Source organism: Eubalaena glacialis, chromosome 14 (genome assembly GCF_028564815.1).
Source record: "Eubalaena glacialis isolate mEubGla1 chromosome 14, mEubGla1.1.hap2.+ XY, whole genome shotgun sequence".
Lineage (NCBI taxonomy): Eukaryota > Metazoa > Chordata > Mammalia > Artiodactyla > Balaenidae > Eubalaena > Eubalaena glacialis.
This window is the reverse complement of record NC_083729.1, coordinates 92,431,316-92,574,282: the sequence shown is the minus strand read 5'-3', so window position 1 is coordinate 92,574,282 and position 142,967 is coordinate 92,431,316. Positions and strand designations below refer to the sequence as shown.

At 47.6% G+C, this 142,967-nt stretch overlaps 2 protein-coding genes across 3 annotated transcripts; one reads left to right on the top strand and one right to left on the bottom strand.

Moving 5' to 3' along the window:
- The first annotated feature begins 31,769 nt into the window (after positions 1 to 31,769).
- Positions 31,770 to 111,394, top strand: UXS1 (UDP-glucuronate decarboxylase 1). Of its 2 annotated transcripts, none has more exons than XM_061168730.1 (15): positions 31,770 to 31,942; positions 47,838 to 47,865; positions 49,205 to 49,253; positions 50,309 to 50,352; positions 60,694 to 60,754; positions 78,511 to 78,691; positions 89,684 to 89,788; positions 92,564 to 92,623; positions 95,478 to 95,599; positions 101,695 to 101,814; positions 102,255 to 102,298; positions 105,776 to 105,836; positions 107,871 to 107,928; positions 109,521 to 109,624; positions 110,543 to 111,394. In XM_061168730.1, the coding sequence occupies exons 1-15, from the start codon at positions 31,849 to 31,851 to the stop codon at positions 110,672 to 110,674; spliced, it is 1,263 nt and encodes a 420-aa protein (XP_061024713.1). In that variant the 5' UTR covers positions 31,770 to 31,848; the 3' UTR covers positions 110,675 to 111,394. The 2 variants fall into 2 exon arrangements, with proteins under 2 accessions (XP_061024713.1, XP_061024712.1); XM_061168729.1 differs by having other exon boundaries at positions 49,190 to 49,253.
- A 20,475-nt stretch (positions 111,395 to 131,869) lies between these two features.
- ECRG4 (ECRG4 augurin precursor) lies at positions 131,870 to 139,506 on the bottom strand. Its single transcript, XM_061211231.1, has 4 exons — positions 139,020 to 139,506; positions 137,082 to 137,129; positions 134,825 to 134,982; positions 131,870 to 132,235 (listed from the first exon to the last, which is right to left on the bottom strand). The coding sequence occupies exons 1-4, from the start codon at positions 139,096 to 139,098 to the stop codon at positions 132,077 to 132,079; spliced, it is 444 nt and encodes a 147-aa protein (XP_061067214.1). The 5' UTR covers positions 139,099 to 139,506; the 3' UTR covers positions 131,870 to 132,076.
- Between the last annotated feature and the right edge of the window lie 3,461 nt (positions 139,507 to 142,967).

Here is a 142,967-nt window from a genome sequence, read left to right as displayed (position 1 = left end):
ACTCATTTGAATAGATGCCCATCAATTTGCTGAAATCTATTTCTATTCAAATGAAAAGAAAGAGATGTTAATTAACAGGAACTGCGGTCACATTTTCAGTAATTGTGTTAAAGGCAATTTCTTCCAAGTGGATGTTCGCTGTGGGGATGGGATGAACCTGGGGAGCCATCGGGGTGGTAACATGATTTAGGAGGAGGGGCCACGCGCCCAGATTCTGACCCTATGAATGTATCTGGTAAAACCATACAAGCGCCTGGTGGGATTGCTGGTGGTCATTTGACCCCCATCCACCCCTCCCATCTGAGGTCGGGGACATTTCCCTGCCTGTGTGGCTCTGGGTTACAATCAGAGGATGAGACATGAACGAGGTTTGGAAGGGGAAGTGCAGCAGGGTCCCCACTCTGGGGGGCGGGAGCTGCTGGTGGGACGGGCACGGTTTGCAGGTCTTTCCCCGGGCGCCAACGTGGTGGGCACAGCAGCCCTGCAGGAGTTCCCGCTGGTGGAGGTGGCGGAATTCCAGTCCTTTCCCGGACACCGCTCCTGGAGCTTAGGCTGATGCTTTTACCGTCAGCTTCTCTGACCTTTGCTGGCAGCATCCTTGACGTGCCTCTTCCTGCTCTAGCTGCAGTCAGGAAGCCCCCGATGATGCTGTTGCAATTGCTTCAGCCAGAATGCAGAGTGGAGACTTTTCCTCATCAAACCCAGACAGGTGAGGTCCTTTGGCTAATCTCTTTCCAAATCCACCCCTACACACACACACACACACACACACACAACTACACACACACACATCTATACATCCAAATCAGAAAGGAAACAGCCTGCTGGGAGATTGATTGGGGCAATGTTGTGTCTCTAGATCAATTTGGGGAGCACAGACATTTGAACAATACTGACCCGTCCAAGCCATGAGCACACTCTGTCTCTTTTTGGAAAGTAGACTCTGTAGCAATTATTAGTTAAAAGGCAGGTGAGGGCTATGGTGTGTCCGTTCTACCGTACTACGCTGTTTCTGTCACAATGCCAGCAAGTCTCAGAACAAATGTTACAACCCGACCAATAATTGTCAAGTAGCGTACAAACATCCTAATCTGGTCTCTGAGTCTCTCCTTGAAGTCCACTGAGCGTGCACACTGCAGCCTTCTCTGCTGGTGAATTCCTGGTTTCTGGCGAAATGCCCTTGTGATGGCACATAGCTGATACTTCACTTACTGTAGGTTTCCTTCCAAGGCTCTGGGCTTCAACTCCTGGCCTTCTGTAGCTTTTCTTTGATCCTGTTTAAAAAATGTTTCCTGCAGTCCCATTGTTTCCTGCAGGGCTATGTTTGATCTACTGTGTATGGTTGTACATTCTTACTAGTGCAGCATCAAAATGTTTCTACCAGCAGGGTCCTGCCGGGCAACTTCCCTCCGAAAATACTGCCTTTGTTGTTTTTGCTATAAATGATAGATCTGTCTGCAGCCACCGGACTCAATTCACTGGGGCTGCATTTTGTCCAAGCTGAGCATTTCAAAGAAAAGGAAATGGTAAATAAATAAACTAATTAATACTTGTAACAAATTAATGATAATAGCACCGCTTGTAAACCGATAAGTCCAGTCACTTTGAAAAAGCTCTTAATGATTGATTACTTATGTTTTTAAAAACTTCCAACAGTCAGAAAATAAAATGCAAAGAAATTTGTTTACTCTTGTACTGGAGATCTATAATTTAGTCATCAACAGGTAGTTATGCGGTGTGGTAGCATGATTATAATGTGTGTCAATTTGCTTGGCGAATCACTAAGCCTTCCTACAATCCTAATGCATTTTAAAAAATAAATTTATTTACTTTTGGCTGCGTTGGGTCTTTGTTGCTGCGCGCGGGCTTTCTCTAGTTGCAGCGAGCGGGGGCTACTCTAAGTCGCGGTGCGCGGGCTTCTCGTTGCGGTGGCTTCTTTTGCTGTGGAGCACGGGCTCTAGGCGCACGGGCTTCAGTAGTTGTGGCACACGGGCTCAGTATTTGTGGTTCGCGGGCTCTAGAGCGCAGGCTCAGTAGTTGTGGTGCACAGGCTTAGTTGCTCCGCGGCATGTGGGATCTTCCCCGACCAGGACTTGAACCCTTGTCCCCTGCATTGGCAGGCGGATTCTTAACCACTGCGCCACCAGGGAAGTCCAATACTAATGCATTTTTAAGGGCAAAGTGACTCATCTTAAAACTGATTGCTAAGTGTAACTTTTCAGTGAATTCTTAATAACACCTGTGTAGGGGAACAGAATATGCCACTCCAAAATATGCCATTTTGGCATATTGGTTATTTTTTAAATTAAAGTTACTTAAGAAACAGCTGGTACAAGAAGGACACTGTGACCCACTTTGTCCCCCTGAAAACAGAAGATAAATCTTCCGTGTGAAGGTGCTCTCCCTGCACAAGAAGGTAGAAAGACATTCTTATCACCAGAGATGAGGCTTTTAGGGCTGAGAAGGTTGTGCAGACAGACCTCGTTACCCCTCCTTCATTACTACACCAACCCCAAATCCCTTTTGTCTGGTCAGTTCTTCACAGATGTATTGTTTCTTTGTCTGAAGGTATCAAAGCTACCTGCTTTGGTCACTTCTTTGACTCTCCTATTTTTTATGAGCTCCTGTATGTACAAAATTAAATTTGTTTTCCTCCTGTTAATCTGTCTTAAGTCAATTTAATTATTAGACCAGCCAAAGAACTGAGAAGGGAAGAGGGTAAAGTTTTCCTTCCCTCCACCTGTAATTAGGGGACCATGTTCTTCATCCTTCAAGCCTTTGGTAGTGAAGCAAGGGTTTTCATTTGAAAGGCGTCCAGCTTTCCCTGGAAAGGGTGTCAGAGCAGCTGCTTCCGGGTGGGTGTGCAGAGAGCTTCAGGGAAGGGCGAATCTTGTGGATCTGGTGGCATCTTGAGTTTCTCCTGATGTGCTGGGTCAGCTCACACGGAGCGACAGTGTTCTTGGTGACATTTGACAACAGCCAACTCTTGGGACGTTTAGTTCTTGACCCTTCAGAGTGGTTGATAAAGGACAGTGCTTCTCTATCAGGGGACATCCAGCAACGTCTGGAGACATGTTTGCCCGGCAGACCCAGGAGGGGGTCTGCTGGCGTCTGTGAGGAGACACCACAGATGCTGCTAAATATTCTCAGAGCCCAGGATGCCCCCCATCCCCATCCCCTCCACAGCAAAGAATTTCTGGTCCTGATGCTGGCAACTGAGTGTGATGCAGGGCTTTTTGCTTCCTTGGAGGCTGCACGGGCCTCTCGGGTCTAGGTTACCCGGCCTCCCAGAAGCCAGGTTCTGACAGCACAGCAGCTGGTGTGTGGGAACATCCGTTCCGAGCCGCCTCTGCTTCACTCCTCCACACAGCCCCACCTGGAGACCCTCACTGAGCTGTGCTCCAGTCTCAGGAAAACCAACCCTTTATCAGGTCAGGAAGCTAAACGCTTTAGGCTTTTTTGCTTCTAATTTGTCCGGAGAGGTCAAATATTTATATATTTTAAGCTGATTAAAGTCAAAGAAGTATTTCCTTTGGGATTTCTAAAAAACTTCCTGTCTTCTTTTTCTTCTTTTTTATAAAAATTTCTCATGCACTTCAGTGTCTGCCATCGTCCATTGTGTTGTAGATAAAAGAAAGCAGTCTGGATAGTGGGAAATCTTTTTCCCCTGTAGAGAAATCCTTCACCAGGATAACCCTCCAAAGGAAGTAACAGCCATTTAAAATGGGTTTGGGGGGACTTCCCTGGTGGTCCAGTGGCTAAGACTCCACCTGCCAATGCAGGGGACACGGGTTCAAGTCCTGGTCCAGGAAGATGCCACATGCCGCGGAGCAACTAAGCCCATAAGCCACAACTACTGAGCCCGCGTGCCACAACTACTGAAGCCTGTGTGCCTAGAGCCGGTGCTCCATAACAAGAGAAGCCACCACAATGAGAAGCCCGTGCACCGCAACGAAGAGTAGCCCCCGCTCGCCGCAACTAGAGAAAAGCCCGCGGACAGCAACAAAGACCCAATGCAGCCAAAAATAAAAATAAATAAATACATTTATTAAAATAATAATAATAAAATGGGTTTGGGGACTGAACAAACTGAAGGCATAGAGAAACCCTGCCCCATGTAATGAGTCTGAGCTCCTCATTTTGCAAAGCCTCTTCTTGCTCGAGGAAGAAGCGAAGATGGTCAGGACCACGGCTGGGGAGGAGCCCATCATGGCTGGGCGGTGGGACTCGAGCTGGGTTTCTCACTGACTTTGAATAGCTTGGCTTGGCTATTCACCTTTCCCTCTGGGGCCTTCAAAACCCTGCCTCAGAGACATGAAAATCGATAAGAAGACATTAGCAAAGCACTCTGGACCCCTTGAAGGCAGTCTCGGAGATGGAGGCTGTACCATTATCCGCGTCAAGGCCGGCACAGCCATAAATCAGAGGGACGCGCTGAGCAGAGCGCTGTGTGATGACCTCATCGTTTTCAGAGCTACTCGCCATCAGCAGCTGATACGGGTCCATACGGAGAGCTGCTCACGCAGCTCGTATTACCAGCCTGATGGTCTGTCTGGATTCCTCTTCCTGCAGCTCTAACAGAAAAGACGGGCAAATAAAAGTTTGAAAGGCCTGGCATGAGCCCCCAGTAAATGCCAAGCACATTTTCAGTTTGATACACTTTGCTCAATGTTCAGGATTAGTTTCATTGGTAACATCTTAGCACAGATGTCACTGGTGTGTAAAAACTGGAGAGTACAAAGGTAGATAGAAACCTGGAATAGTAGAGCTTGCCTCAGAAATCTTTTAACATCTCATCTTATTTGACTCAATGTACTAGCTATTAAGAATTATAGGACTTCCCTGGTGGCGCAGTGGTTAAGAATCCGCCTGCCAATACAGGGGACACAGGTTCGTTCCCTGGTCCGGGAAGATCCCACATGCCGCAGAGCAACTAAGCCCTTGCACCACAACTACTGAGCCTGTGCTCTAGATCCCACGAGCCACAACTACAGAAGCCTGTGCGCTTAGAGCCCGTGCTCCGCAGCAAGAGAAGCCACCACAATGAGAAGCCCGCTCGCTGCAACTAGAGAAAGCCCACGCGCAGCAGTGACGATCCAACCCCGCCAAAAAAAAAAAAAAAAAAGACGACTGGGAGTTAGATACTGAGAGAAATGTTATCATCATTGGACTTAATTCTCCTGTTTCTTTTTTCCTTTTTTTTTTTTTTTCTGTCAGGGAAGTTATTGTATGTCAGGTCTCTGATCATTCGTCACTAAATTAAGTATTTTTTACTTTTACAGACAAAGTGACTTGAAAGTTAATGTAAGTTGAACTCAGTCACCCAACAGTGAACTGCAGGGTCCTAGCTCTGGCCTTCAGTGCATGAAGGCTGGTGCGTGAATTCTGAGTTTGTCACGTAAACTTTATACTTGAATGACAGCTTGGTCGGGAATAAAATGATTAGCTTACATGTGTCAGACAATAAAAAAGCATAGCAGCATTTCATGTTTTACCTTGTATCCAAAAAACACAGTATAGTTCAATCGAGTCCTAGTAGACTTTATAAGTCAAAGATTTCCAATCTCACAGTTCTTCACATGGAAACAAGGATGGGCAGTCTCTATAATGAATTAAATGAACTGTTGAATTAGACATTTTTTATCTCTGTTCCATAACAATCTTTTTTTGGTTGATATACAGATCAATCAAGAGAATTATCACAAGGAGAGAATAGAAAAATTATGTTGTTATTCGACCCAGAAATTCCAATCCTGCTTTCCTACCCTGGGGAAATGTTCACACATATGCTAGCAGAACTATATGGAAGAATGTTTATTTCAACAATGTTTGAAAGAGCTTAAAATGTGGAAACGACCCAAGTTGCCATCAGCAGGAGAATAAATAACTGTGGTTCGTTCATCTTGTGTGATGCTATACATCCATGAAAATAATGAACCACAGTGAGACAAAAGAAGCATGAATAAATCCCAATTATATGCTGAAATGAGATGAAATGTTGCAGAAGAAGGCATGAAGTATATTATTCATGCCAAAGCCTGAAAACATGCAGGAGAATACTCTACATTGTATATGGACACATAGAAAAGTACTGAGGGGTAAGGACATGCAGTTATAAACACTGGATCCCAGAGAGCGGCCAGTGGAGCTCAGAGGGGCCGGGCAAGGAGCGCAACGCAGCGGGGAAGATCCAGAGCCCACTGTCTTTGTGCCGTTTTGTTTCATCATCTCAGGATGGATGTTTATTCTATCGGTCCTCCAAATCTGTATGTCTTGTGGAATCGAGATATTTACTATTATCTAGAAAAAGCTATGTTGGTGAGTAAAACATTACGTCTGATGATTGAAGTAGACCTCAGTGTTTTTACTAAATCCCACGGCAGCTCAGCAGTTCACAGGACCTGCTTGACACCCAGTCGTTTTCCCACCTCCTCCCCATGCTTCTCCAATGCCTTCCACTCCCTTCCTTTCTCCTCCCCAGCCCATGGTGATCTGAAGGTTTACATGTACATCCTGTCCTGTCTGTCTGTCTATCGATCTATCATCTCTCAATCCATCCATCCATCCATCCATCCATCCATCCATCCATCCATCCAACCATCCTCTCTGTCTACATGTCTGTCTATATTGAGTGTTAAAAATTCAACTGAGTAAGTGTTAATGATCTTATTGGCTTTATTCAACGGTGCATGAATTGGGCAGCGTCCCATCTGCAGGTAGAGAGGAGCCCCGAGGAGCTGGACAGATGCAGGACTTTCATCGTCAGAAGGGAGCAGGGACAAGGAAGTGACGCTGGCCAGAGCGGGTTGGTTATTACAGGGTCACTTTCCTGTAGGGGACGGGTGGCAGGAGTCTACCAGGCAGCTGACCAGTGCTGGTCAGGCGGTTCCTGACCCACTGGGTTAAGATTCCATTTCTGGGAGAGCGGAAACTGTAATGAGGTCTCAGTTTGGTGACGTGGGGCTTAGCTAAGCGACTCCATTTATGAGGAATGCTGATTTACTCTGCTGATTTCAGGTTGTCTTAAATCCCTCTAGTTGTTGGAACCGGTTCTGAAATGCTGTACACGTTGAACTTGGGAAAATCTCCCCAGACCAGGGTGGGAGGGAAGCATGACCCCAGGAGACCCCTAAGGGGCTCGGCGCCAGTCGCCCCAGCTGCGCAGCAATTTCTGAGCAGGAGAAGCTGTCAGACGCTCCTGTGATCTTCTCTGGTTGCCGAGCAAGTCACTGCCTTATATTTTATGTTGATTTTCTTGGAAGAGCTCAGCCACTGTGCCCAGTTCCAGCCTCACTCATCGCTGCCGCCCCCGTAACTGCCGGGAACTATTCATCCATCTGACATCACCCACCTGATGCTTGGAGTGGGTCAGAGTCAGACGTGGGGAAATGGGAGGAAATGAAATCCTGTGTGTGTGTTTTTGTTTTAAGAGTTGCCCACAGGGTAGCAGCTAAATGTTGAATCCTGTAGTCTCTTTAAGGCATTATTAAAGGCACTTATCTGGGGGAGTGGGTTGTTATTCCGCTGCTATTTTGAGAAGAGTGAACAAAATATTGTATTTAGCTTTTCCCTGTATTTGAACACATGACGTGATCGGGGTGATTTGGTGACCGGGCAGTTTAGGACACTTTGCAGACTTTGGAGATGGAATTAGCAGGTTAGGGTGTTACTGTTGCCAGATCCAAAGCAAGAAATGGGGCTTCCCTGGTGGCGCAGTGGTTAAGAATCCACCTGCCAATGCAGGGGACACGGGTTCAAGCCCTGGTCCGGGAAGATCCCACATGCCGCAGAGCAACTGAGCCCGTGCGCCACAACTACTGAGCCCGTGAACCACAACTACTGAAGCCCACACGCCTAGAGCCCATGCTCCGCAACAAGAGAAGCCACCGCAGTGAGAGGCCTGCGGACCGCAACGAAGACCCAACGCAGCCAAAAATTAATTAATTAATTAATACATTAATTATTAAAAATTAAAAAAAAATTTTAAATCCTTAAAAAAATATATACTTTGTTAGCAACTTTCAAGTATAAAATATAGTATCGTTAACCGTAGTCACTAATGACCTCATTTTAACGTAATCGCCCCTTAGAGGCCTTATAACCAAATACAGTCACATTCTGAGGTGCTGGGGGCTAGGGCTTCCACATCTGAGTGTGACGGGGGATACAGTTCAGTCCACAGCACTGTCAGTGAGCATGTTCTTTATGCTCCTCGTACACACAGAAGCGGCAGCGGCCGTGCCCGGGGCAGAGGCTCGACGGACCAGCCGTGCTGGCACAGAGCGACCGCAGCGGCTGGAGTCCCAGCACCGGCGCATGGCTGGCTGGTCACGTCGCCTTCACGGCTGGTTTGACAGCTGTGTCCCTTCAGCACTGACCGTGGGGGTTCCCTTGTGTGCCAGGCAGTCCGAGGGTCACAAATTGTCGTCTGTGTGTCTGATCCACAGAGCTCAGGGGGTCTAGACGTCGGGCAGAGACTCCTGCTGCTTTTCGCTGTGCTGAGAAGCCCCTGGGCCTGCACCAGGGCGCTGGGCACTGGGCCCCGTAATCTTCCCCGCAGCCCCTTGTGGAGATGTCCCTGAAGCTCGGGATGTGCAGTACGCTGCCCGAGGCCAGGCTGCTCCAAACAGCGGGTCAGGATTGGACCCCAGGCCTTCTGTGTCCAAGTCCACACTTTCCTCTTAGAGCCTGGTACCATCGGGGAGAGGGCCTCCCAGGGACAGAAAGGACCAAGGGCACCCTGCTTGTGGGGTTGGATTTTGGGCACTTAGCCCTCCCCACCGAGGGGGAAGGGCCGAGAGAGCTCACCAGCCCATCTCCCAGCAGCTCTGGTTCCTTCTTCCTTCCTCGGACCAGCCCGTCTGCCCAGGGGCTCTGGTTCCTTCTTCCTTCCTCGGCCTCTGCCCTTTGCTGACCCCCTCTTCTTTACCCGCTGGGCCTGGAACTCACTCTGGGGTGGGGGCCAGTGGGGGGAGCAGCCTGGCTGAGGTGGGGAGACCACAGAGGGGACTGGTCGGGAGTCTGCAGTGCTCCGAATTCCCGCCCCTCGGTTGATGAACACACACGTGATGTCCATTACACCACAGAAAAGCTGGAAGAAAAGGAAAGTACGCGCCTGTCAACTGGGGATTTTCTCTCAGAAACTGTTGGGGTTTTGACATAGAGACTGTCACCGTTAATACAACGTGAGGCTAGCGCGAGTTACGGCAAAACCAGTAAGCGGAGGGGCTGCAAGGGACAACTGAGCAATCAAGTAAAAATAATTATAGAGACTTAACAGGAAGCACAGAATCGCTGCGTTTTGTCCTCTTCTGTATTCTGCAAGTCCCGGGGGGTTCACAGTAGGCGCTTCATGAAGAATAATGTGATCCATCCCTAGGAAGGCAGACTCTCCCCTCCCCACGGTGAACTGTCACCCCCTCACCTCAGATCGAAATTCTTCCTGAGTTTTCTATACAAGAGAAAGATAAGAACACCCCAAATTTTGACTTCCAGAGGAATGGTGAAATCAATTCTTTTCTCATACTTCAAAGATGATATATACTTGGTATCCAAGAAATTTTTCCAGCGTTAGTAAGATTGGAGGTTTGCAGGAAGAGCATCACCAGCAGGACCCTCAGATCATCAGCAAAGCATCACTACAGTTTTGACGCTCCCATGAAAATGTTTAGAAGGGATCCACACCTCTGAGTTGAGTTTATACAATCTTCCGTGTAATCTCGCCACGACAATGCACACAAACCTTAGACAAAACTCGGGCCAAAGGAAGCCGAGTTAGACATAACTTAATATTTTGTCTAGATATAATTTGATTGTGTTGGATGCAGGAGCCAGGCACAAAGTGGGGGAAATGGAAACTTACAAACAACCTTGTAATACCCGATTCTGATTCATTCTCAAAACAAAAACAAGTCACTAATGAAAGTCCTTGACTTCAGAAGACCTGAGTAGTAATGTGAGTCTGATCCAAATCTACAGAAATTGTACCAAGATGTAGCTATATTTTCTCCTGGGCTAAATCATCTTATTGGACAACTTAGGGGGAAAAGTATTTCTTTAATTTAAAATCATATAGTCCAACCCCCCCCCTCCCTAAACAGTCTGGTGGTTTTCCTGTATATTTTGGGCAGTTAATCTGATGGAATTTCTAACAAAATGTGTTGGGTTAAAATAGATGTGGCCTTAAGTCATTGTCTTCTTTCACTCGTTTTACTCCTGAGTCGGTTGATTGATCGGTTGGTTGGTAAATTCTAAGCAAATCTTCAAAAGTGAATGAAAACTCTGTGAAGCATTCTTTCAACAGACATTTAATCACACAATACTTTTCCTTAAGCAGTTTTCAGTTAATTATGTAGTGAAACAGAAAAAAATACATATATAAGGATGAAGGTACTCTTAGAAAAAGAGAGAGAATTAACTGCTTAGATGTATGATGATATAAAGAGATTAATGTTAATATTTTAAGTGTTATAATAATATTGTAGTGATTTTTTGAAGATCTTTATCTTTTAAAGATACAGTCTGAAATATTTATAAATGAAACGCTACCATGTCTAAAATATGCTCTGAAATTAAGGGTGGAAAGAGTGGGTGGGATAAAAATGAAAGCAGATCAGCCATGACTTGATAATTGCTGAAGCTGATGATGAACTTTTGCATATGTTTGAAATTTGCAATAACAAAAAGCATTTCTGAAAAACTTTCAGGACAATCCAAAAATGAAATTGAAAAAAAAAAAAAAACCTTTCATTTACAATAGCATCAAAGAGAATAACAGAAAGAATACTTAGAAATAAATTTTTAAAAAGAAGTACAAACTTATATGCTAAAAACTATGAAACAAATTAAGTTATGTTATCTAAATAATTGGGGAAAGATCCCGTGTTCTTGGATCCAAAGACTTGTTAAGATGGCAATATTCCTCAAACTGATTTACAGATTAAATGCAAGTCCTATCAGAATCTTGGCTGACTTCTTGTAGAATTGATAAACTGATTCTAAAATTCTTATGGAATGGCAATGGATCCAGAATAGCCAAAATAATCTTTTAAAAGAAGAACAAAGTAGGAGGACTCAACACTGCTCAATTTCAACACTTACTACAAAGCAAAGTGTTACCAACCTGGGTCCTTGACCCTTTAATCAATAGAAATTGAGGCCAGATGAGTAATGCAGGCCAGGCTTTACTGGGACTCGTGCTGCAGCACCAGGGAGAGAAAACAAGTAACAGGTGCCCTTACTTGCTCCCTGAGGGGGGTGGTGAGCTAGTTCCTTAAATGGGGTGAGGGTGGGAGAAGGATGGTGGTCATAGACACAGAGCAACTAGGTATCAAAATGAGAAACCCATAGAAAACATTTACAGCAAAACTAGGGGACAAGGTATCCCTGTGTGCCCCAAAATACAAACAGGTAGGAACAAGCCATCAGCATCATGGAACACGCCCGTGCTTGCAGCATCTGTGTAGGAGAACAGAAAGGGAAGCTGACAGAGCATGCAAACGGTTCCTCCTGGGAGATGATGGATGACTCCTGACTGGAATTGCTTTAAAGGTTTTGATTTAAAGGTCTAAAATTATTTGCAATTTTTTTTAGCAGAGATCCTAGGGAAAGAAGAGCCAGCGTACATTCCAGCTCTGCATAGCTTTGTATCACATTCGAAAGTGCCTCCGGGGAATTCCCTGGCCATCCACAGTGGTTAGGACTCCATGCTTTCACTACCGAGGGCCCGGGTTCAATCCGTGGTTGGGGAACTGGGATCCCACAAGCCACGCGGCGCGGCCAAAAAAAAAAAAAAAAAGTTAAGGTGCCTCCTCCTTCCCCTTGTCCTTTCAGTCATACTATGTCCTGTAATTTTTTTAAAAATTCCAACTCAAAACTCATCTCTTGAAGAATCCTTTTACGATCGGTCCTTCCAGGTTAATCCCTTCTCTAGGATGACTCAGGATGACCCCCTCCGGTTCTCAGATGCCTGGTTTCCATGAATTCATTTCCCCTTGTTGAGCTTTTGTGCTTTTTCCAGCTGAGCCTGTCCAAGGAGCTGAGGCTTTCCTGGAAGAGGCTGTTTTCTCTGCATCATCCCTCGGTGACCAGGGCAGACGAAGTAGGACGCAGCAGGAAGGTGATTCTGACGCCACTTCCTGCACGATCGTGGGCAAGTGGGGACCATTCCTCCGCCACTTTAAACAGTCCACCAACAGGTGTGCCATCTGATTGCTTATCAAAGTGCTCTATCTTGCTTTAAAACACTGAGGGGATCGCTAAAGAAAACCGCAGTATCGTTTCTACCTGATCCTGAGGAAAGTATTGAAAGTATTGCCCTATGCACAGTAAATTTCCCAACAGCTTTTCTTTTTAAAAAATTGTTTTTAATTTAAAAAGCAAAATTGTGTCTAGGTGAGCCGAAGTGATGTCCTGAAGCACGTTTTCAGCAGCCCAGTCCAAACACAATTGGCGTTTGGCTAAAGGAAAGAAGAGAGGCAGATATTGTGCAAATCCACTTGGCCAAGCATAGTTTACAAGGCTGTCCTCCCCGCCCCCCCACCCATAAAGGGTGATATATGATACTAATTTGCAATTTAGATACTGATTAAGCGGCTAGGTAATGCGCCATCTTTTCCAACATCTTTTCCAAACAGCTACAGAAATCTTTCCATTTCAAATAGGTTTCGCTTCTCCTCCTGGGAAAGGAAGAACCAAAGACGGGCTATTAACGTTTTTTTTGTGTGTTTTTGTTTTTGTTTGGCAGGCTTTTGAGTTTTCACTCTTAAAATCATCTGGTATCACTATGTAACCGTGTAGTTAGAGTGATTAACAATTAATTGGACTTCTAATAATGAACAGATTTATAGTAGATAAGGTGCCTATTTAAAAGGCAAGGCGTCTGCCTCTATCAGTTGCCTGATAATAACCATTGTCAAAAGCAGACTTTGTGAATCGTGATGTTGTGCATCGGACAGCTACTTTTTTCTTCGCTGATGGGGAGTTAATTACTCAACACACCCCAGAGAAATCAACCTCTTCAATGGCTAATGCAAACTTCACAAAATAACAAATTGAAAAGTAATTTGCCTGTATCACCCACTTCCCCGGAGTCAGTTGGTCGATAACTATTCATTGGGCATTCACACTCCAGCTGGCACGCACATTAACAACTGGAATTTATTACCTGCTCATCAGAAATCTGGCCCTAGCAGAGAGAGGGCGTTACCGGTCAGATATACGAATCACAGTTTATGCTTCCGTGAAGCAAAAGGATGCAGAGGGAGAGCCTTAAGGAGTACCGGAAGGCAGCTTCTTTCTCTCTCCTCCACTGCTCACCAACAATAGCTCAACGCACAGGTCCTTGTATTTTCTCCTTGCAGATCCTTCAAGTTCTACAGAAGCCTGGAATTAAGCACTTCAGAAATTACTAGTCCCAGCAGGGTGATCTACTTCTCAACCTGGTCTTAGCTGATTGCCAGTGAAACCCTCTGTTCAGATGCTCCGGGGCATGTCAGCCAGGTGGACCAGGGAGGTGCCGACCAGAAAAGCTGTCACATTGTAACAGGGAAGAACAAATCTGACCTCATGTTGGATCTGTTTCTTTTACTTTAACCTTTGTGTTCTATTACTTTTGCTAAGAGTTAAGAACTGTTGCCTGTAGCCTGAAATATACAGCATAGCCCATTCTCAAGGCTCTGACTTTAAAAAGCTACAACACTTTTCCATTCATAGAGAGATAAAAAGTTGCAGAACAGAGAATAACATTTGTCCTGCTGGAGGTTTACAGGAACATCCTGACCTGACTTACATGGACAGCTGCAAGAACAAAGGATTCCGACACCAAGAAGTCTGCAACAGCCAGCCACACCCCTCCCCTTTTAAAAGAAGCCTGAATTCTAACTCAGAGAAGATGGCTCTTTGGGACACTAGTCTACCATCTTCTCAGTCCGCTGGCTTTCTGAATAAAGTCATCATTCAATGCCCTAATAGCTTGTCTCTCGATGTATCAGCCTGTTGTGTGGTGAGCAGGATGAGGTTGGACTCAGTAACAAGCTGAGATCTACCATGACCTTCAAGGTCCTTGGCCCCTTTGTCTGCCTCTGCCCACACTCTCCAGGGACCCCGCTCGCCCATGAAAGCCAACCTCAGACACCAGCAGGGAATGAGGCAAGCGCCCCAGAACTCGCTCCTACATCCCCTGACACATGCTCACAGTCTGGCCCTCTCTGGCCCCTCCCGGCCCTGGCACCAGCTTCCCCACTTATCCCCTGTGGCTGGGACCATCCCCTGGATCCTTGTCTGGCTTGGCGGGGTGGTCCCAGCTGTGCTCTTGGGGCTCTCAGCCCTGCCCAATCCCTAGGGTTTTTGGTGCTACCTGTTGTCTTGAGTGAACAGATCGCTTCACAGCCCACGCTGACTCCCGGGAAACCCAGTCCCAGCCCCAGCTCCGTGTTCCTTCAATAATGGACTTGTAGGCATGGGGGAGGCGGGCTGCACCCCCTGAGTATGTTCTCAGTGTCGTCGCCTCCTCAGCAAGTTCCAAAGGTAAAACGGTGATTGTCCACTCCCTTGTGCACCAGTTAAGGCCACGGTGAGAAGAGACTGGAGGAAGACCATGAGTGCCAGTGTGGTCCTTGTGCGGTCAGATGGGGAGGGGCACACAGGGTCAGGGTTCCCCCAGGCCCCCGGCCTCGTGCCCCTGACCTCAGATCCAGGCCAGGTCTCTGCTTGGAGGGAAGGCCCTGCAGGGAACAGGCCCTGGGAACGAGAAGGCAGAAATCAAGAGGCCAAAACCCTCTTCTTTGCTTTGTGTTCTTGTTTTTTCCTCCGGTTCTTTCCCTGGACGTCTGCCGTGCAGGGGAGGCGCATCTCACAGGCCCCTGGCTTCACGCTGGTTTTGCAAGTCCCACCTCCTCCCCTCCTGATCTGCCAACAGTAACTAAGCATCGCTCACACGGTCAAAGACCACGGCTCCGGGGGCAGCCACTGTGACGCCCACCTGAAAAAGCAGGAGCTGGTGTTCCTTCTTTTCCTCAAAGACCAAGGTGTACCTGGGTCTGAGGAAGCAAGATTTCTATTCAAAACAAAGAAACATTTATTGCCACTGGCTAAGAACCAGGTCCTGTGCTCAACTGTTTTCATATTTACCCAGTATCTTTTGTTTATCCTGTAGGCAACTTGAGTATAGAAACTTTTAGGGATGTAAATGTAGATTTGATCAAATGTCTACTCGTAAAAGTTAACTTATTAATTTAGCTGTAATACATGTTATAAAACACATTCAATAATACATAAATTTAGAGATATCAATTTTTCCAGTCTTTCATTTCTTCAGTTCTATACAAACTCTTCCTGTGGTATTCGACATACCTGCCTCTATCACCACCGGAGTCAATTCTGAGCCTCTAAAACAATTTTCCAGAGCCCATAGCTTTCAGTTCTTGACTAAACTGAGATCTGGAAGTTTCTGAACAGTACATACACTGCCAGTGGAAAAATCAGCCCCATTCACAAATATCCGTTCTCATCATTAACTAAGATAGTTGCTTGTTTTTTAGTTCATCCTGTACGTGATCTCTGTAATTTGAATAATTACGCTATTCCTTTCTTAACTGATCTGTAAAAAGCCTGTGTGCAGTGACGTTTAGTAGCTGCAAGGGCAGGTCTTGCCTTCACACTAATATCAGTCTGCTGGGGGTCTCTTCTTTTTTCTTTAAATAAGTGATTCCTCAGGTGACCTCTACAAGCATCCCAAACTAGGATACTTTCAGGCCCTTTCAAGCTTAAATAATGTTCAAAATAAACTAACTGAGATTGCATCCCATTTTATGAATCTTTGTAGTGCCTTAAATATAAGGCGACTCCTGAGGAGTGAGCTTTAGGGAGGAAAAACTTTTGCCTTATATTGGGGAATATATGATATATTTTCTTGTTTGACAATCACAAGGACACAATGAAAGGTTATAGAAGTTAACAATTTTATATCAGCGTACCCTCCTCACCGCTAGGGATTTGATGGTTGTCTTGAAAACAAATGACTTGGGATAACATCTTATGTAATTGAGCATTTTAATACACCAGGCACTTTTCTAAGTGTTTTACGTGTATGAACTCATTTAACCTATAAAACAACTCTGTGCGGCAGGTACGACGATTGATCCCATTTAAAGAGGAAACTGAGGTACCAGGTAATTTGTCCAAAGTCCTTGATCTGAACCCAAGGAGTTGTCTGATTCCCTATCTTTTACTTATAAAAGGTTAGGAGGCTTCCCTGGTGGTGCAGTGGTTAAGAATCCGCCTGCCAGTTCAGGGGACACGGGTTCGAGCCCTGGTCTGGGAAGATCCCATATGCCGCGGAACAACTAAGCCCATGTGCCACAACTACTGAGCCTGCGCTCTAGAGCCCTCGAGCCACAACTACTGAGCCCATATGCCACAACTACTGAAGCACGCGCACCTACAGCCCGTGCTCCTCAACAAGAGAAGCCACCTTAATGAGAGGCCTGCGCACCGCAACGAAGAGTAGCCCCTGCTCCCCGCAACTAAAAAGAAAGCCCGCGCGCAGCAACGAAGACCCAACGTGGCCAAAAATAAATAAATAAATGGCCAGACAGCTGCATGAGAACATATATTGTATTCCTTCTAAAAAAAGTCTAGACTCTCAATGGTTGATTACATATTAGAGCTGCCTGGGCCGACCCCAGAGCAACTCAATTTAAATCTCTGGGTGGAGGGGTATTGTTTTAGAAATGTCCCAGGAGATGTGCTGCAAGTTGAAAACCTACATCGATTGTTCTCAAAAATCTAAATAAAAATCTGAATAACTCATTATCACCATCGTCATCATCATCAGTTTCCCTTTCAATTGAAGCAAGTATCAAATTACAGACCAAGCAATGGGGAAGCCATCAAAATAAAATAGAGACACCAGAAGGCAATCACACAGAGCTGGAGGTATTGTCTTTAGGAAGAAAAGGTACAGCCTCTTCTGTGCAGTAATATAATCGGGTGTCTCTAGGTTTATAACGTGTATAAGTCCCCTCCTTATAATACGCATTGGCATTTTACTTTTGAATTGTGGGGTCATTTTAACCCATACAAATGATGGTGCTTCTTATCTGCATTGATTCTACCACCCAACAAATTTGCTGAATGCCTGCGGTGACCAAGGCACCACGGAAAACAGAAAACAAGGAAGATGTGTCCCCGCCCTCAAGAATCTCAGTCTATTAGTAGAAAATATATGTGAACTTAATCATTACAATCGAGTTTCTATATATAAACACCATAAGAGATCTAGACATAAAATGCTAAGAAAATGCAAAGCATAAAGGGATGATTTCTAACCAGGGGATCATGAAAACTCTCATAAAAGAAGCAGAATTTGAGCTGGACGTTGTAGATAATGACGGATTTCCAAGGGCAAAGAAAAGAGCAGAGAATTAACTCAGAGCATCATGTCAGTCAACTCTGAGAGGACCCAGAGAACAGTGGTTCCGTTTGATGGGCGTTGGGTTAATGAAAGAAGTAGGTGGGAGAAAAGCAGATCAAGTGCACAGGGGTTGGGGGCCTGGTCTCTTTGCTCTCATATCCATTGCTAGCCATTCCCCTGCTCCGTTCAGTACCACACAGGGCACTGTGCATGCCGCCTGCATCTCCCAGCTCCTGGCCAGCTGGCCTCAAGCTGGGTTTGCCAGGAGACACAGCAGGAAGAGAGGCCGGGTGTGTGTGCACCCCTTTCTCAGCTCCAGCAGCAGCTGTTTCTCCCATGGCCCCAGCTCCCGCCGGACAGAGATGTAGTGCCTCACAGCATCTGCCAGAGACCCTGGTTTCTGGGCTCTGGTAACAGGGGCTCCTGACTTTGTCCTTTAGACAAGGAGGGTGTCTCAGTAAGCCGGGGCCGCTATAACAAAGTACCACCAACTGGGTGCTTATAAACAACAGACATTTATCTCTCCCAGTTCTGGAGCTGGAAGTCCAAGATCAGGGAGCCAGCACTGTTGGGTTCTGGTGAGGCCCTTCTTCCAGGCTGCAGGCTGCATCTTCTTACTGCATCCTCCCAAGGCAGAAAAAGAGAACTGGTTGTTTCAGCCCCTTATAAGGGCACTAATCCCATTCATGAGGGCTCCACCCTCATGACTTAATTACTTACCAAAGGCCTCACCTCCTAATACCATCACATTGGGGATTTAGGCTAAAACATATGAATTTTATGGGGACACAAGCATTCAGCCCATACAGGGGGGTGGGGAGCGATTTTTCACCCTTGCCAATCACTGGGGTGCCTCACCATCCCAGTCATCACCAGAATTATAAACTTTCTGTATTATCTTCCCCAGTATTTGCTGGGTCTAAAATATTTTGATAATGTATGTCAATTATTTCTCAGTAAAACTGGAAAAAATCCCTCCCCCCAATTTTTTTGAGTAGTTTCTGTTTTTCTGGTTGCGCCCTGATTGAATCAAATTATTATTTAGTGAGGAAAAAAACCCCAGGAGGCCTTTAAGAACAAGAGGAATGGAACAGAGTTGGGTTTTGAGGTAAGACTGTCAGTAGAGACCTAATGCTGAATCCGAAACCTCTTCCCACCTTCTTGTCTGACTTCTCTGTAGCATCCGGTGTTACTGACCATTTTCCATCTTCCTACTCACTCTGCTCTTGGTTCCAGCAATTCCACTCTCTGCTTTCTCTACTCTTTCCTTTCCAGAGTCCTGTCTTTAGTCCTTCTTTATTCTCGCTCGAGTCTGTCTCCCTGGGCAAAATAATATGCATCCATAGCATTGCCATCATTAAATTCAGCCAAATACCAAACCTGTGTTTTCATCTCTGGCAGCTCTTCTGAGCTCCAGATTCTAACTCTTATCACCCACTGGACATCTTCCACTGGGTGCATGTCTCAAACTCAATGTGTCCAAAATCAAATTTGTCCCTTCTTCCCACAGAACCTGTTTTTCCTTCTTTGCCAGTCTTGGTGTCAGTCTGTGAGTAGGAAACTCAGCATTTGTATGTTGGGAATGTCTTCATTCGTCCCTCTGAATGACAGCTCAGCTAGGTATAGAAGTCAAGGTTGACCATTATTTTTCCTTAGTACTTTGAAATTGTCCCATTTTCTTTTGACTTCTAGTTTTTATAGTTGAGATGTTTACTCTTAACCTAATTGTTATTCTTTTAAACTTGCTATGTCTTTTACCTTTTGTAGCATCTAGGAGTTTCTCTTTGGAATTGATGTTTCACAGGTTCTTTAGTAGGTGTGTCTTAGTATGGATTTTTTTTTTTTTTTTTGGTTTTGGTTTTGTTTACATATGAGTACTCATTATTTTTTTCTATTCTGAAGAATTATGAGACATGATTTCTTTAAGCACTACTTCCACCCATTTCTCTCTATTCTCTCTGGAAGGTCTGATAAACACTGCTAAAAGTGTCATTTGAGCTCAAATATATATATATGCACTGCAAATTCACATGAGAACAGAGATATCATTTCTCATTTCTTATTTTAACTTTTGATAGCATGAGAAGTGTACAAAGCAGCTTGATGTTATGTGTGATTGAAACATTATTGGTTATTGGAATGGCTTTACCACGGTTGGTTTGGCATGTAAGTGTTGTTTTGCCTTCTAATTTTAGGATGAATTCATTAATAAACATAATCAAGTCTACAGCAGAAGTTAATTTTCTGCTGATATTCAATGTTTGATAATAGGGATTAAGTGTAGGTTTTTTTGTTCAGAAATTCAATCTCAGCCCTGGGCTCAAAACATTGCAGTAAAACTTTACCACTGCCAAGCCACTGAACTGCTGTTCAGTAGGGCCGTTCAGGATATTCAGCTTCTATTTCAGACAAAAATTCATGAAACCGATCATGCTTAAGCTCAATAGAGTGATTGAAGTCCTCTGTTGACACCATTGCTTCAATAGCACATATATGGTCAAAAATTTTCCACCAAATACCTACTAATGAATAATACAGTGAGTAACCATAGGCTTTAAACACTTTACATTTTCACAAGCTTTTTAAATTTGTCCAACTAAGCTGTTTTTCTGCTCCACACGTTTACACCACCATCAGATGTAACACATCTTAACAGATTCCCTTTTGGGTTACACTGAGTCAGTGTTTTCTCAACTTCTTTGGAAATATTCTCACCCCTGGCTCTTCCACGCAGATGATTCACAGAAGCCGATTCTTCATTTACCCCAAACTCACCATTGACTTTCCAAATAAACGACAGCTGAGCCGTACCAGGAACATTTGTGGATTCCTCAAGAGCAAAAGAAAACCACTTGAAATCATTTGTCTTTTTGACAAACTGACCACTGATTCGCCAGCTCTGTGGGGAATCATTTCTCACCAACAGGTGAATAGCTTTAAATATGTTTATTTTCTCTGGACACATTTCTTTAGCTGCTGCAATAACATATGATTTAATTAACTCATCCTTGGTAAATAGTTGTCCTTGCTTAGCTAACCAATGAGCTATTAGGAAACTTACTTGGCAGCCTTACTGCATATTTGTGCAGAAATTCTGCTTGATGAGACATTTTGTTTTACATGTTCTAATTCTTCTGCCCCTTGCTTTCCTGTGGATTGGGAATATTGATTTTTTTAACCCTTTCAAATGTGAAACCGTTCTCCACTTGTAGGCCACACAAAAGCACATCAGCAGGCTGCCGCTGGTTGAGCCTGTCCTGTAATCCTGGAACTGCTGGGACCACATGACCCACCTTCAGGGGGAGTTCTGTTCAGCACAAGAGAGAATTAGAACGTGTGTGTGTGTGTGTGTGCACACGCGTGCGTGCGTATCAGAGACAGTTAGTGAGGCCCCAGTTTTATTGTCCTCCCTTTGATTTTGTGAACCGTTCCAGCATCCTTCTCTTGGGGACAGACTGGGTTGATTTTCATCATTTGCCACATAACTTTCCTAACAATAAACTGCGTTGATCAATTGCCAGCATCCTCAGATGGGGTGAAAACCTCTGTTTCTCAAATGCTGAGAGAGGCATGTCTTTAGTGACACTGCCCGGAGGGCTCCCTAATCTGATGGGGTGACCAGAGTCTACATCACGTTTCTCTTGGCGACTGACTTTTTTGGGGCACCGACGACTAAGTCACAACCTGTACTTTTGTGACGGTCCTTATAAAGTGACATAACACATTTTAAAATCAGAACTCCCCTTTTCTTCACTAGTGAAGGCAATTGTCGGCAGGCCTTCACATAACATTTTCTGTATGATATTCCTGTCTCTGAAAATGCAAAACATTGAGAGACAATTATCAGAAAAGCTCAAAGAGTTAACAAATCCAGATGTGAAGGAATGTATTGAAATCAACCAATAATGTTAATGGCTAGTTACGGATACTCTCAATATAGCATCAATCTAAAAGTTTTGAAAAAGCACACGTTTTGCCAGTGCCTATTTATTGGTGTAACAGCCATTCTGAGATAAAACAGGCACTGTTCTATTTTACATATATTATCCCGAATTCTGACAGCAATGCTGAAAGGTGTGTGTTATTCAAGCCATTGTACAGACGGAGGCTCAAGGAGGTGAAGTAATACATCCAGAGTCTCATCGGTGGTGAGGCCAGAACTGGAACCCGGGGTCATCTGACCTCCAGTCCTAAATACGGTATCAGGCCCTTCCCGCCACGCCCGCAGTGTGGCTATGGCCGTCCTTGGCCTGGGGGTGCCGAGGTCTCTGCTATATAAAACACGCTTACATGCCGGGTCTCATCTCCCTCCTCAGCAGAAGAGGACAGAGGAGTATGGAGATCAGAAAAATCCTGGGTGTTACCGCTGCCATCGTGTAGTCACGCTTCACACTTGTGACTTACTGTATTTTGGGACATAAGTCACAATAATATGCCTGTCTCTTATTTTCAAAAAAAAAAAAGATGCTGTGGTAAGGATGGCAGGAGGGTCTGATGCTGAACCTCCATGAAAGGGACCACAAATTAATTAGACACACACAGACCTTTACACTCTGTGAAGCTTCATAAACATTATTAAGCCAATTAAATCAAACTTCTAAGAAGCAGCCCACACAAATTGTGTACGGGGTGCTGTCGTCTTATGGTCTGTTATACAAGGCCCTTGTATCTTTATAGTTATAACATTGCTTTCATTTCCGCAAATCAAAAATAAATGACCACCTCCACTTGATAAAATAATTCAGAAAAATTTCCCTTGGGAGATTTTGACAGACACCTTTGAAAAGACTTTGGTGGATATTTTAATGTTACTTTATTACTTTTTTCCCCCGATATTTAGCAGCTTTATTGAGGTATAATTGACATACAATAAACTGCATATATTTAAAGAAGACAATGTGAGAGATATATACACATACACATGAAATCATCACCACAGTCAAAATAAGGAACATATCTGTGGCCCCCAAAACTTTTCTCTGATCACTCCCTTCTGCCTGCCACGAAATGTCTCATACCCACTCCTCCACAACCAAGGACCTGCCAGGTAACCTCACGGATAAATCTCAAAAGAACTATGCTAAATAAAGCCAGACAAAGCAGGGAATATACCATATGACATCATTTTATATAAAATTCTAGGAAATGCAAGCGAGTGACTTTATTACTTTTTACTGTAAGCGTACATTCAATGAAGCAGGAGAGAATACCAAATCAGAAGATTAACGTTTCTGTTACATAGTTACAAGTTGAAGAAGTTCGACCACTTATGACTTTAGAGTGAGGATGGAAAGTAGGAGTGATCCTCTTTTTTTATGGTAAAATATAACACGAAATTTACCATTTTAAGCATTTTTAAGTAGATCATTCAGTGGCATTAAGTACATTTGTACTGTTAAACAACTATCACCACCATCCATCTCCAGAACTTTCCATCTTCCTTCATGAGCCTGTCCCCCGTAAATGATAATTCCTCATTCCTCTCTGCCGCAGCTTCTGGCACCCACCCTTCTACTTTCTGTCTCTATGAATTTGTCTATTCTAGGTTCCTCATATCAATGGAATTCTACAGTATTTGTCCTTTGGTGTCTGGCTTATTTCACTCAGCATAATGTCCTCAAGATTCATCCATGTTGTAGCTTTTGTCAGAATTTCCTTCCTTTTTATGGCTGAATAATATTCCATCGTATGGAGAGACCACATTGTGTTTACCCACTCAGGTAGTGTTATTTTACTTTAATTTCGTTTAGAAATTCACCCAGGGATATCTCTTTTGAATGTTTTTTTCTCCAACAAAGATCTCCCTTAAGCACATCGAGCCTTCATTCGGGACCAGCCTCTTCTGGGATGTGAAGGAAGAAAGGCAATGGCTTTCCTGAGCTGCTGTGTCCTCGTGCTTCACCTTGAACCTGTATGTTACACCAGGCTCACTATCTTTAAAATGAATAAACTGATGTCTACTTGCTCTGAATCTTCTGCCTGTCTTTCTCCCCACTTCATGTCTTATTCTTCTAAAATGCCCTAGTTTTGCCCCATTAACATTTGAAAATTCCCCCTTCCTGGCCTTGAGTTCTGCACATGACCTCCTGATGGAGATTTGCTACCATCCCAAGATCTCTGCTTTCCCCTTATGTTGGTAATTTAAAAGCAATCATAAAGCCATAGCTGAGGAGTACAGTAAAGTAACTGATTGTTTCCATGTTGCCCTTCAAAATGATCACCTTCTCAAATGTCCATGGGCTTCTCTTCACACCTACTTTGCCAGTAACATCGCTCTGCAGTCACGGCATACTTTCACAGCCGTATCACCTCTGCCCCTTACTTCAGTCACATCCCAACTTCCCTGCCACTGCCTGGACTTGGGGTCCTGACAGCAAAGTGGAAGTGGAGGACGTGGGATGTAGACCATTTTATGTAAGTATTTTCATGCATCAGCTGCATGCCTGCTTGCAGAGCCTTAGTAGGCAATAATTGGTTATACACCAGAAAACCCAATTAGAGCAAGTCCAGTTGTTATAACTCCATGGTCCCAGATGCATACAGAGAAGCTGTTTTCTTGCTGTCTTCTCCACTACCTTCTCACTGCATCATTACATCCAACACCTTAGTCCTGGCCATGTATGCCATGTACAGTTGTGCAGGTTGTGCACTGATTAAAAGCACAATATCATAGAGAACATAAATTTATATATTTACTCTGATAACCTCCTTATAGATGGAAGTCAGGGGTATTAAGGAAGGGGAGCCTTTTTTTGCTTCCAACCGAAATGCCATGTGGCCTAACTCTACTTCTGAATACCCCTTGCATGTGCATACTGGCATGCACACACATGCATGCACACAGAATGTTCTTCTCTCCTGACTGCTCTTTGTGCCTAAAAAATGTCATTTTAAGCCTCCTTCTGCACGACTTAAAGTATCATAAGGTCTGAAAAGCACGGCTTAGTAGTGGTTATGCCTAATCCACAATTAACCGATTGCTTCGCTCTTGCTGGTCCAACAGCGCTCTGAGCAGAGCCCAGGTTGGTTCTGAGGCCCTACTGTTACCAGACCCTCCTCCAGCGCCTTGTCTAGCTCCTGGTTCTTTTGGTCTGGGACACAGGACCGGCCTGAGACGAGACAAGAAATGAGCCGCCTGCAGGCTACGATACGGAGGCTTTTCCTCCAATAGCAGGGTTTAGTACTTGAAATTCAGCACAAAATTCCTGAACTGGAAGGAACTGCAGATAGAACCAGGACAACCGAGCGTCACGGGTCTCCCAGGCCCTGTCCCCCCAGAGTCATGCAGGTATCACCAACATCACAGCACTTTTCCTGCTGCGTCTGGATGCAGGAGCCCTTCCAAACTCAGAGCTCCAGGCATATGCTACATTCCTGCCTGATTGGTGTGCATCTGAAACCTCTGTGCCAACTTGAACTCTTGTCCAGGGTCTCATTGAAACACAAACACCTAAGAGGAAAAATACCTTCAGTCTCATTGAGGTCCTCAGGAGGACCTGTCACCTGGCATATGACTCCAGAGTCCTACAGATTAATCCTTTCCCCTTTGCTCTCTACAGTCAACTAGAACTTCAATTGTTCTACTTCTGAAATAATCCTCAAATGTGTCTGCACGCCCTTTCCACCAGGACTGCTAGCATTTTCCTGTTCCTGCCCACCTGGACTGCTGTACCTGACTTCTACGCCAGGTGCCTCTCCTGTGACTGTTTTCACTCCGGACACCACCTCCAGGAAGCCTGCCTGGACTATGGGGGCTGCTGCCCGGGGGTGGACAGTCACTCCCACTGTCTAAGAGCCCAGATGCTTATTCTGATCAGGCTTAAGAAGATATTTTAAGGGTGACACCAGAGTATTTCTTAGGGAGGGAACTATATTTGCTCAGAAAGACACTTTTATTAGCAGGTTTACATGAGGACGATGGGGCCGCTAGCTAGGAGGGGAAATAAACTGCACAGCATAGAAATAAGCAGGAATTCCAGGGTTGAGGTGGAGCAGGGGCTGGGGAGGTGGGAGAGCAGAGGACAGAGGAGAGGAAAGGGGTGTGTGTGTGTGTGTGTGTGTGTGTGTGTGTGCGTGCGCACGCCGGGGTGGGGAGGGACGGACGCCTGCACGGATGGCCAGCAACTAGGAGGTCACAGAACTCCTCCATGTGTACTGTGTACTGAAACCGGACAATTACTTACACGGGTGGTGGATGGTGCGGCCAGGTTTCTCGCTGCTGGAGTAGGAGTCACAGCTCAGCAAGACCCACGTGGCAACGAGCACAGCTGGAGACATCGGGGTGGACTCCTGTTTAGACACAGATCACTACCTGTAGTAACATGTACTGACATGTGACTATGCACAGGGTCGTGTACACACACGTCTCCACTCTGTCGGCGGCAAAGGCCCAGACACAGCAACACCCAGGCTATGAGGACACGGAGCCCGAGATCTCGGTGTCTAGACTGCTCTCCAGCAGAAGGAACCAGGGCTGCTTGGAGAAACAGGGTCTCTAGGGCTGAGGCAGGAAACACACCACATGAGCCTGGAGTGTCTAATAGCACCAGAAAGTAAGGAAATGCTCAAAAAAAAAATCCACAACTACAATGATGAGGGTACATCAGTGGGGGTACTGGAGCTCCCAGCACTCAGGCTGGAATAATTTGAGCCAAGAGAATTAACAAAGTAGTATGGCATTATACCTCAAAGGATAGAATCAATATCCATGAGTCCTTACTGATACAAATAAATGTGTAAGTGACTAAATAACCGGGGGAGAAGAGACAAATCTCCCCTCATGAAGAATTCCAAGTGATTTGTAGACACCACAGCCTCAAGGAAGCGGAGCAAAACGCCCCGCTCCTTACTGAGGGCTGTCTGTCCTCCGTGACTTCCTTCCAAGGGGGACAGAACGGAAAGGGGAAAAAAGAGGAACACCTGAAAGACACGACCTCAGCCAGGAGATCAAGGTCAACATCAACAGCCACAGGTCATGCGGACAGTATGAAGCCTTGATAGGAAGTGACATAAATCCTATTCGAATGCAAGATGCTCATAATAGGGGGAAACGGGTGGGGCTCTATAGGAACTCTCTGGACTATCGTCTCAATGTTTCTGCAAATCTAAAACTTCTTAAAAATAAAGTTTTTTTTTTTTGGCTGCGCCACAGGGTATGCAGGATCTTTGTTCCCCAACCAGGGATCGAACCCACGCCCCCTGCAGTGGAAGCAAGGAATCTTAACCACTGGACTGCCAGGGAAGTCCCAAAAGAAACTGCTTTTTCAAAATAGACTCAGGCATGGGAATGTAGAGATGCGATTTTGAGTTATTTTCATTGCTGGGATGTTAAACCCTCCCGTGTCCCAAGCCGGAGGTAAGGTCTAACGCAGCGGCCCCCACCCTTTTTGGCACCGGGGGCCGTTTTCATGAAAGACAGTTTTTCCAAGGACACGGGGCGGGGGATGGCTTCGGGATGATTCACGTGCATCACATTTATTGTGCCCTTTATTTCTATTATTATTACATCAGCTCCACCTCAGATCATCAGGCATTAGATCCCGGGGGTCGAGGACCCCTGGTCTAATGCACTATCTCATCCTGGTGTGACAGTGGACTGGGAAACAAGGCAATAGGGCAATGAGGCCCACCTCCTGAGACCCGTGGGAGTCATACCCTCTAGAACGGGACTCCAGGGCAGGCATTACGGCCGGGGGCCAGCAGGAGCACAGCAGTGACCCACAGCAGCGCTGGCACGGCTCAGAGGAGCAGCTTCATGACGGGCAGCTCAGGAGCTAACCTGAGGCCAATGCCTCTTTCTCAGATTGCTTAGAGGAAGATGTGTCGGCCCAGGTCTAGTCAGGAAAACTACTCTAAGTCTTTCAAAGAGACGGCATTCAGTATGGGAGTTTGGGCTCAGGGCTGTTGCAGGGTTGAGAACAGCACAAAGAGGAGGGATTCTGGAGAAGCAGGAAGAACGGGTGATGCCCAGCGGTCAGAAGCTGGGGATGCCCCTGGCGGTCAGCTCGGGGGCAGCCCAGAAAAGAGGCTTGATTCCGGGGGGCGGATCTTTGCAAAGATGCCTCCTCACCCTGGGCTGCTGGGGCCCAGAATCCCCCCACCCTCACTAGCAAATGGCCAGTGCTAGCAACTTCCAGCAACCACTAGCCGGGGCCACGCTGGACCAGCCAGAAGCAGACGCTCTCTCCTCTTCCTGCTCATCTTCCAACAGGGCTGACTATTGCGGGTCCTGCCAGGGAGCTGGAAGATGCAGTGTGGACCACCCCCTGCCCCCATCACCCCCCTCCAGCCCCAGCAGATAGAAGAGACCAGAGGAGCAGCCAGAGGGTGAGACAGCAACCCCTGACAAGGGCAGGCACGGCTGACTCTTGGTTTGTACTAACCCTCAAGGCCTTTCAGAATCTTTCCTTTCCAACATTGTCTACACCTTCTCTTCTCCCAGGCTCCTCCAGCCAGACAGGATCCCCACTGTGCCCTGGGATCCTCTCCCTCCCCAGCAGCACTGCCCACTGTGCGTGCACCTCACTCCTGCTTTCAAATGCAGCTCACGTAGGGCCTGCTCTGCAGAGTCTCCTGCTGGCTCTTCTCACCTGGAAGGGAGGTGAACTGGTAAGAAAACAAAACAAAACAAGCCCTGATCTGTAGCAATTGCTCATTCCCATGGGATAAACACGCCCAGAGGGAGAGTGGAGAACTTTGTGAGCCTGTAGCTGTACCAGCCAGCCGACGGGGCACACCACGCTCCCTGGGAGCGGTGCCTCTCTCCTGTGAAATGCCTTAGCGACCCATCTGAGCTACATCCTTGCCCCAGCACCGCTTTCTACCATGAAATATGGTTGCTTCTGCGTGCCTTCGCTCTCCTCCCAGGGGAAGGCACAGGTCGAAGCGCTCCCACTCCCACACTCTCAGCTGCGTGGTCACTGACAGCTTTCAGAGCTTGTTTTCTATTAAACACGGCAGCATCAGCAACTCTGTGTCTTGGGGCTGTTACAGAATTCGGTGATATAACACGTGAAAGCATCTCGCACAACAGTCCCTGGCTCGTGGAAGAAGTTTAATAGATGGCAGGTTTTTTTTTTTTTGGCTGCATTGGGTCTTCGTTGCGGCGAGCGGGGACTACTCTTCGCTGTGGTGCGCGGGCTTCTCATTGCGGTGGCTTCTCTTGTTGCGGAGCACAGGCTCTAGGCGCGCAGGCTTCAGCAGTTGTGGCACGCGGGCTCAGTAGTTGTGGCGCACAGGCTTAGTTGCTCCGCGGCACGTGGGATCTTCCTGGACCAGGGCTTGAACCCTGTCCCCTGCATTGGCAAGCAGATTCTTAACGACTGAGCCACCAGGGAAGGTCCCTAGACTGCAGTTTTCTACCTTTCTTAGGCTTTTAACACTCTAGGACAGGAGCCCTATTATGATTCATTTTTTTAATCATCCCAAGTGTCAAGAACACTGCCTTGTAACTAGTCATGGTTGAAAATATTCTTGTTAACATATCCATTGAAAAAATGGAGTAGCTGATAGCAAGGGTGAGGCAGGGAGGGGATGTGAGCCCAGAGCCTATTGGGGCAGAGGTTGTGGGCAGCGGGAGAGGGAAGGGAAGAACTGGGAAGTGACCTGCCTAAGCCCACGGGTTTCCCAGTTGAGCCTGGGGCGTTTCCATGGCACCTCCCTCCCCTCTGGCCTTCGCTCTGCGCACACTTGCTGTTGATTACTCCCCGATTCTGGCTTTGGTTGAGCTGGAAATCAGGGTCTTAGGCCACACACCCACAGCCTCCTGGGTGGTAATAAGACAGCAGTGGCTATTCTAACTGCAGCTGCTGATGGTATTTCCATATACTGAATCCTTCGGGGTTGGAGACATTGGCAGCAGTGTCTGGTGGCTGAAAAAAACGCTCAGGTAGGACTGCTGGGTTTAGGGAGTTCTGTACAGAGATAGCATGTATTTCACAATTTCCGGGCTGCTTGAACTAATAAATACCTACCAACAAAATCCCACCTACAACCCAACATGCTTGGAACCCACGTACAGCTTCTATCTGATTTTGCCTTAGGGCAAGTGTCAAAATCTTTTCTCACATCTCTGCTCCTCACCTTTTATCTAAAAATCATGAAATTCCTACTGTATAGCACAGGGAACTATACTCAATACCCTGTAATAACCTATATGGGAAAAGAATCTGAAAAAGAATAGATACATGAATCCGTATAAGTAAATTGCTTTGCCATACGCCTGAGACTAACACAACATTGTGAATCAACTGTACTCCAGTATAAAATAAAAAATTAAAAAAAATTAAAGTGATCATGGTAAATAAAAATAAATAAAATCAAAATCAAAATCATAGGGGAATCTCCTGGAGGTCCAGTGGTTAGGACTCCTTGGTTTCACTGCCCAGGGCCCGGGTTCCATCCCTGGTTGGGCAACTAAGATCCCACAAGCCTTGTGGTGCAGCCACAAAATAAATAAATAAATAAAATTAAAAAATAAAAATCATGGAATCATAGGATCCGAGGAGCTCAGGGCGCTCCCTGCTCTAGGCACTTCTTTGCAGAAATCATAGATTTAACCCAAACTCAAGATGTTAATGATGAGGAAACTAAGACTCCCAGACAAAAAGCGATTTGTCCCAGGCTGGTGTGCTCTGGCAGCCTACCCAGGGGTCTCTCTCTGCCTCCAAAGGAAGTGTCACCTGGCATTCTCCTTGGATACTGCAGGGGTGGGGCTGGGGTTTGGGGAGGGTGGAGGGCTGGGCATCCTGACAGGTGGTCACTCCAGGTGTGGGCACCATCCTCAGGGAGGGACTTAACAAGTTTCCTCCGACTCAATGACTCTCCACGGCTAATGGGCAGACCTGGGATTGGGAAGGTTGTATTAGAATCACTGAGTCACAGCATTTGTGCTGAGTGGTTCAAAAGATGTAACCAATTACTGCCTTATTGCTAGTTATGGTGTTCTTCTTGGAGGTTTACAACAAAGCTGAAGAAGGGTATTCGATTAAGTTTAGCAAAAGAACCTGGCATTCCCAGAGGTGAGAGGTGCTGCCGACCACTCTATTTCTCCCTGGCGGCTGCTTCTCACTAGCTACCTATTTTACATTTGGTAGTGTATTACCCTTCCCCCTCCCTGTGTCCTCAAGTCCATGCTCTACGTCTGCATCTTTATTCCTGTCCTGCCCCTAGGTTCTTCAGAACCTTTTTTTTTTTTTAGATTCCATATATATGTGTTAGTATACGGTATTTGTTTTTCTCTTTCTGACTTACTTCACTCTGTATGACAGACTCTAGGTCCATCCACCTCACTACAAATAACTCAATTTCGTTTTTTTCAAAATTTTTTAATTTGTTTTTAATTTTAATTTTTTAAACATCTTTATTTTAGTATAATTGCTTTACAATGGTGTGTTAGTTTCTGCTTTATAACAAAATGAATCAGTTATACATATACTTATGTTCCCATATCTCTTCCCTCTTGCATCTCCCTCCCTCCCATCCTCCCTATCCCACCGGTTCTTTTTATGGCTGAGTAATATTCCACTGTATATATGGGCCACATCTTCTTTATCCATTCATCTGTCGATGGACACTTAGGTCGCGTCCATGTCCTGGCTATTGTAAATAGAGCTGCAATGAACATTTTGGTACATGACTGTTTTTGAATTATGGTTTTCTCAGGGTATATGCCCAGGAGTGGGATTGCTGGGTGGTATGGTAGCTCTATTTTTAGTTTTTTAAGGAACCTCCATACTGTTCTCCATAGTGGCTGTATCAATTTACATTCCCACCAACAGTGCAAGAGGGTTCCCTTTTCTCCACACCCTCTCCAGCATTTATTGTTTGTAGATTTTTTGTTGATGGCCATTCTGACCGGTGTGAGGTGATACCTCACTGTAGTTTTGATATGCACTTCTCTCATTAGTGATGCTGAACATCCTTTCATGTGTTTGTTGGCAATCTGTATGTCTTCTTTGGAGAAATGTCTGTTTAGGTCTTCTGCCCATTTTTGGATTGGGTTGTTTTTTTGATATTGAGCTGCATGTAAACTCCTCATTTTTAAAAGAAAGATGTTCCAGCCGATCAGAAGGAAAAAGGCACGGGGTCTGGACTTCAGCGGTGTTTAGGTAAAGAAGCCGAGAGAACAGTCGGCTTTCAGAGGGAGGCGGTCAAGAACTCCAAACACCTGCCCATCCCCGAGTCCGCCCCGAGCGCTCGGAGAGGGGTCGGAAGCACACCGCCCACGGCGGCCCACGACTAGCGCTTGGGACCGCGCACGCGCACGCGCCGCCCGCCGGGGCCGCCGCACTGCGCCTGCGGGGCGTGGCGGGGCGTGGCGGGCGTGGCGCATGCGCGCGGGCCCCGCCGGCAGGAAGCGGGCGCGGGGCGGGGCCTTCGGGCAGCCCCCGCCTCAGCCGCTCAAGGAGCCCTGCGGCCGCAGCGCGCGGCCCGGGATGCTGAGCCAGGCGCTCCTGCGCCTCGCGTCCGCCGTCAGCCGCAGGAGGATGAAGCTACTGCTGGGCATCGCGCTGCTCGCCTACGTGGCCTGTGAGTGCGCCGGCTATTCCTTCCCGCCCGAGGCCTACTCTCTCCCTCCCTCCCTCCCGCTCCGCGCGCGCGGCTGCCGTCCGGACAGGAGGCGCGGACCCTCGGCCCGGCTGCCCCGCCGCACGCGGGGATGCGGGCAGCGGTTCCCGAGCGTGCCGCGTCGCCGGGCTGGACTAGGGGGTGCGAATGCTGTCGCCTGGCAGAGCCCCCGCGCCGGCTGCCTGCTCTTAGGAAAATTACTCCGCGTTTGGCTGCCGGGGAGCCCAGTGTCTCCGGACCCCGCCGGCCCGCGGCCGAGCCCAGGGGTCCGACGCCCGGGAGTCCCCGCGCCCGGGGTCTTGGCGCCCAGCTTTCTGGACGCCCGGGGGTGCTCCCGCCGAGGTGTCCGCGCCCGGGGTCCTGGCGCCTAGGTGTTCGGATGCGCAGGGGTCTCTGCGCCCAGGACCGGAGGGTGCGGGTGCCGGTCGGCCCAGCACGGAGGCGCAGCACTGGGGATCCCGGCGCCGCTCCTGTTTGTGTGGTTCTCCCGTCATCACTCACCGCGGCTGCCGGACCTAGGGCAGGAGGGGCACTTTGCAGGCAGAGGGTAGACCCTGTGGTTTCTTAGAGGCAGAAGCTGTCCCTTTAAAAAAAAAAAACTATTCGATGGGAATGTATTTTCATTGCTGCTATTAATACTTCCCCAAGTACCAGAATTGGACCAAGTGAGCTCGTTTGAATCCTAGCCACGAGAGTGATACACGCTGAAACGAAACACCTGCTCACTGGTTGAGTTACCAAGATCTGACTCCCGAGGTGAGGGGGGCTCGGCAAAGTGATTTCAGTTGAGCTCTAGGAAGATGCGGGTGATTGAGACCCAGCCTGTCTGCTGCAGCCCAGCTGGGGGCAGTTAGTTGGGAGTAGTCTTCAAGGGAGGAAGAACTAGTCTGAAGCTGTGCCAGTCTTGAGTGAGACAGCCGAGAACCCAGGGGAAAGACCGCTTAAAGTTGTATAACTGTCGTTAGGACAATAATTACCATATCTAAATTGGCTGCGAGCTTCCCCATAGGTGCGTGAGCCTGTTTCATTGTCTCCTGTAACTATCTAAGCAATCCTAGGGAATAGGTACTATCGTTATTCCCATTCTAGAGGTGAGTCTCTTAAGGCCAAGAGAAATCAGGCAGATTTACTGATGACCACACAGATGATAAGCTATGGAGACCAAGACCTGAGCCCGGCAAGGCGGGAGAGCTGGGGCTGGAACCCAGGTCTGCAGCAAGCTCCATGTCGATTTTGGGGCTTCTGAAGGTAGGGGGTTGTGGGATGTCGTTCACTGTTCTGTAGACCAGGAGATCCTACTGAGCCCTCACCTTTGTCTGTGCAGCCCTTACTGCTGCGTGTCCCTCTGCTTAGTCCCTGGGGACCCCAAGGAGCGCAAAACACCTGGGCAGTGTTTCTCAAACTGCTCTGTGTCAGAGTCACCTGGAGTGTTTTCAGAACCCAGGTTGCCGCCTCTCCCCTCAAGTTTCTGATTCAGTAGGTCTGGGGTGTGGCCCAGCCGTTTGCATTTCTAATAGCTTCACCTCAGATGCTGTTGGTGTGGTCTGGGGACCTCACTTTAGAACCTGTGGCCTAAGCAGGTGAGTTGAGTTGGCTATGAATTAGATGTTCACCCAAATGAGGGTTAAATTACGATCAGGTAGGAAGGAAGGGAGGGAATGCACAGGGGCTTGTGCTGGGAAGTGAAGTGTGTGTAGGAGTGACTAGGCAGGCGGAGGAGGGGTGGGTTCCGAAGGAGCAGCATGTGCAGAGGTCCTGTGGCAGCCAAGAGCAGGGCGTGTCCTCAGAATGTGGAGAACTGCGGTGTGGCTGGAGTATGGACACGAAGTAGCGACGAGGCTGCCCTGGTAGGCGGGCTGGAGCAGGCAGGCCTGGCGGAGGCCTCGTGCCAGCTCCCGACGCGGGTGAATTTAGCTGTGAGGTTTTAGACTAGGGTGGAGGCAGTGCTGGTAACAAACAGGGATGGTAAGTCCCGGACACTTAGCAGGGAAAAGCATGACATTGTGGCTCCCGACTGACGGCATCCGAGAACATTGAAGGTGTCCGTGAGCCATGATGCCTGTGACGTCTAGTCTCTGCTCTCCTTGTTAATAATCTTTCCCTTTTGTTTGAGAAAACGCCCCTGCTCCCAGATGACACACAGCCCCTTCTGGAAATGCTCTTGTGCCCGTGCGGGCCCAGCGTCCTTGCTGGCACATAATTCTTCAGTCCAGGCCCAGGGGCTGAGCATGGGCCAGCTTGCACTGCACTGAGGTTCTTCTCCATGCATGTGTTTTCTTCTCGGTAACGGGGATTTCCGCCCTTGTAGCACTTAGATCAGTGCTGTTAGCTCCTTGGAAGAGCTCAGAGGTCTGAAAGTCATGCCAACCTGCTAGGTAGATCCCTAGGCAGAGACTCAGCTGGAATTACTTTTGGTGTTTTTGACAGGGCTAGAGTTAAAGTCAAATAGCCTTTGCCGGGTTTGTTGGTGTCCCCAGGCACTGTTTTCCTCTCCCCGGAGGCAAGCACTTCATTTCTTTGAGCTGATGATTTTGGTGTTTGTCCTTGCGCGGTAGAATTCTAGATACTACCTAGTGGCTCTCTTCTTTAGAAGACGATTGTTTATTCTCCTTGCTTTTCCCCCACCAACCCACGCAGATGCGGTGTGGTTTTAAGGAGCTCAGCACTTAGCGTTTATGCGCATGACTAAATGTTGTTCACCTGAGCCCTGTGAACGTCACCTTTTCTTTTTCCCGGAGCTAATGACTCCACTCTCCAGGCCCTATACTTGTTGGACTGCAAGCTTTGTCGCTCATGTCTTTCTCCCCCAAGACGCTGAGCAGCCTCCCGAGCTCCCTGAGGAGGGGCCTTCGGACCTCGTGCCCCTGGCCTCAGCCCCTCAGCCCCGTTGGCCTGGAGATCCTGTCCCCTGACTGCCACCGCCTCATTTCAGCTGGAGGTCATGGGAGGAGCATTGGGAGGCGTTGGCCATGTCTTCTCTGTCTTCACATTTACGTGACAGGTGGGTGGTGAGGCTCCATCCCTTCTGGGTCCTGGTGCCGAGGCTCAAGCCAGCTCCCGTCTCTCTGTGACTTGGTTTTTCTGGGAGATCCCAGGCCCTGCCCTTCTCCTGCCCCTGGCGCCATCCTCCACGGCACACCTTGGCTCGCCCCGTCCGCACTCGGGTGTGCCCCGAGTGTGCATTTGTGGACATGCGGTTGATAACTGGCCTCCTTCAGGACCACCGTGCTCGGCATGTCGAGCCCCCTCCCAGAGTGAGGCCTCCGTGCCGCAGGGGGGTCAGAGGCACCTGTGTGCCCACCCACCCGCCGAGGGGTGCGCACCGGCTGGTGACGTGTGCCCACGTGCCGGGTGCTTCCAAGCCTGGCCGCCCAGGAGCCTCGCTCTGCGGTTCTGGGAACCTTCCGAACTGTCCTTTGGAGCGTTACCCCGCGGTGTGGGGTGGCCTGGTCTAGTCCTCTTCCTTTCGTCTCTTCTGTCATTTTAGCCTTTTCCCTACTTTTTGGAAACTTTGTCATCTAACTCTTTTAGTGATTGAGGACATTTATGTTTGCTACCATTTTTTGTTTATGAGCGTTCTCTTTCTCCTTGAATTTAAAAAACCAAAGAGCATGGTCTTTGTGTCAGGGTCTCCTCTGTACAGTGGTCGTTGGCTCACTTTTCTTCCCCTGGAGGCTTCTTTTCTCCTTGGAGGCTTTCCCGGGACGCTGGGCTGTCTGCTCTGTTTGCACGATCGATCCTGGGCGGGTGGGGGGCCCCGGCTGCCCCATGGACCCTCAGCTGCTTCACTGGTTGGTGGAGCGCTCAGCATCCTCTGGGCGGCGGTGCCGGCTCTCCCGGGCATGTGGCAGGGCTGCGGGGCTGAGCCATACCCTGATCGTCCCCCAGCTGACGGGGCCCCGTGCCGCAGACCCTCTGCCCTCCCCTCTGCAGAGATGGGACCGGGGGTTGCGGGGGCTGGAGCCGGTAGGGTGCCCCACGTCTGTGTGCAGCGGGCAGGGCCCTTCTCCAGCCTCCTCCACGCGACCCGCCCCCGGCTCCCCGTTCTCCTGGTTCCTCTGCCCTCTTCCTTCTTCTTCACCTCCCAGAAGCGCTTGTCTCCATCCCCCTGTGCACCTTGGTTTATACCCGAAACGACAGAACAAAGGCGAAGCTTGCTTGCTGACGTTTCAGAGGCACTCCTTCAGCTCTTGAAATCCCGAGTTGTGACAGCAACAGCGCTCACTTAGGTTTGGGTGTGTCCTGGGTTTTGTTGGGAGGACACTGTATTTGTGGTGCTTTCCTCTCCCGTCCCTGTTATTCCACCAAAAAGACGCTAAATCACCCCTGAAAACCACGTGCAAGCATGTTTACATGTGTTAGCTCTGCACGTGTGCTAACAGACACCAAGCTTCTCTGAGCTGGGACTTTGTGCGAGTACTTTTGCCCTTGGTCTGATGAGCCCTCCATAATTGGCAATCGTTAAGTCGCTCAGCAGACAGGTGATGGTGATGCCAGTGGGCTCCTGGGGGAAAGGAGGGGAAAAAAGGGGAAAACAGACGAACTTGTGTAAGTGGTGCTTCCAGATTCCCCTGAGCCCAGCCGTCACTATGCTTGTTACCGCAGGTTCCCAGGGTCCCCCCAGACCCAGGAATAGGAGCCTAGAATCTCCCCCCACCTCCTTGGTGGCCGGGAGGGGCAACCTGGAAATTGTTTTGACCCTCGACATCTACTGTAAGAGTTTCCACACCTAATTTCTGTTGTATTGAAAAAATAACTCAGCAAGCACCCAAATAACGCTCGGCCTACATATGCCAGTTCTTTTTTTCCCCACATTTGCTCATTCTTTTCATTTTTACATATACTTCTTTGTTGAAATATTTGAAAGTTGTAGACATAGTAATACTTCATGTTTAAATACTTCAACATGTGTCTCCTAAGATCTGCATTTTCTATGTAATCTGATCACCATTATCATTGTCTAAAAATTAACAATAAATAGTATCATCTGATATGCAGTCCATATTTGAATTCCCTCCGCCCGCCCCTGTGGTACCATAAATGTCCTTACAGCCTTTTCTGTTTTTTGTTTTTTTTTTTAATCTAGGATCCCGTCAGGGTTTACACATCGCTGTTACGCCTCTAACCCTTGTTTTTTCATGACATTTACCTTTTAAAAACACAGGCTGGTTGTCCTTTAGAAACGTCCAGCCTTCTGGACTTACCTGCTTGTTTCCTCAGGATTAAATTCAGGTAAATATTTTTATGATAACGCTGTTCGATTTGCATTACATCAGGCTTGTCCACTATCAGTGCTGAGTTTGGGGGGGGGGTGGTGCTGGCTGCCGGCCACTTGATTTCCAGGATCCGTTTTCCCAGGACCCAGCCAGGGGTTCCCGGAGACTTACAGGCCAGCGCGCTCCGCATCCATGCCAGTCCTCGCCTGGATCAGTTTTATATTGGGGATCACAAAAACGGCAACTTTCGAATTCTGTAAATCCTCCTCTGTTTATTAACTGGCGTTCTTCTGGACACAGAGACTGAGGCCTGCCTCTCTCCCCCTCCCCCTCCCCCTCCCCCTCCCCCTGTTAGCTTTCTGGGGGCTGCTGTAGTAAATTGCTAGGAACTAGGCGGCTTTAAAACAAGGGAAATTGATTCTCCCACGATTCTGGGGGCTGGAGTCAGAAGTCGAGGTGTCGGCACGGCCGCCGTGGTCCCCTGAAGGCGCCTTCAGGCTGCGGGTGCTTCATTCCCGGTGCTGGTCCCGTGGCCCCTCCCCTGCTGTCTGTCAGGTCCGTCTGTCCCTTATAAGGTCACTGGTCACGGGATCGAGGGCTCAGCTGGATAATCTGAGGTGGTCTTTTGGTCTCAAGATCCTTAATTACATCTGCTAAGACCCTTTTCCCAAGTAAGGTCAGATTCCCAGGTTCTCGGAATTAGGATGTGAACATATTTTGAGGACCACCATCAATTTATACCCCTCTTTTTTTTTTTTTTATGTCACTATGGACTAGAGGTTCTCTCTATCTTTGAGCACTTGCTTGATCTCCAGATGCTCCAGGCTCATCTTGTGTTTTCTGTGCCCCAAACCTGGAATCAGCCATTTCTCCAAGGAGCCCTGCTTCCTTTTCAGTGGAGAGCGTGGATTAGAACTCGGGGTCTGAGCACTCACTGAGGTGTCCTTGCTTCCAGCTCTTGCAGTGGACAGAGCCAGGACAGGTATGAATTTTTTCCAGTTGTGAGTTTATGCCGATGCCCCCAGTTTAAATCATAATGGGGTTCTTTCTCCCTTGCCCACTTCCCATATTGCTATTTCCTCCCTCCCACTATGAAAATCTTGTTTCTGACATCAGGAAAAACTCATTTGCTCTGTACTACCAGCCATACCAGTTTCAGAATCATTGCCTCATTACCAGTACCAAGGACAAGCTTAAGAAAATTCAGAATTTCTCTGTAGTTCTTTTTGTCCTTAGAATCGCTCTTGCTCAGGGTGTACAGTTATTGTGTTCAGAAGCTCCGTGAAACATGTTTGTTTATGCCTGATACAAGTCAGGTTTATTTTTTTTTCTGTTTGTGTTCCGTTTATCTTAGGATTTCTTTTTTCTTTCTGATTGTTAAAGTGTGTAAGCCATTTCCATGGTTCAGAAGTCAAACTGAATAAAAAACTATGTGCAGACGTGTCTTGCTGCAGTCCCTGGCCTCCACCCTCTTCCCACTGTCATTAGTCCATTTTATGCATCTTTGGTTTCTTTTTGCAAATCCAGGCATTAGGCTGTGTGTATACACGCACCTGCTACTCATTGTTACCAGAAGGTAGTGAATCACATAGACCGTCTTGCCCTCTTTTCCTTTCCTGCACAGTATTTCCTGGAAGGCGCTGGTATCGGCGTATAGAGCTCACCTTTGCTCTGTATCTCTCCTCTGTGTGTGCGGCCTGCATTCTCCGTGACCAGGCTCCTGAGCAAGGCATTTTCCTTGTTTCAGATACTCTGCTCTTGGAAGTGCTGCTGCAGTGAGTAAGCTTGTGCGTGTGGTCCCCCGAGCCATGCCCCGGAACAGCTGTCTTCCCCACACCCCCGTCAGAGCTTGTGGACAACTCACCAGGCAGAAGTGGTCTCTCCTGCTTCAGTGTGCGTCCTCTTCATGGGAGTGACGTTAAGCATCTTTTCAAGTGTTAAAGGATGCTAATGTATCTTTTTCCGAGAACTGTTCAGCTTTTGCCCATTTTTCTGTTGAGTTTTTGGTCGTCTTTCCCCTCATTTTTAAGAGCTCTTAACACATCGGGGGTGTTAACTGTCCTTTGTGAGGTAGGCTGCAGCTGTTTTCTCACGCCTCGAGTGGTTCCGAGGAAGATATCTGTGGTCTTGTTCCCCGTTCCTGGCACAGAGCTCCTAAAACCCTTGGGGTTTCCCGAGCCATAGGGGTGTCTTCTGTTGTTCCTAAGATGCCCCTTTTGATCACCCCGAGTTTTTGCCTGGGGGTGACTCAGGGTGGGCCCTAGATTGGCCTGGGATGGGGCAGGTCACTGTCAGCCTCACCCCCCCCCCCACCTCCGGGAAGGGGGTTGGGGGCTGGAGATGGAGCTTTGTAAAAAGTCCTCAACAGTGAGGTCTGACGCGCCCCTCGGTGGGTGAGGAGCTGGGAGGGTGGTGCCCGGAGAGGCCGTGGAGGCTCTGGTCCCTCCGAGACTATCCATTCGTCTGTTCCTGAGCTGCGTCCTTCCTGATAAGCCGGTCGTCGTAAGGAGACTGTCTCTCTGAGTCCTGTGAGCCTTTCTAGCAAATTATCAAACCCAGGGAGGGGGTCGTGGAGCCCTGACCTGCAGCCAGTTGGTTGGTCAGAAGCACAGGCAGCCCCGGGCCTGGTGGGGTGAAGTGCGCTGTCCTGTGGGCCTGAGCCCCTCACCTGCGGGGTCAGCGCTCAGGGCAGGTCGTTAGTGTCCAGGGGGCCGGAGAGCTGGTTGGTGGTGTGGAAACCCCGCACGCTGGGGTCAGCGGTGTTCTGGGAGTGGAAACAGATCTGAGGACGATTTTTCCGTTTCCCCACGTGGTTCTTAAGAACGTGGTCCAGGTGTTTGGAGGGAGGTGAGAGGCCTGGGCTGTGAGGGGTGCGGTGCCTTGGAGGCCTGGGGGTCAGCGGGTTGGGAGGTGCATGGGGTTAGACCCTGGAGCCCAGGGCGGAGGTGACAGGTGCAGGGACTGGGGGCCCTCGGGGCCAGGAGGCAGGGCTGGAGGTCTGACCCGGTGGGAACCCTTCAGCGAGAGGAGCTGCCGTCGGAGGAGAGCCGTGCAGCTGAGGAGCCAGGATGTGATCCACCTGCCCCAGATGTTCAGACTCAGGGCCAAACGCCGCCTGCATTGCCCCCGGGCCTGTGGCTGAGTGTCGCCCGCAGCTGTGCACCCTCCTGGGCTCCTGCCTGCCAGGCGTGGGCTGGCAGGTGTGAGCCTGGTGGGACGGGGGGAGCCCTGGGGGGCACGGGCGGGGTGTCCCGTGGGGCTGGCTTCGGGGGTGCGCCCCACGGAACCCCGCATGCTGGAACTTCCGTGTGTGCGTACACGTCTCCCTTCATCCTCTTCCATTTTCTGCCTTTGTCCGTGTTGTGATGAACATAATACGGTACGTGTAGTACACGTGGGGCACGCGCTCCAGAGTTCTCGATCACCAGAGTGGGCGATGGGAGTGGTTTGGAGACTTGGAATCCGGAGCAGGAGCGGGACGAGGACGAGTCACCTGGGGAGAAGGCAGGAGTGCCTCGTGGGAGGGCGGACACGGAAGCACAGCCACGCGCGTCCTGCGGTGGCCAGAGCCTGACGAGGGGGGTCGGCACGGGGCCGGGGACATGGGCTAGAGGGACTCGCTGGGGGAGGAGCCGCGAGGGTCTGCTGGCCACCTGGGGCGAGGGGGCATCCAGAGCTGTGCCCATCACAGAGGGAGAGGCGGGAGGGCTCTTGACATTGGTTTGGTTTTTATTTTAGTTTAATTTTTATTTTATATTGGAGTACAGTTGATTTACAATATTGTGTTAGTTTCAGGTGTACAGCAAAGTGATTCAGTTATACATATATCCTTTTCAGATTCTTTTCCATTGTAGGTTATTACAAGGTATTGAATATAGTCCCTTGTGCATTACAGTAGGTCCTTGTTGGTTACCTATTTTGTATACAGTAGTGTGTATATGTTCATCCCAAACTCCTAATTTATCCCTCCCTCCCTTCCCCCTTTGGTAACTAAGTTTATTTTGTATGTCTGAGAATCTGTTTGTTTTGTGAAGAAGTTGTTTAACGGTTGTCTTAGAACATGGAGCCTTTGGAGGCCTTGAGCAGGGAGGGGAACAGAGGTGGGCTCTCAGCTTGCAGGGAGATCGGCTGGAGCACTTGTTAAACCCCGATGGCTCCCCACCCCCTGAGTTTCTGATTGGGGAGCCCTGTTGGGGCCTGAGAATCTGCATTTCCGACGGGCTCCTGGGGAAACGCTGTGTAGCTCTGGTCCGAATGAGCCTCTGCCGTCTACCTCGAGGGTCCCGGGGGCCAGGGGCTGGGGGCTGTCCCCTCTCCAGGCTCCTCAAACAGCGGGAGTCCTTGAGATGACAGTTGGGTTTGGAGTCTCTACTGACTGACCGGCTCGGGGATCTCATTGGTCACCCTGCACTTTGCAAGCGTGGTGCTGCCCTACCTGGACGGAGGTAACACTTTGGCTCCCCTGCAGACCTGAGGGAACTTATTTCAGACTTTCTCCCTGCCGGCTGTGGATTGCAGTAATACCAGAGCCTAGAAAGGCCTTCCTCATGTTTCTCAGATTGTCTTCTGCGTAAATACACCTGCATGAAGTTTTAAACGTGTGTCTAGTGTGAACAAGCAGAAATGGATTCTACTAAGTTTCTCATCTCAGTTAATAAGTGACATTTTTACATGTAAAGACTTTCTAAAGGGACCGATGTTATCTACAACGCCCACGGTTTCTTGCGTTTTTAACCACTTTGGGGCAAAAATTTTTCTCATGGAAATGTTGGGGCAGCTTTCTTAGGAAAGTCCCTGGGAAGCAGTGAGTCACTTAAAGGTGTTCTTTGCCGAATTTTGGGACCCGCCAGCTGGGACTCTGGAGGCTGCGGGGTGGGGAGCTGGAGGGCTTGTGCTGGGGCTCGTCCCGGAGGCCATCCTGGAGGAGGTGTCTTGGGAGGGAAGCAGGGCTGGCGCAGGGCCTCCGCGCGTGGCCTGGGAAGGACGCCAGCCGCCAGCCTGCCGGGGGTCCCCAGACCGCCTCATCTGGGCAGCTTCCATTCTGTGTAACGGCTGGCACAAACGCAGGCCCGGCCGGCTGGGCAGGGTTCCGGGCCAGCTCTCCTCAGGTCGGGGGACAGGAGGGCTCCCCGTTCCGTGGCTGTTGCCCTTCGTGTGTGATGCTGCCTGACCCTCAGCACCTGATTGTTTTAGGGAGACCTGGAGGCGGAAAAGCCCTCCTCTGACAGCCCCCTGCCTTATCTGGAGAATTTTAAACAGAATAGTATCTTCTGATGTGAACCCTCTGATCGGTTTAGGATGCGTTTCCTTGTCTGCTTTGAAGGCCTTCAATTGAGCCACCGCGGGGTCTATATCTGTTCCTCGGGGGCCGGAGTTGTCAGGGTTCGTGGGAGGTGAGCAGGGCTCCTCTTTCCTGGGCGCGTTTGATGCTGTGATCACACAAGGCAGGCAGCCTGCGTGGTAGGGATGGCGGCCACTGGGACCTCAGCCACCCTTTCTGCCCAAGCGGGAGGAACTTTGCCCGGATCCTGGGTCGATGGGAGATTAAAGCACCTGTCTGTGCTCTGGTTCTGGTTGTTTCGCTGCGTGACCGACCACTTCAGGGCTTGCTGGCACAGAGCAGCGGCTGTTTCACCACGCTCATGGGTCTGTGGGGTGGGAATTTGAAAAGCAGAGTCTATTCTCTGGTAACGTCTAGCCTGACGGTTGGGACTCACACAGCGGGGCTGGAGGGTCCCCTTCCCGGAGACTCGGCTGGCAAGTCTGCCCCTGAGGACAGCTCGGCCAGCGTGGTTAACCTGTCTGCCCTCGGGCGGTCGTGGTCCTGCCGGGTGGCCCTGGGCTGCAGGATCTGGTGTTTCAGCAACCGAGCCCCACGTGCACGCTGGTTCTGACCGACTGCCCAGACTGCGGGGAGGGCCAGGACCCCTCCTCTGATGGGATGTGTCAGCTGTGGCACCAGGGAGGGTCTCGCTCTCTGAACATCACGCTGACGCTGCAGAGTGCGGCGGACGGGCTGGGCCTGGCCTCTGCTGAGCCCCGTCTCGGGACCCGAGAGGAGCAGGGGCGGCCGGGGGAAGGCACCCGCCCTGCGGCGTCCTGGAACTTTCTCTGCAGACGGTGCGTGGTTCGGATGAGCCCAGGAGCCTGGGCGGTACGGGTTTCCATTGTGAATCCGCCTCTGGATGAAGCGTTTCTTACCTGCGCAGGTGGAGCATCTTCCTCGGTCAGTGGGCTGCGTGGCCCTGAGGATTTCACGAGGTCTCGAGGCTCAGTTTGGGTTTGATCACGTGTCCCACGGGCGTCTGGGGGGAATGAGCTTAGCAGCCGGTTTGGGGACAACAAGGCGCCTGTCTCCGTGGGAGTGGGGACGAGCCCGGGCCCTAGACGGGCCACGCAGGCCTGGGAACGAGGCCCCCGCATGGCCCTGTCACACGGCTGTGGGGTGACCTGACAGGTCACAGGTGCTCCTCTTGGCTCTGGTCTTCAGCTGTGACGTGGGAGTGACAGCGTGACCTTGGGCTTGGAAACGGTGAGCCCGGAAGGCCCCTGGGGTGATTCCAGCGCCACCAAGTCCCTGTGCCACCTCGGCCTTGTCCCGAGACCCAGGCTGGGGCCGCCGGCCTCCTGCTCCAGGCCTCCGTTCCTGCCCCCCCGTTAGACACCTCTCCCCGTCACCGTGGGATGGAGGGGGAGCCGAGAGCGCGCTTGGCCCAGCCGTTATCCCTCCCCCAGCCGCCCCCCAGCTCTTACCCTGTGACAACACCTGTGTCCCCCCCGCCCTGACCTCCCGGCCCATCCTGACGCCCCGTCCTCTGCTTTCAGCTCACTTCTCCCCTGCCCGTCTGCCCCTCACACCCTGCTTCCTCTGGTGCTGAAACCCTGCTGCCTTCACCACTGAGTGATGCTGGTCACCTGCTAACCACGGGCCAGCTACCAAAGGGGAAGCAGTGGTGCCCGCATTCAGTTCATGGGCAGAATCCTCGGGGGAGCTTGTCAGGAACACAGCCCCTGAGGCCCACCCTGACCTGCAGCCTCGTCTTCCCTCCCCAGGGACCTCTGCTGCCCTTCTCCTCCCAGGGCATCCATCTCCTTCTGAGCCCAGAAGGTGGTTCTGCTTCTGAAGATAAAAAGGACTAAGCAAGTGATGTTTGTAAGAAAGGAAGAACATTCCCTGATCTCCGTCTGGCTGGTTTTGGTGCCTGGCCTGCCCGTGCTTGGTGTTTTGAGTGTGAATAAGGAAACTCCTGCTCTTGCAGGGAGACCCACCATAAGCCGCCAATTAAAAAGAGGGGTGCCGTGGTCACCATGGCAGCACAGGGGGCCACAGCATCCCCTGCAGCGGGGGGGGGGGAGGGGCTGTCCCGAAAATGGAGTGCCCAGGCGAGGTGCCCAGAGACCCCTGTAAATGGAGCTGAAGTGGTGAGGAGGTGCCGAGTCCCGTGGGAGCAGGGGCTGCAAGGAGGTCCGCTGGTGAGGAGAGGGGAGGGGGTCACGAAGCCCTGGGCTGGACGGGGAGGAGCAGCTGGGGAGGAGGGTGCGTGTCCAGGTGCCCGCGGAGGGGCATTACCCGCCCACAGTCCTTATTTTCCGTTAGTCAAGGGCGGGGAAGCTCCTGCGGTGGGCATCTTCCCCAGCAGATCCCAGGGCCACCGCGCTTCCCACGGGAGAGACGATGAAGCAGAGCCCTGGTGGGGCAGGGGGGGATGACTCGGGAGGCCGTGTGTCTACTTCCCGGGAGGGATGGCAGCCTTACCTGCTCTCAAGTGGTCTAAGTGACCACAGGAGGACCGAGAAATGTCTCCAAAATAGACATTGTAAACAGATTCAAGAAGAGGTTAAGAAGGAGAAAATGGAATGAACTAATAACCGTGGGATGATTTGAGAAGATGGTCAAAAGGCTGTCACCACTCGGAAGGCAACTTAGGGCCCGGGTCATTCTCGCGTGCAGTTAGTTCCCTGGCACAGAAAGAGGGGGACGCTTCTGGGCTGTTTTGATGAGGAGCTAATCCTAAAGCCAGAATGAGACAAGGTACTCATTTCAGGTCCCCAGTGAAGACAAGTGTCCCAGGGTCTGCACCTCCTGGTTCACGGGCACCTGGCATCCCAGGTGAGCAGTGACCCAGATAGAGACCAGGGACAGGGGGCACGCAGCTTGGCAGGGGCTCAAGAATCTTTTCCCTCCTTTTTACAAAGCAAGGTAGACACATAGATACAAGGAAAAAATAGTCAACGTCAGCACTTGAACTCAGTATTTTGGTGTCTTCAGACGGTCTTTTTTTTTCTGTGTAATTTTTAGTAGTAGATATATTTTCTTGTCTGGGGCTGTCACACCTGCATTATCAGGTTGCAGCATGGTTTCGTTGCCGTATTTTTATTGAGATGTAATTGACATATAACGTTTTATTAGTTTCAGGTGTACATGTGATGATTCAGTGTGTGTGTGTATTGGGAAATGATCACCATAAGTTTACTTAACATCCGTCACCACACAGTTACAGATTTGTGTGCGTGTGTGATGAGATCTTTGAAGACTCACTGTTTTAGCAGCTTCCTTCAAATACTCAGGACAGTGTTGTTAACTACAGTCACGTGCTGTACACGACATCCCCAGGACTTATTTAAACCCTGTTTCACACCACCCATCCCTCACCTCCCACCTCCCACGTCTGGCAACCGCTGATCTGTTCTCTGTACCTGTGAGCTTGGGTTTTTGTTGTTTGTTTTTAGATTCTACATGTAAGTGAGATCCTACGGTATTTGTCTTTCTCTGGCTTATTTCACTTGGTGTAATGCCTTGAGGATCCAGCAGTGTTGCCGCAGATGGCAGGATTTCCATCTTTTTATGGCTGAATCATATTCCATTGCGTATATACACCACATCTTCTTTACCCATTCATCGGTCAGTGGACACTCAGCTTGCTTCTGTATCCTGGCTATTGTGAATAGTGCCGCAATGAACATAGAGGTACATGTATCCTTTGGAATTAGTGTTCTCATTGCCTTTGGATAAATACCCCGGAGTGGAATTGCTGGATCGTGTGGTAGTTCTGTTTTTAATTTTTTGAGGAACCTCCGTACCGTTTTCCGTAGCGGCTGCACCAGTTTACATTCCCACCAACAGTGAGTGAACCAGGGTTCCCTTTTCTCCACACCCTCACCAACATCTGTTATCGCTTATCTTTTTTGATAATTGTTACAGTCATATTTAATGACTTTATGATTTCATCACGTGAATGGCTATATCATAATTTATATAATAGTCCCCCAATTGTAATGTATTTTGGTTTATTCTTTTTTTTTAATTATAAATAAGGCCGTGACTTGTGAAGGCAGCTTTCTTGTGTGTATACTTATTTCCTGAGGATAATCCTCAAAAGTAAGATCACATGGTCCAAAGGCATAAACATTCTTTGTTTTCTAATGAGTAATGAATACAGTACAGCTTCATTTTAATTTCTCCCATTTCTTGCTTACTTGCCACTTTCTACTTATTTATTGCTTATCTTTTTGATCATAGTTTCTTCTTGTATTTGAAGAGGGCTGTGCTTTTATGGTTTCATCATGCCCCTTGTTCACAATGGGGATCTCTTGCAAGGAGCATGATTTTGGACACTGAGAACTCTGCAGTGAACGTTTATTAGCCCCCCGCTGGGTATCGGCAGATGCAGTGAGAACATGCCTAGGGTCGCCCCTCACCTCAGGGCCTTCCCAAGCTCACAGAATTGCCAGCCCCGGACTCCAGGGTGTGTGTGTGTTTGCTCCCTGCTTTCCCCAGCATCTGGCAGCACCTGAGCACGCCTGGCCTCAGGAGCTGTGCATCACTGGGGGAGTGGTCACGTGGGGGCCGTGTCGGCATGCGGACAGAGCTTTAGCGACACCGTTCTCTGTGGGCGTCTCTCTGTGAGGTACCCTCTGGTCAGTAACTTCAAGTGCGTGTCGTGTGTCTGTAAAGTCACCCCTGGTAAAATCCACTGCGGCAGCCGGACTGGTTTAGACGCGGTTACTCAGGTGTCTGCCGTCAAGGAGGTGGCCCAGCAGACGGGGCTGTGATGTAGGGGAGCTGGGTGAGGGCTGAGAGAGGACGGCCACAGGGTCAGGCCATCCTGTAGCTTCTCTGGGTCTCGGTCTCATCGACATTTGAGGGGGAGAGGTTGGACTGAGCCCTGGGATCTCTCTTATTTTTGCAGTTCTTTGATTCCCGTGACTGGCTCTTCCTCAAAGGCTGGGGACGTACTGCGTATCAAAGCACGTGCACCATGGCACTCCAGGCCCCAAAAGGTTATGCCAGAGTTAGGGGTATATAGGGTCATCTTTTTGCTTATGTTTAGTTGCACTTATTATTTTATTTATGTAGGTAGGTATGTATGTATGTATTCTTGGCCGTACCGTGCAGCATGCAGGGTCTTAGTGCCCCGACCAGGGATCGAACCTGCACCCCCTGCAGTGGAAGCACGGAGTCCTAACCGCTGGACTTCCCTAACCAGGGAAGTCCCAGCACTTACTGTTTTGGAAGTGTGCATGTTATTGTCTTCGTGAGCTATAGTTTTCATAGCCAACTTTAAGATACTGGTTAAAAATTAATATTGTATTAGTTGGAGAACTTAAATATTGACTTTTCCTTTTTCTTTCTCTTACAGCTATCTGGGGCAACTTGGTTAACATGAGGTAATTGTTTTTAATAACTCGGCTGTTATGTTTGGGTTGAAAGGACACATTTCATTGTTATACATACACCATGATTGAGGACGATGTAAAAGTGGAACTGAGCTTTCTTGCTGTTCACACGTCCAGCTCGTCTTCTCTCCTGGGGTGCTCTGGAGGACGCAGCTGGTTATCACGCTGACCCAAGTCCAGCTCAGATGCGACGGTGAATCTCGCGGCAGCCGTGGCGGCTCCTTGGTGGTGCCCGCCTCAGGCCTTCCCGGCCTTGTAGACAGAAGAGGGTGGACCTGAGCTTTCAGGCTCCTGAAGTGTAAATGGCATTCCTGGGCGGCTTGAGCAGAGCACTCAGGGGCACCTTTCCAAAGCCTCTTAGGGAAACCGAGGCTGCCCTCACCCCCAGGAGCAGACCAGTGGGTGCTTGGGGCCGCTGTCCGCCCCGGGGAGGGAGGGCCCGAGGGCCCGAGGGCCTGAGTGAGCGTTACTTTTGCCGCTGGACAGAGCATGAGGGACACTTGTAAAAGTCAAATCCTTGTGTCAGTATTCTTAAAAAAAAAAAAAAATCAGCGAAAGTAATAAGCATTCACTGTAAAAACAAATCTGGTGCCGTGAGTACAGTTTTACCTTTAAAGAAAAATCCCCTCCACTTTGTATTCCTTGGTGTGACAGTCAAAGAGCAGCAGTGGCATTGCGGTGACAGCAGGTTTGGGAAGTCAGCGCAGCTGCGGGCAGCCGGGGAGGGTAGCTCTGCCCCCCCTGGGCTCTTCACGTCCAGCGGGATTTGCAGGGCGGCTGGGGCCCTGTTGACCCAGTTCCTCCCACCGGGGCTGGTGTGTGTCTCCTGACGGAGGCCCCTGTGTGTGGCTGGAGGGCTGCTCAGGTCCCATTAAAGGAGCTCTGTCTTTGCACTTGGAAAAACTCCATTTTGCATTAAATCCCAGGAAAGCCCAGCAGAGAAACTTGTACTCCCTATAGACACACTTCCTGCCTCTAATTTAAAATCCCGTGTTGGGTGGAATGTGAAAGTGAGATGGTCTTAGTTTAACAGAAATGCCCCGTAAGGTGTGGTGAGCCTGGGGTACGGGGTAGTTTAACAGAAACACCCCGTAAGGAGGTGGTGAGCCTGGGGTACGGGGCTGAGGAGCTACCCCCAGCCCCCTCCTCCCCCGCTGGCTGTCTGGTCCCCGGTCTCCCATCCTGGGGGGTGGGTGCCTGGGACGGGTTCTTGGGGAGGAGGGGGTGACGTGCAGCCTTCGGTTTGTGTTGCGGTGATTTGGTCAGAAATACACCTTGGAGTCACAAAGCCTTTCAATTGGTCTCAGTTTTGTAGTTTTCTACTCAACAGGTCCATCCAGGAAAATGGTGAACTCAAGATTGAAAGCAAGATTGAAGAGGTTAGTCTCGTTTCCAAAGTTTGCTCCTCCTTTTCCTGCTTATTTGTCCACTTCAGTCCCTTTGCTTGCGCTGGTATCTTTATTGTGGCCGCTTGATGCCGACCTGTGATTCTGAAACCATCTCGCAAGAAGTCATTCCCTCATTGAAGAAGAGACTTTCTGTTTGTTAGGCTGTGGCCGCACCTCTGTGTCAGCATTTGTCCATTTGTAAAGGTGCAGTGTGTTAAATTCTGCCCTACAGGCAAGATGGATTTACGCTCTTATGTGACTTTTCAGGGGAGCCTTTCCAGGCTTCCTTAGAGGAACGGCAGTGAGAACCGTCCCCAGGGATGGGGGCAGGGGCCGGCCTCCACTCACCTGAGCAGGTGCCAACAGGAAGCACGGCCCGACTCGTTTGCGAGGACCCGGGGACACACACAGCAGGGCGGGCGCACGAGCGGAGGGGAGGCTGCGGCCTGCCTCACTGAAAGCCGGCAACTCTAGCCCACTTCACACCTTCTGGTTAAAATAATTGCTTGTGTTTTAGTCCAGTGTCGGTGCAGACAGACTGTTGTAATATGGGCTGTGGGAGGGCTGGGGGCCGCTCACTGTGATTTGGAGGCACGTGCCGGTCGTCCTGTGCAGCCCCGGCCCTGGCCCGCGAATGCGGTGGACACACGGCCTGTGACGCAGGCGCGGTGCTGATGGCAGGCGACACAGCGGGGGCAGCACCCGGGGGTCCTCTCTCTCACCTGAAGAGAAGCGGGGGTGGTGATCGCCTGTTTTCACGAGCCTGAACCACCTTTGACGTTGCCCGTGAGGTCGGGAAGGAAAAAGGTGAATTTCCTGAGAGCTTAGGCATCTCTGGAGTAAGAGATTCCAACACGCAGTTCAGCATCTCGATTCTAGGATTGTGAGTCACGGGGTCTGACTTAACCTCGAGCTGGAGGTGAATCGTAGAAGGAATTAAAATCTGTTTCACATCACGCCCTGTCCGTCTGGAACATCAGAGTGGGTGAACGTGGCGGAGGACTGGGTTTCTGCTTTAAAACTGATACTGGTTATTTTCGTTTTAGATTGTTGAACCACTAAGAGAGAAAATCAGAGATTTGGAAAAAAGGTATGTGTGCTTTTTCTTCTGTGTCTAAGAAAATACTTATATCTTACTGATCTTAGAAGGTCAATATCTAATGTCAGTTCATCTCAGCTGAGTAATTAACTCTAATTTCAAAGATACAAGGCACTTTGAAGACAGGGACTTTTCCATGAGAACGTCAATTTTTACTCTAAAATTCGGATGCAGTGCTTTTAGATCTTTCTTTCCTTTGGTCATTAAAAACTATTTCTGATGAAAGCTATGGGTTCTCTCTAGAAAAAAAATTTATTTAAATGATTTTTTTTTAACATCTTTATTGGAATATAATTGCTTTATAATGCTGTGTTAGTTTCTGCTGTATAACAGAGTGAATCAGCTAAATGCATACGTATATCCCCATATCCCCTCCCTCTTGCGTCTCCCTCCCACCATCCCTATCCCACCCCTCTAGGTGGTCACAAAACACTGAGCTGATCTCCCTGTGCTATGCGGCTGCTTCCCACTAGCTATCTATTTCACATTTGGTAGTGTATATATGTCCATGCCACTCTCTCACTTCATCTCAGCTTACCATTCCCCCTCCCCGTGTCCTCAAGTCCATTCTCTACGTCTGAGTCTTTATTCCTGTCTGCCCCTAGGTTCTTCAGAACCTTTTTTTTTTTTTTAGATTCCATATATATGTGTTAGCATTACGGTATTTGTTTTTCTCTTTCTGACTTACTTTACTCTGTATGATAGACCCTAGGTCCATCCACCTCACTACAAGTAACTCAATTTCATTTCTTTTTGTGGCTGAATAATATTCCATTGTATATATGTGCCACATCTTCTTTATCCATTCATCTGTTGATGGACACTTAGGTTGCTTGCATGTCTTGGCTATTGTAAATAGTGCTGCAGTGAACATTGTGGTACATGACTCTTTTTGAATTATGGTTTTCTCAGGGTATATGCCCAGTAGTGGGATTGCTGGGTGACATGGTAGTTCTATTTTTAGTTTTTTAAGGAACCTCTTTACTGTTCTCCATAGTGGCTGTATCAATTAACATTCTCATCAACAGTGCAAGAGGGTTCCCTTTTCTCCACACACTCTCCAGCATTTACTGTTTGTAGATTTTTTGATGATGCCCATTCTGACAGGTGTGAGGTGATACCACACTGTAGTTTTGATTTGCATTTCTCTAATGAGTAGTGATGTTGAGCATCCTTTCATGTGTTTGTTGGCAATCTGTATATCTTCTTTGGAGAAATGTCTATTTAGGTTTTCTGCCCATTTTTGGATTGGGTTGGTTGTTTTTTTGATATTGAGCTGCATGAGCTGCTTGTGTATTTTTGAGATTAATCCTTTGTCAGTTGCTTCGTTTGCAAATATTTTTTCCCATTCTGAGGGTTGTCTTTTCGTCTTGTTTGTAGTTTCCTTTGCTTTGCAGAAGCTTTTAAGTTTCATTAGGTCCCATTTGTTTATTGTTGTTTTTATTTACAGTACTCTAGGAGGTGGATCAAAAAAGATCTGGCTGTTATTTATGTCATAGAGTGTTCTGCCTATGTTTTTCTCTAAGAGTTTTATAGTGTCTGGCCTTAACATTTAGGTCTTTAATCCATATTGAGTTTATTTTTGTGTATGGTATTAGAAATTGTTCTAATTTCATTCTTTTGCATGTAGCTGTCCAGTTTTCCCAGCACCACTTGTTGAAGTGGCTGTCTTTTCTCCGTTGTATACTCTTGCCTCCTTTATCAAAGATAAGGTGACCATATGTGCATGGGTTTATCTCTGGGCTTTCTATCCTGTTCCATTGATCTATATTTCTGTTTTTGTGCCAGTACCGTACTGTCTTGATTACTGTAGCTTTGTAGTATAGTCTGAAATCCGGGAGCCTGATTGCTCCAGCTCCATTTTTCTTTCTCAGGATTGCTTTGGCTATTCAGGGTCTTTTGTGCTTCCATACAAATTGTGAAATTTTTTGTTCTAGTTCTGTGAAAAATGCCAGTGGTAGTTTGATAGGGATTGCATTGAATCTGTAGATTGCTTTGGGTAGTATAGTCATTTTCACAATGTTGATTCTTCCAATCCAAGAACATGGTATATCTCTCCATCTGTTTGTATCATCTTGAATTTCTTTCATCAGTGTCTTATAGTTTTCTGCATCCTGGTCTTTTTTCTCCTTAGGTAGGTTTATTCCTAGGTATTTTATTCTTTTTGTTGCAGTGGTAAATGAGAGTGTTTCCTTCATTTCTCTTTCAGATTTTTCATCATTTGTGTATAGGCATGCAAGAGATTTCTGTGCATTAATTTTGTATCCTGCTACTTTACCAAATTCATTGATTAGCTCTAGTAGTTTTCTGGTAGCATCTTTAGGATTCTCTATGTATAGTATCATGTCATCTGCAAACAGTGACAGCTTTACTTCTTTTCCGATTTGGATTCCTTTTATTTCTTTTTCTTCTCTGATTGCTGTGGCTAAAACTTCCAAAACTATGTTGAATAATAGTGGTGAGAGTGGACAATCTTGTATTGTTCTTGATCTTAGTGGAAATTGTTTCAGTTTTCACCATTGAGAACGATGTTGTCTGTGGGTTTGTCATATATGGCCCTTATTATGTTGAGGTAAGTTCCCTTTATGCCTACTTTCTGGAGAGTTTTTTATCATAAATGAGTGTTGAATTTTGTCAAGCTTTTTCTGCATCTGTTGAGATGATCATATGGTTTTTATCCTTCAATTTGTTAATATGGTGTATCACATTGATTTGCATGTATTAAAGAATCCTTGCATTCTTGGGATCAACCCCACTGGATCATGGTGTATGATCCTTTTAATGTGCTGTTGGATTCTGTTTGCTAGTATTTTGTTGAGGGTTTTTGCATCTATGTTCACCAGTGATATTGGCCTGTAGTTTTCTTTCTTTGTGACATCTTTGGTTTTGGTATCAGGGTGATGGTGGCCTTGTAGAATGAGTTTGGGATTGTTCCTCCCTCTGCTATATTTTGAAGAGTTTGAGAAGGATAGGTGTTAGCTTTTCTCTAAATGTTTGATAGAATTCACCTGTGCAGCCATCTGGTCCTGGGCTTTTGTTTGTTGGCAGATTTTTAATCACAGTTTCTGTTTCAGTGCTGTGATTGGTCTGTTTATATTTTGTATTTCTTCCTGGTTCAGTCTTGGGAGGTTGTGCTTTTCTAAGAATTTGTCCATTTCTTCCAGGTTGTCCATTTTATCAGCATATAGTTGCTTGTAGTAATCTCTCATGATCCTTTGTATTTCTGCAGTGTCAGTTGTTACTTGTCCTTTTTCATTTCTAATTCTATTGATTTGAGTCTTCTCCCTTTTTTCCTTTTTTTTTTCTTTTTCTTGATGAGTGGCTAATGGTTTATGAATTTTGTTTATCTTCTCAGAGAACCAGCTTTTAGTTTTATTGATCTTTGCTATGGTTTCCTTCATTTCTTTTTCATTGATTACTGATCTGATCTTTATGATTTCTTTCCTTTTGCTAACTTTCGGGTATTTTTGTTCTTCTTTCTCTAATTGCTTTAGGTGTAAGGTTAGGTCGTTTATTTGAGATTTTTCTTGTTTCTTGAGGTAGGATTGTATTGCTATAAACTTCCCTCTTAGAACTGCTTTTGCTGTATCCCATAGGTTTTGGGTCATCGTGTTTTCATTGTCATTTGTTTCTAGGTATTTTTTGATTTCCTCCTCAGTGATCGCTTGGTTATTTAGTAGCATAGTGTTTAGCCTCCATGTGTTTGTATTTTTTTTACAGTTTTTTCCCTGTAATTGATATCTAGTCTCATAGCATTGTGGTCAGAAAAGATACTTGATACGATTTCAGTTTTCTTAAATTTACCAAGGCTTGATTTGTGACCCAAGATATGGTCTATCCTGGGGAATGTTTCATGAGCACTTGAGAACAAAGTGTATTCTGTTGTTTTTGGATGGAATGTCCTATAAATATCAATTGATTAAAGCTTGTGTTTCCTTATTTATTTTCATTTTGGATGATCTGTCCATTGGTGAAAGTGGGGTGTTAAAGTCCCCTACTATGATTGTGTTACTGTTGATTTCCCCTTTTATGGCTGTTAACATTTGCCTTATGTATTGAGGTGTTCCTGTGTTGGGTGCATAAATATTTACAATTGTTATATCCTCTTCTTGGATTGATTCCTTGATCATTATGTAGTGTCCTTCTTTGTCTCTTGTAATAGTCTTTATTTTAAAGTCTATTTTGTCTGATATGAGTATTGCTACTGCAGCTTTCTTTTGATTTCGATTTGCAGGGAATATCTTTTTCCATCCCCTCACTTTCAGTCTGTATGTGTCCCTAGGTCTGAAGTGGGTCTCTTGTAGGCAGCATATATACGGGTCTTGTTTTTGTATCGATTCAGCCGGTCTGTGTCTTTTGGTTGGAGCATTTAATCCATTTATATTAAAGGTAACTATTGATATGTATGTTCCTATTACCATTTTCTTAATTGTTTTGGTTTTGTTTTTGTAGGTCTTTTCCTTCTCTTGTGTTTCCTGCCTAGAGAAGTTCCTTTAGCATTTGTTGTAAAGCTTTTTTGGTGGTGCTGAATTCTCTTAACTTTTGCTTGTCTGTAAAGGTTTTAATTTCTCCTTCGAATCTGAATGAGATCTTTGCTGGGTAGAGTAATCTTGGTTGTAGGTTTTTCCCTTTCATTACTTTAAATATGTCCTGCCACTCCCTTCTGGCTTGCAGAGTTTCTGTTGAAAGATCAGCTGTTAACCTTACGGAGATTCCCTTGTATGTTATTTGTTGCTTTTCCCTTGCTGCTTTTAATATTTTTTCTTTGTGTTTACCTGTTGATAGTTTGATTAATATGTGTTTCGGTGTGTTTCTCTTTGGATTTATCCTGTATGGACTCTCTGTGCTTCCTGGACTTGATTGGCTATTTCCTTTCCCATGTTAGGGAAGTTTTCAACTATAATCTGTTCAGATATTTTCTCAGACCCTTTCCTTTTCTCTTCTTCTTCTGGGATCCCTGTAATTCAAATGTTGGTGCGTTTAATATTGTCCTAGAGGTCTCTGAGACTGTCCTCAATTCTTTTCATTCTTTTGTCTTTATTCTGCTCTGAGGTAGTCATTTCCACTATTTTATCTTCCAGCTCACTTATCCGTTCTTCTGCCTCAGTTATTCTGCTATTGGTTCCTTCTAGAGTATTTTTAATTTCTGTTATTGTGTTGTTCATCACTGTTTGTTTGCTCTTTAGTTCTTCTAGATCCTTGTTAAATGTTTCTTGTATTTTCCTCATTCTGTTTCTGAGATTTTGGATCATCTTTACTATCATTACTCTGATTTCTTTTTCAGGTAGGTTGCCTATTTCATCTTCATTTATTTGGTTTTGTAGGTTTTTACCTTGCTCCTTCGTCTGTGACATATTTTTTTGTCATTTCATTTTTTTTTGTTTTTTATGGGTGGGGCTGTATTCCTGTCTTAGTGGTTGTTTGGCCTGAGGTGTCCAGCACTGGAGTTTGCAGGCAGTTGGATAGAGCTGGGTCTTGGTGCTGAGATGAGATCCTCTGGGAGGCCTCACTCCGATTGTTATTCCCTGGGGTCTGACGTTCTCTGTTAGTCCAGCGGTTTGGACTCGGAGCTCCCACCACAGGAGCTTGGGCCCAGCCTCTGGCCTGGGAACTGAGATCCCTCAAGCCAGTCGCTGGGGGTTCCTCCCGCCCCCTTAGGTGTCCGTGGCCCCCCCACTTGTGCCTGGTAGGTGCCCTAGTTGTGTGGAGACACAAAGTTAATTGATTTTTTTGAGGAGTCTTCCTGAAGCCTGACCCCAGATCCTGTGGGAAAGCCTTTCCTCTAAGGCCCTTTGTCAGTTTGATTTCTGCAACCTGTGACAATTCAGACAAATGTCCACATCAGTGTCATTGGTCCCCCTGCCAATAAAACTCCCAAGTAGTCTGAATGTTGGTAGAAGGAAGGATTTAGGGGTGTTGAAACCTTCCTTTCCCAAGCCCTGTGGATTTCTCAGTTCCTGCAAATTCGTGGCACACAGTTTGAGGCCACGTCTGCCCTCTTTTGGCTCCAGCAGGTGGTCAGATGGTTTCTAGCACCTGTTGACCAGTCTCAGAGGATTCCAAAGCAGGAATGCCATTTGTTGGGCCTGGAACCCAGGACCACATGGAAGCACCATGGGATGTTAGGGATGGGGAGCCTGTGATTTGTCCCATTCAGTCATTTGTTTGCTTTTGTCCCCATACTACCAATACATCGGGAAGTTTCCAGAACTGAGTCCAGGTGAAGCGGCTGGGAGGGAAGAATGGTATTAGATGGTGGACACTCTTACTTGAATCCATTTCCAGAGGAAGGTCCTGGGTCCTGCTCATGCTTTGTCTTGGCTCCATCTCTGTCTTGGCCTCGGGCACAGGGAGCTCTCCCTTGAGTGTGTGTAGAAAACTCCCAAGTGTCTGGAGTAACAGTTGGGTCTTAAGAGGTTTAAAAAAGAAAGATGAAGACATTCATTCATGAAAGTTTGTATATTTTTTTTCCCCTGGGACGTGTTTGGACAATGTGTTTAGCCTTGTGTGAGCCCTTTATCAAGTCTAGAATAAGAAGGAAGCAATGGAGAGCAGTATTTTTTTGATCTCGGTGTTTTCATTAAATGATCAAGGAGAAATGAGGATGGAGAAAATTCATCAAACTAAATGTGTTCATTCACTCTCTTCTTGCCCTCAGCTGATAGTTATATGCAGTCAGCAAGCTACCGATTTTAACTCTTAACTGGAGCAAACGTTGTTACTTGTTTTTTTAACTGATTCCATCACTAATGGAAGGCTGTTATTTGTGCTTTAATCTTTCTTGCCACTATTCGGTGCTGAAATGACACTGCCTGTAACATTTCATTGCATGGGAACCAGAAATCCTGCCTTCGATAGGACTGCTGTAATTTGAGGAATGTTAATTGAAGCTTTTTAAAAAATAAATTGTTTACAGTAAGAAGTAACCCACCACAAGTTTTACCTTGGCTGAAAAAGAAAGAAAAAATCTGCCCACCAGTGATCATTTTCTTTAGAGAATAACATGAACTTTCTTATGAAAAGAAAGTGAATCATTTAGGTAACTTTTCTAAGGCAGTGGCTTTACACACAGGAGCTCTTGAATTATGAGAATTATACAGTTCCCTTTGATACTTCTGTGATGTTCTTGTTCCTTTTAACTCGGGAAGAGAAGCACACGTATGACTGTAATCTTAAATAGTTTTCTGGTAACTCATTCCTGTGAAACCGTGAGAGTTCCCTGTAAGCTGGGCACTGAGGGTGAGCGCTCGCCCCGCGGCGTTGCTTTGCTGTGACTCAGCCTGAAAGGCTTCTGTCCCTCTAGTGGGTGAGCCACTCAGGCGACAGCTGGGCCCTGGTTACTGGGTGAGTCAGAAGGTCAGGTGCGGACGTGACCTTGTGGAAGTTGGAGGAGCTCTGTCTAGTTTCATGCCTCCTGACTTTGTGTGATAGGAATGTTCACACAGCCATCCTGACCCTGGCAGCATAAGAATGTCACTGGGAGGAAATGCGTGATCGTCACTTGGGGGCAGAGGGGCCCCAAGAAATAAGGACACAGTTGACAGGTCAGCACCAGTTGACACAGGGAGGCACAGGGGTCCGTGCCGTCCTAGCAGCCTGGGTCGTGGACTCTGCAGTGTTTTGTTTTGTTTCTAGAGAGTACTGACACCTGGGCCCCCCTCCCTGCAATGGTGCTTTTATTGGCCTAGCATGCAGACTGGGCTTCAGGAGTTTGCACATCTCCCCGAGTCATTCTAATGTACAGGCAAGTTTCATTTCTTTTCTTTCTTTCTTTTTTTTTTTCTTTAAATTTTATTGAAGTGTAGTGGATCGACAGTGTTGTGACTCTGGTCTTTCTGTCCTCCTAACCTCACGCTCCAGTTCCTAATAGTTGGCTTGCATGCTGTTTCATTCCATCTCCACATCTTTGAACATTCTTTGAATAGATAGCAGGTAATAATGCTAATTAAAATTCTAAGTAGAAGTACCTAGGCTCTCCTAACAAACAGGAAGGTTAGAGTGTGGAATGGGATAACTAATGACTATAGGATCCATCTGGGGGGTAAGGAAAGGTCCGTTATGGAATTCACACTTCGTTCTGCCTTCTTGCCGCTTCTCACTCAGAAATGCAGGCTTCAGGTGGGCGGCCTCCTGCCCCTGCCCCATGGCTGCTGTGTCCCCAGCGCAGGGTGTGGTCTGGAACAGGTGCTCCGGAAAAGGTGCCTGAACACACGAATCCGTGGGTGAGCGACGCCTGGGTAGGATTTTAAAGGGGCCCCGGCCTTAAAGAAGCCCACACCTCGCCCTTGCCCTGTCCACCCAGCTTGGGGCTCGGGGCTCAGCCACCACCACCTCGCACGGCCAGCTCGGTCACACGGCTGTCACCACAGCCTGGGGGTGCACACCCAGGAGGACCCTGGCTCCCACCTAGAGCTTTGTGCCCTGAGTCCTCAAAGCAAGGAATGAGGGCCGTGAGATCGTTTTTTAAACTTTCAGTAACATGATCACCCATGTGGAATCTGAAACTTGGTTGTTACATGTCGAAGAAAAACAGGGCACGAAAGCAGCCAGCGTTGCGTTTCTTAAATCAAGGGCTTATTAGCACACACTGTTTGAAGCGGTTTTCTTAGTCATCCTGCACCAGTGACTGTGTGTCAGGCGGCTGTGTCTGCTTCAGTTTTATTTCTTTTAAGTATATTTCCTATAAGAAAACCGTTTGCTCTTCCTGCCTGGTGTAAATAGCATATCTGGTTTCATGTTAAGCTTTCATGCAGGCACTGTTCTAAGCTCACCACTTGAATGAAAATCGGTTTCAGTGGACAAATTGGTCACCTCCTCCTGGATGCACGAGTCTTGTCCTGTGTTTCCTCCGCCCGCTTCCGTCCCAGGGTGCAGCCCTGGCCCGCCCTCCCCGTGACTCTCTCTAAAACCCTTCAGCCTGGAGGGGATGAACCCTGGTGGGTGAAGGAAGGGAGGCGTCAGGACGGCCTGGAGGAGAAGCAGGCTGGTGGGCAGCTCGGGGAGGGTGGGATGGAGCTGAGTCAGCTGGGCCCATGGATGCTGGGAGCTCAGACTGAGGCAGGAGCGGGGGTGTCGGGCCCTCGGAGAGCGGAGTACCGGGCAGGTGGGAGGGCTGCCCCGGCCCCGCTTCATCAAGCGCTTACTGTGGTGGCCGGGTCCCAGGACGGCTTGCGGGCAGCCCTCTGGCTCGAGGGAGCAGGAAGCCCCGAGGTGCCCAGAGCGCCTGGGGGATCTTGCCCCAGGGGTGTGGACGAGGTCACAGAACTGACACGGGAAGGCTGGTATTCTCACCATCCCCTGGGCGTCTCCCAACTGCCTGCCTGTGTTTGGCGTCTGCGTGGTGAACTTGACCTTTGAGAGTCTGGAAGCTCCTACAGGGGGAATCACGTGCACTGCCAACCCGCCCCAGCTCTGTTGTCAGCGAGCTTCACTCCTTCAGGAGATGGGAAGCACCTGCTTCAAGGTCTTCTGTCTGAGGACCTGTCCTGTTCCGTTAAGTTCAGCCACCGCTGAGGAGATGCGTTCCGTGTCCCAGCTGCGGGTGTGGAGGGGATGGAGACAGGGCCCTCGCCCAGCACATCTGCAGTTAAAATAATAACTCTAGAGCTGCTTTCTCCACATTTTTTTAAAAGCCCTTTTGTTTCTGACCGAATCACTTTGAGTGGATATTTCAAGTCTATATTTTATCAACTGTCTTTTGACACTTTATATGTCTTTTATGCTGCCCCAGTCCTGGAACATCCGTGTGGGTTGGGGACTGGTGGCACCTTGATGGGGGCAAGAGGCATTGAAAGATACGGTGAGACCCCAGACAGGTTCAGACGGACCACGGGGGGCAGAAAGGGCTGATGCCCAATCACTTTATCCAGGGCCCCCGGCTGGGTAGGGGAGGCTGGAATTGTGAGACTGCCCAAACAGGGGAAGAGTCTTACTTACACCTTCTCTTCCTCTTGGGGGTACAGTCGGCAGGGCTGGGTCTGTGACTCCACACAGCCGATTTCTTCCTCCCAGGCCTGGGCACGGCATCTCGAGAACGCCACCCCTTCCGTGTTTTGTGTTCAGCTCTGGCTGCCGGTGGCTAGTACTTCCTGACGTTTTCCCTGCCCAGGGATAGCATCGCATGTCACACTTGTTTGATTGTAAACAAGGAGCAGGTTGATCTTGAACTCAGATTAACCAGTGCTTGCTTGGTTGCTGCAGCCCTCATTTGGAGAAGAGAGGGGAGCAGACAGTAACAGTTCTCAAATCCGGCATTTGTTTTGGTGGCAAGTAGAGAAAATACTCACATGAGATGTTTGACTCTTTCTTTTATAATCTCTTTATGTTATACAGCTTCACCCAGAAATACCCGCCTGTAAAATTTTTATCAGAAAAGGACCGTAAAAGAATTTTGGTAAGTTTGCACATCTGATTCATATTTGTAATCAAGGAATTTGCTTTTTAAATGGAAGTGTAATTCACAACCCATAAAAGTCACCGGTACAGTGTATACGGTACAGTGTATACAGTTCAGCGTATACAGTGGTTTATGGTTTGTTCACAAAGTCCTGCACCAGCTCCACATCCTAATTCCAGAACATTTTATCGCCCAAAGAAACCCCTTAGCCATCAGCAGTCATTTCCCATCCCACCCCCCTGCCCCCCCAGCTCCTGGCAACCACGAGAACGACTTTCTGTCTCTATGGATTTGCCTGTTTGGGGCATTTCAAATGATACAATGTGTGGTCTTTCTCTTAAACTTCAATGTTTCCAAGGTTCATCCGCGCTGTAGACGAATCCGGGCTTCATTCCTTTTTAGAGCTGAATAATTCCATTGTGTGGTCGTACCACACTTTGGTTATGCAGTCATCAGTTGATGGGCATTTGGGGTTGTTTCTCCTTTGAGGTTATTGTGAATAATGCTGTTGTGAACGTACGGGTGGGTACAAGTTTCTGTGGACATAGGTTTCCTCTCCTTTTGGGTATACGTACACCTAGGAGAGGAATTACCAGGTCGTATGGTGACCCTGTCTGTAACTTTCTGAGGAAATGTGAAACTTTCCAGAGCAGTGGTTTTTAAACCCTTTGCTGGTTCACACACCACCTTGATAAATACACCGGGGGCTTCCTCGGCTAGTGGTCTCCTTGTTAAACGCGAATACAAATTCACCGGTGAAAGAACCCCATGTGCGTGCCATGCAGCAGAGTGTGTCCAAAGAGATCGGCACCTTTGCATTTTGTAAAAGTGCCAGCTTTGTTGAGATATAATTCGCGTACTGTGCAACTCACCCCCTAAAGTGTACAATTCAGTCGTTTTTAGTACATTCACAGGGTTGTGCAGCCATCATCGATTTCAGAACATTTCATCCCAAAAGAAACCCTGAGCCCGTGAGCAGTCACTCCCCATTTCCGCAGCCCCTCCACCCCTAGGCAACCACAGATTTACTTTCTGTCTGTGGACATTTGCCAATTCTGGGTATTCATACAGGTGGAATAATGCACTATTTGGCCTTTTGTGACTGGCTAGCATGTTTTTAAGATTTATTCATGTTGCAGCATTTATCTGTACTTCATATCTTTTTATTACCAAATAATATTCCATTGTATGGATAGGACACATTTTATTTATCCATTTATCCTATGAGTCATGTGGCAGCTCTTTAAACTTTGGAGGAACTGCCAGACTGTTTGCCACGTCGGCTGCACCGTTTCACGTCGCATGACACGCAGCAGTGTATGAGGAGTCCGATTTCTCCACGTCCTTGTCAACACTTGTCATTATAGGTCTTTATTTTTAGCCCTCCTCGTAGGTGTGAAGTGCTGTCTCATTGTGGTTTTTATTTGAGTTTCCTGATGGCTGATGATGTTGAGCATCTTTTCATGGGCTTATTGGCCATTTCTGTATCTTCCATGGAGAAATGTCTACTCAGACACTTAGCCCATTTTAAAATTGAGTTCTTTTTCTTTTCATTATTGAGTTCTTTATCCTAGATCTAAGTTTCTTATCAGATACATGATTTGCAAGTATTTTTTTCCCATTCTGTGGGTTGTCTTTTCGCTTTCTTGATGGTATTCTTTGAAGCACAAAAGTTTTAAATATCGATGAAGCTTATTTTTTCTTTTGTTCCTTGTGCTTTGGTGTCACATTTAAGAAGTCATAGCCTAGGGTCTTCCCTGGTGGCGCAGTGGTTAAGAATCCACCTGCCAATGCAGGGGACACGGGTTCGAGCCCTGGTCCAGGAAGATCCCACATGCCACAGAGCAGCTAAGCCCGTGCGCCACAGCTACTGAAGCCCGTGCACCTAGAGCCCGCGAGCCACAACTGCTGAGCCCACATGCCACAACTACTGAAGCCCGCGCACCTAGAGCCCGTGCTCCGCAACAAGAGAAGCCACCGCATTGAGAAGCCTGTGCACCACGACTACTGAGCTTGTGCTCTAGAGTCCGTGAGCCACAACTACTGAGCCCTGTGTGCCACAGCTCCTGAAGCCCACGCACCTAGAGCCCGTGCTCTGTAACAAGAGAAGCCACTGCAATGAGAAGCCCGCGCACCGCAATGAAGAGTAGCCCCTGCTCACCGCAGCTAGAGAAAGCCTGTGCACAGCAATAAAGACCCAAAGCAGCCAAAAATAAATAAATAAATAAATTTATTAAAAAAAAAAAAAAGTCATAGCCTAATCCAAGGTCACAAAGATTTGCCCTGTTTTTTCCTAAGAGTTTTATAGCTTTGTTGTCTTACATTTAGGTCTCTGATCCATTTTGTGTTCATTTTTATATATGGATTTAGATAAGGGTCTCCCATCCTTTTGCATGTGGCTGCCTAGTGGTCTAGCACTGTTGGCTGAGAAGACTAATCATGGCCTGTTGAATTGTCTTGCCACCCTTGTCAAAAATGAACTGACCATAAATGTGAATGTTTATTTCTGGACTCTCTATTCTGTCTGTTGATCTATATGCCTATCCTTGTGCCAGTACCACACTGCCTTGATTACTGTAGCTTTGCAGTAAGTTTTGAAACTGGGAATTGTGGGTCATCCACCTTTGTTCTTCAAGATCATTTTGACTGTTCTGGACCCATTACAGTTCCTTGTGAATTTTAAGACCAGCCCGTCAGTTTCTCCAAAGAAGCCAGCTGAGATTCTTACAGAGACGCATGGAATCTGTAGGTCAGTTTGGGCAGTATTGCCATCTTAACAGTATTGCCTTCCGGTTCTTGAACATGGGGTGTCTTTCCATTTATTTAGGTCTTCAGTAGTTTCTTTTAACTTTTTTTTTTTTTTGTAGTTTTCAGAAGACAAATTTTGCACTTTCTTTGTTAAATTTATTTTAAAATGTCTTATCCTTTTTGATGCTAGTATAAATTGAATTGTTTTGCCAGTTCCATTTTCTTTTTTTTGAATTAATTTTTAAAAACATTTTATTATAGAAAACAATAAAAACAGTAAAATATAAACAAAAATAACAGTATAATGAACTCTTCTGTATCCATCATCCAGGTTCAACTCATAGTTAATCTTTTTTTTTTTTATTTCTGAGATATACATTTTAAAGTAATAACTAGAATTATGACTTATAACATTATACCAGAACATATAAGATTTTTAGAAATTTCATGTAATGTCTGAAACATTTATATTAACATATTTCCATACAAATAACCCAATGAAAGTTTAGTATTAGTTGTTTTGTTTGTTTGTTTTTATACTGGAGGTTCTTGTTAGTCATCAATTTTATACACATCAGTGTATACATGTCAATCCCAATCGCCCAATTCAGCACACCACCATCCCCACCCCACCGCAGTTTTCCCCCCTTGGTGTCCATATGTCTGTTCTCTACATCTGTGTCTCAACTTCTGCCCTGCAAACCGGCTTATCTGTACCATTTTTCTAGGTTCCACATACATGCGTTAACATACAATATTTGTTTTTCTCTTTCTGACTTACTTCACTCTGTATGACAGTCTCTAGATCTATCCACGTCTCAGCAAATGACTCAATTTCGTTCCTTTTTATGGCTGAGTAATATTCCATTGTATATATGTACCACAACTTCTTTAACTATTCGTCTGTCGATGGGCATTTAGGTTGCTTCCATGACCTGACTATTGTAAATAGTGCTGCAATGAACATTGGGGTGCATGTGTCTTTTTTTTTTTTTTTTAATTTATTTATTTTATTTATGGCTGTGTTGGGTCTTCGTTTCCGTGCGAGGGCCTTCTCCAGCTGCGGCAAGCGGGGGCCACTCTTCATCACGGTGCGCGGGCCTCTCACCATCGCGGTCTCTCTTGTTGCGGAGCACAGGCTCCAGACGCGCAGGCTCAGCAATTGTGGCTCACGGGCCCAGCCGCTCCGCGGCATGCGGGATCATCCCAGACCAGGGCTCGAACCCGTGTCCCCTGCATTGGCAGGCAGACTCTCAACCACTGCACCACCAGGGAAGCCCCCGCATGTGTCTTTTTGAATTATGGTTTTCTCTGGGTATACGCCCAGTAGTGGGATTGCTGGATCATATGGTAAATCTATTTTTAGTTTTTTAAGGAACCTCCATACTGTTCTCCATAGTGGCTGTATCAATTTACATTCCCACCAACAGTGCAAGAGGGTTCCCTTTTCTCCACACCCTCTCCAGCATTTGTTGTTTGTAGATTTTCTGATGATGCCCATTCTAACTGGTGTGAGGTGATACCTCATTGTAGTTTTGATTTGCATTTCTCTAATAATTAGTGATGTTGAGCATCTTTTCATGTGCTTCTTGGCCATCTGTATGTCTTCTTTGGAGAAATGTCTATTTAGGTCTTCTGCCCATTTTTTGATTGGGTTGTTTGTTTCTTTAATATTGAGCTGAATGAGCTGTTTATATATTTTGGAGATTAATCCTTTGTCCGTTGATTCATTTGCAAATATTTTCTCCTATTCTGAGGGTTGTCTTTTCGTCTTGTTTATGGTTTCCTTTGCTGTGCAAAAGCTTTGAAGTTTCATTAGGTCCCATTTGTTTATTTTTGTTTTTATTTCCATTACTCTAGGAGGTGGATCAAAAAAGATCTTGCTGTGATTGATGTCAAAGAGTGTTCTTCCTATGTTTTCCACTAAGAGTTTTATAGTGTCCGGTCTTACATTTAGGTCTCGAATCCATTTTGAGTTTATTTTTGTGTATGGTGTTAGGGAGTGTTCTAATTTCATTCTTTTACATGTAGCTGTCCAGTTTTCCCAGCACCACTTATTGAAGAGACTGTCTTTTCTCCATTGCATATCTTTGCCTCCTTTGTCATAGATTAGTTGACCATAGGTGCGTGGGTTTATCTCTGGGCTTTCTATCCTGTTCCATTGATCTATATTTCTGTTTTTGTGCCAGTACCATATTGTCTTGATTACTGTAGCTTTGTAGTATAGTCTGAAGTCAGGGAGCCTGATTCCTCCAGCTCCATTTTTTTCCCTCAAGACTGCTTTGGCTATTTGGGGTCTTTTGTGTGTCCATACAAATTTTAAGATGATTTGTTCTAGTTCTGTAAAAAATGCCATTGGTAATTTGATAGGGATTGCATTGAATCTGTGGATTGCTTTGGGTAGTATAGTCATTTTCACAGTATTGATTCTTCCAATCCAAGAACATGGTATATCTCTCCATCTGTTGGTATCATCTTTAATTTCTTTCATCAGTGTCTTAGAGTTTTCTGCATACAGGTCTTTTGTCTCCCTAGGTAGGTTTATTCCTAGATATTTTATTCTTTTTGTTGCAGTGGTAAATGGGAGTGTTTCCATAATTTCTCTTTCAGATTTTTCATCATTGGTGTATAGGAATGCAAGAGATTTCTGTGCATTAATTTTGTATTCTGCAACTTTAGCAAATTCATTGATTAGCTCTAGTAGTTTTCTGGTGGCATCTTTAGGATTCTCTATGTATAGTATCATGTCATCTGCAAACAGTGACAGTTTTACTTCTTCTTTTCCAATTTGTATTCCTTTTATTTCTTTTTCTTCTCTGATTGCCGTGGCTAGGACTTCCAAAACTATGTTGAATAATAGTGGTGAGAGTGGACATCCTTGTCTCGTTCCTGATCTTAGAGGAAGTGCTTCCAGTTTTTCACCATTGAGAATGATGTTTGCTGTGGGTTTGTCGTATATGGCCTTTATTATGTTGAGGAAAGTTCCCTCTATGCCCACTTTCTGGAGAGTTTTTATCATAAATCGGTGTTGAATTTTGTCAAAAGCTTTTTTTGCATCTATTGAGATGATCATATGGTTATTATTCTTCAATTTGTTAATATGGTGTATCACATTGATTGATTTGCGTATATTGAAGAATCCTTGCATCCCTGGGATAAATCCCACTTGATCATGGTGTATGATCCTTTTAATGTGTTGTTGGATTCTGTTTGCCAGTATTTTGTTGAGGATTTTTGCATCTATATTCATCAGTGATATTGGTCTGTCATTTTCTTTTTTTGTAGTATCTTTGTCTGGTTTTGGTATCAGGGTGATGGTGGCCTCATAGAATGAGTTTGGGAGTGTTCCTTCCTCTGCAATTTTTTGGAAGAGTTTGAGAAGGATAGGTGTTAGCTTTTCTCTAAATGTTTGATAGAATTCACCTGTGAAGACATCTGGTCCTGGACTTTTGTTTGTTGGAAGATTTTTAATCACAGTTTCAATTTCATTACTTGTGATTGATCTGTTCATATTTTCTGTTTCTTCCTGGTTCAGTCTTGGAAGGTTATACCTTTCTAAGAATTTGTCCATTTCTTCCAGGTTGTCCATTTTATTGGCATAGAGTTGCTTGTAGTAGTCTCTTAGGATGTTTTGTATTTCTGCGGTGTCTGTTGTAACTTCTCCTTTTTCATTTCTAATTTTATTGATTTGAGTCCTCTCCCTCTTTTTCTTGATGAGTCTGGCTAATGGCTTATCAATTTTGTTTATCTTCTCAAAGAACCAGCTTTTAGTTTTATTGATCTTTGCTATTGTTTTCTTTGTTTCTGTTTCATTTATTTCCTTTCTGATCTTTATGATTTCTTTCCTTCTGCTAACTTTGGGTTTTGTTTGTTCTTCTTTCTCTAGTTCCTTTAGGTGTAAGGTTAGATTGTTTACTTGAGATTTTTCTTGTTTCTTGAGGTAGGCTTGTATAGCTATAAACTTCCCTCTTAGAACTGCTTTTGCTGCATCCCATAAGTTTTGGATCGTCGTGTGTTCATTGTCATTTGTCTCTAGGTATTTTTTGATTTCCTCTTTGATTTCTTCAGTGATCTCTTGGTTATTTAGTAACGTATTGTTTAGCCTCCATGTGTTTGTGTTTTTTACGTTTTTTTCCCTGTAATTGATTTCTAATCTCATAGCGTTGTGGTCAGAAGAGATGCTTGATATGATTTCGATTTTCTTAAATTTACTGAGGCTTGATTTGTGACCCAAGATGTGATCTATCCTGGAGAATGTTCCGTGCGCACTTAAGAAGAAAGTGTAATCTGCTGTTTTTGGATGGAATGTCCTATAAATATCAATTAAATCTATCTGGTCTATTGTGTCATTTAAAGGTTCTGTTTCCTTATTTATTTTCATTTTGGATGATCTGTCCATTGGTGTAAGTGAGGTGTTAAAGTCCCCCACTATTATTGTGTTACTGTCGATTTCCTCTTTTATAGCTGTTAGCAGTTGCCTTATGTATTGAGGTGCTCCTATGTTGGGTGCATATATATTTATAATTGTTATATCTTCTTCTTGGATTGATCCCTTGATCATTATGTAGTGTCCTTCCTTGTCTCTTGTAACATTCTTTATTTTCAAGTCTATTTTATCTGATATGAGTATAGCTACTGCAGCTTTCTTTTGATTTCCATTTGCATGGAATATCTTTTTCCATCCCCTCACTCTCAGTCTGTATGTGTCCCTAGGTCTGAAGTGGGTTTCTTGTAGACAGCATATATATGGGTCTTGTTTTTGTATCCATTCAGCAAGCCTGTGTCTTTTGGTTGGAGCATTTAATCCATTCACATTTAAGGTAATTATTGATACGTATGTTCCTATGACCATTTTCTTAATTGTTTTGGGTTTGTTTTTGTAGGTCCTTTTCTTCTCTCGTGTTTCCCACTTAGAGAAGTTCCTTTAGCATTTGTTGTAGAGCTGGTTTGGTGGTGCTGAATTCTCTTAGCTTTTGCTTGTCTGTAAAGCTTTTGATTTCTCCATCAAATCTGAATGAGATCCTTGCTGGGTAGAGTAATCTTGGTTGTAGGTTCTTCCCTTTCATCACTTTAAGTATATCATGCCACTTCCTTCTGGCTTGTAGAGTTTCTGCTGAGAAATCAGCTGTTAACCTTATGGGAGTTCCCTTGTACGTTATTTGTCGTTTTTCCCTTGCTGCTTTCAATAATTTTTCTTTGTCTTTATTTTTGCCAATTTGATTACTGTGTGTCTCGGCGTGTTTCTCCTTGGATTTATCCTGTATGGGACTCTCTGTGCTTCCTGGACTTGGGTGGCTATTTCCAATCCCATGTTAGGGAAGTTTTCGATTATAATCTCTTCAAATATTTTCTCTGATCCTTTCTCTCTCTCTTCTTCTGGGACCCCTATAATGCGAATGTTGTTGTGTTTAATGTTGTCCCAGAGGTCTCTTAGGCTGTCTTCATTTCTTTTCATTCTTTTTTCTTTAGCCTGTTCCGCAGCAGTGAATTCCAGCATTCTGTCTTCCAGGTCACTTATCCGTTCTTCTGCCTCAGTTATTCTGCTATTGATTCCTTCTAGTGTAGTTTTCATTTCAGTTATTGTATTGTTCATCTCTGTTTGTTTGTTCTTTAATTCTTTTAGGTCTTTGTTAAACATTTCTTGCATCTTCTCGATCTTTGCCTCCATTCTTATTCCGAGGTCCTGGATCATCTTCACTATCATTATTCTGAATTCTTTTTCTGGAAGGTTGCCTATCTCCACTTCATTTAGTTGTTTTTCTGGGGTTTTATCTTGTTCCTTCATCTGGTATGTAGCCCCCTGCCTTTTCATCTTGTCTATCTTTCTGTCGCCAGTTCCATTTTTATATTGCATATTCTCTTGGTAAATAGAAACATAGTTGATTTTTGTCTTTTCTTAATGTCCTGCAACCTTGCTCAACTCGTTGGTGAGTTCTAATAGTTTTAAGTGGATTCCTTAGGATTTTCATGCAGGTCATGTTATCTGTAATTATAGGTGGTTTAGCTTCTGCCTTTTCAATATGGATGCTTTGTATTTCACCTTCTTGCCTAATTGTCTTTGCTGGAACCTCTAATACAGTGTTGAATAGAAGTGGGAGGAGCAGACGTCCTTGTCTTGTTCCTGATCTCAGGGGAAAGGTTTCAGCCTTTCACCATCTAGGGCCATGTTAGCTGTGGGTTTTCAGAGATGCCTTTCATCAGGTTGAGGAAGTTCCCTTCTCTTCCTAGTTTGTTCATTTTGCAACCAACCTTGCATATCTGTGATAAATCCCAGCTGATGACCGTGTATAATCCTTTTTCGTATATTGCTGGATTTGATTTGCTTGTATTTTGTTGAGGAATTTTATGTCTATGTGTATAAGAGATATTGGTCTAGAATTTACCTTTCTTATGAGGTCTTTTTCTGGTTTTTGTATCAGAGTAATAATGGCCTTGTAGGATAAGTGGGGCAGTGTTTTTTCCTCTTCTACTCTTTGGGAAGACTTTGAAGATTTGACATTACAGTTGACCCTTGAACAACATGGGTTTGAACAGTGCTGGTGCACTTATATGTGGATTTTTTTCAGTAAAGACACACTACAGGGACTTTCCTGGTGGCGCAGTGGTTAAGAGTCCACCTGCCAACACAGGGGACATGAGTTCGAGCCCTGGTCTGGGAAGATCCCACATGCCATGGGGCAACTAAGCCCATGCACTGCAACTACTGAGCCTGCACTCTAGAGCCCATGAGACACAGCTGCTGAGCCCGCATGCCACAACTGCTGAAGCCCACACACCTGGAGCCCGTGCTCCACAACAAGAGAAGCCACTGCAATGAGAAGCCTGCACACCGCAATGAAGAGTAGCCCCAGCTCGCCACAACTAGAGAAAGCCAACATGCAGCAACAAAGACCCAGTGCAACCAAGAAAAATAAATAAATAAATACATAAATTTAATTAAAAAAAAAAAAAAGACACACTGCAGTCCGTACTGCACGATCTGTGGTTGGTTGAATCTGCAGATGTGGAACCACAGATGTGGAGGACTGAATGTAAAGTTATCTTGGATTTCCCACTGTGTGATTGTTTGGCACCCCTGACCCCTGAGTTGTTTGAAGGTCAGCTGTAAGTCTTCTTTAAATGTTTGGTGAAGTTCACCAGAGAAGCCATCTGCACTCAGGCTTAATTCAGTCTCTTGTTATAAACCTATGTGGTTTTCTGTTTCTTCTTGAGTTAGTTTTGGTAGTTTGTATCTTTCTAGGAATTTCACTGCTTTAGCTGCATACCCTAAGTTTTGGGAATGCTGTTTCTGCATTGTCATTCATTTCAAAGTATTTTCTAATTTCCCTTATAATTTATTCTTTGATCCATTAGTTACTTGGGAGTGTGTCATTTAATTTCTACATACTTGTGAATTTCTCAGATATCTTTGTTATTGATATCTAATTTCATTCCGTTGTAGTCAGAGAACATACCTTGTATGATCTGAATCCTTTTAGATTTGTTGAGGCTTGTTTTATGGCCTAGGATATAGTCTCTCCTGGAGAATATTTCGTGTGCTCTTAAAAGGACTGTGTATTATGCTGCTGTTGAGTGGAGTGTTCCATAGGCATCTGTTTGGTCCAGGTGGCTTATCATGCTTTTCAAGTGTTTTATTCCCTCGTTAATCTGCTGCATAGTTCTGTCCAGTATCGAGGATGAGGTATTGATGTTTGCCGTTTTTGTTGTTGAATTCTGTTTCCCCCTCTGATTCTTTCAACTTCACTTCATGTATTTTGGGTCTCTGTTGTAGGTGCATAAATGTTTGTAACTGTTATATCCACTTGATGGATCGACCCTTTTATCCTTATAAAATGCCCCCTCTTTATCTGTGAACATTTTTTGTTTTAAAGTTTATTATGTCTGATAGCATTGTAGCCACTCCATCTTTCTTATTGTTGTTTCTATGCTGTGTTTTATATTTTCACATTCAGCCCGTTATATCTTTGAGTCGACAGTGTCCTCGTTAGACAGTGTGTGGTTGGATCTTATTTTTTCTAGTGTTCTGCCTTTTGAGTAATTGTTTAATCCATTCACATTTAATGTTATTTTCGACATAGTTGATTTTTATTTTCGCCACTTCATTTTGTTTTCTGTTTGCCTCACATCTTCGTTCCTCTGTTCTCCATTACTGTTTTCTTTTGCATTAAGTGAATCTTCTCTTGTATAACATTCGAATTCCTTTAAAGAATTTTTTTTTTTTTTTGTACTGTATTTCAAAAATGTATTTTGTTCCTGGTTGCTCTAGTGCTCACCACATACACCCTAACTCATGACTCTGCTCCAGGTTTATACTGTGGTCCAGTGAGGTGTAGAAATGCTCCCCGCATTAGATCTGTGTATTACTTCTATCCATGTTACAAACCCAACACATTGTTATGATTATTACTTTATACAAGTTTATATCTTTTAAATAAGCTGAGTGAATAAAGCAGAGAAAGGATATATTTATGGAATTTGTTACATTAACCTTTTTATAACGTTTTTATCAACCTTCATTTGTTCCTGTGGGTTTGAGTTAACTTTGGTGTCATTTCCTTACTGCAAACAACTTAGCTCTCACCTACCTTCTTTGCACTATTGTTGTCAAATATATTTCTGTATTTTATAAGGATAAATAATATACTTATATATATTATTTTGTTCAAGTGGCTTTTTCTTTTTTGTTGTGGTAAGATACATATAACATAAAATTTATTATTTTAATCATTGTTAAGCGTATAGTTCTTTGGCTTTAAGTGTGTCCACATTGTTGTGCTAAGTAGTTTGGTCTTTAAATTTAAAGCAATTAAGAGGAAAAGGAAAAAAATGCAATTATATTGCCTTTTATAGTTAACTCAATTACTTTATTCTCCCCCCACCCTCCAGTATCATCTGCCTTCCGCCTGAAGAATTTAGTATTTCTTGTATGGCAGGTCTGATAGCAATGAATTCTCTCACTTCTTACCTCTCTCTGTTTTTTATCTTTAAAAGTTACCTTTGGTGTCTGTAAGATTCTCGGCTGTAGTTTCTCTCTACTGCTTTCTCCATCATTTGTTATGAAACGTCAGCTGTGAGTCACATTGGGGTTCCCTGCACTTCAGGGGTCATTCTCTTTTCCTCTTGTTCAGTTTCCTGCGGCTGCTGTAATAATTCCACCAACCCCGTAGCTCAGAACAATAGGAGCTCCCAATTCTGGACGCTGGAAGTGTAAATCCAAGTTGTCGGCAGGGCTGTGCTCTGCTCTGTCTGGAGGCTCTGGCGGAAGTCGTTCCCAGCCTTTCTCTGCACTCTGGTGCGGCCAGTAGTCCCTGAAGCCCTGCCTTGTGGGGCATCACCCCAGCCTTTGCCTCCATCACCAAGCGCTGCTCTCCCCATGTCTCACGCTGGACTCACGGTCCACCCGGATCCACTCTGACCTCACCTGAGCTAATTACACCTGCAATAGCCCCATTTCCAAATAAGGTCACGTTCTGAGGTTCCCAGAAGGACATACATTTTGCAGGACAGTATTCAACCCAGTGCACCTGCTTTCAGACTTCATCTTTGTCTCTGGTTTTCATCATTTTTAGTGTGACATGTCTGCGTGCATCTACCTGTGTTTACATTTTCCTACATGGAGTTAGTGGAGCTTCTTAAAGTGTAGATTACTGTGTTTCACCAGTTTTGGGGAGTTTCAGCCATTATTTCCTTGAGCATTTTTCTGTTCCTTTTTCTTCCTTTTTCCCATTACATGCATGTTGGGGTGGTTATTGGCGTCTCATGTTTGTCAGAGGCTCTGTTCACTCTCCCTTATTTTCTCTCTGTTTTTTTAAAAAATTATATTATTTATTTATTTTTGGCTGCGTTGGGTCTTCGTTGCTGCACGCGGGCTTTCTTTAGCTGTGGTGAGCGGGGGCTGCTCTTCCTTGCAGTGCGTGGGCTTCTCACTGTGGTGGCTTCTCTTGTTGTGGCTCGCAGGCTCTAGGCGCACGGGCTTCAGTAGTTGTGGCGCATGGGCTTAGTTGCTCCGTGGCATGTGGGATCTTCCCGGACCAGGGCTCAAACCCGTGTCCCCTGCATTGGCAGGCGGATTCTTAACCACTGTGCCGCCAGGGAAGCCCTTTCTCTCTCTTCTTCACGGTGCATAAGCCCCCTTGGTCCAGCGTCAAGTTGGCCAATTTGTGCTTCTGCCAGATCCAGAAGATTGTCGAATCTCTCTGGCCCACTTTTCTTTTTGGTTTCTGTGCTTGTCAACATAGAATTTCCATCTGTTTCTGTCTTATAACTTTTCTCTTTTTCGTCTCTCTTTACTTCCTTAATCTGGTTTCCTCCAGTTCTTTGAGTGTATTTGTGGTGGCTGCTTTGGAGACTGTCGAATCCGTCGCCTGGGTCCCACAGGCAGTTTTGTTGCCTGGTTGCTTTCCTGTGCAGGGGTCACATGCAACTGTTGCTTTGCACATCTCAACATTTTTGGTAGAAAACTAGACATTTTGGGTAGTTCATCGCAGCAGCTCTGGATCCTGATCCCCCCCTTCCCCGAGGCCTGTTTTACTTTGGTGTGCTTATTTATTTGTTCGGAGGCCTGGCTGGTCTACTTTGGTGACGTCTGTTTCCCCTGGAGTGTGAAGGTCTGGTGGCCGCTCCTCAGAGGCTGCAGCCTCGGGAGTGGACACGGTCACCTGGATGACAGTGGTTCCAGCAGGGCCCTTGTCACGGTCTCCTTCCCTGATTGCTCTGTTGAGCTGTCTGCCTTGTGTGGTAGGCTCTGATAACTGGCCGGTGGGGTGATCTGTCCTTTCGTCAGAGCTTTGCATTATAAATTGCTCCTCACTTTTACCTAATTAAATTCTGGCCCCTTTACAGAGGGAGATTGGAGTGCAGTCTTGGAGGTTTGTTCTGACCTGGGAAGGCTCTTGGGTCTCTCCCCGGTTCCGTCTGCTAAGCCAGCTGTTCTCATAGAGCTGCCAGCCTCCTCCTCACGGCTTGCCACCCTCATCTCCCTTATGCTTGAACTTCCGCACTGTCTCTTCCAAGTCAAGTCAGTTCCTTTAGGGAGATCAGTAGCGCCTGATCAGTTACAGACTTCAGTGCCTGGGGCGGAGCTTCTGCTCCGAGTTGGGGGTGGGAGCTGGTTGGGGGAAGGGAGCGCTCGACCAACAGGCTTGGGGGTCAGGAGTCCAGGCCGAAGGGGATGAGAAATGTGAAATGCGGGGGCCCTGCCCTTCCTGGGGAGATGCCACATCTTTCACTGGGAGCCCCTATTTTTGGCCACACCTGACACTCTCACCGGCTCTGCACTGGGTGGAGGGTGGAAGGACAGAGTGAGCCGGGGCTCAGTTGTCCAGACTCTCGCGGTTCTTATTAAATTTTGGCAGATTTTCATGGATATAAATGTTTCCGTATCTGCTGTATGCCCTTAGGGCAAAATCCAGAGACTTAAATATTGGCTTTTGAATTAATTTTCTCCTGTTGTGGTTGTCTTGTTTCACCAGGTCTGTGGAGCTCCTGGTATATATGTGACCTTGGCATATCAGTGGTTAGGACACAGGGGTGTCTGTTCTTGGCCATCATCTCCAGTGTAGGACCGTGCATCCCAAACACCAGAATAACATTTGTGAATCAGTGTTAAACTGTTTCCCGTACAAAATCTCCCTTTTCTTCTAGAAGTTACAGGAAGTCTCTTGCCTTTTTTGGGTGGCTACTGAACCTCACCCTGAGTAGACTCTAAAGCCAGTTTGTACACCCATCTTTTGGGTTATTTCCATCACATCAAAAATGTGTGAGTATTTAGGCATGCATTGAGAAATATATCAGTGAGGAGAAAAGCTGATTTTCCTGATCTCCCTGCGGCCACACGTCAGAGTGATCAGAAAATCTGAGGCTCTGCGCAAATGTATGAACCCCGCACAGCCTTGCTAGGGTTCTCGTCATTTCCACGTGGGATGGTTTTCCTGTGACGCCGGGCACTGTCATATTTTTTTCACTTCACTCATAACCACAATCCATAAGCCTAGTGTTTTTGACTCATCTGCCGCCTCATAGGTTAAGTCACATCTCCGAGTCATTTGGTGCCCAAGGCTGGCATATGGTTGCTGAAACTTAAAGCCTTTTCAGTAATTGTTGAAGCCTTCGCACAAAGAAGAGTTTTGTTCTGAAAGACATCCTTTTTTCTTTTTTTTTTTTTTTTTTTGCTGATGGACGGGGCGGCATGAGATTGCATGCTGCCCTGAGCTGGACCCGCTAGCTGCCTGTTGGCCCCGACGAGAGCAAGCAGCGCATGGGGCAGAGGTCACGGACTGCAGAGCCAAGCAAAGCTGTGCACGGCCTGATCTGTTCCGTGCACGAGGCCTGTGTCTACTCTTCCCACCATCCACTCCCTGTTACTCAAAGGCCTGCGTTCAGCGGTTATTTTTCTGGGGAGGCTACCTGAGTGCTAAGCTTCTGCCCGTTATGTTTCTGTTTGAAATGCTTTCCTAAAGGGGTGAAATTGATTAGGAGAAACATTTTATTTTATTTTGTTTTTATTTTTTTAATTTTTAAAAATTTATTTGCTTATCCTTTCATTTTCAGCTGCGTTGGGTCTTCATTGCTGTGCGCAGGCTTTCTCTAGTTGTGGCGAGCGGGGGCTACTCTTCATTGCGGTGCGCGGGCTTCTCATTGCGGTGGCTTCTCTTGTTGCGGAGCACGGGCTCTAGGTGTGTGGGCTTCAGTAGCTGTGGCTCGCGAGCTCTAGAGCGCAGGCTCAGTAGTTGTGGCGCACGGGCTTAGTTGCTCCGTGGCATGTGGGATCTTCCCGGACCAGGGCTCGAACCCGTGTCCCCTGCATTAGCAGGCTGATTCTTAACCACTGCGCCACCAGGGAAGCCCGAGAAACATTTTATAACCACCCAGCTAGGTTACATAAATCTTAAGTATTTTAGATAGAAAGGAATTATTCAAGAAAAAAAATTTTTTTTAATCTATTTTAAGAAAGGCTAAGGTGCTTCCAGCAATTTTATGTCACCACTGAGACTAGTGAAGTGTTGCCAGCCATCGTGTATGATTTAATGCCCTGCGTTTCTGCTGGCTCCCAGGCCTCACCAGTTATTTTAGGTGCAGAGATAAAGTTAGCAAGCTACAGAACATCTTATTTTAGGAAACATTTGCATATAGATATAGAGTTACATTAAGAGGGGTTAAATTTCTTCTAAAAAGATGTAATTTTTTGCAGAAATATTCATATAATGTCCACAATTTGAGACATACAAAATAAAATTTGTAAGAAAAAAAAAGATGTAATTTTTCTGATTTAAAGACTGTGGGAAAATGCAGTAAAACAAAGGTAAGATAAAATGAAATCTCGCCCTGTGAGCTAAACACTAGTGGTGAGCCAGATTGGAAATCCAGTTATTTTGCCAGAAAATTATTTTTTCAAATCATCATTCAGGCATACAGGTAAAGTGTAGGAGCGCTAAGATAAGACACACACCAGACAAGTCGACAGGTGGTGGAGAGAATATGAAATGAGGACGACCGGGCTGATTGCGTCATTCCGGTGATCTGGGGATCCTGGCCCAAAACTCCACCCCCCCAGATGTCAGTTCACATCCCTAAAGCAAAGGGGTTTAGAAAATGGGGCTCCCGATAAGGAATGGACGCAGCTGATAGGAAACTGTCGGGCATCAGGGCTTCTCAGCCGTGCACGTTCTAAGTGTTTGTATTTGTGTTTTCATCCGAGCACACACATCTCTCGGTGGTGGTGGACGGATGGCTCTTCTTGGGCTGGTCTTACCTGCCCCCTCCCCCAGTCTGCCTTTTCTCCCCCAGGCTGCTCTGCTCCTGCCTGCCATAAACATGGGAATTACACATCAGATTTTATGTGAACAGAGGACTTCGTGGCAGATTAAATGTTTTAAAACCGTAGACCTAGAGGTTAAGGTGCTTTTTCTTTAGGTTAAAAGGAGTGGGTGTTTTTTCTACTGTTAGTTCTTTCAGTTTGGAACAGGAGGGTGATGTGAATGTGAGTTTTGAAGGAGCAGCAGGCAGAGGGGAGGGGAGGGCAGGACAGGCAGAGAATATAGTTTCCCATCCCACGTCTGTCTTCTGGGTTGATGCTTTTCGCTCCTATCCTCCAAAACCAAAATACACTTTATCTAGCCCCCTCCACTGACACTATTTAATTTGAATAAAGTCTTTTTATTAGTTTAATTTTTTTCCAGTCATAGTTGCCTTTACACATTTGGAGGGTTTAAGTTTTAGAAGCACATTAGTGGTGATCTCCTTCCCCTCATGGGCCCCTCAGGGCTGCCTTCCTTCTGTTTGGCTGGGTCGCTGACACTAGGTAACCAAAGAGTAGAACTGAATCATTTAGGGCCTTGGTCTGCACACGGTGTCTGCTGCTTATTAATTTGTTCTTATAAACAATTTGGAAGATACTAGTTTTTCATGAGGTTTTTTTTTTTTTTTTCTGTTTTACTCATCATTTTCCCATTTTATTTTATTTTAAAATTTTTTTTAGTTTTATTTTTTAACATCTTTATTGGGGTATAATTGCTTTACAATGGTGTGTTAGTTTCTGCTGTATAACAAAGTGAATCAGCTATACATATACACATGTCCCCACATCTCCCTCTTGCGTCTCCCTCCCTCCACTTCATGAGGTGTTTTGAGTCCAGTTTCAGTATCACATCCTTTTTTTTGGTAGTTCACCGAATAGATGCATGTTGCTGATCATTTTTTTAAAAAGTGATTCTAAAAGTATTAGAACCACGTAAGTGATGCTCAATATCCCATCCACTGTAAAACAAGGACCTTTTAATAACGTCAGATTTTGAAACTCGTGACTACTATTTTCCTGTGTTATTTAGTGGCGGCAGTTTAGATTTTCAGGCCGCTTAGAAGTTTCGGAAGGTTCGGCTCCCTCCTCTGGAGCGAGAAGAGACGCGCTTTGAAACCTTCCCGCCCCCTTCTGTGTTCCGTGGGGACCGCACCGGGACCCCTCGCTCGCACGGGGGGTCACCGCACCCTCCCCTGCTGTCTGCGTGCAGGTCACCGGAGGCGCGGGCTTCGTGGGTTCCCACCTCACGGACAAGCTCATGATGGACGGGCACGAGGTGACCGTGGTGGACAACTTCTTCACGGGCAGGAAGAGGAACGTGGAGCACTGGATCGGCCACGAGAACTTCGAGCTCATCAACCACGACGTGGTGGAGCCCCTGTACATCGAAGGTGAGCGAGGGCCGCCCCGTGCCGGTTGGTGCCAGGCGGGCAGGCGGGCGGGCAGGCTTGACGGGGTGGCAGCCCCGGGACGCTGGCTGACTCGGCCATGCTGAGTCCCTGTCTTGTTTTGGAAATGGTCTCACCGCGTCCCAGGCACCACCCTGGCCCCTGTGATGGAGAACAGCCGGGACGGGGGAGTCTGGATTCGCTGTCACGTGGCAGCCCTGCATTCGAGCCTCGTGGGCTGTTGAGGAGGCTCGATCAGGGCACCCCGGTCCTGGTGGCCTCACAGTCTGATGCCTGCCAGCTGGGGGGGAGTCACTTCTAGCCTCCAGGGAGCTGGCTGATGGAGGATGCTGGGCTCATAACGAAACGCCCCGTGTCAGAGTTCAGAGCCCTCCGGTAACTCTGCCACCCTAAAGGAATTAGGTTTGGGGGACGGTGGTGGGTTGGATGGTGGTCCCCAAAAGATGTGCACCTCACGTGCATCCTCACTTGCTCTGGCTGCAGCCCTGAGGGTGGGAGGCTGCACCCACCTGTACTTGGCGCGTGCCGCCTGGGAGTCAGGTGGCTGCCCAGCTGTGGGGCTGGTGAGGCCGCACACACACTGCAGGGGTAGCTGGCTCTGCTTTTCCTGTGGTCCCCCCATCATGGGCCTCCTCCCCGTCCATAAGAGGAACCTTGAAGAGCTCGTGTAATCACTGAGCTGTGCTCTTGTGCAGATACGCCGCAGTTTATGTAAATTTTCCCTTATTTAAAGGTCTCCAGTGCTTCATTATAAATATCTTCGAATTTTACATCCTTGGTAAAGAGTCCAGACGTGAATTGTGCTCAACACTAAGGAGTCTCCTTCGTTGTTTGGTGGTGTCTTTTTCACTAATACATTAGTAGCCTTGAGCGTTACCTTAAAAAACTACTAACAAAAATAGTTTGTTAATTTGGTAGAAAACCCATGGTTTGGTGTACATTTTTTTGGTTACTAAAAAGGTTAGACTTTCTAATGTGTTAATTCCCAGAGGAAATCCAAATAGTTCTTCATCATAAGGATGTAACTCCTTTGGTGCCTATTCAGTAAACCGCCGCCCCCTTCTGGCTTTTGCCTTTTAGGTAGACAACCAAATTGAGTAACAGTGGTAACTCAGTTGTCTGCTTTGAGCTCTGACACCACAGCTGTTCTAGGCCATTTCTGCCGCTTCTGGCGCTGGACTCCACGTAGAGGGCGGACACACACACACACACACACACACACACACACACACACACACACTCTCTGCATGGACTCTCCCTGCCCCTCACTCTCCCGCCCCCTGTAGCGCATGGGCTTCTTCCAAGTGCCAGGTCGCTCCCACCCGTCCCGGCCGCCTCCTCACTCTGTCCCACGATGCCCACCGGACTCTGAGCTCCTCGCGTGGAAGGGCCATGGTTCGGGGACAGTTGTGCTTTTCAAAGGTGGTGATCCCTCCTACCCACTGAGGTCCCAGTCACAGCAGGAATTTAACCAGCTGAACTTAGCTCCATGGCATGAATTATTCACTCCCCGCCCCCCTGCTTTGCGTGGTGAGAGTGTGTAACAAAGTACAAACACTCGGTGTTTACTCTCTGTGGGTACCTTTTTCCTAATAGAAGCAGCCTTAGTTGATCTGATATTTACAGCATAGCAGGAATGTCCTTCTGCTTTGGCAAGTGTTTTGCGGGATTGTGTTGGTCTGTTTGTTTCCCGGGCTGACAGGTGTGGGTTTTAACGCGGCAGCAGTGGCATCACCTGACCTGGCAGCATCCCAGCAGAGCTTCACTAAGTTCTCCTCAGCACACGCTTCCTCCTCTTGTTATTTTCAAAGTGTAACCATCATGGTTTATTCTCTTTCCGTATGTCCAGTGGGAAAGTAACTGTTGTCTGGGCTCAGGATGGGGTGGTCGATGTGGAAGGTTAGCTGTGAGCGCGGTAACTCACGTCGGGGCCGAGGTGGCACCGTGACCCCGGGGGCCCCCTCGTGTACTTAACTATGAAACGATCAGACAGGAAGCATTGTTGTCACGCGGCTTACGACGGAGGCCTCTGCGTTGTCTGGGTTAGATGTTTGGGGGAGAAAATCGTTGCTTTGGAGGGAATCATTGAAATAACTTAATCGGATTTCCTGTTGCTTTAAAAGAACTCTGGACTTTACCCACCACAGCGTTTAAGTTTCAGATGTTGAATCCACCCTGCGAACTGGCTCTGGAAGGGATAAAGTTAACTCTTCTTCCCACCCACCCATTCAGGACGCCGGGAGGTTTCTGAGAAGCTGGTGTCGGGTGGAGGGTGTGTGTGGTCTGTGGGGTGGACGCCAGGCCGTTGGGACGGTGGTGATCGCTGAGCTGCGGCCCAGGACGGCTCCGTGGACGCGGGCGGGCGGGCGTCTGTCTGGGGAGGGGGCCCCGGGGGAGCACAGGACAGCGGGCGGTGACCGGGCTCTAAGGGCTGATGGGACACTGCAGAAGGGAGCAGGGAGTACCACGTAGGGGGGAGGAGCCATCTTCGTCTTCGTCTTCGCGGGCGGCTGGATGGACTTCAGGTTTCTGGTCTGACCTGTCGGGACCCCGGAACAGTCCCTCCCGTCCTCACAACAGGGAAGATGAGCAAGCTGATGGCCCGTGGCCCTTCTCGGCTCCAGCAGGGGACAGGGTCACAGGGCAGACTGCCACCTGGGAGCTGGAGATGGCGGTGGACACAGAACCCTGACTGGGGTGGAAGCGGCTGCGGGCGAGTGGGAGCTGCCCGCGGGCAGGGACAGCGTGGACGGGCCGTGAGTTCGGGCCCCGGTTCTGGGAGTCGGGGGCTGTGTGGTGCGCTTCACCTCCAGGAGCCCCATGAGGTTCTCAGTGACGATCAGCCTTCCAGCTGGAGAAGGGGAAACGAGCCTTCCTGAAATCCGCCCAGAGCGCCCTGTTTTCCCCCAAAGGCCTCGCAGGGGGACTTCCCCCAGGGCCTGACCGACGAAGAGGAGACGCGGGCCTGGGACCGGGGGGCTCCCGGCACTCAGTGGAGACCCCGAGGGTGACAAGAAGCAGAGGAGGCACGGGCCCAGGCCCAGGTAAGGAGGGGTCTCTAGGGAAACCCGGGGACAGCCGGGGACATCAAGCAGGGGCACGGGGTGGAGGTACGCCTCTGACCCCGAGGGCTGCAGGGCAGCAAGCGCAGCCTGCGTCCAGCCAGCGAGCTCGAACCTCGTGCCGGAGGCCCGTTATCTCCTACCCCTGGTGCAGCGTGTGTGCCTTTCAGCGAAGAACTGCAGGCGTGTTCCAGGGCACGAGCACAGTCTGAAGAGGCGGAGCAAACATCAGACCCGGACAGACGTGGCAGAGACTTGGAGTCACCACGAGGGCTGTTTCAGTAACTATGGTCAACGTGCAAAGGATGCTGGTGGGAAAAGCAGACTCTGCAGGGATAGGTGGGTCATGGAAGCTGAGAGGTGGAAACTCTCAGAATCAAAGGGAAATGCCCGAAATAGAAAGCATTGTGCCAGAAATGAAGAGGGCCTTCGATGGGCGCGTCTCAGCCCAGGAGAAGGACAGGGAGCTTCAAGGTGTGTCAGTGAAAACTTCCCGAAGTCAAGAGCAAAGAGAAAAAATAAAAATCCAGAGCGGAATATCCAAGAACTGTGGGCACATTACAGGAGGTGTAACGTACACACAGGGAGATTCCCAGAGGAGAAGAAAGGAAGGAACGGGAGAAACGTGTGACGTAGGACGGCTGAGAATCTTCCAAAGTTAGTGACACGGACTACGCCGGAGGCTGAGGGAGCTTGGAGAATACCAGGCAGGATACACCCCCAAAATCTACGCATTGAACTTGTAGAAAATGACTGATGAACAGAAAACCTTGAAAGAAGCTGAGACGGGTGCGGGTCACACCTCACCCATAGAAGAACAAGGATGAGGGTCACGCAGACTTCTCTTCAGGAAGCGTGCAAAGAAGAGTGGAGGGAGGTATTTACATAATTGAAAGAAAAAACCCACCAACCTAGAATTCACCATCCTGTGAATTTATCCTTCGCGTGTGAAGGAGAAATAAAGACTTTGAGGGATCTGTCCCCTGTAGACCTGCTTTGCAGGAAGTGTTCCAAGAAGTCCTGTAGAGAAGGAAAATGATGCAGATCTGAAACTCGGATCTGCATAAAGAAAGAAGGAATTTCAGAGGAGGAATGTGATGGTAAAATTAAAACTTCCATTTTTCTTTTTCTTAATCTAACAGGTAACAGTTCAAAATAATAATAGCTCTCGGGTGATTACTGCTCATGATAAATGAAAGAATGACAGCAGTGTCACCAGAGACGGAGGAGGAGTTGGGGATACTCTGTTATATGAGGCACCTGATTGCCTGTAGGTCAGTCGCATATGGTAAATTATAGGACAACTACTAAAGGGATTTTTTAAAAGGTATAATTGATATGCCAAAAGATGAGAGAAAACGGAATCATATGCAATGCTCAGATAAAACGAGAGAAGGCAGAAGAGGAGTGGAAGACAAGGACAAGGAAATGAGTAGAAAATAGCTAGAAATATAGTAGATATTAATCCAGGTCTATTGATAATCACTTTAAATATGAATGCTCTAAATACGCCAGTTGAAAAACAGATCGTCATAGAGGTTAAAAAACAACAAGACCCAACTCTCTGTTTTCTGCAGGAAACCCACACTGTATATAAAGATACAGATAGATTAAAGGGATGGAGAGAGGTGAAGCATGCTGACACGGATCAGAAGATAGCTGGGGTCGCTGTCTTCACTTCAGACCAACTGGACCGCAGAGCAAGGCGAGTTACCACGGTAAAGCCAGCACATCCTGACGTAGGGTCAGTTCTCCAGGAGGACGTCACGGTCCTCCCTGTATATGCACTTCACAGAGCTCGGAACTGATGGAATGAACGGAGGAGGGGATGAACCACCGTCATAGCTGGGGACTTGTACACGCCCGTCAGAATGGACGGGTCCAGCAGGCAGAAGATCAGTGAGGACATGGCTTCTCGCAACACCGTTGATCAACAGCTTGTGATGGACGTGTACAGACTAGTTCATCCAACAACAGAGAACACGTTCTTCTCAAGCTACATGGAGCGTCTACCAAGATTGACCACATTCTGGCCCAGAAAGTACACCTTGACAACCTTTTAAGTTTGTTACTAGAGTAGAAAACAATTGAATAGAAATTATATAAGTGTACTTTCAGATCACAATGGAATTAAACTAGAAATCAATAACAGAAAGACAGATGGAAAACCACAAAGTATTTGGAGATTAAACAACATACTTCTAAATAACACGAGTCAAAGAAGAAATCTCAAGAGAAATTTAAAAATACTGTGAACTAAATGAAAGAACTGGGTTTTGTGTTTATGTATTTGATAAAGAATAACATGGAAGAGAATCTTAATTTTTTTCTCTCTTTTCAAAAGACGATTGTTTCCTGATAAAAGTTATACATGCATGCTACAGAAAATTTGGAAAAGGATAAAAAAGAAGAGAATTTTAGAGGAGGAATACCCAGAAATACTCTGTTCTTGTTAACATCCAATCATTTCTTTAAATGTGATCTTTTTTAGATTAAACATATGCTTAATAGGCAGCATAATTATATGGTTCAATTATTTTTAAAAAAATTAAAAAGATATTCCGTAAAAAGTCTTTCTCTTGCCTCTGTCTTCAGTCTTCCCAGGTCCCAACTCACCTTCAGGAAACTGCTCTTAGCATTTCTTTGTTCATCTGCAGTTTATGTGACCCAGTTAACACATCTAGGTATTCATAATTCTCCCCTGTGGGTAGAGAAAGCAATTTCTATATTGCTCTGAATCTTGTTGATTTCTGCTTTTTGTATCCTGGTGATCTTTCTGTATCAGAATTCACAGGGGGGGGGGGCCAGTGTGCTGTGGCCACCCCACCCCGGGCCCATCCTCTCCCCAACATAAAAATAACATGCCCAGACCTGCCAGGATGCTGCTTTGAACCTACTTAAGGAAATTATGTGAAAAAGGAGAACACGCCTTTGCTTTTCTGTTTAGTCTCTCATTAATTTGAGCTCTTTCAGACTCATTTCTCAAGGTTCCTCTTTTCCCAGCTGTGGTTCCTGCACTCAGCCTTGTAAATGGGACAGGGCCTCCGGAGGGTCACTTCGCGGCCGACGGCCAGCACGAATGGCCGTGCGTTCTTCCTCCCCCAGCTGGGATGCTTGAACGTCACGCTCATATTTGGTGCAGTTTGTGCTGTGCAGTTGGCAGGCTTTGAGGGCTTTTTTCCTGGGCTGTGAGGGCTCACCCTGCTGCTCTGTTGTTAACGTTTCTTCGTATTTTCCGAGCACCTCTCGTGGCTGATCATTTACGCTTGTTCTGAAGTTGCCCCGCTCTCCTCCTCGTAATTCCTTCCAGAAGACTCTGTCAGGGACTGGTGCTGTGTCCTCCTGGGACGGGCGCTGGAGCTGCTGTCCTTACTGTTGCAGGCAGGACAGCCTCGTAGGAAAGAGGCGCTGCTTAAATCAATGCAAGGAATGGTCTTGCAGGGCGTGTCTTAGTCCTTCCAGCTGCGGTGGGTGGGGACAGCCGCTGGGCTAAGCTGTCAGATGATGGAAAACACGACAAACCAGATGGAACGGCCTTCGGATGAAATAAGTCCCCAGTGTGCAGCCCATCTCGACACTGGCCGACCCCGCTGAGCACTGCTCCCACGTCAGCCCCGCCGTGCAGGGGATGTTTCCAGTTGCAGGTTTCCGGGGTCTGCCCGGGAATCTACATTTGCACGTGCTCTAAGCTGCCGTCCTGCAGAGAGCGGGGCCGTGTGCGGATAAACCGTGAGGAAGGACGTGTGTGGAGCCCTCGCTGAGGCAGGAGGAGGGATTGGGAACCCGAGGTCCAGGCCGCCAGCGGTGACATGTGAGGTGCTGACCGCACGCGCGCCCTGACGCGTGGATCGCGCTGGCGTGGGTGAGGACGAGGGCGCACGCGCGGAGGCTGGCGTTTGAACTTCGCTCTCGAAGTGGCCCTTTTTCCTCTGTTTTTGATGCCGTTTCCTTTTTTTTTTCACTGTCTATGTCGTCGCCTCAAGTGTGAAACCAGTGGTGAATGATTTGTGCCAGGAGGTCGCAGCCCGTACGCCTCGACTGACGTCGTCTGCAGCCCTGCTGGGGGCCTGTGAACCGGGAGGGATGCTGAGCAGGCCCCATGCCGTGGTCTTCGCTCTGTAGGCCCATCTGGAGCCCAGCGCAGCCCCACTTGCTCGCTCGGGCAGCGGCGGGGAGTGATGACGTGTCCCTGGGCTGCTGGGGCCCACTGCATGCAGCCCCCAGGCCTCATAGCAGGCGGGCGGGAGCTGATCCAGCCTCTTACCTACGGAGCTGTCAGTCAGCTGAGGTTGATGGGGTTCTGTGAGAACTATCTTGTTAATTTACAATTTGCATAGAACTTCTGTTCTTTTTTTTTTTTTACTTTTATCTGTGTGTCAACTCCGAAGAACTTCTGGGGGTCAGAAAGCAGTCACAGGATTTTCCTCTTAATTAGATCGACCCCTTCAATGAATTCCCATATCGACAGACTGTAAACCATTTTAAAAGGTTTTGTGTTTTTTTAGTTTCTTGAAAAAGGATTATTCTTTGAACAGCATGGGTTCCATTTTTAAATCAACCCAGTAGTTTTAAAACGTGGTTTTACAAAATACATAAATATACACATGTAAGTAAAGGTCCAGAGTCTCCCCACCTGGAGTGTCTGTGGCAGGATGCCAGGGATGCGGGCACCTTTTATTCAGAAGCTTCCCTGGGGGGGCTCTGATTGCAGAGCGAGGACTGAGGAGAACCCTCTGCAGGCTGGCGGGGGGCAGGTAGAAAGGTAGGGGAACAAATGCACAGACCGAAACTACTCATTTCCACCTCTGCTTTGGTAAAGGCACTGATCCTCTTTTTTGCATTTGCTTTCACTGCTCCTAAGCCTCTTTTTCTTTTTTTGCCACGTCACCATGTTTAAGTGCACTAACCAGCAGTGTGAAGTATGTTGTTGTGAACTAGACCTCCAGAACTTTTTCATCTTGCAAAAGTGAAACCCTGTACCCACCAAACAGTAAGCCCCTCCCCCAGCCCCCGGCAAATTGTTGGTACTTGCTGTCTCTGTGAATCTCACTGCTCTAGGGACCTCATGTGCATAATAGAATCATAGAGCATTTGTCTTTTTGTGACTGGCTTATTTCACTTGGAGTAATGTCCTTAAAGTTCATTTGTCCTGTAACATGTGTCAGAATTTTCTTCCACTTTAAGACTGAATAATATTCCACTGTTTGGATTTACCTCATTTTGTTTATTGGTCCATCTGCCTGTGGACACTTGGGTGGCTTCCATGTCTTGGCTATTGTGAATGATGCTGTCGTGAACATGGGTGTGCAAATATCTCTTTGAGACTCTGCTTTTTAATTCCTTTGGCTATATACCCAGAAGCGGAATGTCTTATCATATGTTAATTCTATTTTTAATATTTTGAGGAAATGTCATACTGTCTTCCACAGCGGCTGCAGCATTTACGTTCCCACCGGCAGCGCACAAGGGTTCCAATTTCTCCACATCCTTGACAACAACGTTTGTTACTTTCTGTTCCTGTTTTGTTTTTTTGAAGTAGTCATCTGATGGGTGTGAGGTAATACCCATTGTGGTTTTGATTTGCATGTTTCTGATAAGTGACATTGAGCATTTTTTCATACGCTTGTTGGCCATTTGTATATCATCTTTGGAGAACTGTATATTCAGTGCTTTGCCATTTTTTAATTTGGTTATTTATTTTTTGTTCATTTGTAGGAGTTCTTTATATATTCTGGATATTAGCTTATCACATATGTGATTTGCAAGTATTTTCTCCTATTCTGTAGGTTGCATTTTTGCTTTGTTGATCGTGTCCTTTGATCTTGGCAGAAAAGTTAAGTTTGATGTAGTCTCATTTGTCTGTTTTTGCATTTGTTGCCTTTGCTTTTGGTGTCACATCCAAGAAATCTTTGCCAAATTCAGTGTCATGCAGCTTTCCCGCTATGTTTTCTTCTAGGAGTTTTATTACTTTAGGTCTTATACTTAGGTTCTTAATCCATTTTGAGTTGATTTTTGTGTGCGGTGTAAGATAAGGGTCCAGTCTCATTCTTTTGCATGTGGATATCTAGTTTTCCCAACACCGTTTGCTAAAGAGACTGTCATTTCTCCATTGAGTGGTTCAGCACCCTTGTCAGAGATTGTGTGATCATACACAGAAGGGTTTGTTTGTGGGCTGTCTATTCTGTTCCATTGGTCTTTATGTCTTGATGCCAGTAACACACTGTTTTGTTACTGTAGCTCTGTAATATGTTTTGAAATCAGGAAATGGGAGTCCTCCAACTTTTTTTTTTTTCAAAATTGTTTTGGTTATTTTGACTCTTGAGATTCCATATGAATTTTTTTCTGTTTCTGCAAAAAAAATGCTGTTGAGAAGAGATTTTCATGGAGATGATGTTGCAGAGTATTGTTTTTAAAATAAGAAGACTTTAAAAAATAAAAATCCCATCAGGAGTTTGCTGGAAAGCTCTTAGCAAAGCAAGAAGCCACATCAATAAACACCCAGAAGACAGGACCTGCAGCCTTGCACACGTAGTTCTTGCCTCCCTCGGTGTATGGTCCTGGTATAGGAAAAACCGTAGTTACCAGGTTATACCATGAGTCTGTCTTCACCTAGAACCCCTTTCTAAAGACGCCGTGTGCACAGAACCGTCCGGGTCCTGGTGGCTCACGTGTCCTCCGTTCCCCAGACGCCCTAGGGCTTGAAAGACCGTGATCATTGGGGTGAGTTGAGTGGGACCAAGCCCCCTGCCTAGAATACCAGGCTCTCCTGGTCTGAGGATGAGAAAGCATCATCCGCTGCTCACCCTGGGGTGGATGTGTCGGGAAACAGCCCTGGGTCCCAGACGGCACTGCAGTGATGCCCACGCCGCCCTGGGGGTGACAGAAGACTTTCAGGGGGACAAGGGGTGTGTGATGTGGGCAGGTTGGGCACTGTTTGGACGGGGGCTGCTCTCTGAGAACGTCATACTGCAGAATTCATCATGGGGACCTTTTTTTTCAAGTTTGCCTGTTCCACCCATCATCTCTGAAACCTGGCCTCTGAGGTGCCCTGACCTCAAAGGACAGCAGTGGTCCTGGCTGGGAAGAGGATGGGGGGGCAAGGGGACAAGGGGTGGAGGGGCAGGGTCCCTGCAGGCGCTCATGTCGGGGCCGAGCCGTGTGGGAGGGAGGGTCCCACTGGCAGTGGTGTCTCGGACCCCGTCCCCCGGCTGGCCTCGGCGGGGGTGGTTTCCCTTGACGGTAGTGCAGTGGGTGGCTTCACAGACGGTGTGTCTGCAGGGATGGCTCCCCCAGGGGACACGGCCCTGCTGGCCTCTGCTGTGGGGCAGGGGTCGCCTGACCCTGGAGAGTGAGGGTCGCAGGTGGTGACATTCCTCAGGTCGTGCGGAATCCAGACATTTCGCCGTTCGTGGCCTTAAAAACCACCCTCCTACTGTCACCTCTGGGTCTGTTGTTTATACGCAGGATAAATAAAAACAGAGCAGAAGGCTCTCTTCTCCCGCACTTTTGTGCCCTTTGTGTCAGCTTTGTTTTATAAATTTAAAATGTTGTTTATTTTAATATTCATGCTTAACTCTGTCTGAAGAATCAGTCTGCCTTCCGATTTGAATGCTTTATCTGGGACAGATCTTCTCAGAAAGCAATCAGCTTGGTAATCAGACCGTTTCTGATTAGAGGAGAACAGGCCGCGTCAGGGGCCGGCACGTTTTTGTTCCAGATTAATGAGACTTTCTATTTTTGTTTAAAGTTCTTCCCATCGCAAATGTAAACTAGTTTGTAGGAAGAAGGAAACGTGACAACTAGAATTTCAGCGGAAGACACACGAACACCTGTATGATACGGTCTGATTCTTAGGGGTTCAGGTGTTCAGTGTTTTCCGTGGACGTAACAGGCGTGGTTTTGCCCCCCACAGTGGACCAGATCTACCACCTGGCCTCTCCAGCCTCGCCCCCCAACTACATGTACAACCCCATCAAGACGCTGAAGACCAACACCATCGGCACCCTCAACATGCTGGGTGAGTCGGCCTCCCTTATTCTGCAGCTGCTGTCGGGCTGTCTTGGTCCAGCGTCGGTCACTGACTGCTCTGTTTCAGTTTGATCTTGGTCTTCGGCCGGCGCCCCACACCCCCCGTCTCCGTCCATGCCCTTGGTGTGACTTGATTTGCCATCAGAACTTGTCATGGGGGTCGGTAGTGACATCCCCTGGCCCCCGAGCGGCCGACCTCCCCTCCTGTGCTTTCCGGGACTCGTGGCATGTGTACCTCGGCGGCTCTGATCTGAGATGGGGTGGGTGGACTGAGCCCACGCGGTTTGGGTGGTGCCCCTGGGAGGATGGGGAGAGCGCCCCTCATGGGGTGGTGGAAACTGAGCTCTTGGCTCTGGACTGACCGCAGGACTCGCCCTGGAAGTGGGAGATGAGAGCGTGAACACCGTCCCAGGTGGCCGCACGTGTGAGTCCACAGACAGCTGGCCTGAGACCCAGAGTCTGGGCCGTGTGCATGTGGATGGTTGAAATCAGGCGCTTCAGTTCCCACAGGTTTAGAAAACCAGGGCTTTTGGTTAGGTGCAAAGTGGAAGAGAGGAACCACTTCTTTAAATGTCAAGTAAAAAGTGGATTTAATTATGGAACATTTAAGACAGGTTCCATAAATGGGTTTGGGAAATAGCGCTGCATTTTAGTTTGAGCGAAGCTGGGAGACAGGCGTGAAGGGCGGTGGGGCTGGGCGCTCCGTCTCTTACACTAAGCCCTCGGGGGAGCAGGCTGTGCAGGAAGTGAAGGGTGATTCCTCTGACCCAGAGAGGGCGTTGGCCTGCAGACAGAACAGAGCCCGACCCTGCTCACAGGCGCCGGGCGCGCCTGGTGAGATGCCCCGTTCTCGGCACTGCAAGCGCCTGCCCCCTCTCTCCAGCCGCCCAGCCCTTCCTCCACACAGAGCCAGAGGCAGTGCGGGAACAGCCTCATGCGCACGGAGTTGTTTAGAAAGACGACTTGCCTCCCACCCGTCCCATCCACTGGGGGCGCTCAGATGAGGATTACACTCGGGCTTGGCGACCATGGGGGACGGACAGGTTCCCAGAGCAGGCGCCCTGAAGTGCCCTTAGAGCTCCGGGGGGGAGGCTCGGGCTGGGGCTGGAACCACGAGTGAAGGCGGCCTAGAGGACTGAAGCGGGTGTGGGGAAGGGTCTTCCAGGGGCGACATGGACAAAGGCTGCAGGGGGACAATGGCCAGGCTGGAAGGAGCCCCAGTGGGACTTGGTTTTCTGAGCTGGGTGCAGTGTCACTAGCTCTTCCACACTCGGGGCGGGTGCTCTGAGCCTGGGGGGCCCTCCCTCTGCGGCGTCACCCCCTGCCGGCCCTGAGCGTGGCTGCGTCTTGGTGAAACCTTGTCCAGTTTCAGTGCAAACACCGGCCTCGCCCCAGGAGGGGGCTGCGTGGTGCGGGGTGTTCTGTGACTGTATCCCTGTCAGTATCCTGGCTGTGATGATGTGCTGCTCTTGCACATTGTTACCGTTGGGGAAGCCGGGCGAAGGGCGTCTGTCTGGATTACTTGTAACAACTGCATTTGAACCTACGCTTTTCTACATTGGAAGTTTAATTAAAAAAAAAAAAAAGACCTCAGGATCCTTCGTGACTCCCACCGTCCCTGTGCAGCAGTGGGTCTGGCGGGGTCCACCTGGCCGGCGTCTGTGGGGTGGGAACACGGGAGGTGGGCCTGCAGTGCCGTGAGCCTGTAGATTCCACTTCAGCTTCAGCCCTTTTGCCGTTGTCTTCCTCGAGCTCGTCGTGGCGTCTGCACCTTCACCAGCACTATTCTCTGTTCTTGCTGTGCATCCTCAGGGCTCCGCCAGATGCTCCTATACACTCACGCTGGAACCCTTCTGTCTCGACCCCCCGACACCCCCGGGATGCCCACAGCCGGCATGCGCCCTGAGCCTCTCCCTCCGGTGCACCTGACGGCCCAAGTTGGCCCTCTGCCCTGAGCAGCGCCCGGCAAGTGGCACAGCCGGCCCTTCATCCTGTGGCGTCTGTGCACAGAGGCTCTGTGGGGGAGTCGTTTGGGAAGCAGGGGGTTGAGTGCAGGCGGTGGGTTTCTCTGGGGCAGGGCCTGCTGTGTTGGGACTGTGGGAGCATCTGGAGGACTTACCTGAGCACTGCAGGTGACGATGCTCTAGTCCGTTCTGCATGGAGTGGGGCGAACCCGGGAAGGGTTCAGAGCAGCACGAGGATGTGGCCAGTTGCTCTGGAGAAGATGCCCTGGAAGCCGGACCTCAAAGGAGGGAGGTTGCGGGGCGGAGGTGCCCGGACAGGAGACGGGCTCGGGGGCAGTGGGAGATGCCTGGGGCATGTGGGGAGCAGGGGCAGGTGGCCGACCATTGAGGGGGACAGTGCGGGGGGCTAAGGTTCGCGGGGCCTTGCCTTCTCCCTGCGGGGGTGGGGTGGAGTTACCTGATGAAATACCGGGTGGTACGTTCAGGCCAAGGAATCTTTATGAAACTACTGAAGTCATGACTTACAACAAACCCACAGACTCTGCATTTGGCCCTGCTTACAGTCACAAGTGTCCAGCTAAATACTGTGCTTCTGGAGGTTCATTCGTGCTTCCTTTCCTTACTATTTTAATTTTGGTTCCAAAGTAGATGCAATAAGAGTGGGTAACGGAAGATGCATGGATGATCAGATACAGTTAATACTAAAAAATTGCTTAAATTGGCTATGGAAATGAGCGTGTGCACGCATGTTTTCCTTGCTCCCTGAAGGTGACGGTGTCCTGGTGTGTGTCTCTCTGCAGGGCTGGCAAAGCGAGTCGGAGCCCGCCTGCTCCTGGCCTCCACCTCGGAGGTGTATGGAGGTGAGTGGGTGTCGCTCCGGCCCCCTGGACGGTTGCATCCCATCTCAGGCGGAGAAGGGACCAGTGAGTCTGCACTCCATTTCCAGGAAGGCCCGGCTGGCTCTTGCTCTCCAGCAGATGGCAGCAAGGGGCTCCCTCCTCCGGCTGGGGCGAGCCTTTCTCTCCTGCTGAACGACCACCCCCTGAGGACGGTGTCGTGTCACTTTGCCCGCGAGCACCCACCACTTACCAATCCACAAGAGTGTCTTTGCTCCACAGGTGCCCTAGAAGTCAGATCCCTGGGTACTTTGCCAGTTTAGCTGGAGCATTTGCTCCAGTGAGAGCAGGGTCCCCCCAACCCCGCCGGGAGCTCAGGGGTCGGCTTTAGAGCCTGCTCGGTGGGGAGACGTGTGCTGGTTGCCTCACCTGTAGGAGGATGGGTTCTGGAAGAGTCTTAAGTAGGTGGAGCCAGAAAACTCAGGCGCCTGCTTTGCCCTCCACAGGCCTTGAGGAAGTGAGCGTCCGGAGAGGGCTGAGGGCCACCCGTCCACTCATGGGGCTTCCTGCTCGGCCCCGCCAGCTGGGCACAGGGTTCTGGAGAACTGCTTAGTTGACGCAGCAGAAGCCAGATGCTAATGCGATGCAATTTTCTCCTTGCGTTACTGTCGCGGAAAGGAAGTGAGAAGGCAACATGGGAAGAGATGACTTTTTAAAAAATAATAATAATAAGGGAACCAGATGGAAAAACCCATAGAGGCAGCAATTCTACTGATGCAATTTTGCTCTTTGCCACGCCCGTGGGAAGGCAAAGCACCCACCGCCCCCTCCCACCTGCTCCCCCTCGGCTCTGGGAGCGGGGCAGGCAGGGGGACCTTTCTTCCCCGTCCCCGTGCTCCCCACTTCCAGACTCTGCAGAGGCCCAGAGGGTCCCCGAGTGGCACCGGGCGGCCCATTGCGTCACGTGTCCCAGCAGCATCGGTGCCAACGCCGTCGGGGCTGCATCCTTGTCACCGTCTCAGAGCGCTGACGGCACCCGTCCAGGCCCCTGATGCCTTTCCCACGCCCTCCCCCGACCCCCCCCCACTCAGCTTTGCATCTCTGACGGCAGCTCGCGGTCTTCAGGGCTTGTGAGTGACGTCAGGGTAACTCACGGAGGCCCCCCTGCCCCGGGCTGCAGGCACCCACCTCCTGTGGGTTCCGTTCCTGGTCTGCCAGCCTCCCCGATGCTGAACAGGGGACACAGAGTCCAGACGAGGTGTCCCTCTGCACCCTCGCTTCTGTCGTAGCAAGGTGGTTTTGTGTGTCGTGAGCCGCAGGCTTGTCCGCCTGGACGGTACCAGTCGAGGGGTGGTGCCTGTGCCCACTCTTCTCTTTCTGGTCCTTTGCCACGTTCAGGGTCTCTCTCTGGGAGTCCAGCTTGCCCAGCCCTCGACAGAAATCCCCGAAGAGGTCTCGCGTCATCAGCACATCCATGTGAAGTCCCGTCGCTGGTTTTCTTCTCTCGGGGCCTGTTTGCCTCTGAGCTGTTCTCCTTCTCAGGGAACTTTAAGCACAGCGGCAACTGTAGAGGTCTGGGTCCCGTCCTGTCCCGGCTCACGTCCCGTCATGCCCACGAGCTTCAGCTCCGACATAAGCAGAAAGGAATTGTAATGTGGGGCTTGTGAACCTTATCCAGGTTTCTTGGCAGAGATTTATGCATTTTATAGCATAGTTGTGTAAAATTCCTGCTGTACCGGATAAATCAGGTATTAATTGATTCCAAAAATGCACTTGTATTAAAAAAGAATTTGTGACTAGGGACTTACCTGGTGGCGCAGTGGTTAGGAATCCGCCTGCCAGTGCAGGGGACGCGGGTTCGAGCCCTGGTCCGGGAAGATCCCACATGCCGTGGAGCAACTAAGCCCGTGCACCACAACTACTGAGCCTGCGCTCTACAACCCGTGAGCCACGACTACTGAGCCCACGTGCCACAACTGCTGAGCTCACGTGCCACCACTACTGAGCTCACATGCCACAACTACTGAAGCCCGCGCGCCTAGAGTCCGTGCTCTGCAACAAGAGAAGCCACCACAATGAGAAGCCCGCGCACCGCAACGAAGAGTAACCCCCGCTTGCCACAACCAGAGAAAGCCTGTACGCAGCAACGAAGACCCAACGCAGCCAAAAATAAAGAAAAAAAAAGTCAAGATAATATTTTTAAAAATAATAATTTGTGACTAGGTTTCTTTAAATAGTCCACTCCTCTGGTACATCTTAAAGTGTGATTGATTTACACACCAAAAAAACAGGCGTTGGGAAGTACACAATGCGTGCTGGGGAAAGAGCTCTTTGCATTGCATGCTTGTGCTTAGAGGACCAGGGCCGACCAGGTCTTCAGGTGTGTCACTGAGGCTGTCAGGTGGGTCTGGTGACAGCACAGGTGAAAGCCATTGTGTTCCAGAGAGAGGCTCTTAAAATATTTTCAGTAAGTCCATGCTTTATAAAATTCTGTGTTTTATAAATGTGAAATTGGACCCTATGTCTTTTCACATAGATGTTTAATTTAGTCTGTATAGTAATCTAAAAGTGAAGAACAGTTTACGGGAGGGGGGAGACTTAAAACTGAGAGACTTAGTTCTTTGAATTAATTTTTTTCCTGTAAAAACTCTCATCACTGATACGAGCGGTCAGAATAGCGCATCCCTCTGGACTAGTTAGAGGTGGACCGAGGGGCGCTGAAGGTGCTCCTCTGGTAGGTGTCTCTCCAGGTGAGATGTTCACCTTGGTCTTTCCCAAGCTCCCTTTTGCACCGTCAGTATCCATTGTTCGTAAAGTCTATGAACAGGAACAAAGGGAGACTCTGAAAGCACTTCTTTATTGTTCCCCCCCACCGCAGACCCTGAAGTCCACCCTCAAACCGAGGATTACTGGGGCCACGTGAATCCCATAGGACCCCGAGCCTGCTACGACGAAGGCAAGCGCGTCGCCGAGACCATGTGCTATGCCTACATGAAGCAGGTATCCAATGCGGCTCTGGGGCTGGCGGTGTAGACACGGCTTTGTAGACCAGGACTGTGCTGGAATAAAGCGCCGTGACTGACCCTGCCCGGGGGTGGGTGTTTCCCCAGTTTCCCACTGTCATAAATCAGTGGTGCCATCAGCAGCTTTCCCCATGTGTCTCCTTTTTTGAAAAATGATTTCCAGGGATGAAGCCTTAGGTTTGGAACACCCTCGAGTGACTGGGGTCAGCCTTATTCCTCATCACCCACCAGCAGTTAATAAGAGCCTCTGTTTTCCCAAAGCCTCCCAATCGGTGGAATTTTTTTTTTTTTTTTTTTTTTTACTTTTCTTTTTACTTTTCATTCTGTTTTCTAATGGGTATAATTCATTCTGGCTTTAATATAGGTCTCTTCAGGGATGGTTATTTATACTTACTCTGATTCCCTGCTTCCTTAATCATGGCCGTGCTGGGGCTTGCCTGTGGATCTTTCCAAGTTCCAGATTTGCTCACCTCCACGCTGGAGCAGGTAGAGCCTACAGCGGAGAGGCGGGGGTCTGGGTTCCCACCTGGATCCCCACTGTCTACTCCGGAGACGTGACCCATCGGTCACAGGGCCCTGTCCTGCCTGCCCGAGGGCTGTGCAGGGGCCAATCAGACGTCCAGATGGGGCCCAGCCAGGCCATCCATTGTGCTTGACCAGCTCTGGGACCCTCACAGACATGCCCTTGGAGGGACGTGTAGGTGAATAACCGTGGACGGGGGTGGTTCCAGGACAGGCTGCTGACAGAGGCGTGGTGGCCACACTCTGGGACTCAGAGACGAGCACGTGTCCATCCTGGAGCAGCCTTCTCAGGCCGGGGGTTCCTCCTGCCGGGCAGCTCGGAGGTCAGCTGGCCGCGGGCTTTGTGTGATGGGGGACCCTGCCTGGGTACCCAGTGCCGAGAGCTCATGGCTGGCCTGGGGGCACTGAGCGCCTTGTTTGTTTTTTGGAGGGCAGTTGGCAGAGACTTTGTTCTCTTATATTTTTGATGAAATACCAATATTGACGACCCACAAAATAATCTTGTGCTGAGATAAGTATTGTTATTTAGGTTTTTCTGCCTTATTTCTTGGCCAGGAGCAGAACTGATTGTTTTCTAAGCCACTTTGGGCAGTTGGCTTGTAGTATCCATTTATTTTAATCAGTTTTAGAAAAGACAAACTATATCATTTTGGAGCCCAGAATATCTTGACCCAAAAGTTTAATAAGATGGTCTCCCAGGTACACAGAACAACCTCTGTGTATGTTGGTGCCTAAGAAAACTAACTCGAGTGTGTGAGGGGACATAAATCAATAGGGTTCTCGGCTGTTTTGCTTTCAGTCTGTGGGTGTATTTCTTAGTTTTTGTGTAGGTAAAGCTGGTGGGCAAGTAGGACATTTTTATTGAACTTTTAGTTCTTACTAAATGATGAGTAGTGTAACTTAATAATGTTGTAGGTATTCGTATTACCTTAAGGTATGAGCTCATGATAACTATGGTGTTTAGTAACAGCGTAGCCAACATTTATTGAGCACTGACTGGATGCCAGGACCCAGGGTGTGGGTTCCACTGCACACGTGCTGACCCGGGATCTGTAAGCGCCGTCCACCCCGTGAGCGCAGGATCACAGCTCCCTCCACACCTGGGGACTGTCAGCGTTTGCATTTCTGCTCGCATAGGTGGTGCTCCCCGTAAGGTATCCTCTAGGAGCCCCGTGTGCGGCCGGCCGGCGGTGGCCGGCGGGAGGGTGTCGCCCGCTGCAGAATGCCTCTGCTGCAGGGGCCCCAGCAGATGATGTCACCTGTGTGCAGAAGTCACCTGGTGGTTAGGGTGACAGTGGGCTTCTCACTGGGGACAGTGCACAGACTGCTCCCCGTCACGGTGTCGGGGCTGAGGGTTGCTTTCGGACACAGGCTCAGCACCTTTTGTGAAGCTCGGGTCTAGGCCAGCAGCACCGTGTAACCTGTGGGTTCTGCTCAGCACACCTGCCCCAGGACTCCCGTCTGCCCAGGTGAGCAGTGCCGTCCGGGCATCTGGAAATGCACCGTGGAAGGCCTGCCCCTGCGGCCTTGGAGGCAGGTGTGGGTCCCGCTCTCCCCACAGTCCCTCCCCCACTCCTGCTGGCTGGCCTTTAGGTCCGGGAGTGACCGTGCCTCTGGCCCTGTGGCTGGCGGAGTCCTGTCTGGTTCCGGTGGCTGCAAGGCCAACGGGCTGATGCAGGACAGCAGGGCTGGGCGCCGGGGCCTGGGTGGAGGTCCCTGGGGTCTCGCCCGCTTCTGAGTGGCCTTGAAGAAGGCCCAGCGTGAGCTTCACACCTCGCATGCCGTGTTATTCATGTTGCACGTACTGTGTGCCCTTCTAGGGGGGGCTGTGGGCCCAAGACTGTGACCACAGCTGGGGCTAAGCAGCGCCCCTGCACTCGCCGTCCCTCGTTTGTCCGAGGCGTGCTGGGGGCGGGAACCGTGGGCGTCTTCTCTCTCTGTCCGCAGGGCCAGACACCATGCAGCTGAGGGGTGTTGGGATTCTCTACTGCAGGTTGCTTTGCCAGGATAGAAAATAAGAAAACACAGATAAGCAAGAAGGAAAAAATACTACCACCCGCGGTCCCATTCAGAGATAAACGGAAGGGAAAAATAGAGCAATTCTTTCACTTGGGATTTTATATTAGCTGCGGCAGGGGGTGAGTCAGAGCCCCTCCTGCCACACTGGGCTGGCCCCTCTGGGCACAGCCCGGTCTGGGGCAGATCAGACAATCTTTGGAGTTCAAACAGCAGAGCGACTGATTTTCAGTATTCCAGCTCTCCTGCTTCAAAACTTTGGGTGTTAGTTTTTGCTATCTGGAGGCAAATGAAAAAATAATGGCCGGTAAAATGATGAACCAGGTGGAATAGAATGCCTTTGGCCTATTTTTAGTTAATTATTTTAATAATTTAAATTTTTTTTTAATACATAAAGGCATGTCCCCTCTTAAGTATAAATCATCATTTTATTGAAAAGACCACATATGGTATGTGGATATATCTTTCTCTGAATAAATCTAATATATAAGGATTGAGAATATAAACAAGATAAATCCAGGGATGAATACACATTTTATAAAAGATTTTAAAGGATTCTCTTCTGGGTTTGTTGTAGTGAATTAAATATCCTAAAATGTATTCAAAATAGAATTTGATTTCCCAGAAAAATCTATCGCAGGTACATTTCAGGGCACGTTTCTTACATAAAGAGGGGCTCCCTTGAGTCTTCTTCCGGGGGATGGGTTGAGCTGCCAGTTGGGATCAAAGGGCATCGCATCTTTCAGGAACACTTTGAACTTGTCAGAGAAGTTACGTTGGGCTCGTCCGTGCCCTTGGACGTGCTGGTTTCATAAACGTGCGGACTTGTCCAGAAGGCTGCGGTCAGCGCTTGTGTGCTTTGGAGCTCGTGGCCCCGCCTGCGTCTGACCCTCAGGGGTCTGAGCCCCACCCATGGGGCTGGGTCTGCGAAACAGGCCGCCATTCCTAAAACCACAGACCGCAGAGCAGAAAGAAAGGAAACTCAGAAACCCTCTCGTCCAGGGCCTTGAGGGTATGGTTTTGTTTTATTTTCTGGGATCAGAATACTTAAAATTAAATGCCTGGTATGCGTATTATACCTTAGTTAACAAAAGTGTTCAGCAACCAGCTAAAGGACGTCAAATGTCCAGTGAGCGGGGTTCACCCCAAGGGGCTAATTAAGCCCATGGCCTGGAACCCCCAGTGCAGGCCTGTTTCTGGTGCCCGCTCCCCGCTGGCCGTGCGCTGAGCCTGGGCGTGGCCCGGGCCTAGTGACCGCTGTGGCCTGAATGTTAAGGGTCTGGCGGGACCGTTGAGGGCAATTGCCAGGCAGGCATCCCGCTGTCCCCAAACCTGTGTGGCCTCCCTCTGCCACCACCCAGCGCGAACGGGAGCTCTTCCGCACCTTCGGGCATCTCGTTCAGCAGCTGAGCTCTGCCTTCCGTAATGGCCTCGGTCTCGTCCCCAGGCGGGGAGCGGACCCCACGAAGCTGTTTATGAGAGGCCGAGGGGAATCGTGTGGTTCAGCCTTCGGGGCTGCCTGACGCTCTTACTTTAGGGATGGCGTGTCCTTCTCCTGGGGGCCTGCTGTCTCTGCGGGCTTCCCGCTCTCTGTGTGTCCTGCTCCCTGCAGGCGAACGTGTCCTGGGCGCCTCCCTCAGGGCAGGCCTGGCACAGCGGAGAGGGTGTGAACGAGCTTGAGAGCCGGGGCTCCTGGGAAGCCCGTGTCAGCCGCACGTGATAGTCGGGAGGAGCTGCCTGTCCCCTGAGGTCCCGGACCCAGGCGGACAGGTCACAAGAGGCAGGTCCCTCTGTGCTGCAGCTCATGTGTGCAGAGCCCAGCGCTCCTGGGGGAGGGGGGCGGGGAGCAAAGCACGGCCCCCCAGGCGCCCGGCCGGCACGCGGCCTGACCGCTGTGAATGTGCTGAGCTTTTCCTCTCTCCTTGGAATAAAGCCACCTTCACTCACTTCGGATTGTGTCGTCTTAACAAGTAACTGCAGGTGGATACTTGGGAGCTGTTTTCTAGTGAGAGCAGCGTCTCTGCTCCTCCCTACGCCGCCCCCCGTGTTTGACCTGCTCCCTGGTCAGTTCAGAGGAGAACAGGGTTGGTTTATTCCTGGACCTGGAATTATAGCTCACATCTTAGTCCTAGGAGTCTGAATGCCCATGGGAGGGCTTGACGGCGTATTGCTGGGGCTTAGCCGAGATGTGGCAGCTCCGGTTTCTGAAAGCTAACTGGGCGCTGGATCCACGCCTGCCAGCCACTGCATGTCGGCACACGTGCACACCTAGATGAGGCCGCTGTGGGCGGAGGTGGCTGGCAGCTCCAGCCACTGGGAGGCCTGGTGGGGCCCTAGGGATGCCGCAGCCCATGGCCGTTCACTCGCCGTACTTATGGTGGAGAAATTCTGTGCTAAATCAGCCCCATCAGCTACGGGTCCCTCAGGTTCCCAGCCTGTACTGGCTCTGATACGTAGAGTCAGGAAAGAACTGTGCCGACTAGCAGGACCCCGACAGCAGCTAAGCTGTCATCACCGGGCCTGTGCTGAGGCTGACTTGTACACGAGCCCCGCCCTCTCCCGCTTTCCCGGCGAGGAGAGACAGACAGCGCGGCCTGGCCACTGAGCCCTGGGGCTCAAGCCCACCCCGCCAGCCCTCTGACACCGGGAAATGCACATCTGTTGTCTGATGGGTGATAGATTGCTGTAAGAGTCCGCTGAGTCAGAGTGTGATAGAAACATTTAACTTTTTATCACTGACAAAGTAGTCTGTGAAATTGATAATTAAACAAGATAGTTTGCAGAAGGCTTTTGGCGTTTAAAAAAATATACTTTCCTTGATTACATGTTTGAAAATATGCTTTCCCCAATTACAAAAGTAAGAGATGTTTATCGTAATAAAAATAGAAACATTAAAAGTACAAGCGGGAAAGTCTGTGAAGGTCTGGAACACCCGTTTTTGTAAACAATGTATGTTGGCATCTTCCCAGGCTGTTTAGCTATATATAGCCTGTATCAGGTGCCAGATTGTCTTTGGTTTTTCACTGAACGGATGAGTTTTCCAGCAGAACAGATTGGGGATGTAGTAGGTACAACGTAGCCCTTTCGGAACGCTCACCTGCCCCTCCTTTCCCAGGACAAAGTGCTCTCTTGTTTTTCTTCAAATCAGCTATTAAACATTCACTAACATTTAAATCTCTGTTGAGTGATAAAGTTATACAAAATATTATGTGAAAGAGATGATGAAAGAGATGCATAGCATGGTCCTAGTTAAGAAAGTAGATATTTATTTACTGGGGAAAAAATGTATACCCATCATTTACCCCTTGCACTGTTTTAACTGTCTCTCAGGTTTCTGCAGCACGTTTCATGCCGGGGGCCTCAAGGTGGTGGGAACCGGGGCTCATGTGAGTTTGGTGTAACTTGCAGCCTCCAGATTTGATTACAGGGAACACAGCATCTCATCAGGACGGAAAAGCGCCTGTGTCTGGAAGGAAGAGCAGAGGTATCTGTGGGGCGCCGGGGCCGCAGGGCTCACCCTCTTCTGTGTTGCAGGAAGGCGTGGAGGTGCGCGTGGCCAGGATCTTCAACACCTTCGGACCCCGAATGCACATGAACGACGGCCGGGTGGTCAGCAACTTCATCCTGCAGGCGCTGCAGGGGGAGCCGCTCACGGTGGGTGGCGGGTGGGCGGGCGCGGGCGGAGCGCGTCCGATCGGGTGTGTGGGGGGGGTGCCTGCCCTGAAGTCAGGAGTCCCCACTGCCCTTGGAGGGAGGGAGGGAGGGGGCGGTGCGTGGAGGGAACACACGGGAGCCGTGACCCTGGATGGGGCTCAGGTCACCCTGCTCCCCGAGCTGCAGACACCCTGGTGCCTCGGGCTCAGGGCCTGCCTGCAAAGGCCTCTCCCGCCGTGCTCTTGACCCATGACTGTGCCCAGAGGTGTCTCTGTCCAAGGGTGCCTCAGGGTGCCCCTGGGTGAGGCCCCGGGCCTGGTGGAGGGCCTGGCACGGCTGGACCCTGGGGTTGTCAGGGCTGAGGTCAGGCTACGCCCCTGGTGGTTGAAGGCTCCCGTGTAGTCCGCGGTTCCGGGACCCTCCGTGTGGTCTCCCCTCAGGTGTACGGATCCGGGTCGCAGACAAGGGCCTTCCAGTACGTCAGGTAAGACCCCCAGGCGGGTGAGGACCGTCCAGTCGCGTCTGGGTCACTTGCTCGTTGTGCTGTGTTCGTTCCGGTGAAGCAGCTGGTTGACGTTAGTTCTGCCCTTCCTGTGGGCGGCCCCCCCCCGCCGCCCCCCCCCCGCCCCGCCCCGCTCCCGGTTCTCTGCCAGTAGAGGTCGGATGGGCTGGTCTCCTGCTGCCACCTAGTGTCTTGTCGGCCAACCTGCCGGCCCCGAGGGTCACCCAGGGCCTGCAGTTCAGGCCAGTGAGGTGATGGCCTCAGGCATCCAGCACACCTGCAGATGCCGCAATCAGACCCTTTAGACGTGCCTTCTGGGGTGGACGAGGTCGTCATCATTAAGAAGGTCAAGAGGCCTAGTGTTGACAAATTCTGTGCCCAAACTAAATGCAGATAAAAGCCCTTTAAGAACTTTGTTGCACAGTCTCGCACGGTCATAGTTACCGTTTTCCCGGTAGTGCTCCTCAGTCTAGTTTTTTGTCGGCCAGTTCGGTTGGTGGCAAGTTTTAAAGTGCAGTTTGGGTTCTGAGAGAAGAGTCATCATGTGAGCAGTTACATCTACCGAAATATTTTCCCCCGTGGCACAGTGATGGTGAGTTCTGCACAGGTTTGCGGTGTCCTCAGTCACTGGAAAATCTAGCTGTATGTCTTGGGACCGTATACTTGCACTTTTCAGTACAAATACCCTGGACTGCCTGTCCATCAGAAAATGCTGTCCCTGGTGCCCGCGGCCACCCCAGGGATGCTGTCGGGCGAAGTGGTGGCAGGTCTTGGGGGGCTCCCACCCCACCTCGGCCCGAGCAACCACACGATTTTTGCCTGGTTTAAAAGAAAAAAAAAACACAGCCACTGTAGATTTTTTTTTTTCCCCTGCAAGTGTTTGTGAATTTTCACATTTAGTCCAAAAGAAAGCTGAGTAAGTGTCTTATAATGAACAGTGGTTTTTCTCTCCCCATCGGTTAGTATCTTGCCCAGCAGGGCAAAAGCCTGGGACCATCACGTCACTGGCCCACTTTGTTGCCCAAATAGTCTAAGAAGGGATTCAGCCAGGAGCTAGCCGGCCTGTTCTCATGTCAGAGCACTTAACCCGGGAGCCGTGCGCTGCAAGGAAGCGATTGCGGCCCGTGTCTGTGTGGGGACCGTGCTCCTGGGATCCTGCGCTAGGGTACCATCTTCTCATCGTGACATGTGCCCAGCCCGCCAGCCCTCCCCCGGCCCCCGTCTGCACACTTTCTCGAGGTGGGGTTGGGTCTTGACGTCTCAGTCACGTTGAATCTCCTCCAACAGCCTCATCAAGGCCCCCAGACTCCTCCAGCCGTACCACCTCGTGGAGTATTCCAGAGACTGTGCAGTGAAAGGGGCATCAGTTACAACCCGTTCTTACTATTTCAAAGGCATCAGATACAAAATTCATTTAAAGTAGCCTCTCAGGTGCTTGTTCTTTGCTGGTGATTAAAATCTTTTAAGCATCGAGTGATGCACGGGCTGCACTCCATCCCCGACAGGACGTGCCTCGCTGGCCTGCCTGTGCGGTCCACGCTCCCCGTCACCGACCCAGACACCAGGGTGCACCCTGGAAGGGACCTGAGTGGTGTCACTAAAAGTGGTGTTGGGGGCCCTTCGGGCAAACCCTTTCTTCGTGAGGCCGCGCCGTCTGCTGGTCTCACATCTTGAGTTAGTGGGCTCTGACGTGCTGAGGCTCCCCGACTTCACCAGACTCGGGGAAGGAGCTTTCCTGGCTTTCGCTCTCCATTGTTCAAGGCTTGGCCGAGAGAGTTAACTTAACCAATGCTGGGCTGTTTTAAAGAAGCTATTTTGTAGAAACTGAGGCTCTTTTACTTCACAGTTAAAAATGCACAACGTTCGGATCTGTAGTTACTGAACTAAATTACCCATTTCCAAAATCCACAGTTGCCCTGCGGCAGCGTTGCACCGTTTCTGGGTGACAGTGCGGTGTCTGGGTGGCGTGTGCGCTGACATCCTGGCATGACCGTGCTTGGTGCTCTCGTGGCCAGGTTACGTCCTCACCCCATCACGGAGGCCTGCTGTGTTGTCTTAAAAAGTCACTTTGTCAAAATGACACTTTTAGAGAGCTTCAGGTTAAATGGATGTGATGTGTGCACTTTGGGCCTTAAAAGTTGCCAGTTTTTTGCATAAAAGATGCATGCCCCTCCCCCCAGGATGATTACATAAGTGTCCGTCACCTTCCAGCTTAATATGGACCCCCCCCCCATTAAAAATGTTTGTGGATGCTACTGAATGGCACATTTTAACGTCTTTTCCAAATATGCAGAGATGTGTGCTGTCAGAGGACGTGTTGGGATGTGGTCGTTAACGGCCATAGTGATGAAGGGACTTTTTGCCAGTTTCTAGAAGCGAGGAATCATCTAAAGTCAGCGGTTCTTTGCATCTGTGCTTGATCCGTGAGAGCAGAACGGACTTTAGGCGTGTTCCTACAAAATGCCCATTGGCTGTAAGCAAAAACCCAGAAAATCATTTGTTTGCTAAATTACCCCCCCCCCCCCAAATTGTTTTTCAGTGAAAAGGAAAGCAAAACCTGAGGTTTTCTTTTGGAAGTTTAGCACAGTAACCTGCTCCTTGCTGGTTACGGCGGAGGAGGGGAGAGGGTTGCAGGCGGCCGCATTTGCATCCCCGGAGCAGAGCCCTCACAGCCTCGTGAGGCACAGTTGGTGAAAGTGACCTAGTAAAGTGCTCGTGTAGCACCGAGGTGTCATTTTTACGAAGTCACTTTTTTTTGACAGAACCACCCTTTAACGTTTCTGAAAATAAGAACCAAACCTTGGTAAGCGGAAGTTTGCCTCTTGACCGTCACCCTCACGGCCCGCTCTCTCGCCATCCGTCTGCATCACCCAGACGCCCCCGCCCGTCCCATCCGGCTGCTGGGGTTCCTGGGGGGAGGTGAGGGGCCAGAGGTCCAGGGAGCTGGTTTCAACACTCAGGGTTGTCTGGCTTTCTCTGTGAGTTGCCAGTATGAGACTTACATACTGGAGTTCTTTCATTGCAGGAGACATTATTTTTTAAAAAACCATCTGCTTTTCCATATGGGCCGACTACCTGGGTTCCCGTTAAACATGGACTTTCCTCCGAAACTTGCATAAACGCCATCTTTTTTTGGGTGTGTGCCTACTTTATTTTCATTTTTTAATTGCTGAAGGATTTCAGAAATACACAAAGCAGGGAACTCATCCCCATCACCGAGCTTCCGTCCTGCTCAGCCACGTGCCGGCCCCCCCCCGCAGAAGGCAGATCCCAGACGCCACGTCATCCCGTCCGCAAACGCTTGAGCATCCTCTGCGCCCTCTTACGTGCAGGGTTTCATTTTGACGTCCAGTCTCCCATGGGGGTTGTGGTTTCCTTCGGGGAGGTGGCCGGCTCGTGTCCGGTGCTCGGCGCCTGTGGGCCCCGGCGGGCACCTGAGCAGCCGCCCCTCTCTTCCAGCGACCTGGTGAACGGCCTCGTGGCACTCATGAACAGCAACGTCAGCAGCCCCGTCAACCTGGTGAGTCCCTCCCTCCGCCCACTCCCTCCCCAGCCGGCCGGTTCCTGCTTCGCTCACTCCGTCAGCACGCTTAGGGCACGTGCCTGTCTGTTGCTTGCCCAGTACTAGAGGAAGATACACGGAATAGAACAAAACAGGAGTCCACAGAGAAGTAAGATCTGGGATAAACTAACCCCGCTCCGTCCACCGGAAGGGCCAGGTCTAGAAATTCGTGGAGTCTCTGGTGGTTGTAGGTGACTTTCTGTGTGTCCTTTGTCCATCACTGAATGTGCAGTTGGTCTCGATCAGGCTTGCTTTCTGGGGCTGTAGAAGATGGAGTGGCTAGGAGAGTTTCCCTCATTGTCATGTCTGTGAGCGCCCAGACCCCCTTCGTGCCGCTTCCTCCCTCGCTTCCTGCAGCCCAGACGCTCCCGGGAGGGATCGGGACTGGTTCCGCCTGATCTGTGTTCCAGCCTCGCTCACTCTTAGTTGCTGGAGGATGTGTTTCTCTGCAGAGCATTTTGTCCTGTCCTTGGCCGGTTCTCGCTGGCAGAACGTTTTTCCTTCTGTTTAGAGGTAAAACCTCGTCCTCTGTGTGCCTGCCCATGGGCCTGCCTTCTCCGTGGGGACCCCCCAGAGCTGGTCTATGCTGCTGTGATGTGACAGCTTCCCCAGGACTTCCCCAGTCTCCTCTCCAGCTCTTCCAGGGATCAGGTTGGGCTAGAGCCCTCTGACCCTTTTGGTCACTGTCTCCTGAATGGTTTCATTCCATCCTGTTTAAAATGTGAGGTGTCCAGTGTAGACTGCCCGTCATTCTAGACGGTCCGCTTCTGCCCATGGCAGCTGACCCGAGCCCCCGTCCCCCCCGCCCCGCATTGGGGGAGCCCCGCCCCTCTCACCACCTCGGCCCCCTCCCCTCCCTAGGAGGGGCTAAGCTCACAGGTGTGGACGTGCCTGCTCATTTCTTGAAAGCACTTCACTCGCAAACCGTTCCTTGTACTTTTCTTCATGACCAGCAGTCTGAAGCACGCTCTGGAACGTTCATTTCTCCTGGGTTGGGCGGGAGTTCCTACCAATGGCGAAGGACGGGCCCTGGAGAGGTCCACTCCCTGTGGGACCTTTGACCAATTCATGGGTACCGGCGACCGCAAGCACCCAGCCAGCGCTGTTTTCATGCATTTTCGAAGAAACAGGCGGTTAAATACCATAAGCCGTGTCTCGTGATCCTCACTTCATCTTGAGCCTTCACCGCCCTTATCCTGTGTTTTCACTTCTCGCCCTTCCCAGTGTGCGTCTTAACCAGTGGTCGCCCCAAGCAGCCACTCCCTGCGTTAGTGCCGCGTCCTTCTTGCCCCTCGGCACAGAGCCGTGCTGGAGTGTCCGACTCCTGTAGAAACCTGTCTTGTTTCAGGGGCGTGTCTGCCGGTAGCCCCGGGGTGCTCATAATTACGCCTAGGGTCCCTTCCTGCCTCTTTTACCTTTGGTCTCAGACGAAACCAGGAGATTGGGGATGAAGAGTGTTGGGAAGTACAGTTGCCAGACTTCACGGTGCTCTCTCCCGACGGGACGAGCAGGCTCGGGGAGGGGCTGGGCCGCGGCTGCTGGAAGGTAGGGCGGCAGGAAGAGGCGGAGGGGCGTTCAGAGGCCCCCAAAGTAAGCCCGCCGTAGAGCCACATCCTGTGTCTCGCACCGGCTGCCCAGGGCCCCCCCTGCGAGCGTGCTTCGCGTCCGTTGGGACTCCTGGCCAGGCTCACGCGTCTTCATTACCGAGGGGGCGAGCAGGGCGCCCCCAGTGGGAAGCAGGAGTGTCCTGGGAGAGCTAAGCTCGCAGAACCAGGCTTTCCTGCAGAGCGACACCGAGCCTACAGTACCTTTGCGTCTGGAAACCGTCCCGTACCTGGGCCAGGGGACGCAGCGCCCTGATGCGCCGCTACACAGGCGGGCGTCTGCTGACCCTGCCCAGCCCCCGGCGTCGGGGACGGCGTGCGCGTGGGACGGGAGGGCGTGGCGTCGCCGTTGCGCTTACACCTCTAACCAGAGACCTTTCTTCCTTAGGGGAACCCGGAAGAACATACGATCCTGGAATTCGCTCAGCTAATTAAAAACCTCGTTGGTAAGTAGGACAGAGGCCTTCCTGCGTGTGAGCGGCCGCGCTTACCTGTCGGTTAGTAACGCCTTGCCTGGACGGTGGGTAATGAGTACGCGCTGATTGAACTGGATGAGAAGCAGATCTTGCTCAGGAGCGCCTCACCGTTGTGCGATTCTAAGCGACGGAAAGATGAAGGCGTGCGGGGAGGGGGCCGGCTTTGTGCGCCCTTGTGACAGAAGGCCTGTGTGGAGCAGAAATGGTACGTCTGTCCTCTGTGCTCGAGACGTGACTGTGGTCGGCAGTTCTGCCCAGGTGACCCCTGTCTGGTTCCAGACGCCAGCTGAGCCGAGCACAGGATTTCAGGGAGCAGGAGAGCGACACCGGGGCTTGTGTGATTCTGGTGGAATCTGGTGGCGAGTTTTAGGTTCCATGTGCAGTTCTGGCCAGCCTGGCTGCGGGGTGTTGCAGGCGGTGTGGACACTGGGCCTGGCCCCCGAGAGGGCGTGCTCTTAAGCCATGAGAAGTCTGTGCGTTTTCAGCCAGCCCTGGGCTGCCGGTGTCTACGGGCTGTGCCCTTGGTCACAGGGTCAGGTTCCTGGGGCTCGGGTTGGGGGGGTGTCTGCTTCCCAGGGTTGATCAAGAAATCAGAGTCCAGATACAACCAGATTGGAGTGGGGTTGGCTAGACCAGGCGAGCGTGATGTGGGCCCGTCTAGACCCTACGCTTAGCAGGCTGGATTCTCTGCAGTTGTCCTTCCTGGCACTGGACAGTCGGACAGGACAGGGGATGGTCCTCCTGAGATGAAAACCACAGCATCTTCATCACCATCAGGCACTTGTTAGAAATGCAGAGTCACACACCCTGCCCGTGTCTCCCGGATCAGAATCTGCGTTTTGCCAGACTCCTCGGGTGGTCGTGCTCACGTTGAAGTTGAGAAGTTTGTCTGAAGCCTGGGTGGACGGCTGTGTAACACATCGACCCAGACCGCTGGCTTCAGACAGCAGCTGTTTTATTCGCTCCAGATTCTGTGACCACGCCTGGCCAGTGGTCACTGGGCTGGCTTCGTTCTGTTGGTCCTAGGAAGCTGGACTGGCCGGGCTTCTGTCCTTCTGCTTGAGGTCTGTCCAGCAGGATGGCTGGACATCTTTTGTTGGCTCAGGGTGGCTCTGGCAGGGCGTAGGTGGCAGGCCCTCGGAAGGTGTCAGCCTGGGCTGGCCGATGGTCACTCCCCGGCACTCTGCCCGTTAGACGGGCTGAAGGGAGCCTGGCTGCAGGTGAGGGGCTCCCGCAGGGTGTGAACGCCTGGGGGTGGCTCGTCGGGGCGTCAGGGTCACAGCCCCCCTGGCGGCAGCGGGCACGCGGCTGTGTTGCTGAGGGGGGTGGTGTGCGCGGGGCCCGCCCCCTCCTTCCCCTCGGGGTGGCGCAGGCCGGTGTCCTGCCCTGGCCAAGCGCTGTGCGCCAGCAGCGCAGTCCCCTGGTGGGGGCCCGAGGTGACTTGGGACACAGTGCTCCACCTGCGGCTGTGTACCTGGCTGCTGGGCCTTTGGTGTATGTGGCGAGTCATGTCTCAGTGGTTCCTGATTTTCTTCTGACCTTTTTTTTTTTCAACACTACAGGCAGTGGGAGTGAAATTCAGTTTCTCTCCGAAGCCCAGGATGACCCCCAGAAAAGGAAACCAGACATCAAGAAAGCGAAGCTGATGCTGGGGTGGGAGCCCGTGGTAAGTGGTGGGGGGGGGGTCCCACTGCCCTGTGGAGAAGGCCTCCCACCCCCGCACCGTGTCTGTTCCTTGGGGGTGCTGCTGTGCGGGGCGGCCTGGGGGCTTGGGGGTCTGGGTGGCCCCAGCAGTGTCTTCTCCAGGCCCACACGGGGCTTGTACCCTGTGACCCTCGTCCTCTGTTACGGGGAATGGCTTGGCCCCAGGTAGCCCTGCTTGGCCTCCGTCCACTCAGCCAGGGTGTCGTGGACGTGCAGGGCCGGCCACGATGCCCGCGATGTAGGCGAGCTCATCCACCCCAGTTCCCATGCAGGCGGAGCAGGGTGGGAGTGTGAGAGGATGAAGGGGGGAAACCGTGGGCCTCCCCACCTTTCTGTTGCTCTTAGGGTCCATCAGCCTGGTTGGTGTGGCCTCGCCAGGCCGGGGATGCCTGTCCCCCAGGCTGACGGTCCCCCCGGGGCTGGGTGTGGCTGCTGCGTTCCTTTCCTTCAGGTCTCAGTTTAGAGGTCATGTCCGCAGAGAGGACATGGGCAGCTGATTCGGTTTCTGTTTCCTGTTTGCTGCAGGGCAGCTCTAAATTATGAGGCTTCCCAGGTCATGGGTCCCTTGTAGGTCCCCGGGGGTGAAAGTACAGAGAGTAAGCAAGTGTCACCCAGAGAATCAGGCATGTGGATCGGATACGGATGCTTCCAAGCATCTTCCTCCACGGAGACTTCTGAGAGAAGGGCGCACGTGGGCATTATTTTAAGGGTGCCTTTTGTGACTGATTCAAACTGGAACAGACTCCCAACCTGCAGGAGGAAGTGTGGGTCTCTGGGGCTGCAGCTCGTTCCAGTGCAGTCTGTCAGGGTGCACAGCACAGGCGCAGACAGCCTCGGGGGACCTGGCCGCGCCCCTCATTCTTGCTCTCTCTTTAAATAGGTCCCGCTGGAGGAAGGGTTAAACAAAGCAATTCACTACTTCCGGAAAGAACTCGAGTACCAGGCGAATAATCAGTACATCCCCAAACCAAAGCCTGCAAGAATAAAAAAAGGACGGACGCGCCATAACTGAAAACCTTGCCTTTCGGGACGGGAGATGCCCTGTTTCACACTTGAGGAGATGTGTTTTTCTTTTTTTTTAAAAGAAAGACTTAAACAGGTATCATGAAGAACAAACTGGAATTCATTCTGAAGCTTGCTTTAAGAAATGGATGTGCCTAAAAACTCCCCTAAAAAAACTGCAGATTTTGCCTTGCACTTTTTAAATCTGTCTTTTTATGTAAAATAGCATTGATGCATCTCTGCGTATTTTCAAATTTTTTACCTTGCCGTGAGAGCCTACGTCGTGACTGTCATCGACAGTTTTATTTACTGGTTTCTTTGTGAAGCTGAAAAGGAACATTAAATGGGGTGATTAAATGCTGATTTATTTATAAAGTGGGTACTTATAAATGAGACGTTATACTATGCACAGAGGAGAAAAAGCAGACCAGCAGTATTGTCAGGTAGGTGGGTGGCATACTGCATTAATTCTCGGGCAGATAAAAAAATTCTGTTTGAGAGCTTTATGTTTCTTCTAATTCAGAATTTTTCCAAGGTCTAGTTTTTAGTTGCAGACTTGCCTTTGAAATGTTTCTGTTGGTTGTCACAATCCAGGATATTTGAAATCAATCAATCAGTCACTACTGTGTTGTGCTGCATATGGTGGGGGTGGGCAGTTAACATATTCTTGGTTAACAGTGGTTAAATATGCTATTTTAATAAAATATTGAAACTCACTCTCAGTTTTAAAGGTTGGCCTTCTGCTTTGCATGGTGCATCATCGGATGGCTAAGAAAAATATTGGAGAATTTAACTTTAAAGAAAATTCTGTAACTATCCAGGTTGGTATAATCTGTAACTTGATGAGTGGATAGTGGAAACATTTCTGTGCTGCTGGGGCTGAATCTGTGCAAACGGTGTTCATTGCAGCGTGGAGAGATTTTTCAGGTCTCGCCCAGGGTTAGCATCACCGTGTGTCCTTCCCTGGAAGCATGGAGCAGATGGAGAAAAGGAAGTGTCATCAGTGGCCTGTGGAGTAGGAACGGAGAGCTTTCGTTTTCACTAAGAATTCTTTCAAGCTTTAGTGATAGGGCTTACTGGTAGGGTTTTTTAATTCCTTTTATAACAAATGGAAGAACACATAGGAAGTGAGTTAAAGCGACACATTTTCAAGTCAGTTGGCTTCATGGGGTAGTGACAAATGCTGCAAGGACACCAAGGGGATAAAAGCATCAAGCAGGGGCACTGCGCTCGTTTCCATACTAACCAGGGTAAACTAGGCTTGCCTGTCTGTCCTTCTAAATCTCCTAAGGATAATCTATTTTTTTAATTGGACATGTTTTTCCAATCAGAATCTCTGGGGTCAGACCAAGGAAGCTGTGGTTTTGTTTTATTTGTTGTGCTAAGGTCCCCAAAAGATTCTGGAACTGAAGGTCGATGCTAGAGTGGGCATGGTGTGAGAAGGAGAGGACTCAGGATGCCTTCTTATATTTAGTTGTCATTATTTGGGCCTGAACTAAGTGACACCATTTACTGAGAGGGGGTGAACGGAAACTTGTTTGGGAACCACTAACAAACAAACAGTGACGGCCAGGCACTGAGGAAAGAGCGTAGGCATGGAGGGAGTTTGGTGGAGCTCAGCTGTGCAGTGCAGGTAGGGAGAGCCCCAAAGCCCCAGGCTCCAGAATTCTCTTACCTCGTTACTTGCTATATCTAGAATATAGGAATATCTAGAATTCCTTTGTGAGATTCATTCCTTCGACTTTCTTCCCCACAGTTTTCATAAAGTATACTCATGGACCAAGGAAGAGAGGAGGGAGCTGAAAAAAATATTCCTAGGAAAAGGGCTGACAGACAGTTTCCTGAATTTGGCAAAGCAACATAAAGGTTCAGATTCAAAATGCTGAGTGAACCCCAAATGAGATAAAACCAAAGAAATCCACACCAAGATGTCATAGTCAAACTCAAAACTAAAGCCCTAAAAAAGAATCTCAAAAGTAGCCAGAGGGAAATGACACATTACCTCCAGGTTCAAAACAATCAGAATGGCAGCAAGTTCCTCAGAAACCAGGGCCCCAGAAGTACGTGGCACATTTTTCATGGGCTGAAAGAACTGTCAATCCAGAATTCTATATCCCATGAAAATATCCTTCAGAAATGGAGGGGAAATCAAGACATTCTCATATGAAGTAAAACAACTGAAAAGTTTTCACCAGCAGACCTACCTTAGAAGTATGACTAAAGTAAAATTCTCTAAACAAAAAGGAAACAATAAAATATGGAAACTTGGGACATCAGGAAGGAAAAAACAAGGAAAGAGCAAAAATATGGGTAAATATAATGGGTTTTCTTTCTCCTCTCAAAGTTTTCTAAATTACGTTTGATGGTTGAAGCAAAAATTGTATAAGTTTTATGGTTTTCAATGTATATAAATGAAGTAAAATAACTATATTGTAGATATGGGAGGATAAAAGAAAGTAATGTTTCCAAACTGGTAAAACTTGACACCAGTAGATTTTGAGAAGTTATGTGTATATATACTGTAATACCTGGAGCAGCCACTAAAAATCTGTACAAATGCCCAAACAGAATTCTAAAAAAAAAAAAAAAAAGAAAATTTATTTTTTTAATTTAAACTACGGGAAGGGAGGAAAAAATAGAAACAAAAGACAAGCAGAAAACAAAAAGTAAAGTGGCACATTTAAGCCTTAACATAATACATTAAATATAAATGGAGGCAACAGTCCCTCCCACCAGGAAGCCTGCAGAAGCCTCTTAGACAGCCTCCTCCACCATGGGGCAGACAGCAGAAGCAAGAACTACAACCCTACAGCCTGCAGAACGGAAACCACAATCACAGAAAATTAGACAAAATGAGATGGCAGAGAAATATGTCCCAGATGAAGGAACAGGATAAAACCCCAGAAGAACAACTAGAGGAAGTAGGCCATCTACCTGAAAAAGAAGTCAAAGAAATGATAGTAAAGATGATCCAAGACCTCAGAAAAAGAATGGAGGCACAGATGATTGAGAAGATACAAGAAATGTATGACAAACCTAGAAGAACTAAAAAACAGAGACGAACAGTACAATAACTGTAATGAAAAATACACTAGAAGGAATCAATAGCAAATAACTGAGGCAGAAGAATGGATAAGTGAGCTGGAAGACAGAATAGTGGAAATCAGTGCTGCAGAACAGAATAAAGAAAAAAGAATGAAACAAAATGAGGACAGTTTAATAAGACACCTCTAGGACAACATTAAATGTACCAACATTTGCATTTAGAGGTCCCAGGAGAAGAGAGAGAGGACCTGAGAAAATATTTGAAGTGGTAATAGCTGAAAAATTCTCTAACATGGGAAAGGAAACAGTCATCCAAGTCCAGGAAGCGCAGAGAGTCCCAGGCAGGATAAGCCCAAGGAGGAACACATCGAGACACATAGTAATCAAATTGACAAAAATTAAAGACAAAGTAAAAATATTAAAAGCAACAAGGTAAAAGCAACAAGTAACATACAAGGGAATTCCTATAAGGTTATCAGTTATCAGCTGATTTCTCAGCAGAAACGCTGCATACCAGAAAGGAGTGGCATGATATATTTAAAGTGACGAAAGGGAAGAACCTAAACCAAGAATACTCTACCCAGCAAGGCTCTCATTCAGATTAAACAGAGAAATCAAAAGCTTTACAGACAAGCCAAAGCTAAGAGAATTCAGGACCACCAGACCAGCTTCGCAACAAATGCTAAAGGAAGTTCTCTAGGCACAAAAGAAAAGGACACAACTAGAAACAAAACTATGAATGGAAAAGTTCACTGGTAAAGGCAAACATACAGTACAGGTAGGAAATCATCCACACACAAATATATCAAAACTAGCAATCGTGACAAGAGGAGACCACAAATACAGGATATTGGAAATGCATCTGAAATTAAAAGACCAGCAACTTAAAACAATCCTGTTTATCTACAGACTGCTATATCAAAACCTCATGGTAACTGCAAACTGAAAATCTATAATAGATGATACACACAAAAAAGAAAAAGGAATCCAAACACAACACTAAACTTGGTCATCAAATCACAAGAGAACAAAAGAGGAAGGGAAGAAAAAGCACCTCCAAAAACAAAGCCAAAACAATTAACAGAATGGCAATAAGAACATATATACTGATAATCACCTTAAAAGTAAACAGATTAAATGCTCCAACCAAAAGAAATAGATTGGCTGAATGGATACAAAAACAAGACCCGTATATATGCTGCCTACAAGAGACCCACTTCAGATCTAGGGACACATACAGACTGAGAGTGAGGGGATGGAAAAAGGCATTCCATGCAAATGGAAATCAAAAGAAAGCTGGAGTAGCCATACTCATATCAGATAAAATAGACTTTAAAACAAAGAATGTTACCAGAGACAAGGAAGGACACTACATAATGATCAAGGGATCAATCCAAGACGAAGACATAACAACTGTAAATATATATGCAGACAGCACAGGAGCACCTTAATATATAAGGCAAATGCTAACAGCCATAAAAGGAGAAATTGACAGTAACACAGTAACAGTGGGGGACTTTAACACCCCGCTTTCATCAACAGATCATCCAGACAGAAAATTAATAAGGAAACATAGGCCTTAAATGACACATTAGACCAGAGGTACTTAATTGATGTTCATAGAACTTCCATCTGAAAGCAGAATACACTTTCTTCTCAAGTGCACACAGAACATTCTCCAGGATTGGTCACATGCTGGGCCACAAAGTGAGCCTCAGTAAATTTAAGAAAATTGAAATCATATCAAGCATCTTTTCTGACCACAACACTATGGGATTAGAAATCTACTACAAGAAAAAAACTAAAAAACACAAACACATGGAGGCTAAACAGTATGTTACTAAACTACCAATGGATCACTGAAGAAATCAAAGAGGAAATCAAGAAATACCTAGAGACAAATGACAATGAAAACACGATGATCCAAAACCTGAGACACAGCAAACGCAGTTCTAAGGGAAGTTTATAGCAATACAATCTTACCTCAGGAAAGAAGAAAAATTTCAAACAACCTAACCTTACACCTAAAGCACTTAGAGAAAGAAGAACAAACAAAACCTAAAGTAAGTAGAAGGAAAGAAATCATAAAGATCGGGATAGAAATAAATAACAGAGAGACTAAGAAAACAACAGAAAAGATCAATGAAACTAAAAAGCTGGTTCTTTGAGAAGATAAAATTGATAAACCGTTAGCCAGGCTCATCAAGAAAAAGAGGGAGAGGGCTCAAATCAATAAAATTAGAAATGAAAAGGGAGAAGTTACAATGGATACCACAGAAATACAAAGGATCATAAGAGACTACTACAAGCAACTATGTGCCAATAAAATGGACAACCTAGAAATGGACATCCTAGAAGAAATGGACAAATTCGTAGAAAGGTACAATCTCCCAAGACTGAACCAGGAAGAAATAGAAAATATGAACAGACCAATCACAAATACTGAAATTGAAACTGCTTAAAAAACTCCAAACAAACAAAAGTCCATGACCAGATGGCTTCACAGCCAAATTCTATCAAACACTTAGAGAAGAGCTAACACGTATCCTTCAGAAACTCTTCCAAAAATTGCAGAGGAAGGAACACTCCCAAACTCATTCTATGAGGCCACCATCACCCTGATACCAAAACCAGACAAAGATACCACAAAAAAGAGAAAATTACAGGTGAATATCACTGATGAACATAGATGCGGAAATACTCAACAAAATACTAGCAAACCGAATCCAACAACACATTAAAAGGGTCATACACCATAATCAAGTGGGATTTATCCCAAGGCTGCAGGATTTTTCAGTATCCACAAATCAGTGTGATACACCACAACAAATTGAAGAATAAAAACCATATGATCATCTCAATAGATGCAGAAAAAGCTTTCGACAAAATTCAACACCCATTGATGATAACAACTCTTCAGAAAGTGAGCTTGGAACCTACCTCAACATAATAAAGGCCATATATGACAAACCCACAGCAAACATCACAGTCAACAGTGAAAAGAAAGCATTTCCTCTAAGATCAGGAACAAGACAAGGATGTCCACTCTCGCCACTTTTCTTCAACATAGTTTTGGAAGTCCTAGCCATGGCAATCAGAGAAGAAAAAGAAAGGGAATCCAAATTGGAGAAGAAGAAGTAAATCTGTCACTGTTTGCAGATGACATGATACTATACATAGAAAATCCTAAAGGTGCAACCAGAAAACTACTACAGTTCATCAATGAATTCAGTAAAGTTGCAGATACAAAATGAATACACAGAAATCTGTTGCATTTCTATACACTTAACGACAGAAGATCACAAGGAAAAATTAAGGAAACAATCCCATTTACCATGGCATCCAAGTGAATGAAATACCTAGGAATAAACCTACCTAAGGAGGAAATAGTCCTGTACTCTGAAAACTGTGAGATGCTGATGAAAGAAATCAAAGACAACATAAACAGATGGAAAGATATACTATGTTCTTGGATTGGAAGAGTCAATATTGTCAGTATTGTAAAAATGACTATACTATCCAAGGCAATCTACAGATTCAGTGCAATCTCTATCAAATTACCAATGGCATTTTTCACAGAACTAGAACAAAAAAAGTTTAGCTTATATGGAGACACAAAAGACCCTGAATAGCCAAAGCAATCTTAAGAAAAACGGAGCTGGAGGAATCAGGCTCCCTGACTTCAGACTATACTACCAAGCTACAGTAATCAAGACAGTATGGTACTGGCACAAAAACAGAAATACAGATCAATGGAACAGGATAGAAATCCCAGAGATAAACCCATGCACAAATAGTGGAAATAACTACTACAGAGCAGAATAAAGAAAAAAGAATGAAAAGAACTGAGGACAGTCTCAGAGACCTCTGGGACAACATTAAACGCACCAACATTTGAATTATAGGGGTCCCAGAAGAAGAAGAGAAAAAGAAAGGGACTGAGAAAGTATTTGAAGAGATTATAGTTGAAAACTTCCCTAATATGGGAAAGGAAATAGTTAATCAAATCCTGGAAGCACAGAGAGTCCCATACAGGATAAATCCAAGGAGAAACACGCCAGGACACATATTAATCAAACTATCAAAAATTAAATATAAAGAAAACATATTAAAAGCAGCAAGGGAAAAACAACAAATAACACACAAGGGAATCCCCATAAGGTTAACAGCTGATCTTTCAGCAGAAACTCTGCAAGCCAGAAGGGAGTGGCAGGATATACTTAAAGTGATGAAGGAGAAAAACATACAACCAAGGTTACTCTACCCAGCAAGGATCTCATTCAGATTTGATGGAGAAATTAAAACCTTTACAGACAAGCAAAAGCTGAGAGAGTTCAGCACCACCAAACCAGCTTTACAACAAATGCTAAAGGAACTTCTCTAGGCAAGAAACACAAGAGAAGGAAAACACCTACAATAACAAACCCAAAACAATTAAGAAAATGGGAAAAGGAACATACATATCGATAATTACCCTAAATGTAAATGGATTAAATGCTCCCACCAAAAGACACAGACTGGCTGAATGGATACAAAAACAAGACCCATATATATGCTGTCTACAAGAGACCCACTTCAGACCTAGAGACACATACAGACTGAAAGTGAGGGGATGGAAAAAGATATTCCATGCAAATGGAAATCAAAAGAAAGCTGGAGTAGCAATTCTCATATCAGACAAAATAGACTTTAAAATAAAGACTATTACAAGAGACAAAGAAGGAAGGACACTCACTATATAATGATCAAGGGATCGATCCAAGAGGAAGGTATAACAATTGTAAATATTTATGCACCCAACATAGGAGCACCTCAATACATAAGGCAAATACTAACAGCCATTAAAGGGGAAATCGACAGTAACATAATCATAGTAGGGGACTTTAACACCCCACTTTCACCAATGGACAGATCATCTAAAATGAAAATAAATAAGGAAACACAAGCTTTAAATGATACATTAAACAAGATGGACTTAATTGATATTTATAGGACATTCCACCCAAAAACAACAGAATACACATTTTTCTCAAGTGCTTATGGAACATTCTCCAGGATAGATCATATCTTGGGTCACAAATCAAGCCTTGGTAAATTTAAGAAAATTGAAATCGTATCAAGTATCTTTTCTGACCAAAACGCTATGAGACTAGATATCAATTACAGGAAAAGATCTGTAAAACATACAAACACATGGAGGCTACACAATACACTACTTAATAACGAAGTGATCACTGAAGAAATCAAAGGGGAAATCAAAAAATACCTAGAAACAAATGACAATGGAGACACGACGACCCAAAACCTATGGGATGCAGCAAAAGCAGTTCTAAGAGGGAAGTTTATAGCAATACAAGCCTACATCAAGAAACAGGAAACATCTCGAATAAACAACCTAACCTTGCACCTAAAGCAATTAGAGAAAGAAGAACAAAAAAACCCCCAAAGCTAGCAGAAGGAAAGAAATCATAAAGATCAGATCAGAAATAAATGAAAAAGAAATGAAGGAAACGATAGCAAAGATCAATAAAACTAAAAGCTGGTTCTTTGAGAAGATAAACAAAATTGATAAACCATTAGCCAGACTCATCAAGAGAAAAAGGGAGAAGACTCAAATCAATAGAATTAGAAATGAAAAAGGAGAAGTAACCACTGACACTGCAGAAATACAAAGGATCATGAGAGATTACTACAAGCAACTCTATGCCAATAAAATGGACAACCTGGAAGAAATGGACAGATTCTTAGAAATGCACAACCTGCCGAGACTGAACCAGGAAGAAATAGAAAATATGAACAGACCAATCACAAGCACTGAAATCGAAACTGTGATTAAAAATCTTCCAACAAACAAAAGCCCAGGACCAGATGGCTTCACAGGCGAATTCTATCAAACATTTAGAGAAGAGCTAACACCTATCCTTCTCAAACTCTTCCAAAATATTGCAGAGGGAGGAACACTCCCCAACTCATTCTACGAGGCCACCATCACCCTGATACCAAAACCAGACAAAGATGTCACAAAGAAAGAAAACTACAGGCCAATATCACTGATGAACATAGATGCAAAAATCCTCAACAAAATACTAGCAAACAGAATCCAACAGCACAATAAAAGGATCATACACCATGATCAAGTGGGGTTTATTCCAGGAATGCAAGGATTCTTCAATATACGCAAATCAATCAACGTGATACACCATATTAACAAATTGAAGGAGAAAAACCATATGATCATCTCAATAGATGCAGAGAAAGCTTTCAACAAAATTCAACACCCATTTATGATAAAAGCCCTGCAGAAAGTAGGCATAGAGGGAACTTTCCTCAACATAATAAAGGCCATATATGACAAACCCACAGCCAACATTGTCCTCAATCGTGAAAAACTGGAACCATTTCCACTAAGATCAGGAACAAGACAAGGTTGCCCACTCTCACCACTATTATTCAACATAGTTTTGGAAGTCCTAGCCACAGCAATCAGAGAAGAAAAAGAAATAAAAGGAATCCAAATCGGAAAAGAAGAAGTAAAGCTGTCACTGTTTGCAGATGACATGATACTATACATAGAGAATCCTAAAGATGCTACCAGAAAACTACTAGAGCTAATCAATGAATTTGGTAAAGTAGCAGGATACAAAATTAATGCACAGAAATCTCTTGCATTCCTATATACTAATGATGAAAAATCTGAAAGTGAAATTAAGAAAACACTCCCGTTTACCATTGCAACAAAAAGAATAAAATATCTAGGAATAAACCTACCTAAGGAGACAAAAGACCTGTATGCAGAAAATTATAGGACACTGATGAAAGAAATTAAAGATGATACAAATAGATGGAGAGATATACCATGTTCTTGGATTGGAAGAATCAACATTGTGAAAATGACTCTACTACCCAAAGCAATCTACAGATTCAATGCAATCCCTATCAAACTACCACTGGCAGTTTTCACAGAACTAGAACAAAAAATTTCACAATTTGTATGGAAACACAAAAGACCCCGAATAGCCAAAGCAATCTTGAGAACGAAAAAGGGAGCTAGAGGAATCAGGCTCCCTGACTTCAGACTATATTACAAAGCTACAGTAATCAAGACAGTTTGGTACTGGCACAAAAACAGAAATATAGATCAATGGAACAGGATAGAAAGCCCAGAGATAAACCCACACACATATGGTCACCTTATCTTTGATAAAGGAGGCAAGCATATACAGTGGAGAAAAGACAGCCTCTTCAATAAGTGGTGCTGGGAAAATTGGACAGGTACATGTAAAAGTATGAAATTAGAACACTCCCTGACACCATACACAAAAATAAACTCAAAATGGACTAAAGACCTAAATGTAAGGCCAGACACTATCAAACTCTTAGAGGAAAACATAGGCAGAACACTCTATGACATAAATCACAGCAAGATCCTTTTTGACCCAGCTCCTAGAGAAATGGAAATAAAAACACAAATAAACAAATGGGACCTAATGAAACTTAAAAGCTTTTGCACAGCAAAGGAAACCATAAACAAGACCAAAAGACAACCCTCAGAATGGGAGAAAATATTTGCAAATGAAGCAACTGACAAAGGATTAATCTCCAAGATTTACAAGCAGCTCATGCAGCTCAATAACAAAAAAACAAACAACCCAATCCAAAAATGGGCAGAAGACCTAAATAGACATTTCTCCAAAGAAGATATACAGATTGCCAACAGACACATGAAAGAATGCTCAACATCATTAATCATTAGAGAAATGCAAATCAAAACTACAATGAGATATCATCTCACACCAGTCAGAATGGCCATCATCAAAAAATCTAGAAACAATAAATGCTGGAGAGGGTGTGGAGAAAAGGGAACACTCTTGCTCTGTTGGTGGGAATGTAAATTGATACAGCCACTATGGAGAACAGTATGGAGGTTCCTTAAAGAACTAAAAATAGAACTACCATATGATCCAGCAATCCCACTACTGGGCATATACCCTGAGAAAACCATAATTCAAAAAGAGTCATGTACCAAAATGTTCATTGCAGCTCTATTTACAATAGCCAGGACATGGAAGCAACCTAAGTGTCCATCATCGGATGAATGGATAAAGAAGATGTGGCACATATATACAATGGAATATTACTCAGCCATAAAAAAGAAATGAAATGGAGGTATTTGTAGTGAGGTGGATGGAGCTAGAGTCTGTCATACAGAGTGAAGTAAGTCAGAAAGAGAAAAACAAATACAGTATGCTAACACATATATATGGAATCTAAGGAAAAAAAAAAAAGGTCATGAAGAACCTAGTGGCAAGACGGGAATAAAGACACAGACCTACTAGAGAATGGACTTGAGGACATGGGGAGGGGGAGGGGTGAGATGTGACAGGGTGAGAGAGTGTCATGGACATATATACACTACCAAATGTAAAATAGATAGCTAGTGGGAAGCAGCCACATAGCACAGGGAGATCAGCTCGGTGCTTTGTGACCACCTAGAGGGGTGGGATAGGGAGGGTGGGAGGGAGGGAGATGCAAGAGGGAAGAGATATGGGAACATATGTATATGTATAACTGATTCACTTTGTTATAATGCAGAAACTAACACACCATTGTAAAGCAATTATACTCCAATAAAGATGTTTAAAAAAAAATAGAGTGAAAAAAAGAAAAAAAAAACCCATGCACATATGGTCACCTAATCTATGACAAAGGAGGCAAGAGCATACATTGGAGAAAAGACAGCCTCTTCAATAAATGGTGCTGGGAAAACTGGACAGCTACATGTAAAAGAATGAAATTACAACATTCTCTACCACCATATACAAAAATAAACTCAAAATAGATTAAAGACCTAAATGTAAGACTGGATACTTTATAGAGGACATAAAAAGCAGAGTATCTTTTTGGATCCACCTCCTAGAGTAATGAAAACAAAAACAAACGGGACCTAATTAAAAGCTTTTGCACAGCAAAGGAAAACATAAACAAAAAAAAACCCTACAGAATGTGAGAAATACTTGCAAATATCATCATCATTTGCAAATGATGTAACCAACAACAGATTAATTTCCAAAATATTGATACATCAACAGCTCATGCAGCTCAGTTGCAAAAATAATAATAATAATAACCCAATTAAAAAATGGGCAGAAGTTCTAAATAGACATTTCTCCAAAGAAGCCAAAGGATGTCCAACAGGCACATGAAAAAATGCTCAATATCACTAATTATCAGAGAAATGCAAATCAAAACTACAATGAGGTATCACCTCACTCCAGTCAGAAGGGCCATCATCAAAAAGTCTACAAATAATAAATGCTGGTGAGGGTGTGGAGAAAAGGGAACTCTTCTACACTGTTGGTGGGAATGTAAATTGGTGAAGCCACTATGGAGAACTGTATGGAGGTTCCTTAAAAAACTAAAAATAGAACTACCATATGACCCAGCAATCCCACTCCTGGGCATATATCTGGAAAAGATAAAAACTCTAATTCATAAAGATACATGCACCTCAGTGTCCACTGCAGTACTCTTTACAATAGCCAAGACATGGAAACAACCTAAATGTCAATCAACAAATCAATGGATAAAGAAGATGCGGTACATATATACAACGAAATAGTACTCAGCCATAAAAAAGAATGAAATAACGCCATTTGCAGCAACATGGATAGACCTGAGACATTATCATACTAAATGAAGTAAGTCAGATAGAGAAAGACAAATACCATGATATCACTTACATGTGGAATCTGAAAAAATGATAGAAAGGAACTTATTTACAAAACAGAAACAGACTCACAGACGTAGAAAAAAAATTTATGGTTACCAAAGGGGAAAGGATGGGGAGGGATAAATTAGTAGTAACAGGTACACACTACTATATATAAAATAGATAACTACCAAGGACCTACTGTATAGCCCAGGGAACTATACTCAACATTTTGTAATAAACTATAAGGAAAAAGAATCTGAAAAAGAATAGAGATATATGTGTAAAACTGAATCACTTTGCTGTACACCTGAAAGTAACACGACATTGTAAATCAACTAGACTTCAATTTTTAAAAAAAGAAGAGGAGGAGGAGGAAGCAGAGAGCAATGTCTAGGCCATGCCATCCTCCCATGCCCAATTTAAGAGTTAAAGCTCTTGAGGGAACTCTACTCAGTGCTCTGAAGTGACCAAAATGGGAAGGAAATCCAAAAAAGAGTAGATACATGTATAGGTATAGCTGATTCACTTTGCTGTACAGCAGAAAATAACACAATATTGTAAAGCAAATACACTCCAATAAAAATTAATAAAGCTCTTGGTCAGCATCCTCTTCCAGTGGGAACTTCTGTCCCTTATTGAAGCTTTATATAAAAATGATTGGTTTAAAATCCTGGAAAGTAATTCTGATCCATCGAGGAAGACAGTATTTCTTGACTTAAAGGGGATGCTTGGAGGACCAGGTGGTGTGATTCGGAAAGCACTTGGCCCAGGGCCTCTGACCAAGCTTAGAGAATATTCCACCTAATGGGAGCTCAAGTACTCATCTAGCCATGGGGAGCTCCTGCCAGAAGGCAGCTGGCCGTCAGTGCAGTGTCAAGAGGAAACAGTACTTTGCTATTTCCAGGCTCAGTACAGGCTCATGAAACTGCAGGCCCACGATGCATACATTGAGGGGGACGTGAATCCTGCCATGGGGGGGGGCGGTAAGGGGGCACGGAGGAGGTGGACCCTGTTATGGGAGGTCAGATGGGGGCACGGCGGAGGTGGACGCTGTTATGGGAGGTCAGAGGGGGGCACGGCAGAGGTGGACCCTGTTATGGGGGGTCAGAGGGGGGCAGCGAGGAGGTAGACCCTGTTATGGGAGGTCAGAGGCGGGTAGCAAGGAGGTGGACCCTGTCATAGTGGAGGTAAGAGGGGGCAGGGAGGAGGTGGACCCTGTCATTGTGGAGGTAAGAGGGGGCAGGGAGGAGGTGGACCCTGTCATGTGGGGGTCAGGGGCCATGGATAAGCTAAGAGGGTGGTGATCGTCCTGGGGAGGGTGGCAGATTAAGAGGTGTGGGAAGGACCGCCTAATCTGAGCTATAGGTCCCGTTTTGTTCCTAACTCACGTTGTGTCTAAGAGGTGACTTTCTACCCCTCTGTCCATTGTCCTCACATGGAAACGTGAGACTAAGTCACCTGTTTCTTTCCGGGTGCCGTCAGGCTCCACCCAGCACCCCTTCTACAGCAGTTGGTCCGACAGGCTCTGTGTGAGGCTCTGAGGACTTCATGGCACAGAGTGTGGTGATCCACATCCTGGGTTCACCGTCCAGCTAGAGAAACGTCTGTCACACAATCACCTGTGTGATTGATAATTTTCCCAAAGAAGATGCCTTGGATGCCTTAAATAAACAAAAAATAAAGTGTTGATATCGTTTTCAATATAGCTGCTTTCATTTGTAATCTTGTGTATTTTATGTATTAAAAAGCATTATTCTTAGAAGAGATTTCCTAGACACACAAAAATGGTGAGGACCGTATGGTTTTCAATCAATGATCAAATGGGAGCCTCTAGTAGCGGGGGCAGATTAGACACATAACCTGAGTCCTCAATGCTCCAGTGGGAGCACATGAGCTGCTGAATGTGAGTTTTAAAAATCTGTTTAAAATGCACCCCTTAGATGATACGAAAGCAAGGAATCTGCAGAATCCCAAAATGAAGCGAAAGCAGACTTTGCCTGGAGGATTCTGCAGAATCCTGTAGAGGCTGTGCTTCTCTGAAGGCTGCTTGGCACTCAGAATAGGAGACAGAGCCCGGGTCAGATGCCCCCTATCAGACTGAGCCCCCAAAAGGCTCCACCTTGATGAGGGGAAGTGACAAATTAACCCATCACAGTGAAAAGGGCACTTAGGATGCTTTGGGTGGGAGTGGATGGGTGGGTGGGGAGAGGGCACCAGGAGAACAGGGACCACGAGGGGTCCCTGTTTGGTAGACGCCTACCCCCCAGCCCTGGCCCCTGACCCTTAGGCCACTAGCAACAAGAAATCCAAGTGCTGGCTGGAAGAATCCAACTTAACGCAGGCTTAACATTGCATGCAGCAACGGAGACCCAACACAGCCAAAAATAAAAATAAATACATAAATTTGAAAAAAACAAAAAACAGCTCCAAAGAAAATGAGTACATCATGGTTAGAAATTACATGACATCAAGGAGGCGAGACACCATGAGTGAAAAACAACGGGCGGCAGCTAGAAATAGAGCCGCAAAGACTTCAGATGGTGGAAATAAAGTTTAATACCGTTAAGGAAATGAAAGGGAAACTTGAAAATCTGAACAGATAACAAGACATAACTAAGCACATTTGAAAAAGGGAAAATAGTGAAATTTATACACCTGAATAAAGTTCAAGAAATAATAGGATGGGGAAGAAGTAACATTCAAAGAAATAGAATTTTCCAAATTTGTTGAAAGACACCAACCCTCAGATTAAGAAGCCCAAAAAACCCCAAGCAGTATAAATATATAGACACAGATATAAGTAACAAAGGTGGGTCTGTTATAAAGGACAGCTGGAGAGGACGGTGTCCCCTCCCCACAGGAAAGACACGTTATAATGAAAGCCTTCACATCAACAGTGGAAACCACAAGGCTATATGATAGTATCTTCAAAGTGCTGATTAACTCAAGCAAGAATTCTATAGCGAGTAAAACAAGGGAAAGTGTGAAACTTGGGAGTTTACCATCAAAGGACCCTCACTAAATGGATTCTGGAGGATGGAATTAAAGCCAAAGGAAAATGAGCTCAGATGTGTGGTCGGAGTCTGAAGGAGAAAAAGTTAACCAAGCGGCTTTGTGACATCTAATCAAACCAGCAACTATAAATGAAACAACGGTAACTTATGGGGAAATAAAGCAGACTAGATTTAAAATGCCAAGTTACTGTAGGTTATAAATTGGGAGGGGAGGTTGCAGAATAAAGTATTTTGGGGTCCTTGTACTGTCCAGGAGAAGACTATGGCTATTGATTACTGGTAACTTGTTTAATATGGATTAAATGGACAAACGCTAATAGAACAGACCCAGTGTAACCTTCAAAAGAAGTGAAGGGAAAAGAATAAGTGAAGGAAAACAAACAGTCCAAATGAAGGCAAGAGAAGAGGAAAAGGGGGAGAGGAACACGTAAAATGGGACAAGTCAAAATTCAAACTGTGATGTTAGAGATAAAACCAAATCACAAAGGACTTCCCTGGAGGTCCAGTGGTTGAGACTTTGCCTTCCAATGCAGTGGGTGCAGGTTCATTCCCTGGCCAGGAAACTAAGATCCCGCATGGGATCTTTTGGCATGGCCAAGAAACCCAAACATAAAACATAAGCAATATTGTAGCAAATTCAATAAACACTTGAAAAATGGTCCACATCAAAAAAAAAAAAAAAACTTAAAAAAAAAAGAAACCAAATCATAAATCACAATACATGTAAGTGGACTAAATTCTCCTGTTCAGACCTTAAGAGTTATACCCTATTTTAAAAACAAAACAAATTTCAGCTATGTACTCTTTGCAAAAAACACACCTAAAGCACGCAGAAAGATAAAAGGCCCAACTATGGAAAAGACAGACCAGGCAATTAGTAAGCAACAGGAGGCAAAATATAGTCATATTAATAGCAAAGGAGAATTCAGGCAAAAAGCATCATTAGAAATAAGGGAATTTGCTGCATAACAATAAGTGATTCCATTCACTGGGAAAATGTATCGATTCTAGATGTGTGTCCCATGTGAATTTGTGTATAACCTCATGTGAAGCCAGACTGACAGAATTAAAGGAAAAACTTGTCAAATCCATTGTCATAGTAGATTTTAACACACTTATCAGTAATCGGTAGATCAAATGAACCAAGAAACTCAGTAAGAAAATAGAATATGTGAACAGTGTCACAATCGGGCTTGAGCTAATGCACTTGACTGCATCTGATGTCTGGAAAAGACACATTCCTTTCAGGCACACATGAACACGTGCTGGTTGGGCACACGCTCAGATGTAAAGCTGGCCTTGGTATACTTCAAAGAATTATGATCAGACAACATTTTCTAAAAACCGCAATGCAATTAAGTTAGAAAAGAAAGCCAATAAGATCATTAGAAAAATTCATTCACTTGGAAATTTCATAACACTTGTAATCGACTCATGGGTCAAAGGAGAAATTCTAATTGAAATTAGACAAATTCATCATCTAACTTTTCACATCAAACTCATGGGATACAATTCTTGAAAGGAAACTTAGAATAGTAAGAATTGGCCTTTGAAAAAAATAAGGCTCAAAATTGATCTAAGATCTAACAGAAATCAAAGACCCACAGGTGCAGAAGGAAGGAAATTAAGAGAACAGAAATTTATGAAATAGAGAAGCACATCAACAAGGCAAAAACTACATGTTTGAAAAGACAAGATTCATTTTTTTTAAAGGCACAAATGAAATGGAGTGAAAAAAACCATAACCACAGATGTTACAGAGAAAAAAAGATAAGATACTAAGACCAACTCTCAACACACTTCAAATTTTCATATAATCGATGACTATTGAGAAAGATAGGATTTAGCAAAACAGATTCAAGGAGGGAAACGAAGCCAGAATAATCCTTTACCTGTAAAAGAAATGCATGCAATGGTCAAAAATTTTACCATGAAGAAAACACCACATGCAAATGGCTTTATCAGAATGCTCCCAAACATTCAGGAAACAGATAATTCCATTCTTACATGAAGAAATAATAAACAATTCATTTTAAGAAGCCAGCATAAGCTGGACACCCAAACTGACAAAAACGGAACGGGAAAGAAAACTACAGCCCAATCTTCCTCATGGACACGGATGCAAAAATTCTCAACAAATATTATCCAACCAGATCCAACAATGAAAAAAAAAATCATGATCAAGTTAGTTTTTATTCCAGGAATCAGACTGATTAATATGAAAATGTATTACTAGAATTGTTGTTAATTAACAGATTTAAAAGGATATGTTATCTCAAGAGATAAAGAAACTAGAATTCAGCATCCATATATGACATTTAAAATTTTTCTTAGCGTATTTTTAAAAGAATAGTAATTTCCTTAACTTGACAAAAGACATCGACCAAGAACACCCAGCAAACATACTTTATGGAGAAGCACGGCAACATTTAAGATGAGGAATAGAGTGCAGACGTCCTTTCCATCACGCCCACCCCGCCTCCCCCTCAACGCTGCACTGGGGTTTGCGGCAGCCCCAGAGGAGTGAAGAAAAAGAAACGAAAGTTTGCATGGAACTCTGTTACCCAAGCTCTCACTGCTCGCCACAGGACAGGCCAATAATCAGGAGACGAGGTGTTGGGCAAAGAATAACGACTTCCTTCGGAGAGCCCCCAAACCCAGAAGACGCTGGGCTCCTGCCCCAAGGAGCCATCTTGCCTGCGTCAGCAGTCAGGCTCCTTTTATACTACAAGGGGCGGGACTAAAGCCAAGCACTTCCTGGTTCCCGTCAGCCTCCGGGGGGAGGTGTTAATTTCTCCCTCGTGCAGTCATTCACACGTGGGCCTGCTCAGGAGGCTCCCTGGGGGCTAAACACAGGTGTTTGAGCTGAATGCTCATTTACCTTCATCTCTCGGAGGCAAGGGTCCCAGATGGGCCATTGTGTGGAATTTAAGCTTATCGGCAACATCCCTTTAGTGATTAACTGGTAATAGGATACAGAGGTTCTTCTCGATGCCAATTACCCGCTGTCAACGTCCGTTCCACAGTCTTGTGGGAAAAGGCACAAAGACTGCCCTGGCTATTTCCTACTGAACGGGGGCGATGAATATTCTTTAGAATCTTTAGTTGGTAGTAAACATTCCCCATTTTTAAAGATAGAAATTCAAGATAAAACACAAACAGCACTTACAAGTGCTAGCCTTCAGAGACGCAAACGAACCAGTTCACAAGTCGGGTAAAAGTCCAACAACTCCTTCCTCTCTCCAACAGGGTATACCCCACTCCAATACGAAACGAACTGGCTTATTCCAGAGAAAAAGCCCCAAACGGAGAGGAATAAAGGTCCCGGCTGTACACGCCGGAGCCACTTACCCTAGCGCACGCAGCCCGTCGGCTCCCAAATGTCGATTCCTTCCTTCCACTGCCAAGCGCTGGGGCGGCCGGTGCTGCTTCAGAGAACTTTGAAGGGCAGATCCTCAGGACAAGGGGTCCCGGCAGCTGCTAGGGTCTCACCCCAGAATTCCCCAACCAGGGCTGGCAGGCCACGAGCAGCAAGGCTCCTGGGTGTCTTCATCAAATTGGTTACTAAGTCCAAGCTTGTACTGCTCGCCACACGACAGGCTAATAAATCGAGAGGCGAGTTGCTGGGGCAAAGAATAGTGACTTTATCTGGGAAGCCAGCAGAGCAAGACGGCGGGCCAGAAACCCAAAGAACCGTCTTGCTGAGTTCCAACTCAGCCTCCTTTTATACTAAAAGGGGCGGGACTAAAGCCAAGCACTTCCTGGTTCCCGGCAGCCTGGGGGGGGGGGGAAGGTGTTAATTTCTCCCTCGTGCAGTCATTCACACGTGGGCCTGCTCAGGAGGTTCCCTGGGAGCTAAACACAGGTGTTTGAGCTGAATGCTCATTTACCTTCATCTCTCGGAGGCAAGGGTCCCAGATGGGCCATTGTGTGGAATTTAAGCTTATCGGCAACATCCCTTTAGTGATTAACTTGTAAGAGAATACAAAATGTTCTTCCCTATTACAACGCTGTGTTATATTAAAATGTAGAGTAGTACAACTGATGTGGAAAACATGTGTGGCGATTCCTCGAAAAATTAAACAGAGTTACCATATGATCTAATAATTCCACTTCTGGGTATATCCCCAAAAGAATTGAACGTGGGGACATGAAGAGATGTTTACAGACCCGTGTCCACAGCATTACTCACAACAGCCAGGAGGTGGAAGCAACCCAGTGTCCGCTGATGGATGATGGATAAACAAAATGTGGGCTACACACAAAATAGAATATTATTCAGCCTTAAAAAGGGAGGAACTTCTGACACCTGCTATAACATGGATGAACCTTGAGGACATTATGCTCAGTGACATAAGCCAGTCACCAAAGGACAAATACTGTATGTCTGATTCCACTTATATGAGATCCCCAGAGGAGTCAAATTCACCGAGACAGGAAGCGGATGGTGCGTACCAGGGGCTGGGGGAGGGGATGGGGAGTGAGTGTTTAACGGAGACAGAGTTTCAGTTTGGGGAAGATTCAAGGATTCTGGACGTAGAGGGTGGGATGGTTGTACAACAAGGTGAATGTACTTAACGCCACTGAACTATACATCTAAAACTGCTTTAAATGATGGATTTTACGTTGTGTACATTTTACCACAAAGTTTTAAAAGTTGTAAGGATTCCAAAGGATTGTCCACAAACGCTGGTCTCCTGATGCTGGTAGGTACTTCCCACCAAACCCAGGGGTTTATCATCTGCAGCTTGTGAATGAGGATGTGTTTCAGAGACTATATGCAAAATCACACATCATTTTTCTGAGAAAGCTTCCATCAGGCTGTCAGAGGGTCTGTGACCCACACGAGTTCAAGAGCCATTCTGAGGGCCCCTCCCCTCTGCAGGTGTCACCTCCCCACTCTCCTCCCCTCCCTCTACCCACCCCCAGGACACTTTTCTCTTTCATTCACTCAGATTGTTTAAACGTGATGCAATGTATATTCGTAAATCTTTCTTGAACTCATTAGACAAGGTTTAATTTTTTAAGACAAGTGAGGCTCTGAAATCAACCAAACTTCAGTGTTTTTTCTATTACCCTTTTTTTCCTGCCTGACAATATTCAACAGGTCCACCTCTGGCTCGGGAGGTGGAACAGCAAATTTGCAAACCCATGTGGATGCTTAATCCCCCAAACCGTGTTCTGTGACCTTAAATTAATTTCCAGCTAAATTTTCTTGCTTTTTTATTTTTAATTTGGCATTTAGTGTGGACTGAATTCTAATACATTGAAGACCCCTGCTCGGTCCCATGGCCTGGAGGGGTGGGAATTCTTGGAGGGGTAACACTTCAGATAGCAGAGGGGAGGTGCCTCTGAGAAGTTGCTTCAACCTCAGAAACATGCAGGGAAGGAAAACTCTCGCCAGCTCAAGTTTCATCCAAATGAACTCTGAGACTTTTTAACAAAATGCTTTTATTTCTATTTTTAAATGAAATGCATTGTTAGGTACTTGCATGAAACCTCGAAAGGCATTTACGTTCTTTGCTTTAACTTCCTTTGTGGCCACAGAAAGCGGGTAGGAAAGGTGAACCGAGACCAGGCGCAGCAGACACAGCCCGGGCATCGTGCGGAGCCTGCGGCCCCGAGCCCGCCTGAGTGACGGTCAGTAGTCGTCGTAGTTGACGCTGGCTCCGTGCCTGAAGCCATAGGGGCTCCAGGGACCCATCGCAGCATCCTCATCGTGGTGGCGCCGGTGGTAATCGTAGTAGTCGTGCCCATTCCGACCTCTGTTTAGCCAATAGGTGATGTCATCCTCAAATTTCTGCAGGAAAAGAGGATGAGAGGGGATGAATGGAAGGACACCGTTTCCCAGAGAACATCTTACTGACGCCGTTTCTCTGGGATTTTTCTTCAACGAGGAACAACCCCTCCTAAGAATAACTCCTGCCACAAGGACCTACTGTACAGCACAGGGGGGAATTATATTCCATATCTTGTAATAACTTATAATGGAAAAGAAGCTGAAAAAGAATATATGTAGAACCGAATCACTTTGCTGTATACCTGAAACTAACACCCCATTGTAAATCAACTCTACTTCAATAGAAAACAATAAATAATCGTTCTTTAAAAAGAATAACTTCTGGCTACGGCATCCCTGGGCCAGAGGTCAATAGTAACCAGCTGGAGAACACTGCTGAAAGCTTTTTCCCCCAAAGGAGTGCACACCCTACCCTTGAACACGTCTGTCTGTGAGCTCTAAATACACCCCAGACTGCAACAGTTTTCTCTTTTTCAGTAAAGAAAATGGACATCTGCCCAATACAGTAACAGCTGGGCCTGTCCCCAGGCGCTGGGCATCTGATGTGGCAGGCGCTGGCCCCCTCCCCATCCTGCCCGGGCTTCGTGAACGTGGCGCATGAAACCACATTGCAGCCTCGGGGCAGGGAATTTGGACATGTCTGGTGGTGACACTCTCACACCTGTCGTGTTGCTCAGACAGGCCTGGATGCACTGATCCAGGCCACAAACGCTTACTACGTGGGCACGATTCAACCCTCATCCCTGTCTACTCACTGGGCCTGGGGCTCCAGCCTCCTCTGACCCTCCCCCAGTCCCTGCCTTGAAAAGGAAACAGCTTGCTTGTCTCACAATACTGCAGTTTTTCCCATAGTGAAGTAGTCTCGTTCCTTGGTTTTTCTCATTTTATAATCTTGTTTGAGGTTTTGGCTTCACATATTTTTTTTCCAAACAATTTGTAAAATAGTTTATGAATACAAAATAATGCAGACACATTTAACAAATGTGTATGTGAGAGGGAGACAAAGAAAAAGGGAGATATTTCCATTGCCAAAGGCAACCACTACTGACATTTGGATGCATTTCCTTCTAGTGTCTTCTATGCATCATATTTAGTTATTATACTCTTACTTGATCCCCATTTTTATTCTGGTTTTGTCACCAGTCATTATTTTAGCCATTTCCCCATGTCAAACTCTTAACACCCATTTTCTTGAACTGCAAATACAGATCATCAAGGAAATGCAAATTAGGAAAATATGATACGGCATTTTCATCTATCAAAGAAGTAAATTGATTTGTTGTAAAATTTTTTCAATGGCAATACCAGATGCTGCTGAAGACTTGAGAATAGTGGGGCTCTCACGCATGACTTATGGGAAGATGAAATTTGCTGGTACTTAACGACCCTGACATGTGATTCTATCTTTTGGCCCAGTAACTCCACTGGACAAAGTGATACTAAGTAAGGAGAAAACTACACACGAAGATGCAAGTAACAGTACCTGCCTTTTGGGTTGTTCTGAATGTTAGCGAATTCATATAAGTATGAGACCCGTGCCTGGCACAGTTTGGCTATAGGTGCTTAGTGATTTGCACAGCAAGAAAATTATATTTGTGTAGCAAAAAGATAATTAGGGAACAACTGGTATATCCAACGGTTAGGACTGGGAAGGAAATTATACAGCTACAGGATTGCATGCTATGCAGCCATGAAAAATGATGTTTCTGAAGAGTTTACTTTTGTTCGCCTCTTGCAGTAGTTTGTATACACCCTCCATTCACAATATGAGCCATGAGCCCGTTTGGAAAAGCCCTTCCAGTTCCCCCCTGGGAGACGCCACCTCCCGTCCACTCCCTGGCTGGGGCAGTGAGCTGTGCTCTCCACATCAGGCCTCACTCAGCACAGCCCTGCCCATCACCCTGCAGACTCGCTCCGGGCCAGCGGAATCTCACACCTTAACTCCGCCGCTGGCTGACCTGTACCTGGTCCCCCGCTGGGAGTCGGTGATGATAAGCAGTCTTTTTCCTTAATTTGGTGAGTATGTCCATTCACGCTACCTGGACACATGAACTGAACCGTACTTCCTGCAAATGCATTGACAAATTTTCCCAGAAACATCTGCAAGGACCCGTCGCTCTTTAAAAGTCGCTTTGCATCTCTTTCCATTATCCTCATGGGTCTTTGCATCAATCTTGCTGTTTCTGACATTTTTTTGGAGGCAAAGTTGAAAATGTTTTGGGACGTGGTGAGTTATTTTTAAGGACACCCAGGCAAAACTGACCAGATACATTAAAAGAGTCCCTAAGAAAACCAGCTTCTCGATCAATTTAAGACCCAGCCACTTTGGGCAGGGACGTCTCTGGAACTCTGCTTCCAAAACCTGATGGGAGAGATTCCCATCTTGGCACAGTGGGAGGGAAATTTCCAGCTAATACCCTTATGCCTGACGGTCATGTGGTCCAATGCCTGGCAGCTCTTGGCATAGAATGGGGGCTGTGACTTCAGGGCAAATAACAGAACTTCATTCTCTGTGCCCGTTTCCCCAAAGCAGGCCTCCCCACCCCCGTCCTGCCGGGCAGGAAGCCAGGCTCCAGCCAGAACACACACCACTTCGTCGAAGCCCAAGTGCAGGAAGTGCTGGTACCACTGCTGCACCTCGGGCCGCGTGCGGTCCCACAGCTGCCGCTTGCGCCGCCTCAGGCCGCTCAGGAACTCCTTGGCTCTGCTCTCCGGGACAGCCACCGGGGTCGTAGGGGGAGCAGGGGCTGAAACGAGGGGTTCCCCACCCCCAAATACAGAGAATGATTCCTTTCCTCATTGGGGTGAATTGCTCTTCTCTATCCCCCTCTCCGTCCCCACCTGGCAGGAGATGGCCTTCACTGGCACATCCTTCCTGCAGGGCGCGGGTGCTGTGCGGGCTCCCGCCGTCCGTCCCGGGCTTCGGGGTAGCGAGCCCTGCTGTCCAGGCACAGCCATGGAACAGGCCCGGGGCGGGAACCGAACTCAGCTCCTCCTCTGCAGCCCCTCGCCAGGCCCAGACCCCAGGCCCCAGGCCCTGGGCAGGGGCTGGTGCTCCCCCTGGGCTCTGCCGTGGGGAAACCATCGGGTGTCCAGTGCCGCTGGGTGTGCGTGCCTTTTCCGCACAAACACGAGCGCGCTGGGATTGCTTAGGGGGCCAGGGGAGAAAGAGCCGGAGCAGGGGTCTGAGCAGGCCGGCCAGCGAGCCCAGCGGTACAGCAAGTCCTCAAGTCAGGCTGCAGGGACACGAGGCACCCCCTCGGCCACCGTCTCTGGGCCTCACAGTGTGACCATGAACGCTTCGACTGTCTCTTGATGGGGGTGACCCTCGCTTTCCCACGGCTTCCCCGGACGCCTTTCCATCGTGGGCTCAGCTGCAGAAAAGGCCCCGCTTCCGCAGATGTGCTCGGGGAAGTGCTGTGCCGCTGGGCCGGCCTGCTGTCCGGCTCTGAGCCTCTGTGCCCTCATCTGCAACACGGGACTGAAGGGCCCGCCTCCCGTCATGGAGGCTGCGCAGGAAAAGGAAGTCAAATGCCCTTGTGTCCCTTGGTCACGTGGATAAATATCAGCACATTTGTGTTTTCACCTCCTGTTCACCTGTGCCTTTCCCTCAGGGCCTGTTACACTGATCTGTACACAGTAGGTGCTCAATATGTGTTTCTTGGCTTGAGCTGAATAAAAGCTGAGGATGTACATGGAGGAGTCATGATCATCGGCCGTTAGCTCTCCAGTCCCCCTTAGACAGGTGGCCCAGCCAGGGCCCCCGTCACCCCTGGTGTCCCCGGGAGATGGCTGTCCAGCACAGGGAGGGGCCATCTGAGGGCCCTGGGAGGTCGGGGGTGGACCAGCGCCTTGGGAGCAGCTGGAAGAGCTGCGGAAGATGCTGGGAGCTCCCCCAGGAGCCCCTCCCCCGAGAGGGGCTGTGTGTGCTCCACAGGTGTGTGTGTGGCGGGGGGTCCCTGCGGGGCCACCTGGGAAGCAGGTGCATAAGCGCTGGGGCCCCCCATTGGGGAGCAGACTTCAGCCTCCTGGAGCACCCGTTAATCCAGGGGAAAGAATAAGTAGTTAAAAGTTCACCTCAGAAATGTAGTCTTGGGAGGAGATATGAGGATGTATGTATATGTAGAGCTGATTCACTTTGTTGTACAGCAGAAACTAACACACCATTGTAAAGAAATTATATTCCAATAAAGATGTGAAAAAAAAAAAAAAGAAATGTAGTCTTCATTCTAAGGATCGATAACTTGCTAATTTCCAGGTGAAGACGAAAGTTCTGCGGGAGAATGGCTTTCACAAGCCCCCACAATGATCGAACTGATTACAGTGGGCCCAGAACTCACCTGTGTGGCTCCCAGACAGTTCTGTTTCTACGACATTTTGCTGCGTTACCATATCTATCTGAGGTGTGTTCTTCACAACAGGTGTCAGTAACAAAACGGTCTTTCTGTTTAACCCTCCCCCAAGAGCTAGTTGGATACGGAGGACGCCCACAATACCGCTCTGTGCTGCCCCAGAACCGAGGCTGTGTGTGCTCTCAATTCAGGTACGTGCTCTAAGGGGTATCACGATTCTAAAATAAACAGCCTTCAATTAACACTACAGCTCTGTTCCTTTTATTTCTGAGTCCACACTGACAGCTGTCAGAAAAGCATTAACTGGCAATAATATTTACCTGATGAAATACCGCACCACATCCCCACAGGACAAGCCCTTCAAATCTGCTAACCTTCTAAGGAGTAAACACTTTTGATTTTCCAAACACAAGCCTCAAGTGAGCACATCAACATAGCTGTTTCATTGCAGCCTGGTTAAGAATGCAACCCTTATCTGTGTGGGCTATATTTACCTTCCCCTTTCTGAAGCATCAGCTTGAGTTTGTTTCCACTTATGCCACCTAAAGGAATGAAAATGGAAATCATTTCAGGGTTGCACTGCGCCCTTAAATTTCTCATATGCAAAAATCCACATTGGAAAAAATCACTTCATACCCCTATGTTGCTTTAGCAACTTGGTAGTATTACATTATTTAATGCTTGTTGCATTTCCTGTTGTGTAGGAAAAGCAATTCAGGCTGCCTGTGGCTCAAACTAGTGACAAGGACCATGGCCGAGCAGGGCACTTTGAGCTACTTGAGACCATCTGAGCTGTTCTCTAGGAAAAGTGACGTTGTCCTTTGAGCCCTTCTGTCATAATATTCGGGCAGCCACCTGTCATATGCACCTGCCTGCAGACTTAACTTTTTATGGTACAGTCAATCAACTAGTGTCCCCCCAAATTCATACCCACCCAGAACTTCCGAATGTGAACTTATCTGGAAACAGCGCCTTTGCAGACGTAATGAGTTAAGGACCTCGAGGTGATATGATGCCGGGTTTAAGGTGGGCTCTAAATCCAGTGACCAGTGGTGTCCTTATAAGAGGAGGTGAGGCCACAGGGAAGGCAGCCGTGGGAAGACAGAGGCAGAAGTGGAGGTTCTCCACCACAAGTCAAGGAATGGGACTTAGTGCTCTAAAAGCTCAGCCCCGTTTTGTAACTTGCCCTGATTGTCTTAAAATCAGGCATTATTTGTACCATTTATTATTGTTTTTATTCAGATCTAAAAGTGTTTCTATACTCTACAAAACGATTTTCATTTGGTGTCCTAAGAACTTTCACATTCCAGCTCAATGATGATAATATTTTAACTGATTCCTATCACTGCATTCTCGGTATAAACGAAATAAAATACAAGTTCTGAAAAGGACTGGCTTATAGCCGATGCCCACTTGCTGTGTTCAGATGTGCTTCTTAAAATGGGAGGAACAAAGAGGGAGGTGATAAAGCACGTGATGGGGAGTGATGGACTGGCCCCCCATGTGGTCCAAATTAGAACAGCCGTCACCCTCCCCCCACCCCCCTCCCAGGGCTCCTGCTGCCCCGCCCCTGCCCGGTGTTGGGCGTTCCCTACTCGTGCTGAACACCCAAAACGCCGAAGCTGAGCACCAAGGGGGTCCTGCCTTTCCACCCCACCGTGCGGCTGCTTTGCGGTGGAAGATGCACCAGCCTCAGGGTGTTGGGCAAGTCACCTCCCGCCTTCCAGCCTCAGCATCTTCGCAGTAGACCTGGGTCATGACCCCTGCCTCTCAGAGCCCCGAGCCTCAAGGGCGCCCCTTGCCGGCATGAGCCGGGAAGGACGGTAGGAGGGGAGGTAGCAGTGTCAGGGCAAACCCTCTGATTTCAGGTCGCCCTTCTGCGGTGGGGATGTGGGGCTCCCAGGGTTCAAAAGTCCACACCCCGAACCCGCCGCATTTCCGGCGTGTGTGTGAATGCGCGCATTCTGTAGGGAACGGAACCGGGATTTTCAACCCATTCACGGAGGGCTCCAAGAAGTCGAGAAAGTTAAGCCTTTCTCGCTTGAGAACTTTTCCCCAGCTGGGAGGTGAGGCCTGCTCGAAGCTCTGCAGACCTGGAACTTGACCGAGCCAAAGCGCCAGGAAGGGAACGCCTGGTAGGCCCTCTGGGGATGGCCCTTCGGCTCCGCTCTGCCCTGGGCGCACCACCCGCCTACAGCGCCCACTGCGCCCGGCCCTTCGCGTTCAGCCCGAGGCTTCTCCGCCTCCTCTTCCAAGCTTGCCGCGCACACCCGAGACCCTGCCCTTGACCCAAGCACGCCACTTCCCACCGCGCAAGGGCAGAACCCAGGACCCCCCGTCAAACCTTGGCCCTTGCCCGGGCTCACGGTGGGTGCCTAGGCCCCCAGGCCCTCACCGAGCCTCTCCCCGGCGCCCTGGCATCGCCCCCTTACCTGGGCCCACGCACAGCAGCAGGAGCAGCGCCAGCGCTGGCATGACCAGGGCGGCGGGCCGCGCGGAGGAGGCGGCCATGGCTGCACGGAGTGCGCAGGGAGGAGATGCAGGCGCCTCGGCTGCCGCTGCGCGGGGAGGGTCAGGCGCGGGAGGACCAGGCGCGGGGGACTGCGCACGGGAGGACCGCGCATAGGGATACTGGGCGGGCGGGCGGTCCCTGCGTCCCTGCGTCCCTGCCGGGGCGGGACCCGCCGGGCGGGCGCTGTGCCTTCAGGTCCCGGGCCAAGCGTCCGTGCCAAGCCACCGCGCCCCTCTCTCCGGCCGCGGCTCCTCCAAGCTCACGGGGGGTCCGGGTGCGGGGGCCGCCAAGGACCGCGGGCGAGGGGCAAGCGAGGTCCAGCCGCCCCGGGAGGGGCCGCGGCATCCAGAGAGGGGAGGCCTCCGCCCGGGAAGGACTGAGGATGCTGTGCCGGATTCCCGCTCAGGCCGCCGGGTCTCGCGCCTACCTGCCCCGCCTCCGGTTCGCAGCGCCACTCCCCTCCGCGCCGTGCGCCCCGGCCTCCCCAGCCCGCTCCCTCCCGCGCAGGCCTTTGGAATGTCCTGGATTACAGATGCCTTTGGCAGTTCTGTGCTTCGTGCTCTTTGAACGTCTCCACACTCTGGGTTCAGAGCTGCGTTCCAGGAAAATATCTCACTCCAGACGACCCCGATAGACGAGGCTTTTAGTAACCAGGAGCCGGTGAGCCCATTTGGTATTCTCAGGACGTATTTCCCCCTCGTGCGCCCCGGATCCACGCACACTGAAGCGGTACCGCCGTGAGGCCCGGTGAGAACCGAGCGTGCCTTCCCCGGCCCCGGGCCTGTTCACACACGAGGACTCCTCGCAGGCAGGGCGGCTGCTGAGAAGTAACCTCTCTAGGCCTGTCTACACCGCGGCCGCTTCCCTTTTTAAACCTTTGCACCCTGACCCAGCTCTCCGCGTGATGCGGTTGGCGCTCTGCAGCCAGAAAGAAGCGCGTTTACGCTGAACCAGCAAAGGCCAAAGGACCAAAGGGAAGGCGAGAAGGGGCTCTGAGAGAACCCCAAGCCTTGGGCTCACAGGCTTCCCGAGGCGCCAGAGAGAATCCGGAAGATAACCTCATACTTGCAGTGCTGGCAGGGAACCGCTTATAAACCCCGGGGAGCTGGGGAGCTGGGGAGCTGGGGCAGGATGAGAAAAAGCAAAGCCATACCTGTCCTTCTGCCCAAGGACAAGACGTTTATCGTGAGGAGGAAGACCCAAGCAAAGGACTGGCTTAGAACAGGCGTGGAAGATATTAACCGTAATCTCTCCCTTATCTTGTGGAGGTCTCCCGGCTCAATCCAATCTCCAACAGCATTTGCTTCTCCTGTAACACTGAAGTTCTCCTCTTAACCAGGCTCCGATCAGAACCCAGTCGTGTTGCCTGTAAGGACAGTAGCCATCTCCTTGAGGAGTTTTCTTTTTCCCTCTCGCGGAAACGGGCCTTCATTTCACACCCTCCCACTGACAGTTAAAACGCACGTGGCGATTTTACTTTTTGTTAATTCCAAGATTCCAAGAGGGAAAAAAAAAGTCTGCTTTAATCAGCTCATGCAGTTGTAGGATTTGAAGGTAAAGTAAATATTGAATCCTAATTTTTTATTAGCCTATATTAAAAAAAAACCCTCAATTGGTGTTTTAATGTAGAATTGGTTAGACAGATCAAGGATCCCACAGGAAATTATTTCACAAGAATTGTCAATAAGATGAGAAGAACATATCCTGAGGACTTGGCCCTGCTTCCTCTCCACAGGGAGGGGATGGAGGTGAGGTCATTCACCAGCACCCTCGGAACTGCTCAGATGACATCCTTGGGGCCGGGGAGTGGCAGCCTGGGCCCCAGCAGGGCAACGGTGAAGTTGCCAGAAGTGGATACTGAGTCTTCAGTATTGCTGAGTCTTCAGTATTGCTGAGTCTTCTTCCTGAGCTAAGCTTACACGTCCAACCAAGAAGACAAAACTGGTGACCGTTCGACGTAAAGGACCATCTGGTAATCACATAAGGCTTTGACGTCCACTTGTCTGTTTACACTCTTTACGAAACGAGAATGGTTTCCAGGAGATTTCACAGTTCCCGGGTAAGTGGAACATTACACACCCTAAATAATGGCTGAATTCTCCATCTCTGCCATTAATAGAGACAGTCCCTTCATGTCAACTTTTTATTGAAATGTAACATAATATAGAAAAGTGCGGAGATCAAATATACAACACAGTGATGGAGAAACCATGTTACTAGCCCTCTGGGAGCCCCTGTGTCCCTCCCAGTCCCCCCTCACCCCACATATAAGTTTAGTTTGAGGCAATCCTCTTTTAAAAACACTTCGTTGGTATTTTATTTTCATTTCCTTAAAACGAACAAAACTCAACATACGAAGACTTTTGATTACCGGTAGGAAGATACTAATGATAAAAAGAAGGATTAAAGGGGTCAGATTCATGACTATCAATTGAATTCAATTTGATTCAGTATCAATATCTGTTTCTCAAATGCTCAGTGGACATCCCTGTAGACAACCTTCCAGAGCGAAATGTCTTTGGCTTCCGTGTTCGTGTGCCTTGCACATTGTAATATTTATTGCCGCGAATAAAGGCACACAGAGCATTGCGTCCGCCTGTCCCTGCCTTTTGTCCGTTTCCATCCATGCCAGGTCTCTGGTTGCTTGGGTCCTACTCACTGGGGTTTCTGTCTGTCTCTCTCTCTCCTGCACAAACATGGGAGGGTTCACTTGTAGGGAGGGCGTGGGAGGGAAGGTGACCATGATGGGGCCCAGGGCCATTACTGCCGCTTCAGTGAGAGGTTCGAGGTGTGATGAAACCTCCCATGTTTATTCACAGGAAAACAGCCCTGGGTCAGTAGCAGGACCAACCCCCTGCCTTCCTGGGGGCTGCCAAGCTCAGGTGCCCGGCTGGAGATGCTGTGCCAGTTCCGACGTCCAGCTTCCTTTCCATTTGTTTACTTGTTCACCTGTATTTACTTATAAAAGGAGGCACTGTGAAAAGTCCTTTTCTTCCTATTTACTTAAATTCGCCATCCCCTTTCTCCCTCTACTAATGCTGGTCTAGTCCTTATTCCTTCTTCCACCGTTTCTCAGACTCGGTCTAAAAATCCCAAGGCGCTTGTTCAGGCAGGTTCCTGGGCCACATTCCCTGGAATTGTGAACCACTTGGTCTTGAGTGAAGCTCGGGGCTCTGCGTTTTCGGGGGGATGCTGATGCAAGCGGTGCCCAGGGTGCTCCCCGGCTCTCCACCAAAACTCACCTGCTGCCCTCAGCTTCCACTCCACCGAGGCTATCCACTGACACACCCACATGTGGCCTGTCCGGCAGGAGGGGCCCGGGGTAGGTCCTGCAGGGAGGCTCAGGGCTCCCAGAGAGAGTATCCCAAGATCAGCTGTTCCAAAAGATAAGAAGAGGAAGCTGCCATCACCTTAAGGTCTTGGCCTGGAAGCTGACGTGAGTTAATGCCACCATATTCGCTTGATGGAAGCAGTCACAGAGCCCACCATCCAGGGAGCCTTCAGGGGGAGGGCCAAAGGTCCCATTTCTGAGTGGGGGGGACGTCAAAGGTTGTGTGGCTGTCTTTAACCCACTGCACTCAGCCACCTTTCAAGGTCAAGCTTAGATGCTGCCTGCTCCAGGAAGTCTTTCTTGCTTCCCACTTTGGGCCAGGAGCATATTTTCCTCTGAATTCCTCCAAGCCTATGTTCCCCCTGAAGGTTTCCCATTCTACCTTATTTTTCTTTGAGCTCCTCAAATTTTGTTCCCTTTTTTATGACCCCATAAAACTGACACCCAATAAATATTGCGTGAATGAATAAATGTTGCCATCTAAAAGTGAATCTGTAGTTACACAGATCTTGTATAAATGAGATCATTTCGGCTTCC

Coding starts and splice junctions, on each gene's coding strand:
- ECRG4 (XM_061211231.1), bottom strand. CDS start 139,098: ATGGCCGCCTCCTCCGCGCGGCCCGCCGCCCTGGTCATGCCAGCGCTG. Junction 134,983..137,081: donor GATGCTTCAGAAAGGGGAAG/GTAAATATAGCC, acceptor CCCTCGTTTCAG/CCCCTGCTCCCCCTACGACC. Junction 132,236..134,824: donor ACTTGGGCTTCGACGAAGTG/GTGTGTGTTCTG, acceptor CTTTTCCTGCAG/AAATTTGAGGATGACATCAC.
- UXS1 (XM_061168729.1), top strand. CDS start 31,849: ATGCTGAGCCAGGCGCTCCTGCGCCTCGCGTCCGCCGTCAGCCGCAGG. Junction 89,789..92,563: donor CGGCACCCTCAACATGCTGG/GTGAGTCGGCCT, acceptor GTCTCTCTGCAG/GGCTGGCAAAGCGAGTCGGA. Junction 105,837..107,870: donor TCAGCAGCCCCGTCAACCTG/GTGAGTCCCTCC, acceptor TTTCTTCCTTAG/GGGAACCCGGAAGAACATAC.